General features: G+C 37.3%; 3 protein-coding genes and 1 long non-coding RNA gene across 5 annotated transcripts; 1 reads left to right on the top strand and 3 right to left on the bottom strand.

Moving 5' to 3' along the window:
• Nucleotides 1-48888: 48888 nt before the first annotated feature.
• NRAS (NRAS proto-oncogene, GTPase) lies at nucleotides 48889-56061 on the bottom strand. Its single transcript, XM_077119801.1, has 7 exons — nucleotides 55935-56061; nucleotides 55322-55449; nucleotides 53154-53332; nucleotides 50658-50817; nucleotides 50271-50394; nucleotides 49537-49578; nucleotides 48889-49435 (listed from the first exon to the last, which is right to left on the bottom strand). The coding sequence occupies exons 2-5, from the start codon at nucleotides 55430-55432 to the stop codon at nucleotides 50275-50277; spliced, it is 570 nt and encodes a 189-aa protein (XP_076975916.1). The 5' UTR covers nucleotides 55433-55449; nucleotides 55935-56061; the 3' UTR covers nucleotides 48889-49435; nucleotides 49537-49578; nucleotides 50271-50274.
• A 133-nt stretch (nucleotides 56062-56194) lies between these two features.
• On the bottom strand, nucleotides 56195-93573 carry CSDE1 (cold shock domain containing E1). Its single transcript, XM_077119800.1, has 21 exons — nucleotides 93458-93573; nucleotides 86186-86584; nucleotides 80711-80857; nucleotides 78836-79034; nucleotides 77597-77706; nucleotides 77104-77196; nucleotides 76376-76473; nucleotides 74084-74165; nucleotides 73638-73766; nucleotides 73397-73522; nucleotides 72565-72777; nucleotides 70242-70382; nucleotides 69998-70162; nucleotides 67817-67924; nucleotides 67088-67263; nucleotides 66386-66498; nucleotides 62286-62405; nucleotides 59929-60107; nucleotides 58914-59077; nucleotides 57847-57979; nucleotides 56195-57462 (listed from the first exon to the last, which is right to left on the bottom strand). Exons 3-21 carry the CDS (start codon nucleotides 80846-80848, stop codon nucleotides 57415-57417), a joined length of 2535 nt encoding a protein of 844 aa, XP_076975915.1. The 5' UTR covers nucleotides 80849-80857; nucleotides 86186-86584; nucleotides 93458-93573; the 3' UTR covers nucleotides 56195-57414.
• Nucleotides 93574-93594: 21 nt separating this feature from the next.
• On the top strand, nucleotides 93595-112537 carry LOC143649817 (uncharacterized). Its single transcript, XR_013159200.1, has 3 exons — nucleotides 93595-93704; nucleotides 103103-106897; nucleotides 107203-112537. It is a non-coding gene; the product is annotated as an uncharacterized LOC143649817 (long non-coding RNA).
• An 854-nt stretch (nucleotides 112538-113391) lies between these two features.
• SIKE1 (suppressor of IKBKE 1) lies at nucleotides 113392-120703 on the bottom strand. 2 transcript variants are annotated; one of them, XM_077119797.1, is made up of 5 exons: nucleotides 120455-120701; nucleotides 120120-120225; nucleotides 119089-119231; nucleotides 117769-117882; nucleotides 113392-115402 (listed from the first exon to the last, which is right to left on the bottom strand). In XM_077119797.1, exons 1-5 carry the CDS (start codon nucleotides 120611-120613, stop codon nucleotides 115301-115303), a joined length of 624 nt encoding a protein of 207 aa, XP_076975912.1. In that variant the 5' UTR covers nucleotides 120614-120701; the 3' UTR covers nucleotides 113392-115300. The 2 variants fall into 2 exon arrangements, with proteins under 2 accessions (XP_076975912.1, XP_076975913.1); XM_077119798.1 differs by lacking the exon at nucleotides 113392-115402 and adding an exon at nucleotides 115411-115665 and having other exon boundaries at nucleotides 120455-120703.
• Between the last annotated feature and the right edge of the window lie 23476 nt (nucleotides 120704-144179).

Below are 144179 nucleotides of genomic sequence, written 5' to 3'. Positions count from 1 at the left end.
ACTAACCTGGACAAACCAACAAAATCTCATGCCTTATTCAAGGTTCCATGTACTTATCATGTTCAATTAAACTGTCCATATAAGTAAAATTAGGAAATGCACTAGTCAAAATATAAATTTTGCAGCAAGTAAACATTTCTTGCTTTAGTCTCACACAGAAATTGAAGTTTTAAAATATAAATGACCATCTATTTTCAACACCCTGCCATATTGACATTCCTTTGCTCTTCCTCATGCAAAAACATTTTTTAATTTGTACATTTAGTCACCCTTATTGTACACTCTAGGCATTCCTAAGTTATACCATCTCAGTATTTGCTGTCTATCTTTCCTTCTGGTTTCATATGTGCCCCCAGGCCTTCTCCTTCTATCATTCTCACATTCAGCTTCATTCAGTGTATTTACATTATTGTGCTATAATCAGTTAGTCTTGTGCTATCCATTTCTGAATTTTTACAATCAGTCCTGTTGCACAATCTGTATCCCTACAGCATCAATTTCCTAATTTGAATTTTGATGAGATTTTCCATGTCTGTTTGAACATCTGAATCAGTTGTTTCAATTCCTGTATCTCATTTGAATTGTTGGTTTGTTCCTTTGACTGGTCCATATCTTCAATTTTCCTAGTATGGCTTGTTATTTTTTGCTGGAGTCTAAGCATTTGATTTCCTTAATTAACTTATTCTAGAGGTTGTTTTCACTCTTTTACCTAGGATTTCCTGGCTGGATAACTCTGCTCTCTATATTTTCTGTGGCATTCAGTTAAACTTATTCTTGACCTTTAGCATAGGTTCTGTTTAACTGATCAGAATTTTTCATTTCTTGTTTTTCTGTTTCTTGACCTGCCTATATGGAGCCTTTTTTAAGGAGGAGCTCCTCAGATATTATAGATCCCAGTCAGATTTTCCCAGACCAGACAAACCCATGTCTCAGGAGGAAAGAGTCACCTGCATCAGTTTTCCCTGAGGGTGAGACCCAGCAGGTTGTGAGACTTTCCTATGAAGCCTCTAAACTCTGTGCTTTCCTATCCTGCCCAGCATGTGGCGCTTGTCTGCCTGCAGCTTCCCACTAGCGTGAAGTGATGTGGTGCCTTTAATTTCAGCAGACTCTCCTTGCCAAGGGCCGTGGTTGAGACAGAGTTGAGGTTGTAAGGTGGATTTAATTGCTTCAGTTTTCCTGTCCTTGGGGCCTGAATTCCTTGAGGGATGGATTCCATTTGAGCTGAGCCCCATCTTTCTCTTGGAAAAGGTTCAGCCTTTAGGGAATTAACTCCTTTCATCTGACTAGTTACTTTGTCTCACAGACAAACTTAATTATTCTACCCTTGTCTGGGGCAGTGCTGAAACCTGAGAAGACTTCCAGTTCTATCTAACTAACTGTTAAGTAGTAGAAATAAAGCAAAAAATAAGAATAATAAAAGACTTTTCAGAGTGGGACTCCTGCTCCTTGGGTTTGTTAATCAAGAGCTTAAGTTGATACATGGCTCTATGTATCTCCAGGTTCTATGTGCCCCCCTTTTTTAGGGTCCAGCCCTTTCCCAGTATTTTGTGCTTTCTGACTCAAAAAACCTCTTTTTTAAAATTTCCCCATCAGCCCCAACCCCTCTCTGCCAGGGAAAAACCTCTTAGTTCCTTTAGTGCTTATTCCAGGTTTATCTGTGCTGGAGGCCTATTTTCAATAGTCAGAATTTGTTAATTCATTCTGCAATTGGAGCTTGATTGAACTAAGTCCTTGCTGCTGTGTGTCCAGTCACTCATGCAGCCCCAGCAGTTGTTTTATATCATTCCTGGCTATTTACTAGGTGCTCTGGAGGATGAACTAAATTCCATAACCTCACTAAATTGCCACCTTGCCCCCATCTCCTCTCATTCTTTCTTAATAACAAAATGACTTTGGTTTGGGACACTAATCTGCCCAGTCAAAAAACTGTATTTGCTAGACTCCTTTGCAGCTAGGAGTGACCATTTGACAGTTTTGACCAATGGATATAAGCAGAATTGCTGGGTGGAATGTATGTAAAACCTCTTTTGAAAGGGTGCAGCTCAGCTGGCATGTTTTACCCTTTGCCATTTCTATTCATCCTACCTGGAATAAGGAAATTTGGGGGGAGGGGATGAGAATCAGCTATAGTTATAACACAAGCAGGACAAAAGCCACATGCAAAGAATAACTAAGTAAGAGAGTTGTGGGAAGACTAAGGGTAGGGACCTCTGCCAGAACAGCTATTAAGCAGGCAGAAATAGTCTGAATGAACCTTTTTTGAAATTCCAGAGTCCAGTAGAACATTGTGCAACATCCAAGGAAGAGTAGGAGGAAGAGGCCTGTAAATGCCAGAGAATCTTACTGTCTGGGCAGTGGCTGTAATTGCCCCTCCCATAGCTCTGTGGCTAGCAGCAGTGAAGTCCTAAACCCTGGATCCCGGTGCAGCTTGCTAGTGCCAGAGTGGCATATAGAGACCTAGTCCCCCAAGATCCAGGGGTATGTGGTCTGATTGCCGATCATTGCTTTTGATCACCTACTTCACACTGAGTGCCCAGCTCTGAGGGAAGTCATTGTTCCAACCTGCTTTGGACAAGAGCATCAGAAGAGTCTTAAAGATGTAACCTTCCTCAAAGGTACAGAAACAGTTAAGCTTACCTGGCAACTGCTAAATCAAGAATTTCAAAGAGCCACAGGAGAAACTCCTGCTACCCTTGCTTGCCTTTCCCTCATGTCTTCCCTAGGATAGTATGGAGATGGGATGCACTCCATTTGTGGCTCTCAGGCCTTCTTACAGATGGAAATGACCAAGGAATCTCCTCTGCAGCTTGTCCCCCCCCCCAAAAAAAACTTTACCTCCAGTCAAAAGCAGCATGGGACATGTAAATAGTGTAAGGAAAATTTGAGTGGGTAGCCTGAGGCAAAGCATTACCTCCCTTAAGTCCTGAATGGAACAACCAGGAGAGGGAGAAGGTCTGTTTCCCAGAGAGGAGATGGGGCTAACTTTGAAGAAGAGCACAGGCCAAGGCAAAGCCAATTTGTAAAGACTATGAAAGACATTTTGTGCATTTGTTTGCTTGGTTTTGTTAGCTCCTGGCATTCAAGAAAATCTCTGTCACTAGCTGGTTAAAAACCCAAGAAACAGACAACTAAGAGACTAAATCCTGGAGTTAACATTTTGAGATATTAAAATGTTCAGTGTACAACAAAAATTACATGACAAAGAAACAGGAAGTAATAGTTCATCCAAAGGAAGAGAATAAAAATCAAGAAAACATCAATTAAGAAGACCAAACTGTAGACATATCAGACACAGACCTTAAAAAAGGATATTTAATATGCTTAAGAAAATGAAAGAAAATAAGAAAAAGAACTAAAGGATATTAGGGGGGAAAATGAGAATCTCAAAAAAGAGATAGAAATTAAAAAAATAACCAAACAGAACTACTGGAGGTGAAGACTACAGCAACGGAAATGAAATGAAGTTAGAAATCATTAACAGAGAAAGAAATGGAAAATTGCCGAACATGTGGAAATGAAACAATGTGCTTTTCAACAACCATAGGTCAAAGAAGAAAAGACAATGGCAATTAGGAAATATTTTGAAATGATGAAAATAAAACACAGCATACAAAAATTTATGGGATCCAGCAAAGGCAGTGCAGGGAGAGATATTTATAGCTGTAAGTGCTTACATTAAAAAAAAGAGAATGATTTCAAATCAGAGACCCAACTTCAAAACAGAGAACTAGAAAAAGAAGAGCAAACTAAATCCAAAGTGAGCAGAAGGAAGGAAATAACAAAGATCAGAGTGGAGATAAATGAAATAGAGAATTAAAAAATAGGGAGAATCAACACAGCCAAAGTTTGGTCCTTTGAAAAGATCAATAAAATTGATAAAACTTCAGCTAGACTGATGAAAAAAAGAGAGAGGATATAAATCATGAAAATCAGAACTGAAAAGGGGAACATTACTACCAACCCCAATGAAATAAAAATGAATTTAAGAAGATACTATGAACCAACAAATTAGATGAAATGGACAAATTCCTAGAAACACACAAGCTACCTACACTGACTCAAGAAGAAACAGAAGATCTCAACAAACCAGTACCTAGTAAAGAGATTGAATCAGTAACCAAATCCTCCCAACAAACAAAAGGCCAGGACAAGATGACTTAAATATTCTAAGAAGAATACATGCTAACCCAGCCCATACTCTTCCAAAAATGGAAGAGGAGAAATGTACTGGTTTGAAATTGTTCTGTACTCCATAAAACCCATGTTCTTTAATCCTGATTCAATATTATAGGGGGGAAACTTTTTTTTTTAATTTTTTTTATTAATCAAAAAAAGAAAAGAAATTAACACAACATTTAGAAATCATTCCATTCTACACATGCACTCAGTAATTCTTAGTATCATCACATAGATGTATGATCATCATTTCTTACTGCATTTGCATCGATTTAGGAAAAGAACTAGCAAAACAGCAGAAAAAGATATAGAATGTTAATATAGAGAAGAGAATTAAAATAATAATACTAATAAAATATATATATATAAAAAGGAAAAAGAAAAAAAACAAAAACAAAAGATACAAACAAACAAACAAACAAAAAACTATATTTCAGGTGCAGCTTCATTCAGTGCTCCAACATAGTTACATTACACTTAGGTATTATTGTGCTGTCCATTTTTGAGTTTTTGTATCTAGTCCTGTTACACAGTCTGTATCCCTTCAGCTCCAATTACCCATTATCTTACCCTGTTTCTAACTCCTGCTGGTCTCTGTTACCAATGATATATTCCAAGCTGATTCTCGAATGTCGGTTCACATCAGTGGGACCATACAGTATTTGTCCTTTAATTTTTGGCTAGACTCACTCAGCATAATGTTCTCTAGGTCTATCCATGTTATTACATGCTTCATAAGTTTAGTCTGTCTTAAAGCTGCATAATATTCCATCATAGGTATATGCCACAGTTTGTTTAGCCACTCATCTGTTGATGGACATTTTCGCTGTTTCCATCTCTTCGCAATTGTAGATAATGCTGCTATAAACACTGGTGTACAAATGTCCGTCTGTGTCTTTGCCCTTAAGTCCTTTGAATAGATACCTAGCAGTGGTATTGCTGGGTGATAATCCATTCTGCCAGTCTATGTCTTTTGATTGGGAAATTCAGTCATTAACTTTTAGTGTTATTACTGTTTGGATAATATTTTCCTCTACCATTTTGGCTTTTGTATTATATATATCATATCTGATTTTCCTTCTTTCTACACTTTACTCCATACCTCTCTCTTCTGTCTTTTCGTATCTGACTCTAGTGCTCCCTTTAGTATTTCTTGCAGAGCTGGTCTCTTGGTCACAAATTCTCTCAGTGACTTTTTGTCTATAAATGTTTTAATTTCTCCTTCATTTTTGAAGGACAATTTTGCTGGATATAGAAGTCTTGGTTGGCAGTTTTTCTCTTTTAGTAATTTAAATATATCATCCCACTGTCTTCTAGTTTCCATGGTTTCTGCTGAGATATCTACACATAGTCTTATTGGGTTTCCCTTGTATGTGACAGATTGTTTTTCTCTTGCTGCTTTCAAGATCCTCTCTTTCTCTTTGACCTCTGACATTCTAACTAGTAAGTGTCTTGGAGAACGCCTATTTGGGTCTATTCTCTTTGGGGTGTGCTGCACTTCTTGGATCTGTAAGTTTAGGTCTTTCATAAGAGTTGGGAAATTTTCAGTGAAAATTTCTTCCATTAATTTTTCTCCTCCTTTTCCCTTCTCTTCTCCTTCTGGGACACCCACAACACGTATATTTGTGCGCTTCATATTGTCATTCAGTTCCCTGATCCCCTGCTCAAGTTTTTCCATTCTTTTCCCTATAGTTTCTGTTTCTTTTTGGAATTCAGATGTTCCATCGTCCAGTTCACTAATTGTAGCTTCTGTCTCTTTAGATCTACCATTGTAGGTATCCATTGTTTTTTCCATTTTTTCTTCTTTGTCCTTCACTCCCATAAGTTCTGTGATTTGTTTTTTCAGATTTTCTATTTCTTCTTTTTGTTCAGCCCATGTCTTCTTCATGTCCTCCCTCAATTTATTGATTTGGTTTTTGAAGAGTTTTTCCATTTCTGTTCGTATATTCAGCATTAGTTGTCTCAGCTCCTGTATCTCATTTGAACTATTGGTTTGTTCCTTTGACTGGGCCATATCTTCAATTTTCCGAGCATCATCCATTATTTTCTGCTGGTGTCTGGGCATTTGATCCGATTTCCCTGGGTGTGGGACCCGGCTGGTTGAAAGGTTTTTCTGTGAAATCTCTGGGCTCTGTTTTTCTTTTCCTGCCCAGTAGGTGGCGCTTGTGGCGCTCATCTGTCTGCGGGTCCCACCAGTAAAAGATGCTGTGGCTCCTTTAACTTGCCAATCTGAATCTCGCAGTCGGCCCGGGAAACCGTGCGTGGAGGGGGGATCGCCGGCCGCCGCGGCTTGGGGGAGTGCCGGTCCACATTGCCCAGCTGGCCCGAGACGCCAAGCGTGGCGGGAGAGCCCCGCTATCCAATGTTCCCAGTCAGACCGGGGAGCCACGTGCGTGGAGGGGACCCCAGTCACCAGCCGCCCCGGCCTGGGAAAGCGCGCGCCCCTCGGGTATCTCACCGCAGCGGATTCTCCCTGCCCGTTCAGCCGTTCCAGAATGGGGTACGCTGTCTTTTTGGTCTCTGTCGTGGTTCCGGGAGCTGTTTCGTATTGTTTCTGTTTCTTTAGTTGCTGTTCTGGAGGAGGAACTAGGACCTGTGCGTCTTACTAAGCCGCCATCTTCTCTGGAAGTGGGGGGGAAACTTTTGTTTAGATTATTTCCATGGACATTGATCCACTTGATTATAGGTGTGGTCATTTGATTAGATTACTTCCATGGAGATGTGGCACACCCAATTGTGAGTGTGGCTTTTTATTAGATGGATATATGATCCTGCCCATTCATGGTGGATCTTGATTAGTTTATGGACTCCTTTAAAAAGGATGACATTTTGGAGAAAACACAGTTGCTTCAGAGCTAAAAGAGATGCAGACATTTGGAGATGCTTAGAGTGTTGACAGAGAGAGTTGCCCAGACACAGATATTTAGAGATGTAGAGCCCAGCAGACTCTGCCATGTGCCTTCCCATGAGATGCTAAGCAAGCCAGAACTCAGAGCTGTATCCCAGAAGAGTTAAGTGAAGGGCCACAGATGCTTAGAAAGGAAACCACTGGCATCAGAAGCTGGAAGCAATGGAACTGGGTCAAGGACCAGCAGATTCCAGCAATGCACTGTCCCATGTGACTGATATTCATATTCTCAAATCAAGGTATCTTTCTGTGGATGCCTCAGTTTGGGCATTTTTTATGGCTTAGAACTGTAAACTTATAACTTTAAAAATTCCCTTTTTAAAAGTCATTCTGTTTTTGGTATATTGCATACTGCAGCATTTAGCAAACTAAAACAAGGGAACACTCCATAATTCCCTCTATGAGGCCAATATCACCCTCATACCAAAACCAGCTAAAGATACCACATAAAAAGAAAATTATAGACTAATATCCCTTATGAATATAGAAGTAAAACTAGCAACTGATTCCAATAGTACATTATAAGAATTACACAATGTGCTTAAGTGGGATTTATTCCAGGTATGTAAGGGTGATTTGCTGGTTTGAACCCAGAAAAGATCATGCTATTTTAATCCATTCCTGTGGTGCAGACCTGGTATGGATGGGACCTTTTGGTTCGGTTATTTTAATTGAGATGTGACCCAGCCCATAAGGTGGTCTTAGTCCTTTACTAGAGTCATTTGTGAGAGGATAAAAGACAGAAAATCTCAGCACTTAAGAAAAAAAGCACCAGAGGAGCTAAGGGAGGAAGCATTAAAGCCACGAGGCTAAAAGCAATGGAATCTGGAGAGGACCAACAGACACTGGCCATGTGCCCTCCCATGAATGAGACAGAGGTGTCCTAGATACTGGTGGCTTTTATTCAGAGAAGGCAGCCTCCTGTTGATGCTTTAATTTGGACATTTTCATGGCCTTAGAACTGTAAATTTGTGAGCTAAGAAATCCCCATTGTAAAAGCCAACCCATTTTTGGTATATTGTATTCTAGCAGCTTTAGCAAACTGAAGCAGGTGGTTCAACATAAGAAATCTATTAATATAATACACCACATTAACATAACAAATAAAAAACCCACATTGATCATTTTGGTTGATACAGAGAGGACTTTTGACAAAAATCCAGTATCCCTTCTTGATAAAAACAGTTAGAAAACTAGGAATAGAAGAAAACTTCCTAAATTGATAAAAAAAAAATATGAAAAAATACACAGCTAGCCAAATGCCAATGGCTGAGAGATTCCAAACAGAGTCGAGAGGTTATCCTGGAGGTTATTCTTATGCATTAAGTAGATATCACTTTGTTAACCAAGATGTAATGGAGAGGCTGGAGAGAACTGCCTGAAAATATTGAGCTGTGTTCCAGCAGCCGTGTTTCTTGATGATGATTGAATAATGATATAGCTTTCACAATGTGACTGTGTGATTGTGAAAACCTTGTGTCTGATGCTCCTTTTATCTACCTTATCAACAGACAAGTAGAACATATGGAATAAAAATAAATAATAGGGGTAACAAATGTTAAAATAAATTTAGTTTGAAATGTTAGTGATAAATGAAAGTGAGGGGTAAGGGATATGGTATGTATAATCTTTTTTTCTCTGTTATCATTTTATTTCTTTTTCTGTCGTCTTTTTATTTCTTTTTCTGAACTGATGCAAATGTTCTACGAAATGATGAATATGCAACTATGTGATGATATTGAGAATTACTGATTATATATGTAGAACTGAATGATATGTTAATGTTTTTGTTTGTTCTTAATTTTTAAATTAATAAATAAATAAACTTAAAAATTAAAAAATTAAAAAACAAAACAAAAAAAGCAACATGTTGGGGATGCAAAGGTAGTTCAGTGGTAGAATTCTTGCCTGCAATGTGGGAGACCCGGGTTTGATTCCTGGCCCATGAACTTCCCAAACAAAGAAACCAACAAAAGCAAACAAACAAGCAAAAATTCAACAAATGGTGCTGCAATAACAGGATACTCACATGGAAAAAGAATGAAATGTGACCCCATCATAAAGCATACAAAAACAAAACAAAACAAAACAAAACAAAACCCAACATGGTACAAAACCAGTTGGTTTTTGTTTTTCCTTCCATTCCAGACCAATGGAATGGAATTGAAATTTCAGAAATCAACCCTCACATTTGTGGCCAATTGATTTTTTTCTAAATATTTTTATTGTAACAACTTAGCATATAAACATTCTTGATGTACAAATATTCCATACATGATGTAAAATCAATGGCTCACAATATCATCCCATAGTTGTGTATTCATGACATTTTTAGACATTTTGCATCACTCCAGCAAAAAAAGAAAAAAGAAAAAACTCATAAATACCATACCTCTTACCCCATGCTCTCATTGACCACTAGTATTTCAATCCACTCAATTTATTTTAACCTTTGTTCCCCTATTATTTGTTTATTTCTTATCCATATTTTTTGCTCATCTGTTCATATCATAGATAAAAGGAGCATCAGACACAAGGTTTTCACAATCACACAGACACATTGTAAAATCTATATCATTATACAATCATCTTCAAGAAACATGGTTACTGGGACTTCCGGAGAAGATGGCGGCTTAGTAAGACGCGCGGGTCTTAGTTCCTCCTCCAGAAAAGCAACTAAAGAAACAGAAACAATACGAAACAGCTCCCGGAGTCACGACAGAGACCAAAAAGACAGCGTACCCCATTCTGGAACAGCTGAACGGGCAGGGAGAATCTTCTGCGGTGAGATACCCGAGGGGCACGCGTTTTCCCGGCCGGGGCGGCTGGCGACTGGGATCCCCTCCACGCACGTGGCTCCCCGGTCTGACTGGGAACGTTGGATAGCGGGGCCCTCCCGTCACGCTTGGCGTTTCGGGCCAGCTGGGCAATTAGGACCGGCACTCTCCCAAGCCTCGGCGGCCAGCGACCCCCGCCTCCACGCGTGGTTTCCCGGGCCGACTGCCGTGCAGACAGACGAGCACCACGAGCGCCACCTACTGGGCAGGAAAAGAAAAACAGAGCCCAGAGATTTCACAGAAAAAGCTTTCAACCAGCTGGGTCCCACACCCAGGGAAATCGGATCAAATGCCCAGACACCAGCAGAAAATAATGGATGACGCTCGGAAAATTGAAGATATGGCCCAGTCAAAGGAACAAACCAATAGTTCAAATGAGATACAGGAGCTGAGACAACTAATGCTGAATATACGAACAGAAATGGAAAAACTCTTCAAAAACCAAATCAATAAATTGAGGGAGGACATGAAGAAGACATGGGCTGAACAAAAAGAAGAAATAGAAAATCTGAAAAAACAAATCACAGAACTTATGGGAGTGAAGGACAAAGAAGAAAAAATGGAAAAAACAATGGATACCTACAATGGTAGATCTAAAGAGACAGAAGCTACAATTAGTGAACTGGACGATGGAACATCTGAATTCCAAAAAGAAACAGAAACTATAGGGAAAAGAATGGAAAAACTTGAGCAGGGGATCAGGGAACTGAATGACAATATGAAGCGCACAAATATACGTGTTGTGGGTGTCCTAGAAGGAGAAGAGAAGGGAAAAGGAGGAGAAAAACTAATGGAAGAAATTATCACTGAAAATTTCCCAACTCTTATGAAAGACCTAAATTTGCAGATCCAAGAAGTGTAGCGCACCCCAAAGAGAATAGACCCAAATAGGCGTTCTCCAAGACACTTACTAGTTAGAATGTCAGAGGTCAAAGAGAAAGAGAGGATCTTGAAAGCAGCAAGAGAAAAACAATCTGTCACATACAAGGGAAACCCAATAAGACTATGTGTAGATTTCTCAGCAGAAACCATGGAAGCTAGAAGACAGTGGGATGATATATTTAAATTACTAAAAGAGAAAAACTGCCAACCAAGACTCCTATATCCAGCAAAATTGTCCTTCAAAAATGAAGGAGAAATTAAAACATTTATAGACAAAAGTCACTGAGAGAATTTGTGACCAAGAGACCAGCTCTGCAAGAAATACTAAAGGGAGCACTAGAGTCAGATACAAAAAGACAGAAGAGAGAGGTATGGAGTAAAGTGTAGAAAGAAGGAAAATCAGATATGATATATATAATACAAAAGCCAAAATGGTAGAGGAAAATATTATCCAAACAGTAATAATATTAAAAGTTAATGGACTGAATTTCCCAATCAAAAGACATAGAATGGCAGAATGGATTACGACCCAGCAATACCACTGCTAGGTATCTACTCAAGGGACTTAAGGGCAAAGACACAGACGGACATTTGCACACCAGTGTTTATAGCAGCATTATCTACAATTGCAAAGAGATGGAAACAGCCAAAATGTCCATCAACAGACGAGTGGCTAAACAAACTGTGGCGTATACCTACGATGGAATATTATGCAGCTTTAAGACAGACTAAACTTATGAAGCATGTAATAACATGGATAGACCTAGAGAACATTATGCTGAGTGAGTCTAGCCCAAAACTAAAGGACAAATACCGTAAGGTCCCACTGATGTGAACCGACATTCGAGAATCAGCTTGGAATATATCATTGGTAACAGAGACCAGCAGGAGTTAGAAACAGGGTAAGATAATGGGTAATTGGAGCTGAAGGGATACAGACTGTGCAACAGGACTAGATACAAAAACTCAAAAATGGACAGCACAATAATACCTAAGTGTAATGTAACTAGGTTGGAACACTGAATGAAGCTGCACCTGAAATACGTTTTTTTGTTTGTTTGTTTGTGTGTTTGTATCTTTTGTTTTTGTTTTTTTTCTTTTTCCTTTTTTTATATATATATATTATTAGTATTATTATTTTAATTCTCTTCTCTATATTAACATTCTATATCTTTTTCTGCTGTTTTGCTAGTTCTTTTCTTAAATCGATGCAAATGTACTAAGAAATGATGATCATGCATCTATGTGATGATACTAAGAATTACTGAGTGCATGTGTAGAATGGAATGATTTCTAAATGTTGTGTTAATTTCTTTTCTTTTTTTTGATTAATAAAAAAATTAAAAAAAAAAAAAAAGAAACATGGTTACTGGGACACAGTTCTACAGTTTCAGGTACTTCCCTCTAGCCATTCTAATACATCATAAACTAAAAATGGGATATTTATATAATGCATAAGAATAACCTCCATGGTGGGCCACAGTGACTCAGCAGGCAGAGTTCTTGCCTCCCATGCCAGAGACCCAGGTTCGATTCCCAGTGCCTGTCCATGCCAAAAAGAAAAAAAAATGAATAACCTCCAGGATAACCTCTTGACTCTGAAATCTCTCAGCCACTGACACTTCATTTTGTGTCATTTTTCCATTTCCCCTTTTGATTGAGAAGTTTTTCTCAATCTCTTGAGGGTGGGTCCTGGCTTATGTTGGGATTTCTGTCCCACATTGGCTGGGAGATTTACACCCCTGGGAGTCATGTCCCACATAGTGGGGGAGGGCAGTGAGTACACTTGCCATGTTAGCTTAGAGATAGAGGAGCAACAAAAGAGGTTCTCTGGGGGTGACTCTTAGGCCTAATTTTAAGTAGGCGTAGCCTCTCCTTTGCAGGATAAGTTTCACAGGGCAAACCCCAAGATTGAGGGCTTGGCCTATTAATTTGGTCCAATATCCCACTGCTTGTGGAATATCAGAAATTCTCCAAATGGGAAAGTTGAATATTTCCCCCTTTCTCCCAATTCCCCCAAGGGAACTTCGCAAGTACTTCTTTATTCACTGTCCAAATAACTCTGGGATTTATTGGGACATCTTATTAACCTGGACAAACCAACAAAATCTCATACCCTGTTCAAGATTCCATGTAGCTATGGTGTTCAACTAAACTGACCATACAAGTTAAATTAGGAAATGCACTACCCAAAATAAAATTTTGCACCAAATAAATAACTCTCCCTTTAGTGTCACACAGAAGTTGAAGTTTTAAAACGTGGATGATATCATTCTTTACCCAGTCTTCTGAAATACTTTAGTCCTTTCCCGATCAGCTTCATTCATATCTCTATTCAATGTCTGTTCTAGTTTGCTAGCTGCTGGAATGAAATATACCAGAAATGAAATGGCTCTTAAAAGGGGGAATTTAATGAGTTGTTAGTCTACAGTTCTAAGGCCAAGAAAATGTCCCAATCAGAACAAGTCTATAGAAATGTCCAATCAAAGGCATTCAGGGAAAGGTACCTTGGTTCAAGAAGGCTGATGAAGTTCAGGGTTTCTCTCTTGGCTGGAAGGGCACATGGCAAGCAAGGCATCATCTGCTAGCTTTCTCTCCTGCCTTCCTGTTTCATGAAGCTCCCCAGGAGGCATTTTCCCTCTTCCTCTCCAAAGGTCGCTGTCTCGTGGGCTTTCTGATTCTCGTGGCTATGTTGTTCTTCTCTGTTCTCTCTGAATCACTTATTCTCCAAAATGTTTCCTCCTTTATAGGACTCCAGAAATTAATCAAACCCACCCGAATGGGTGGAGACATGTCGTCACCTAATCCAGTTTAACAACTACTCTAGATTACATCACATCTCCAGGGAGATGATCTAATTACAGTTTCAGACATACAATGCTGAATAAGGACTAGAATAAACGGCTGCCTTTACAAAATGGGATTAGGACTAAAACATGGCTTTTCTAGGGGACATAAATCCTTTCAAACCAGCACAATGTCTGGTCACCTTTTCAACTTTTTAAACAGTTCCTGTACTGCTGACTTTCATAACTTTAGAGCTCTAATTCTGAGTCTCAGGTGCCACATAAATATCTGAAGTTTCTGGGAAAGACCATACTATATACAAACATCTCAGTATCTGAGAATTTAGAATTAACAGTTACGCCTCCTGAATATATATGACTGCTGTAAGAGTTTACAATCTAGGACCCTATACAATATGCCCCAACCTGATATCCCATGCTGTCAACTTTAGTTCACCAAATTGTTACATTATAGTTAGTCCATATAATTGAGGCATGATAATATTTGTCTTTTTGTTCCTGACATTTCATTCAACCTACAGCTCTTAACTTTCATTCATATAGTTGCATGCCTCAAGACTTCATTCCTCCTTGTAGGCCAACTGATTTTTGAGAAGGGTGTCAAGTCCACTCAATTGAAACAGAAAAGTCTCTTCAACAAATGTGCTGGAAAAGCTGGATGTCCTTATGCAAATGAATGTAGGTGTACCCCTACCTCACACCATGGACAAAAAAAAGTTGAAAATGGATCCAAAACCTAAATATAAAAGCAGAACTTAAAAATTCTTAGAAGAAAACATAAGGAAGCATCTTCAGGACCTTTTGTTAGGCAATGGATTTTTAGGCTTTATACCCAAAGCACAAGGAATAAGAGAGAAAACAGATAAACAGAACCTTATCAAAATTAAATAATTTTGTGCATCAAAGGGCTTTATCATAAAAGTAAAAAAACAATGTATATAATGCAAGAAAATATTTGGAAACCACATACCTAATATGGGTTTAATATCCAGAATATGAAAGAATTCTTCAACTCAACAACAAAAAAACACAAACAACCCAATTTTAAAAATGGTCACAAGACTTAAATAGACATTTTTTCCAAAGGGATATAGAATTGCCTAAAAAAAAACATGTGAAAAATGCTTAAGATCATAATCTATTAGATAAATGCCAATCAAAACCACTATAACATTTCACACCTATCAAATAGATATTAAAAATATAATATCCAGAGTCAAGTGTTGGAGAGGATGTGAAGAAATAGAGACACTCATTCATTGCTTGTGGAAATGTAAAATAATTTAACCACTGTGGAAGACAGTTTGGTGGTTCCTCAGAAAGCTAAGTGTAGGATTACATATGACCCAGCAATTCCATTGCTAGGTATGTTCCCAAAAGAATTGAAAGCAGGAATGCAAACAGATATCTGCACACCAATACTTATAGTGGCATTATTCACAATTGCCAAAAGATAGAAACAACCCAAGTGTCCATCAACCGATGAATCGATAAACAAGATGTGGTATATATATATATATATATTGAATGGACCATTGTTCAACATTAAAAAGGAATAGAATTCAGGGGTACAAGGTTAGTTCAGTGGGGTAGAATTTTCTCCTGCCATGCAGGAGACCCAGATTCAATTCCCAGCTGTGCACTTCCAAAAATCAAACAAACAAGCAAACAACAAAAACAAAAAGCAAACAAACAAAAAATCAACAAATAGTGCTGCTGTAACAGAATAGTCACATGGAAAAAGAATGAAATATGACACCCACCATTCAAAAAAAAAAAAGGGATGGAATTCTGATTCATGCAACAACGTGGATGAACCTTGAAAACATTATATTGAGTGAAATAAGCCAAACAACAAAGGACAAATATTGATATGTAATAATTAGAATAAGCAAACTCATAGAGTCAGAAACTAGAATATAGGTTACCAGGGCTAGAGTGGGGGTAGCAAATAGGGAGTTAAGGCTTAAATTGTACAGAGTTTCACTTGGGATGATGGAAAATTTTTGAACTCTAAAGTAAACCAAGGGCTATAGTTAAGGGTATAATTATAAAAATGTTCTTTCATCAATTGTGACAAATCTACCACACTAATGCAAGGTGTTAATAATAGGGTGATATATAGGGATGCTGTATTTAATGCATGATTTTTCATAAACCTATAACTTGCCTAAATTATTTTTTTAAGAAAAAGATGAGCAGAAAGATAAAAAGCCAGAATCCCTGAAAGCATCACAAAAAGCACCATGTTAACTGTGAACTGCTCACCTCCAGACTTCTAGATACATAAGGAAAATAAATTATTTTAGCCATCGATTAATCAAATTTTTGGTTACTCACAGTCAATGTAATTCTAAGTCATTTACTACCTTAAATTCAAATGATACCAAGATATTCCTGATTATTTTCATGCCTCTCCAGCCCATACTACATAATACAACCATTTTAAATCTTCTCGAGATACTTATTTGATTATTATATTCTCAGCTCAAAAACACTCACCAATTCCTCACTCTTTTCTTTTTTAAGTGGTTAAAGTCAGATAGACCTAAGTTCTAACCCTATCTCCTACTCTTACCTGTGTGGCCACAAATTTTAAAAACCTACCCAGGCACTCTTCAGGCAGTGGCATACAGTGAACAAGAAACACAAGGCCCTTGCTTATATTCTAATGGACAATACACAATAAGATAATTTCATGTAGAAATACTTGACCCTCTTTGTGGAATTGCAGTTAATTTACTATGGTTGAGGCTGAGGTATAGAGTTTGAGAACGTGGAAATCAGACGATGTTAAGGGTTTTGAGTTTAATCAATGTTGCACTGGGGAACCATTGAAAAGTTAAACACTATTGAGGAATTTTAAAGAAGGGATGAATAATGATTGTTTTAGTTTCCTAGGCTACTCAAGCAAACACCATGAAATGAGTCCAGTTAAACAATGGAAATTTGCTCATGGTGTTGAGGCTAAAAGAAAGTCTGACTCAAGGAATTATCAAGGTGAATGCTTTCTTCCTGAAGACTGGAGTTCAGGGGCTGACTGATAGAGATCCTTGGTTTTTAGTTTGTCACATGGCAAGGCACATGGCAGCATTTCTGGGTCTCTGCCTTCTCTTTGGGATCCTGTTGGTGTCATCTTCTGGCTGCTCCCTCTGTGGCTTTCTCTCTGTGTCTGAATTTCATTCTACCTGTAAAGGACTCCATCCTTTATAAGACCTATCCCAATTGGGCTAAGCCACATCCTGTCTGAAGTAACTTCATCAAAAGGTCCTACTTACAAATGGAGTCACACGCACAGAAATGGATTAGATTTAAGAACATGTTTTTCTGGGGTACATACAACTTTAAGCTACCACAATAATAATAATAATAATAATAATAACATTAATAAAAACCCATTTTTTGACCATGTATCTTGTACTAGAGACTTTATTTTCATTAACCTCATTTAATCTTCACAACAATTCTATGTAATGGATACTGTAATTATCTTCATTTTTCAAATGAAGTAATCGAGCCTCAGAAATATTAAATAATTCTCCAAAGTCACATAGTTAAGTGGCAGAACCAGGATTCAAATCCAGATTAAGCCAAAGTCTGTGTTCTCTACTTCTGCCTTTATTTCTCTTATATGATCCAGTTTGCATTTTACAAAGATTTCTCTGATAACCGTATGGTCAGGAAAAGAGTAAAGCTGGAGGCAGGTTGATCAGTTAAATGATCATTTTGAAAGTCTTGGTGAAAATGATGACAGCCTCAAATGAGGCAATCAGTGTAGTGTTGCTGTGTAAGTGACAGTTAGGAAAATTTTGAAGAGAGGATTAGTTCACCAATTGTAGAAATGGAAAAGGAGTTGAGAATATCTCTCAAGTTTCTTCATGAGTAATTTATAGAAGAGAAATGCCATTTGTTAAGACAAGAAAAAACCAGACTAAGAGGAAAAACTAGATTAAGACTGAAGCCAATGTATTTAACACCTCAAAGAAGAAATGTCCAGTAAGCCTTTGAATATGTAGTTCTGGAACTCAAGAGAGTCTTAAACTGGAGACAGATTTGAGCATCATTAGCATTGATGTATAAAACTCTGATAATCAATTATATCACTTTGGGAGGCTGTATAGATAGAAAAGAGCTGAGCACCACGGACAGATTCTTAAGGATGACCAATGTTGAAAGGTTGGTTATAGGAAGGAAAGAGGAGGTTGCAAAAAGAAAGAGATGAAATGATGAGGGGGAAAAGAGGAGAACTAGGGCATACTGTATCAGGGAAACCAGAGAGAAAAAAAAATTGGATCTGGGTACAGGATTAAATGTTTTGAGACTTCATGAGAGGGCAGAAGTCAATTAGGAATATTGGTGATCACTGTTGTGTCAGTTCAAGTCCTCAAAGAAGAAGCTCAGACAGAATCAGACATGCCAGAGATATACTGGGATAATACCTGTGAAGGATGTGTTGGGAGGGTGAGAAAATTAGTTAGGGAGTATCTTCAACATGATACAATGCTTGTCTGGAATCTGTGAAAGGAGAGAAAAGGAAGGAAGATTGAATAAGAAGAGCCTCAGATTGTAATGTAGCTCTGAAAGAGTCTTAGCCAAGCCAATGGGGTGTTCCCAGACAAATATTGTCCTGCACAGGGCAAAAATGGTCCATCTCTAATATCCTCATGTGTTCAATCATTGACTATGGGCTAGGAGGGCGAAGGAATTGAGCACGTGCTCAGGATTACAGATAAAAAATGTGTGGCAACTGGGAGCTGTCAGCCAGCTGCAATCCTTGTAGCAGGTTCAAAGGCTTGTTCTTCCACTTCCATGGTTGCTACTGTGTGGGAAAAGTTTCAGATTAGCCATGGGGTGGAGACCTGATGGCGGTAAGCTGAAGAGTGAATGGGAGATGAGGAAGTGGAGACTCTTCTTTCCTAATGATATTATCAGACCAGAATGAGAAAAAAAAAAAAATAGAGCAACCACTAGAAGGCAGCCAGGGCCAAGGGAACACAGTTATTGGATTCTAGGGGCAGAAGCAAGCAGAAGAGCAAAAATGAAAATAAAAAGGTGTGGGAACTAATGTACAAAGCAAGTTTGCAGTCCTAGAGGACATGGGAGAAGACCCAAGTGGAGGAAGATTCTTGAAGAAAGTGGAGTACTCTGTTGGAGTGGATTAGGGGAAAAGGATGCAGACAGAGGCACTTTGAGATGTGGAGGTAGTAGGTTTGGGATATTCATGTTCTATTTTATTAAAAAGTCCCTCAGCCCCTGAGCCCTCAGTCTTGGGGTTTGTTCACATGAAACTTAACCCCACAAAGGATAGGTCAAGTCTACTTAAAATTTAGGCCTAAGAGTCACCCCCAAGGGAGCCTCTTTTGTTGCTCAGATGTGGCCTCTCTCTCCAGCCAACATGATGACCAGTCTCACCACCCTCCCCCTCTCTGCATGGGACATGACTCCCAGGGGTGTGGACCTTCCTGGCAACGTGGGACAAAGATCCTGGAGTGAGCTGAGACTCAGCATCAAGGGACTGAGAAAAACCCTAGAGTGAGCTGAGAATTAACATCAAGGGATTGAGAGAAACTTCTCGACCAAAAGGGGGAAGAGTGAAATGAGACAAAGTGTCAATGGCTGAGAGATTCCAAACAGAGTTGAGAGGTTGTCCTGGAGGTTATTCGTATGCATTAAGTAGATATCACCTTGTTGTTCAAGATGTAGTGGAGAGGCTGGAGGGAACTGCCTGAAAATGTAGAGCTGTGTTCCAGTAGCCATGTTTCTTGATGATGATTGAACAATGGTATAGCTTTCACAATGAGACTCTGTGAATGTGAAAACCTTATGTCTGATGCTCCTTTTAGCTACTATATCAACAGAAGAGTAGAACATGTGGAATAAAACTAAATAATAGGGGGAACAAATGTTAAAATAAATTCAGTTTGAAATAGTGGTAAATGAAAGCGAGGGGTAAGGGGTATGGTACGTATAGTTTTTTTCCTCTATTATTTTATTTCTTTTTCTGTTGTCTTTTTATTTCTTTTTCTAAATCGATGCAAATGTACTAAGAAATGATGAATATGCAACTATGATGATATTAAGAATTACTGATTGTATATGTAGAATGGAATGATATCTAAATGTTTTGTTTGTTAATTTTTTAAATTAATAATTTAAAAAAAAGTCCCTCAGCCCCAATACAATCAAGATAACAGAGTGACATGGTTCAGAACTCGGTCCACCCACACAAGCTTTGAAAACCAGCAAGAAATGACAAAAAATATCTTTCTCGAAGTTTCATAAAACAGTTAAAGGATTGCAGTAACAGGGAGATAATCCTATCAAGAAGAAGGCCACTTAAAAGCAGTGGCTCTTCCCCCACCCACTCACCAGTGTGGCTTGGAGCCAGCCTGTGCTCTCAGTGAAATTCCTTGCTCACAGTTCCAGAGGGAGCTAAGTAACCCTCATGCACACACTGGGAGCATGCACATCTGGCACAATCTGGTGGCAGTGATAAGAGCTGAAACAGGATAGTTGTTGGAGGCTCATTGACCAAGAACTTGCCTTGCATGTAGAAGGCAGCTCACAGAACTCTCTTACAGAATGCTGTGGGGCAGTAGTCAATTTGTGGCTGCCCATGGCAAGGATTTCTGGCTGTAGGACATACAGTGTAGTGCCCAGGGCCCCAAGGAGACTGTTTTGTAGGGAAGAGAGGACATCTGTATCTGTGTAAATGGGGCACTTCCCAGAGCCACACACACACACATACCTAAGGCAAGAGGTATGCACAAAAGGATCAGGGTAGTTCCTATGCTTTGGCATGGAACTATTCTCTAAACTCATTGTATGGATAAGCCCTGAAGGAGAGCACTTGCACAGGTCAATTTTAAAAGACTGGGAAAGGTGTTTTCTCTTTTTCCTACTTTTTTGGGGAGGTGAAGTTAGTTCCTGGAATGCAAGGAAAGCTCTATCATAATACGAGCTGAACACATGTTTAAGGAACACATGCCTCAGAATCTAAATTCCAGCAATATCACACTAAAATATCAAAATGTATAGGTTTCATGGGCTACCATACCCTCATCTCAGATTTTCCCTTCTAGCTGCTCCAAAACACTGGTGGCTTTATCAGTCATAATAACAGAAATGTGCAGTATTTGTCCTTTTGTGTCTAACTTATTTCACTCACCATTATGTACTCAAGGTTGTAATATGTTTCAGAACATCATTTTGTCTGAATGCTGCATAATATTTCATCATATGTACATAATACTTTTTTTATCCTTTCGTCTGTTGATGGACACCTGGTTTGTTTCCATTTCTTGGCAATTGTGAATAGTGCCTCTATAAACATTGGTGTGCAAATATCTGTTTGTTTCATTGCCCTCAACTCTTCTGGGTATATATCAAGTATTGGTATTGCTAGGTCATAGGGTGAATCAATATTTAGTTTTCTGAGGAATCACCAAACTGACTTCCACAGCAGCTGAGCCATTTTACATTCCACCAACAGTGAATGAGTGTTCCAATTTCACCACATTCTATCCAACACTTATGGTTTTCTGTTTGCTTAATGGCAGTCATTCTTATAAGTGTGAAATGATATCTCAGTGTTCTCTTAATTTGCATTTCCCTTATAGCCAATGAAGATGAGCAGCTCCTCATGTGCTTTTTAGCCATCTGTATTTGCTCTTCACAAAAGCACCTTTTCATTTCCTCTTTGCCCATTATAACTGAGTTGTTTGTTCTTTTGTTGTTGAGCTATATAATTTCTTTATGTACACAGGATATCAAGCCTTTATCCAATATGCGGTTTCCTAATATTTTCTCCAATTGAGTTGACTGCCTCTTCACCTTTTAAATAAAGTCCTTTGAGGCACAAAATCTCTTTTTGAAGTGTGCTTTGAAAATGATTGCTTTTTTCTTTCTTTTCTTTGTGAGTATATATGTATATATGTTTTATATTTTACAACAAAAAATGATTTTAAAGAACACCTCTAGGCATCTATAGTAATATCAAATAAAATAAATTCCTGAAATAAAATATTTGAAAATATTTAGTAACATAGCTCACTACTATAGCAAAGTTGATATTTGTAGTAACTTTTTACTTCATATTTTGAGAGTGCACACAGTTTTGATAGTTAATCAAATGGTATTTAAGATAGTGTTTAATATTTAGAATTTAAGAAACTCTGATATCTGTAGCTATAGATTTTTTCCTTCCTTGCCTTAATTTTAAATTGGTTTATGAAACATATACAAACAGGCTTTATGATGATTACTTAGATATTTTTAAAAATATGCCTATGGATAAACTAACCAAGATATCTACTTTAAGTGGTTAAGATTTTCATATGTTAATTGTTAAAACATTTGCATCTTCATATTTTCCTGAAATAAGGAAAATATTTAGTAACATAGGTCATTACTATAGCCATGCAGATATTTGTTCTCACTTGATATTGTGAGAACATTCACAGTTTTGACAGCTGATCAAATGGTATCTAAGTTAGTGTTTAATATTTAGAATTTAAGAACTTAGCTATCTGAATTCATAGATTTTTTTCCTTGTTGCCTTAATTTTATATTGGTCTATGAAGCTTACTGCACAAACACAGGTTTTACAATGATACTTTATTTAAATATGTCTATGGTTAAGCTAACAAAGATATCCATTTTTGATGGTTCTAACTGTATGTTTGTTTTCTTAAATTTAAAAAAAAGCTTAAAAATGCACAGGTTTCAACAAAGGATTACAAAGTATGCAAAGAAACAGGAAGTGATAACTCAAGCAAAAGAAAAGATTAGAGCATTAGGAACTATTAACAGGGATGACCAGACCTGGACATAGACAAAGGTTTTAGCAGAATGGTCCTGAATATGCTCAAAGAACTAAAGGAGAATATGGCATGCCAGTTTAAAAGTATTATATACATGAGGACTTCTGGGAAGATGGCAAAATAGAGCAGCTTGAGATGAGCTCTACTCCACAGAAAAGTTAGAGAAGGGACAGGAGGGTGACGGAGGTGGCGATTCAGGAGTGCAGCTGACCTGGGAGAGCCTCTACACCACATGGGGCAGCCCAGGTTGCAGAGGCTGAGGAACTGAGAGGCAGAAAGCTGGACCCTAGTGTGGAGTCCCGGAGCCTGTGGGAGTGCATGGACAGGAGCCAGGGGCTAGGAAGTAAATCAGGCCATGTTCCTTGGGTGTGCTACCTGCACCGGTGCAGCCCTGGGACCAGCAACTAACTCCACACCCCAGGCACCCAAACCCCATCACCTACTCCCATTCCCCCACGCTCCAAGTGCCCCCACCCCACCAGTCCCCAGTGCACATACTTGCCCCCCACACCTTCCCCAAGTGCAGCCCAACCCAACTCTCTCTCCCAAGCAGTGCCTCCTCCTCCCTGTTCCCTGCAGGCTGTTGCCAGCACATAAAGGCTGTGGGCACTAACCTCCATCCCTAGGATACCCTTGCCCCCTGCCCATAGTGTCGCACAGCCTCACTCCCCCCCCCCCCCACCCCGAGCTCTGTGCATCCATTCATGGCACTCCCAGCCCCATGCATGCATATAGGCATCCAATCACATCATTCAGTTCTGGAAACCACACTTTACAACAGTCCTAGAACCACGCATGCACACAGGCCTCAGACACACTTCCCAGCTCTGAGAAAGTGCCGACGTGTGCAACCAGGTCATATTCACCCCCAATCCATAAAGGCATAACACCAACTTGCTGCCACAGCTCTACACATGCACACAAAGGGTCCCATGCCTTAGAAAAGTGCACAGCAGGGTTATGCCCCCTAGACCGGTGCATCTGCATAGATATATCCTCCTTGGCTTCTGGGTGCCCATGTTCACAAGCATCTGTGTAGCATCACCAATGTGTGCCTATATTTGTCTGTAACAAATCACAGCACTGAGTCCCCCACACTGTACCCTCCTCCCTGCTGTACAACCATCCTGCAAACACAAGGCCTTAGACTACTGAAAGAAATCAACTCCCAAAGTAAATCAATCAAGATATTTAAATGCTGTGAAGAGAGCAGAAGACCACTAAGCATATCACAATGCAGACAGATAGAGCCCTGCCTAATGAACAAATTAAAACACCAGAGGAGACACAGATGTTGGAACAACTAATCAAAGATATTCATACAACTCTACTTAATAAAATAAGTGGGATGGCAAATGACATAAAGGAGATCAAGAAGCCTGTAGAAGAGCACAAAGAGGAATTTGAAAGAATAAATAGAAAAATAGCAGATATCACAAAGATTAAAGACTCTGTTGACCAAATAAAAAACATATTAGAGGTACAAAACACCAGATTTGAAGAAATGGAAAAAAGAATAAGTGATATAGAGGGCAGGATAACTGACTACAAAGACCCAAAACAGCAAATGGCAAAAAAGATGGAAAAAATTGAATTGGAACTCAGGGAAATGATAGACAAAACAAAGGGCACAAATATAAGAATAATTGGTGTCCCAGAAGGTGGAGGGAGGATAAAGAGCTAGGAAGAGTAGTTGAGGATATAATGGGGGAAAACTTCCCAACACTCATAAAAGATATAAATATACAAGTCAAATAAGCCCAATGAACCTCAAACAGAATGGATCCATATAGGTCTTCCCCAAGGCACATACTAACCAGTCTGTCAAATGTTGAAGATAAACAGAAAATCCTGAAAGTGGCAAGAGAATAACAATCTACTACATATAAGGAAAACCAAATAAGGCTGAGTTCAGACTACTCAACTAGCACCCTCGAGGTGAGAAGGCAGTGGTAGGATATATTCAAGATTCTGAAAGAGAAAGACTTTCAAAGTTGAGGGATAGATTAAAGTTTTCACAGACAAAGAAGTCCTGAAAGAATTTGTCAATAAGAGACCAGCCCTATGAGAAATGCTGAAAAGAGTTCTGCTAGTGAAGGTGGTCTGGACGAGGGCATGGAACTGAAGAGTACCACTAAGGGTAATTAAGGAATACAAAGAGAAAGAGAGAAAAGAATATATATATCTGATGATTAAATAAAAAAGATAAGATAGTGGATTCAAGAAGTGCATTTTCAGTAATAACTTTGAATATTAAAGGACTAAACTCACCAATTAAAAGATACAGACTGGCAGAATGGATTAAGAAACATAATCCAGCCATATGTTGCTTACAAGAGACTCATCTTAGACACAAGGATACAAATAGATTGAAAGGGAAAGGTTGGAAAAAGAACTTCCATGCAAGTTGTAACCAAAAGAAAGCAGAAGCTGCTATACTCATATCGGTCAAAATAGACTTTAAATGTAAAGACATTATAAGAGACAAAAAAGGATACCAAATACTAATTAAGGGTCAATTCACTAAGAAGACATAACAATCATAAATGCTTATGCTCCCAATCAAGGACCTGCAAAGTACATGAGACAGACATTGCCAAAACTGAAGGGAGTGATAGATGTTTCAACAATAATAGTAGGAAACTATTCACTACACCACTAAAGGAATTAGACCTAACAGACATATATAGGTCATTGCACGCCAAAACACAAGGATACACATTATTCTCTAGTGCTCATGGAATATTCTCCAGGATAGAGCATATACTGGGTCACAAAACAGGTCTTTATAAATTTTAAAACATTGAAATTATTCAAAGCACTTTCTCTGATCACAATGGGGTGAAGCTGGATCTCAATAACCACCAAAGAATGAGAACATTCACAAATATATGGAGATTACATAATACACTCTTAAACAATCAGTGGGTCAAAGAAGAAATTGCTAGATAAATCAGTAGCTATCTGGAGAGGAATAAAAATGAGAATACAACTTATCAAAGTTATGGGATGTGGCAAAGGCTGTGCTGAGAGGGAGATTTATTGCCCTAAATGCCTATATTAAAAAACAAGAAATAGCAAAAATCAAGAACTTAACAGCACACTTGGAGGAACTTGAGAAAGAATAGCAATCTAACCCCAAAAGAAATAGAAGAAGAGAAATAACAAAGATTAAAGCAGAGATAAGTGAATGAGAGAACAAAAGAGCAATAGAAAGAATCAATAAAACCAATAGTTGGTTCTTTGAGAAAATCAACAAAATTGATGGGCCACTAGCAGGACTGACAAAGGAAAAAGAGAGAGGATGCAAATAAAATTAGAAATAAGAAGGGGTGCATTACCACAGACCCTGAAGAAATCATAACAGGATGCTATGAACAACTATATGCCAACAAACAAGACAATTAAGGTGAAATGGACAAATTCCTGGAGACACACAAACAAGCTACACTGACTCAGGAAGAAATAGAAGATATCAATCACAAGTAAAGAAATTCAATCAGACATCAAAAATCTTCCTACAAAGAAAAGCCCAGGTCCAGATGGCTTCACAGGGAATTTCATCAAACATTCCAGAAAGAACTAACACTAATCCTGCTCAAATTTTTTTTTAAAAATTGAGGAAAAAGGAATTCTACCTAACTTGTTTTATGAGGCTAATATTTTAATACCCAAACCTGGTAAAGATGCTATAAGAAAGGAAAACTACAGGCCAATCTCCCTAATGAACATAGATGCAAAAGCCTCAATAAATTATTAGCAGATCTAATCTAAGAGGACATTAGAAGAATTGTACACCATGACTAAGTGGGGTTTATACCAGGAATGCAAGGATGGTTCAACACAAGAAAATCAATTAATGTAATACAGCACATTAACAAATCAAAAGGGAAAAATCCCATGATCATCTCAATTGATGCTGAAAAAGCATTAGACAAAATTTAGCATAGTTTTCTGAGAAAAACACTACAAAAGATAGGAAACAAAGGTACATACTTCAACGTGATAAAGGGAATATATGAAAAACCGATAACCAGCATTGTACTCAATGGAAAGAGATTGAAAGATTTCCCCATAAGATCAGGTACAAGACAAGGATGCTCACTGTAAACCCTATTATTGAACATTGTGCTAGAAGTTCTAGCTAGAGCAATCAGGCAGGACAAAGAAATAAAAGGCATCCAAATTAGAAAGTAAGAAGTAAAACTCTCATTATTTGCAGATGATTTGGAAGATGCTGAGAAATCTACAGCAAAGTTACTTGAGCTAATAAACAAATTCAGCAAGGTGGCAGGACATAAAATTAATGTGAAAAAAACATTTCTATACACAAACAATGACCTAGCTGAGGAATCAGTTAAGGAAAAAATTCCATTCAAAATAGCAACTAAAAGAATCAAGTACTTAAGAATGAACTTAACTAGGAACATAAAGAACTGTACACAGAAAACTTCATAACATTGCTAAAAGAAATCAAAGGAGATCTAAATAGGTGGAAAGACATTCCCTGCTCATGGATAGGAAGGCTAAATATAGTTAAGATATCAATTCTCCCCAAATTGATCTATAGACTAAACACAGTACCAATAAAAATTCCAACAACCTACTTTGAAGATTTGGAAAAGCTAACTACCAAATTCATCTGGAAGAGAAAGAGACCCTGTGTCATGATGAGGCTCATATGTCAACTTGACCAACCTGTTTGTCTGGTTGGGCAAGTGCTGGCCTGTCTTTGGCTATGAGGACATTTCATAGAATTACATCATGATCATGTTGGCTACATCCACAGCTGATTCCATTTGTAATCAGCCTAGGGGCATGTCTTCTGTAATGAGGGATGCTTAATCTAATCACTGGAAGCCTTTTAAGGAGGTTGTCTTCCTGCTTTGGCCTGTGAGCCTCTCCTGTAGAGTTAGTCCAGACCATCCATTGGAATTGTCAGCTTCACAGCTAGCCCTGCAGATTTTGGATCCTACATTCCCATGGTCATATGAGACACTTTTATAAATTTGATATTTATGAATATTTCCTGTTGACTCTGTTTCTCTATAGAATCCTAACTAACACAACTTGGTATCAGGAGTGGTTCTTAAGAACAGAATCTCAAAAAATGGGTTTTTATGAATGATTTTCTACTCCAACTGGACTCAAGGGCACTAAGGACTCTGATTCGCATAATCAGAATGACACTGCCAATCCATGGAGTAAGTTGGCAAAAGAGATAGTCGAAATATCACCATGCGATTCTTCTAATGCTTCGCTTGTACAAAGCCAGGCTCTGGGATAATGTTTTTGACACCTTTATGGAGTTTTGTGGAAATAGGAGGTTTAGAGATGTTGGCTGGTTGTTGTTAGATACACTGGATACATTAATGAATGAAAGGGATGGCTTAAGGCTTCAAATGAGAAGCTGTCAGTGCCATCTGACAGATGTAAACATTTCTATGAGTGTCCTGAAGGAAATCTTATTTCCTGTAGCCATAGACTTGAGATCTCTGAAAATTAGACTCAGAATGTTACTGTAAGAGCAGCAACTTTATAATGTAAACTGAAATCTCAATCTTGCATGGTGTCTGCTGTTAAAGTGAGGGCACTGATCAGAAAGGAGTGGACCCTGAAAAAGGGGATGGTGACATATGGATTGATAATGGTGTGGGGGGTGAGGTTGAAACCCTAGGTCATGCTGAGTCTTCTCTAGATAACCCTGCAATAGTCTGCCTGGAGGACATAGCTGCACAACCTGCAGCCTGCATTGAGGAATTGGCCACACAACTTCCACTTGAAGGGATTAGCCCTAGAGTAATTAATCCTGTTTCACCAGAGGAAACTGCAAATGAAGGCCCTGAAGCAAATGGCTTGAAAGATATTTCTGACTCTTTTCATGAACCACTTCCACCACCTCTCATTTCTTCCAGACCTATAACTAGATTAAAGTCCCAACAGGCTCTAAAGGTGAGGTACAAAGTATCACACATGAGGAGGTACATTATAATACAAAAGAACTATGAGTTTTCCAATTCATATGGGCAGAAATCAGGGGAATATGTGTGGCAATGGATTTTAAGGGTGAGGGATAATGGCAGGAGGAATATAAGGCTGGATCAGGCTGAATTTGTTGATATGGGCCCACTAAGCAGAGATTTTGCATTCAGTGTTATAGCTTGAGGGGTTAGAAAAGGCATTAATAGGGCAGGCCACGGTGGCTCAGCAGGCAAGAATGCTTGCCTGGAATGCCAAAGGACCCGGGTTCAATTCCCAGTGCCTGCCCATGTATATATATATATATATATATATATAGGCATTAACAGTTTGTTTGGATGGTTGGTTGAAATATGGATCAAAAGGTGGCTGACATTACCTGAGATTGAAATGCCAGAACTGCCCTGGTATAATGTAGATGAGGGGATCCAGAGGCTTAGAGAGATTGGAATGTTAGAGTGGATTTATCATCCACAGCCTGCTCTTACACCCCAGGAATGTCCAGAGGATGAACCTTTTAGCAGAATAGTGAGAAATAAATTTGTGAGACTAGCGCCATCATCCCTGAAGAGCTCTGTAGTTGCACTTCTCTCTAGGTCAGATACTACTGTGGGAACTGCTGTCACTAAGTTGGAATCCTTAAACACAATGGGGATGACCAGATCCCAAGTTGGTAGAAGCCAGGTGATGGCACTTAATCACTAAAGACAGGGTAGATGTGGCTATCAGAATAGACAGCAGACTCAAAGCAGGAGTCAAAATAATATGACTCACAGAGCTTTGTGGGATTGGCTATCGTGAGATACCTAGAAATACTATAGATGGGCAGTCTACTAAATTCTTGTTTGAGCTGTATAAACAAAGGAGCTCTAGATCAAGTGAACAGAAGTCGAACCTGAATTACAAAAACACAGAGTCATGGTCCCTTAATCAATTTCCAGACTTGAGACAGTTTACAGACCCGGAGCCCCTTGAATGAAGGGGAGGCCAGGTCCCTTTGGGGAAGAACCCTGTTACACTGCCACAAATTTATACTGTTAATCTTCCTCCAAGCCTTCCCCAAGGAGACCAACAGCCTTTTACCAAGATAACTGTGCATTGGGGAAAAGGAAATTATCAAATGTTTCGGAGATTATTAGACACTGGTTCAGAAGTGACATTAATTCCAGGGTACCCAAAACACCACTCTGGTCCACAAGTCAGAGTGGGGCTTATGGAGACCAGGTGATCAATGGAGTTTTAGCTCTGGTCTGCCTCACAGTGGGCCCAGTGGGCCCCCAGACCCATTCTGTAGTTATTTCCCCAGTTCCAGAATGTATAATTGAAATAGACATACTGAACAACTGACAGAATCCCCACATTGGCTCTCTAACTCATGCAGTAAGTGCTATTATGGTGGGAAAAGCCAAGTGGAAATCACTAGAACTGCCCCTAACTAGCAAAATAGTAAATCAGAAGCAATACCAAATTCCTGGAGGAATTGCAGAGATTACTGCCACTCTTAAGGATTTGAAGGAATGAAGGGGTGGTGATTCCCACCACATCTCCATTCAACTCTCCTATTTGGCCTGTGCAGAAAATGGATGGGTCTTGGAGGATGACAATGGATTATCGTAAGCTCAACCAGGTGGTAATTCCAATTGCAGCTGCTGTTCCAGATGTGGATCATTGCTTGAGCAAATGAATACATGCTTTTTTTCAATAGCTGTTAGTAAGACCCACCAGAAACAGTTTGCTTTCAGCTGGCAAGGTCAGCAATATACTTTCACTGTCCTACCTCAGGGGTATATCAACTCTCCAGCCCTATGTATTAATCTTGTCTGCAGGGACCTTGATCATTTCTGCCTCCCAACAAGAAATCCCAGTGGCCCATTATATTGATGAGATCATGTTGATTGGACCTAGTGAGCAAGAGGTAGTAACTACTCTAAACTTACTAGTAAGGCATTTACATGTCAGAGGATGGGAGATAAATTCAACAAAAATACAGGAGCCTTCCACCTCAGTGAAATTTCTAGGTGTCCAGTGGTATGGGGCATGTCATGATATCCATTCTAAGGTGAAGGATAAGTTGCTGCTTCTGGCCCTTCTTATGACCAAAAAAGAGGCACAATGCCTAGTTGTTCTCTTCAGATTTTGGTGACAACATATTTTCCATTTGGATGTGCTACTCTGGCCCATTTATCAAGTGACCAGAAAAGCAGCTAATTTTGAGTGGGGACCTGAAGGAGACACTGTGACAGGTCCAGACTGCTGTACAAGCTGCTCTGCCACTTGGACCATATGATCCAGCAAATTCAATGGTGTTGGAAGTATCAGTGGCAAATAGAGATGCTCTTTGGAGACTTTGGCAGGCCCCTATAGGAGAATCACAATGCAGACTCTTAGGATATTGGAGCAAAGCCTTATCTGCTGCAGATAACTATTATCCTTTTGAGAAACAGCTTTTGGCCTGCTACTGGGCCTTAACCTTGGGCCGCCAAATTACCATGAGACCTGAATTGCCTATCATGATCTCGGTGATGTCTGACCCACAAAGCCATAAAGTTGGGTGTGCACAGCAGCACTTTATCATAAAATAGAAATGGTATGTATGAGATAAGGCCAGGACAGGTCCTGAAGGCACAAGTAAGTTATGTGAAGAAGTGACCCAAATGCCCATGGTCTCCACTCCTGCCACATTACCTTCTCTCTCCCAGACCAGAGCTATGGCCTCTTGGGGAGTACCTTACAGAGAATTGACTGAGGAAGAGAAAACTCGTGCCTGGTTTACAGATGATTCAGCACAATATGCAGGTACCACCTGAAAGTGGAGAGCTGCAGCACTACAATTCCTTTCTGGGGTGTCCTTGAAGGACAGTGTTGAGGGGAAATCCTCCCAGTGGGCAGAACTTTGAGCAGTGCACCTGGTTGTTCATTTTGCTTGGAAGGAGAACTGGCCAGAGGTGCATTTGTATACTGACTCATGGGCTGTTGCTAATAGTTCGGCTGGATGGTCAGGGACTTGGAAAGACCATAATTGGAAAATTGGTGACAAAGAGGTATGTGGATAGGCCTTTCTAAGTGGGCTAAAAACATGAAGATATTTGTGTCCCATGTGAATGCACACCAGAGGGTGAGTTCAGCAGATGAAGGTTTTAATAATCAAGTGGATAAGATAACCCGTTCTGTGAATACCAGTGAGCCTCTTTCCACAGCAACTCCTGTCATTGCCCAACGGGCTCATGAAAAAAGTGGTCATGGTGGTAGGGATGGAAGTTATGCATGGGCTCAGCAGCATGGACTTTCACTCACTAAGGCTTACCTGGCTCCAGCCACTGCTGAGTGTCCAATCTGCCAGCAGCAGAAACCCAAATTCAGCCCCTGATATGGCACCATTCCCTGAGGTGACCAGCCGGCTATGTGGTGCAGGTTGATTACATTGGAAAAGACACATACTCTGGAGATGGGCTTGCTTTCCCTGCATGCAATGCTTCTGCCAAAGCTGCCATCCGTGGGTTTAAAGAATACCTTATCCATCATCATGGTATCCCACACAGCATTGCTTCTGATCAGGGAACACACTTCACAGCAAATGAAGTGCGGGAATGGGCACATGCTCATGGAATTCTCTGGTCTTACCATGTTCCCCATCATTCAGAAGCAGTTAGATTGATAGAATGGTGGAATGGCCTTTTGAAAACTCAATTACAGTGTCAACTAGGTGGCAATACCTTAATGTTCTCCAGGAAGCTGTGTATGCTCTGAATCAGCACTGTATGGCGCGGTTTCTCCCATAGCCAGGATCCATGGGTCCAGGAACCAAGGAGGTGGAAATGGGAGTGGTGCCACTCACTATTACCCTCAGTGATCCACTAGGAAGATTTTTTGCTTCCTGTCCCTGCAACCCTGAGCTATGCTGGTCTACAGGTTTTAGTTCCAAAAGGGGGAGTGTTTCCACCAGGAGAAACAACAATGATTCCATTGAACTGGAATCTAAGACTGCCACCTGGTCACTTTGGGCTACTCATGCTCCTGGAACAAGCCAAGAAGGGGATTATTACTGGCTGGGGTGATTGACCCTGAGTATCAGGGGGGAAGTAGGACTGCAACTACACAATAGAGGTAGAGAAGAGTTTTCCTGGAATACAGGAGATCCCCTAGGGCATTTGTAGTACTACCATGCCCTGTGATTAAAATCAATGGAAAACTGAAACAACCCAATCCAGGCAGGACTACCAATGGCTCTGAAACTTCAGGAATGAAGGTTTGGGTCACCCCACCAGGCAAAGAACCACGGCCAGCTGAAGTGCTTGCTGAGGGAAAGGGAACATGGAATGGGTAGAGGAAGAAGGTACTGATAAATATGAACTATGACCACGTGATTAGTTACAGAAACAAGGACTGTAATACTGTTTTGTTCATGTTATACTATTTAATATATTAAAGTTGTAAGATATTAAGTTTAAGAATGAATATTATCCAAGGACTTGCACATTCTGCAATCTCTTGCACATTCTGCAGAGATTTAATGTGTTTCCAGTTATATGCAGGACAATTGAGTATTATTAGGTGAAAGAAAAAAAATGTGTCTTCTATTGTTTTTTACTCATAAATTAGGTATGGTTTAAGGTGATGTGTATAGCTGCCAAGTTGAGAAGGGGTGGACTGTCATGGTCAGGTTCATGTGTCAACTTGGCCAAGGGGTGGTACCTGTTTGTCTGGTTGGGCAAGTGCTGGCCTGTCTGTTGCGATGAGGACATTTCATAGAATTAAATCATGATCATGTCAGCTACATCCACAGCTGATTACATTTGTAATCAGCCAAGGGGAGTGTCTTCTGTGATGAGTATGCTTAATCTAATCACTGGAACCTTTTTATGGAGGATTCAGAAGACACAGGCTCTCTTCCTTCTTCAGCCGGTGAGTCTCTTCTGTGGAGTTCATCCAAACCCTCCATCAGAATCGCCAGCTTCACAACCTGCCCTACAGATTTTGGACAATATGTTCCCATGGTTATGTGAGACACTTTTATACATTTTATATTTAAGAATATTTCCTGTTGATACTGTTTCTCTAGAGAACCCTAACTAGTACACCCCGAATAGCTAAAAGCATCCTAAGAAAAGAAGAATGAAGTGGGAGGATTAACACTCCCTGACTTTAAAACCTATCATAAAGCCACAGTGGTCAAAACAGCATAGTACTGGCACAAAGATAGAAGCATTGACCAATGGAATTGAATCTAGAGTGCAGAAATAGACCACCAAATCTATGGTCAACTGATTTTTGACAAGAACCCCAAATCCTCTGTACTAGGACAAAATGATCTTTTCAATAATTGGGCATGGAAAACTGGATATCAATAGCCAAAAGAATGAAAAAGGACCCCTATCTTACACCCTGCATAAAAATTAACTCGAAGTGGATTGAACACTTAAATATAAGAAGTAGCACCATAAAGTTTCTAGAAGAAAATGAAAGGAAACATCTTCAAGACCTAGTACTAGAAGGTAGCTTCCTAAACTTTACACCCAAAGCACAAGCAACAAAAGAAAAAATAGATAAATGGGAACTCCTCAAAATCAAATGCTTCTGCACTTCAAAAGACTTTGTGAAAAAGATGAAGAGACAGTCAACTCATTGGGAGAAAATATTTGAAAATCACATATTGGACAAATGTTTGATTTCCTGTACATACAAAGTATCATACAACTCAACAACAAAAGAACAAACAATCCAATTATAAAATGGGCTAAAGATATGAATAGGCATTTTTCTTAAGAGCAAATACAGATGGCTCAAAAACACATTGAGGAGATGTTCATTTTCATTGCCTATAAAGGAAATGTAGATCAAGACTACCATGAGATGCCACCACACACCTATAAGAATGACTGCTATTAAACAAACAGGAAACTATAAATGTTGGAGAGGATGTAGGGAAACTGAGACACTTATGCACAGCTGGTGGGAATGTATAATGGTGCAGCCACTATGGAAGACTGTTTGGTGATATTTAGTTTATTAATAGTTGCCTATTAGTAGTTGCCCTATGACCTAGCAATAGCACTACTTCGTATATACCCAGAAGAGCTAAAAGCAACGACAAAAACAGACATTTGCACACCAATGTTCATAGCAGCAGTATTCACTATCTCTAAAAGATGGAAATAAACCAAATGTCCATCAGCAGATGAGTGGTTCAACAAAATGTAGTATATACATATGATGGAATATTATGCAGCAGTAAGACAAAACGATGTCCTGAAGCACATGACAAGATGGATGCTGAATGAAGTTAGCCAGACACAAAAGGATTGATATCTTATAATTCCACTTTTATGACCAGCATAAAGGTATAATCAGAGGCTTATAATACAGAATATAGGGGACTGAGAGATACATAGAAACTAGAGATGGGTGAACCGTTAGCTAATGAGGTTGAACTCAAATGTAAGGGAATAGATAGGAGCACAGGTGGTTAAAGTGGGTGTATAAGTAATATTACCATATTGAAGATGAACAAGATTGAAGGGGTTGTATAGACCTACATATCCCACTGATTAAACCTAGATATGAATTAGTTCTCGCAAGAGTTACTTCAAAGATATGATTCTTGTATAAACAGCATTTAAGTCCAGGGTACAGGGGGAAAACTGCTATTGCATGCTATGAGCTATGTTCAAAAGGAAACCATCACACTACCACAGCAGTAGAAGAGGTAAATAATGTGGGGAGGGACAAGGGTTATGAGAAGGTTTAGATCTCCTACTTGGCTAGGGTATGTTTACTGGCTGTTTTTCTCTTGGAGCAATGAAATTATCTAAAATTGAGAATGTTGATGGACTGTGGACTTTGGGCCCTCTACATGATGCCTGATGAATGCAGGTGGCTGAAGGATGCATTGATGTAGAAGTAGATTGGTGAACGATGGGGTATGCTTATGAACGAAGGTTGTGCTGCTACAAAAAGGAACAAAGTCATGAGGCATGCAATGATGTGAATGAACATTTGGTGAGACAATATAAGCCAGAACAAAAGAACAAGAATGGTATGGTCACCTTTAGAAAATGCTTATAAGAAAACAGGGGCCTAGATTGTAAGCTTTTAGAGCAGACACATTAAGTCCAGAGTGATGATTATTATTTCTGGATTCTGAGAGGCTGTTTTATATATATAATCTGATATTTAGAGATAAGATGGAAGCCAAACAGGTTGGGGTTAAAGTAATTCAGAACATAGGGAAAACAAAGACAGTGTCTATATTTTAGAACCACACATACACTTTGAGATCAATGGAAGAAAGTTTATTTGGTCTGGAACTGAAATTTTATGTAGTGCATAATCTAATACAACCTATCTGTATAGCTCATTTGAACAACTGAAATACAGGAAGCACAGAATAAAGAGGTCCTTTAATCCTGTATATTTTATTGCAATGCCTGGATACATCCTAGAGTATATTAAGAAGATAATCAAATGTATTGGCAAAGTTCCCTGAGAGATGGGAGAAAAATATGGCAGTATTAACCCTTACCATCAGGGAATCCCCTGATAATGTGTCAAACTTTAGGGACACCCAAATCAATAGGCCATGCCCTCAATCATGAGGGCTACTCTTGTGCAGTTAATGTAGGTAGTGGAGAAGCTTAGACTACCTATAGGCGTGCCTAAGAGTTACTTCTGGAGAACCTCTTTTGTTGCTCACATGTGCCCTCACTCTCTCTAAGCCCAGCTCTGCAACTGAAATCATTGCCCTCCCCACTATGTGGGACACGACATCCAGGGGTGAAAATTCTCCCTAGCACCGTGAGAGATGATTCCCAGGGATGAATCCAGACCTGGCACCATGGGATCAACAATTACATCTTGACCAAGGTGGGGGGCGGGGAGAGAAGTTTAATTAATAAAGTATCAGCGGAGTGGCAGAGAGAGTTCAAATAGATTCGAGAGGCTACTCTGGAGGTTGCTCTTATGCAAGCTTCAGTTAGACCTTGCTACCTATCATAACCTGCCAACCCCCAACCAGGACCATTTCTGCCAGTCCTAAAGAACACCTTAGGACAATATACAAGATTCCACAAGGGTTCCATGCACCAGAGTAACTTTCCAGAAACCTACAACCTCCAGATGGGTCCCTGGTCCAGAGAAGTCCTGAAACCTGGACCAGCCTCTCCAGAACATTAGATAGTTCCATCTCCCTACCCCATATTAGTGACAGACCCTTCCAATATCAAAAATTTAGAATTGCCATAGTCCAAACAGTCCTAAAGAATGGGACGGAAAGTTCAAAGGTGATGGTGGAGTTATACAGAGAAGATAGGATTTAAGAAGACTTTAAGAGGCTCCTATCTCTTTTTGGGAAGGACATTTTATGCAGGTTAAAAATATTATGATTGATTACAGTATGAAGAATTTCTAAAACTGCATATACTCTTTTATTGCTTTTTTTTGATAATTCAGAGTTTATCTATTTTTATTTTCCCATATAATTTGAGATGAATTTGGTTATACAAAGCCGTTTCTTGATAATACTTAGTATTTAGTAGATGAGGAAACAGGCCTGTGGTTGGTGGAAGTGTAGGAATTTAGCCTTTTTGGAAGGAAATTTGACAACATATTTATACTAAATGTATTAATTATTATTTACTATAATTTATATTATTATTAAAATTTTTAAAATGTGCTCTTTTGACCCAATAATTTTATGTTTATGACTTTATTTTAAGCAAATTATTATAGAAGTACTGAAAGATGCACTTCAAGAATATTAACTACATGGCGGGCCGCGGTGGCTCAGCGGGCAAGGTGCTTGCCTGCTATGCCGGAGGACCTCGGTTCGATTCCCGGCCCCAGCCCATGTAACGAAAACGGAGAAACAAAATACAATAAAACAAGAAAATGTTTAAAAGATGTTTCCCTTTCTTCCTCTCTTCCTTCCTTCTATCCTTCCTTCCTTCTCTCTGTCTTTCCTTTAAAAAAAAAAAAAAAAAAAAAAAAAAAAAAAAAAAAAGAATATTAACTACAGTACTGTTATATTAGTCAAAAAGTAAGAACAACCTAAATGCCCACAATGGAAGACTGATTACATGAAATGAGGCACAATCATAAAATGAAATAGTAGTTACATTAAAATGATGAGGGATACATATTGATGATGGAATATCGTCACAAAATCTCATTAAATAGAAAAGCGTATTACAAAGAGGCATATATATAGTATAATATTGTTTTTGTAAAAATAAAGCATACAATTTATATATATTTATAGGCATTGAAGACAACCTGGGCATTTCACACAAGTGTTAATGGATAATTGGATGATAGGGATTTTTTACTTCCGTCTTTTGGTGTATTTATATTTTCTACCATGAGCAAATATAAGGGGAAAAAATTGGAAGACGGCAGAATAGGAGAGGTCGAGTTCACTCCTGCTCCAAGGAACAGTTAGAGAAGTGACGGAAGAATGACCAGGACAGCCATTCCAGGGTGCAAGTGCCCCGAGAGGGTCTTCTGCACCACACAGATAGGGTCTAATTGAAAAAGCTGAGGAATTGAGATTCAGAGAAACAAAGCCCATCCAGCTACTTCAAAGAGCCTAACATGACCTTTTCAAAACAGAGGCCCAGAGCCTTCTGTAGTGCACGGACAGCGACATGGGGGCTAGGAAATAAGCCAAGCTGCGTTCCTTGAACAGACCACACCCACACGTGCTGCCTCACCCCCGACCCACACGCCCCCCGCGGGACTCCACACACCCAAACCCTACACCCTGGTGCCCAAAGCAACCCCGCCCTCCTCTCCCCATGACCCGCACACCCTTGCCCCGCCCCCACCACACCCAAGCACTCCCTCGCCCTGCCCCCGCCGCCCTTGCAGGTGATCTACTGTGCATCTGTGCCATATTCCCCCATACCCTGCGCATGCATGTGCCCCAGCCCTGGCCCCCTGGACTTGTTGCAGTCACGCCAGCCCCCTCCGAACCCCGCAATGACCCGTGCATGCAAGCCCCATCCTCCCAAACCATGCTCTGTCCCGCCCCGTGACCTATGCCCCTGCGCCCCACCTCCACACATGCTTGCATCCACATCCTGGGCTCTATCCCGACTCCCCAGCCCCTGCCCCCACGGAAGTGCACACCCTCACCCTGCATCCCCCACATCCGTGCCCTGCCCACCCCACCCAGCACCCCTAACTCCCGCTCTCTATGCAAATACACACCTACCCTCTGCCTCCATTGTGACCCGACCTCCACGCCCAATACCACGACCCACCTGCACACCATATGCACACCCACGACCTGCCTGCACACCCAGGCTGGCGCAACCGAACCCCCAATCCTCCTCAACCTCATCCTGCCTCTGTATCCCTCACCCCACTCCCTGCTCCTGCGCTCCAACGCCTGCCAAAGCTGCACCCTGTCCCCACAGCCTCCATGCTGCCACCCCCACAAACCTGAGCCCCACAACCCATGCTCCCAGGCATCAGTGTAGCACCTCCATCCCATGCCCTGCAACCCATCACCGGGCTGCTGAGGCCCACCTCACATCCCCATCACGTAAATACAAAACTTTAGATACTGAAGGAAATCAATTTTCATAGTAACACTATCAAAATAATTACATGCTTCGAAGGCAACAGCAAATCATAAAGCGTATGATGATGCAGACAGATAGAGCTCAGCCTAATGACCAAATTAAAACATCGGAGGAGACACAGACTTTGAAACAACTAATCAAAGATGTTCAGACAACTCTACTAAATAAATTCTGGCTAATGACATAAAGTAGATCAAGAAGACACTAGAGGAGCATAAAGAAGAATTTTGAAAGAATAAATAGAAAAATAGCAGATATCACAGAGATTAAAGATACTATAGACCAAATAAAAAATATACCAGAGACACAAAACAGCAGATTTGAAGAGAGGAAGAAAGGATAAGTGAACTGGAGAACAGATCAATCGATTTCAAATGCACAAAAGAACAAACGGGAAAAAAGATGGAAAAATTAGAATTGGTTCTTAGGGAAATGATGGACAAAATGAAGTGCAGAAATATAAGAATCACTGGTGACCCAGAAGGAGAAAAGAAGAGTAAAGAGGTAGGAAGATTAGTTGAGGATATAATGGGAGAAAACTTCCAACTCTTATAAAAGACACACATATGCAAATCCAAAAAGCCCAAATGAACTCCAAATAGAATAAATCCAAACAGGCCTATTCCAAGACAAATACTAATCAGTCTGTCAAATGTTGAAGAAAAGCAGAAAATCCTGAAAGCAGCAAGAGAAAGGCAATCTATTACATGCAAGGGAAACCAGATAAGACTGAGTTCAGACTACTCAGTTGGCACCATGGAGGTGAGAAGGTAGTGGTATGATATATTTGAGATCCTAAAGAGAAAGACTTTCAGCCAAGAATTCTGTACCCAGCCAAACTGTCCTTCAAAAGTGAAGGAGAGAAGAAATTTTCACAGACAAACAAATCCTGGGAAAATCTGTCAACAAGAGACTGGCCCTACAAGAAATATTAAAGGGAGGACTGTCAACTGAAAAAAGAACTCAGGAGAGGGAAGACTGGAGGAGGACACAAATTGAAGATTACCAGTAAGTGTAACTTTCAGGGTAAAAAGAGAAAGAGGGAAAAATACATAGATATGACAAATAAAATCCAAAGGATAAGATGGTAAATAGAAGAAATGCCTTTACAATAATAACTTTGAATGTTAACAGACCAAACTCACCAGCTAGAAGATACGGATCGGCAGAATGGATTTAGAAATATAATCCAGCTATATACTACCTACAAGAGACACAGCTTAAACCCAAGAATAGAAATAGATTGAAAGTGAAAAGATGGAAAAAGATGTTCCATGCAAGCTGTAACCAAAAGAAAGCAGGAGTATCTATCTAATGTCAGACAAAACAGATTTTAAATGTAAAGACATCATAAGAGACAAAGAAGGACACAACATATTAAAAAAAGGGACAATTCACCAAGAAGAAATAACAATCATAAATGTTTATGCTCCCAGTCAAGGAGTTTTAAATTACATGAGGCAAACATTGGTAAAACTGAAGGGAGCAAAAGATGTTTCAACAATAATAGTGGGAGACTTAACTACACCTCTCTCCTCTATAGATAGAACAATGAGGCAGAGGACCAAGAAGGAAATAGAGAACTTTAACAATCTGATAAATGAATTAGACCTAACAGACATGTATAAGTCATTACACCCTAAAACACCAGGACACACATTTTTCTCTAGTGTTCATGGAATGATCTCTAGGATAGATCATATGCAGGGGCACAAAACAGTTCTTTATAAATTTAAAAGTTTGAAGTTATTCAAAGCACTTTCTCTGATCACAGTGGAAGGAAGCTGGAAATGAATAATCACCAAAGAACCAGAACTTTCACAAATATATGGAGATTAAATATCACACTCTTAAACAATCAGTGGGTCAAAGAAGAAATTGCTAGAGAAATTAGTAAATATAAGATGAATGAAAATGAGAATATAACATATCAAAACTTTTGGGATGGGGCGGGCCACTCAGCAGCAGAGTTCTCAACTGCCATACCAGAGACCTGGGTTCGATTCCTGGTGCCTGCCCATGTAAAAATAAAAAATAAAAATTAAGCCAAAACAACAACAACAACAACAACAACAAAACAAACTTATGGGATGCAGCAAAGGCAGTGCAGAGAGAGAAATTTATTGCCCTAAATACTTATATTACAAAGGAAGGGAGCAAAAATGAAGGATTTAACTGCTTACCTGGAGGAATAGAGAAAGAACAGCATACTAACCCCAAAGCAAATAGAAGAAGAGAAATAACAAAGATTAAAGCTGAATTAAATGAATTGGAGAACAAAAGAACACTGGAAAGAATAAATAAAATCAAAAGGTGGCTCTTTAAGAAAATCAATAAAATTGATGGGTCTCTACCTAGGATGACAAAGAAAAAAGGACAGAGGATGCAAATAAACAAAACCAGAAATGAGAGGGGTGTTGTTAACACAGACCCTGAAGAAATAAAAAAAATTATAAGAGAATACTATGAACAACTATATGCCAACAAACTAGACAATTTAGATGGAATGGACAAAGTAATTCCTACGAACATATGAACAAGCTACACGGACTTGAGAAGAAATTGAAGATCTCAGCAAATCACAAGTAAAGAGATTCAATCAGTCATCAAATATTACCCTACAAAGAATACCCCAGGACCAGATGGCTTACAGGGTAATTTAATTAAACATCCCAAAAAGAACTAATATCAAGTCTGCTCAAATTTTTCCAAAAAAAATGAGGAAAGAGGAACACTAACTCATTTTATAAAGCTAACATCACTCTAATATCAAAACCATGTAAAGACGCTGTAAGAAAGGAAAACTGGAGGTCAATCTCACTAATGACCACAGCATACAAACGGATTCTGTGGGGCTCTGGGCTACCATTAGAAACTTTGGGAATTAGCTTAATCTTTTGTTAGAATTGCTTCAATAAGAGCAGTTCTGAGTTCACTACAATTTCCTTTTACCAGCAGCAAGTATGGGCTTTAGTTGTCACCCTGTAAGAAGCATATAATGGTTACCTTATATATAAGAAATGTATTTTGATTTGGAGCAGAATGAAACTATGGAATGGTAAGAAATTTTATGGTATTTTACAGCACTCAGTCTCATTTTCCTGTCAGTAATAATTTTCCATACTAGCCTAGAAATAAAGAAGCTGAAATTTTAAGACTCATCCTTTTCCATACGACAGACTTTATTTCTGGTCTCTTGAATGGAACTGAAATTCAGCCATTTGCTTTTTTTTCCCCCATGGGCAGGCACCAGGAATTGAACCCGGGTCTCAGACATGGCAGGCAAGAACTCTGCCACTGAGCCACCTCTGCACCGCCCTCCGCAATTTGCTTTTAACAAAATAATTTGAACCTCAACAGTGTACTATGTGTGTTCTGCTAGAGAGAGGGAGGTATAGGCTATAGGGTCCGTATTGTTTTACATGTATTATTTCATTTTCACAGTAGCCATTTGAGGGCAGGAACCAGTACCTATCTGGTTCACTCCTGCACCCTAGTGCAACATAATGCCCAAGTACATAGTAGGTACTTGATAATAACCTTCTAAATGAATTAAGAAAGTCATATGGAAAATTTACCAGGTCAATTTAATTAAAAGATTTTGTTAAGAGTCACAAATTTATGCCAGCCACAGAATGGCATGATGTGGGCACAGATCTTAGAAATTTCAGCTAGTATGCCATACTAGAGTTACATTTTGGACTTTTATGTCAAATGTCAGTCTCCTCAAATACACAGGCAAAACAAGTGTTAACTTTATGAAACCTCTTGATCTAACTTTCAACATAATCCTTTAAATTTTATTCCACTTTTAAAAAAGGTCTTAGGAGATTGGTTCTCAGTTGTAAATGTGAGAATTGATTTATGCTAAAATGCTTTTAAATAATGTGGAAGTTTTCTTTAGATATGTATAATTCACACATCTCAAGCTCCTACAGAGTGTTAACAGAGCCAATTTTTTTACTTCCACAGCAGCCATTCTTAAAGATTGTTTATACTAAACTGGATAACATTCAGTCTCCTGCATCTAAAGGCTCTAGTGGGCAACTGCTCAATTCCAACAGCATATGCATCTCCCCTGTCAGGCGTGCAGCTGCGGCTATCTTTAGAAGCACTTAATCGTTCTTTAACTCCCAATATCGCAGTCACTGTCCCTTGGATTCGAGATGAGTCTGTAGCTACATAGCTGTGACCGTGTGAGTGCGAAAACCTCGTGGCTCCTGTGAGTTGTTGGTAATCTGTTTTTGTACTAGTTAAGAGACCAAGTGCATCCTTTTAGGTTGAATAATGCCATCTTCATTATCCCCAATAAATACGGACAACTGATAGGTTACTAGATAAAATATTTTGGTTCAAGTGTGGAGTAAATCGTGGTAGAAAACAAAGTCTCCAAATAAGAGTTAGCAATCCAGTAGGTCTACATGCAGTTTATGAAACGGGACCTCTTTAAACTCCTCTTGGCACTGGAAAGAACATTTCTTATCTGTATGTTATATGTTCCTAGAGTACCTGTTTTCTTCTATTAAGGCATACAATCACATTTCATCGCTCAGAGCTATTTTAATAGCATTACAAATCATAACCTTCCCATTTGGACATGGACAGTAATTCTCTATGCTCTCTAGTCATAGAATTGGACATTCTCTAAAACATATCTTAAGCAGTTTTGTAAAATGTTAACTAGCAAGTCCTTGGTCCTTTTACATGTGTTTATGGATATCAAACAACTCATACAACTGTGTTGACTTTTTTAAAAAAAATATTTTTTATTGAGATATCCTCACACACAATCCATCCAAAATATACAATGACTCACAATATCATAATCTCATAGTTGCATATTCATCACCATGATCATTTTTAGAACATTTGCATCACTCCAGAAAAAAAGGGAAAAAACCCTACATAACACACCCCTTAGCCCTCCCTCTTATTGACCACTAGTATTGGAATCTACCCTTTTTTTCCCCCTTATCCCCCCTATTATTTATCTATTTTTTTGTCCTTATTTTTTGTTCATCCGTCTATACCCTGGATAAAGGGAGTATCTATCAGCCACAGTGTTTTCATGATTACACAGTCACAGCTACATAGTTGTACACACATCTTCATGAATCAAGGCTACTGGAATACAATTCAACAGTTTCAGGTACTTCCTCTAGCCACTCCTATACACCAAACTAAAAAGGAATATCTATATAATGCATCAGAATAACCTGCAGGATAACCTCTTGACTGTCTGAAATCTCTCAACCACTGAAACTTTCTCTTTCCCCTTTTGGTCAAGGAGGCTTTTTCAACCCCATGATGCCGGGTCCCAGCTCATCCCTGGGAGTCACGTCCCACATTGCCAGGGAGATTTACACCCCTGGGAGTCAAGTCCCACATAGTGGGAATGACAATGAGTTCACTTGTCAAATTGGCGGAGAGAGAGAGGCCACATCTGAGCAAGAAAAGAGGTTCTCTGGGGGTGACTCTAAGGCATAATTATAAGTAGGCATAGCCTATCCTTTGCAGGGATAAGTTTCATGTGGGCAAACCCAAGATCGAGGGCCTGGCCTATTGATCTGGTTGTCCCCACTGCTTGTGAGAAGATCAGAACTTCTTCAAATGGGGAAGTTGACTATTTCCTCCTTTCTCCCCAGTCCCCCAAGGGGACTTTGCAGATACTTTTTTATTCTCTGCCCAAATTACTCTGGTATGTATCACGGTATCACATTAACCTGCACAAACCAACAAGATATCCTACCCTATTCAAGACTCCATGTACTTAGGGTGTTCGAATAAACTGACCATACAAGTTTAATAACATGCTACCCAAAATATAAATTTTGCACCAAATAAACATCTCTTCCTTTGATCTCACACAGAAGTTGACGTTTTAAAATATGGACCATGTCATCCTTTACCCTGTATTCTGATTTACCTTAGTCCTATCCAGATCGGTTTCATTCATATCTCTAGCCGAAGCCTGATCACTTTTTCAGCTTTTTAAACAGTTGCTATATGGGGTAATACTGATCACAGGTTCAGAACTGAGTCTCAGGTGTCTGTGTTGGTCTTTTAATAACCCTGAGTATTGCTTATTATGAGAACATAAATCTTAACAGCACAGAGATGCATAGGAAGTCACCTCATATTTCAAACCAGCAAGTTTAGTTTGTTCATCCTTTGCCTTTCTGTAGTTTTCTTTTGGCAAACAGAATAGCAGTTGTGATCAGAAACAAGAGAACATCTTATTCTCTTTCCCCCTTCTCAGTCATCAGAGGGCCAAACATTAGCAGAATATATCTGATATGAAGCCTGGGTGACAGATTTAAGGGGGAAATCTGTTATAACAAGCTCACAATTCTGTCTCCTTTTCATTACAACTTGAAATCGAAAATATTTGTGACACTGTTTCTAGTTGTCCTATCTTTCTTGCTCTCTTTTTAAGGGGGGGAGGAAAGTAAGCCTTTTTGCTCTTATTCAGTAGAATAAACCAAGGTCCCCATAATCACAGTATTACAGTGTCAAGTAAAAACACCTAGGTTTGAAATCATTCTATCTTCTTAATTAGGGTGAGGAAATCTGAGATACCATAATTTAACTCCCTTATTTTGCAAGTGAAGAAACTGCAGACCAGAGTAGTAAAATTATACTTGTAACCCAGGTTCTTTGGCTTCTGCAACTGTTGTTACAAACTAACAGTCTACACCAAGACTGCCAGTTTGTACAGTAATGCAAAAATTTCCAGTGATAGTTTCAGTGCTTTATCTTAATGTATAAGAATTTGACAAATGACCATGAATCACGGCTATGAATCACTCGAAGGTAACAGTTTAAAGTAGGCTTTGACATATTTTATATTGAGATAAAATAAGGAACTCAGATCTTTAAACAATGTCCAAACGTTACATCCAAAAAGCTTGAAATTAATATTAACTTTCAATAAAGGCACTTCAGTGGAAAAAAGAATTATGAGTAAGCAAAGAACTTCCAGTTTTATTTTTAAAAAATCATTTAACAGAAAAAATATTCAACCAAATTTTTAAAACTCAGAATGGATTAATTTACAATAAAATGGTCAACCTAAAATATCAGCCCTTTTATTTAGGGCCAAAGAGGCCAATAATTCCCATTTATACAGCAGAATTGCACAATTGATATTTTTACCTATATTTGATGGCACAGAAACATAAAAGTCATACAACTTCCACTGAGAGCCTCCACCTCCTCCAGAATACAGTTCATATAATTGCTTCTTAGGTTTTAAAAAATCATGTTATATTTTGAAATAAATCTGCAATTACTCTGACAACGAGCACACTTTTAAAACAATTCTTACAGAAAAAAACTTAAAATAATTTGTGGTACAAATAGACTGCTTAAAGAAACTTAGCAAAGATGAAGAGTAATGGATAAGAATTCTAGTCCCTTGTTTATAGCAACCACCCAAATAAAATATTTTCTGTAATTAATTATCCTGCTTCCTGTAATTTATTAGCAAAGATGAATTACAAGCAGCAGCAAAATGCACCATTTTTCAGTTGTAGCTGCCAACAAATGTATTCACGACTGTAAATGTGAAGCAAAATATGATTTGCTCACAAATTCTGGAATGGGAAGAAAAACCAAATACCTCTTTAAAGTGTTTCTCTGTCCTTGCTTTCAAGTCAAGACAAAAATTCACAGCAGTTTAAAGGATGGTGAAAGACTATGGGACCCACTAAAATAAAACTGGGATTAATTTGATCTATTACACTCCTAAAGTGCTAATTGTAATAAGTATGACATTTCATTACAAGCAACATTCTATAGTAAGTTTTGAGTAAAACAGCACTTAACAGATTCATTTATAGTTCAGTCATGGTAGCCTTTAGATACACAGGGGTGTCTTATTTTTACTCTTTAACTGCAATCTTAAAACACACACACACACACACACACACACAAACATACATAAAGGGATATGTAATTTATGACAGCTGGCCAGGCACTTCACTTGGGGAAAGATATTTTCAGATTTTGAGGTAACCTAACATTATTTTCAGTAATCACAAACATATTTTTAAAAAATCCACATTTTACACCACATTAATTAAATTTCAATTAATTTACATTAACTGAAGTTATTCAGCATAGTCTTGTCACACTATCATGCCAAAACTCACACCTAAGTTCAACTTCTTATATGATAATAAAGGAATATTTTCAAGTCTCAACTGTGGCCCTATTTAGGTATTTCTGTGCTTAGAATATAGTCGAGAAATCTATAGGGGCATATGGGCACAAGAGCCTGAGATGAGTAACTATCTATTTCTCCTTAATATGACATTAAACTTAATAAACTTTTTAGGAAAAGAGTCAAGCTACCAGTCATATAGACACTTTAAAAAGAGAAGATTGGTTGAGGTTATTTAACCCTCAATGAAGTCAAGGGAAACATCAGAGAAATGCTGCAAAAAGAACAGAAACAAAGGAGAAAACTTCTGATTACAGGTGATGACAGGACTGTGAAAGCTCCCACCATCAGCACTAAGGAGCACAACTCTCTGGTTTATTATATTCTGGGCACAGTATGTTTCTTCCCCTCTTATGAATTCCTTCCAAGGTAATATGGAGTTTGCTTCACAAACGGAGATTCATACTAGAAGATGGAGGACCTCAGTAAGTATTCAGAATTAGAACACAGACCAGAGAGTGGCCATTTGGAATTACTGTTTTATCAAAAGTTATTCAAGGCTATTTTATATTTTCTATTCCTTTCTCAAACAGCAATTTCAATTCAAAGACTACTTATCTTGAACAAACTCAGCTTTGGTTATTAGTATGCATAGACTAGTCAAAATCCTGTTTTAAATCCTTCAGAGAGCATTACGTATAAAGAAAAAATTTGTAGTTTTGATTTAAGGCATCATTCTCAAAAAAATATTTAATGAGAAAAAACTGTTGGCGTAATTTAGAGTTTCTACATGGCTTAAAAAAGATCTAAATATTCATAAAGAATTCTACACTGACCCTCCTTAGTACACTGAATTATAGTGAAGGATTTGTGCTAACTGATCTCTTTCCTTGCAGGGCCTACAGCATGTATCTGTCAAAGCTACAAGCTGAAATGACTGGTGCAATACACTAATGCGGAAGAATTTCTCTCTCTGTGATGCTAACTAGCTTGTTCAAGTTTTGAAACTGTGACCCTGGTTCATTAGCACCACACTTTACCCAAATGAAATAATTAATCAAGTACCCAGTGATGCGGGGCGAGGGGCACAGGATGGGACGAGAAAGGGACTGAGGGCGATAGTTATACACATCATCAAAAAGTATCATGATATGCAGCGAAAATGAAATTTGCCTATTAATATACTGCATTCGAGGCTTGAAAAGACTTGATTACAGCTAATAAACAAAACTGCACCCAACTTTTATACAACAGCTGAACACCTGCAAATGTAGAGCTCTCTGGTATGACTCAAATTTGAATACAAGTGGAAGTTCATTGAACATAAGTTTATCAATACGCTAGAAGAAACAAGTAACGTAATTGTATAGGTAGCCTACAAAAAAAACGTGGAGATTAGATGAAAATTAACTGAAATTATTCATAATTTTTTCCAGTTTCAACTTTCTCTTTGGAGAGTCCAAAAATAGGCCTCTGGAAGACCAACTTAATGCATGTAAGAAATGGCATCTGCTACCATATAGATGTTATCTTTCCCTCAAAGGACAGACTGATCATATATATATACATCATATATGTATCTAAGACATTCATTTTCATAAAGGTTTTTGAGACATCGACTCCACTGAAGAATCGTAAAGGAAATCTATTGTAAAGGAAGTCTTCTAGGAAAAAGGCACTATGTTGTGAAAGTTGGATTTAATTACAAGAAAGTTGAGAAGACTACGATAAAATCAAAAGTCAGTATTCACTTTGTATTTAAGAATACAGAGCAGATGCCAGTTTAGAGAATGTAGCTGATAACATTACAAATAAACCAAACAGCACATTAACTATATTCTCTGCAAAACAGTAATTTATGACATTTCTCCAAAAACCAACACAGTTCCAAGTTCAAAAGGAAAAAGGAAAAAAAAGTCCCCAGCAGTTGCTACTTTAGAGCTCAAGACTGTTTTCAGCAAAATTTCATGTCTATAGTTTGGTTCTCTGTTTCAGAGCATGAACTGCTTTTCAGATGAAAAACCTGGGGTGGCAGAGGGTGGGGGTGGGATGGAAGAAAGACGGACACCCAGGGCAGAAAAATACTGGGGAGTAATAAGAGGTGCATTTCTCTGGTCAGACAACCGAATGAGGAGGTAGTTATTCTGAGAACTTCTCAAATAAGGAATATTGTACTGATCTACTGAGAGTTGGGGAAATAGCAGGAGCTTCTCTGTGAGACTGAAGATAGCAACAGGAATACTTCTCCTCCAGGGAAGTCAGGACCAGGTGTCAGTGCAGCTGAAATGAAGATAGAATTTATGTAAATAGCACATACAGAATATATGCAAAACAAGTTTAAGAAATCATCATGCGTGATAACATTTCCAAATTTACCTTACCTTGAAAGTGGCTCTTTTTTGATGACAGAACTTCCTTAGTATCTATAAGAAAACAACACACACCATATCATTATCTAATCCTGATGCAATGATCATTCAAATTCCTGGTAGGTGCCAAGAATACAGTATATCATGTGTTTGTGGAAACCCTGGGTCTGAAGCTACTTTTATCCAGGGTATGGACAGATGAGAAAAAAAAATACAGATAAAAACTAACTAAATAAATGAGGGGATAAAGGGTAAAAAATTTGGTATATTGAAATACTAATGGTCAATGAGAAGAAGGGGCAAGGGTTATGGAATGTATGAGTTTTTTCTTTGTATTTCTTTTTCTGGAGTGATGCAAATATTCTAAAAATATCACGGTGATGAATATACAACTATATGAAGATATTGTGAGCCATTGATTGTATACCATATATGGACTGTAAGTGTGAAGATTTCGCAATAAAAATATAAAAAACAGAATATGGAATATGCACATTTCATAAATAATCTCTAATTTCTAATGTTATTGAAAATGTAGAGATATTTATAGAATAATTAACATATTTAAGAAATAGTTCAGACCTCTGTACTCTCAAAAAGTGTGTCTTGAGGAAAATATTTTATAATTGTAGGTGAACAGAAACTCTCAGTTAAAAGAGCAACATACAGAAAAAAGTTAACATTCCTCCAAACTACCTGATGTCAAATAAGAAGATTCATAACTATGTCAAGACCACAGTGCTCACCTCGTTACATCACCACACATGGCAACCCCATACAACCTTGAGTCCCATCATCACTGCTGTTGAGTTTTTTCATTCGGTATTGACGTATTTCTCTTACCAGTGTGTAAAAGGCATCTTCAACACCCTATAAAGGAAAGAAACAAAGAGAACTACCATCCAAAGACTGCATTCAGGTCTTAAGACCTAAACAGTGGCTGGTGGTAGAGATGATGAAGAAAGGACTAACGCTTATAAATAATTTAATCAGTGCTCTCCATTTTAGAAATATACGCTAATGTGGGAATGAAAAATGCTGCCCAGAATATTAATATATTCATTTTGGGTTTAAATGATTTAAAGAAAGAACAACAAAAAAACCTCGTCCAGATGCTGAAAATACTACTATACCTGTCTGGTCTTGGCTGAGGTTTCAATGAATGGAATCCCATAACTCTTGGCCAGTTCATGGGCTTGTTTTGTGTCAACTGTCCTTGTTGGCAGATCACACTTGTTTCCTACTAGCACCATAGGTACATCATCTGAATCTTTAACTCGCTTAATCTGCTCCCTAAAAAGGAATTTTATCACAACATAAGAATTTATCACAACATAAGAATAGTTAGTTTCCAGGAGGAAATGAACAGTAGGTTTAAAAAAAAAAAACTTGGCAAATTTTATCTAGCCCTATTACCTTCTAATACTGAGTTTCACTTTTTTCCTACTACTTATAGCAGACCAAGTTAAAGGGACTGACTTAGCCTTGATGCAGCAGCCATAGGGAAGAGAAAAGCCAGTCCACCAGTTCACTAGTGGAAGGAGGTAGTTATTTTATGCAGATATATGCCCTTGTTAGGCGCCTCAAAAAAAGATGATAATCCTAACCCAAGTCTGGCTGATGATTATTTATTAAAAAACAAAAACAAAAACAAAAAACAGCTCCGGAGTTAACTGGAAACTCAAAAAATCACTGTAGATTAAAATCTGGAAATAAAAAAACTAAAACTGACTCTAAATTTAAATTTTTGGATGTTCTCTTACTTCTCTAGATGGGTGGTATCCAACTGTTTTCCCCAAACAAAATTATAGTTGGAAGTTGAAGACCCAAAATAGAAAACACCAGAACTACTCTAATTAAAAGGGGGACGAATAATCTGGAAATCCCAACTGATCGTCACTCCTGCTTCATGAAATTTAAGACATACCCACAGAGCAGAATGAAAACTACTGCTCTAGATTCTCCAGTCCAGTACTGCCTGGTAGAATTTTTTGTGATGGAAATGCTCTGTATCTGTGCTGTCCAATATGCTAGCCATGAGCCCCATTAGCAATGAGCATTTGAAAACTGACTTTTAATTTTATTTTTTCTTAATTTAAACAGCCCTATATAGTTGTGGCTATTGCAGTGAATAGAACAACTCTAAAACTCTACCCCTGGATTACACACAAAGTCACGTACCTGAACCTTGTAACCTTGGCCATCAATAGCAACCTATGTAAGGGATATGGTATGAACGCCTAATGAACCTGGCCGTCATCACTGTTAGCACACTACTATTGTTTACAATAAATGACCCTCTTGAGGAGCCATGAGAAAATTTCTTTCTGATCTCAGTATATTTCTGCATTTTCTGAACATCAGATTTATGTTCAACTGGCTATTTCCCTTTTCACAAAAGCTGCCAAATTTGTAGTCCAGTTCTAGGTCACTGGGACTGCATGACACACAGGCAGAGAATAAGCTCGTTTCTGACTACATTTTATTTTCTTACTTTAGTTTCTCTTTATCTCACTTCTTACTTATTTTTAATTAATTGATTTTCTATACCATATGCATTTCTACAGATGCTTTAAAAAATCTTTGGTCAGACATAGGGTATAAATAGACAGGAAACAAAATAAATGCCTTGTAAGGAAGAAGAAAAACGACTTCTAATTACTCGACAAATACTTATTGAGTGGGGTCCCACATGTGCAACATTTTATTAAGAAACAGAAAAGAAAAGTGGGGCAGGTTTAGGAGGGGATAAAAAACCACATTTAATTCAGTTCTGAGCCAGTTTGTTTCTTTGAGCAGACATCTTCATATGGATGCTGAATAAGCCAGAAATCAAGGATGCAAAGCAGAGCAATCATGTAGCATTTGCTATTTGATGAGTACTGTTGAGTAATTTACATATTCATGAACTCATTTAATATTCACAACTCTATGAGGTATGTGCTAATATCTCCATATTAGGTAAGGAAACCAAGGCCCAGAGATTCAGGAATTTGCCTAAAAGTCATACAGTCAGTAAATGAAGGAGCCAAGTTTCAACTCAGGCAGAGCCCATGCACTTAATCACTATATTATTCTGCCTAAAGAGCACTGAACTAAGAACAGGGAGCCCCAGGTTCTGGCTCTGGCTCTGTTACTAATAATCATGGCTCTGAAAATAAAAACACTTTCTGAACATTAGTTTCTGAATCTGTAAAATAAGAATGCTGTACTACAACTTTTTATGGTTCAAGCTAGCTTATTTAATACTTCTCTGCTCTATGGAGAGAGCCCATATTTATGTTTCCTTGGCCTGCTTTCATCTTTATCTCCTCATTTTGTTTCTTCCTGTCACTTTTCTATTTACTGAAGAATGTTTTTCAGAAGCGTCTTCCTCTCAGAAATTCCTTCATAATCTCACAATACCTTTAGTTCTGAATCCTTCCCACTAGCAAGCGTCATTCATGTATTACTACATATTCTAGTAATGGTATATTATATAAAATAAATTCCAGTAATAACCTCAGATTCTCAATGTCAAATAACTTTTTCCATAGTTAAAAGTTTGTATCTTTCTCAATGTGGTTCCCCACAAAGCTTCAGAACACATTAAGGACCATCCTTCCAGGAAAAATAATGCTCCTAAGTACCTGTAGAGGTTGATATCTGCAAATGACTTGCTATTATTGATGGCAAACACACAAAGGAAGCCTTCGCCTGTCCTCATGTATTGGTCTCTCATGGCGCTGTACTCCTCTTGTCCAGCTGTGTCCAGTATATCCAACAGGCAGGTTTCACCGTCTATTACCACCTGTTTTCGGTAGGAATCCTGAGGGTTTGGAAGGCAGGTGATGCGGAGAGAGGAATTCAATTTTTATTAAAACCACAGGGAATGCAATATTATTGCCAAAGTTAAATAGATTTCCAACTATTCAAGTCCATTTCTATCTGGTTTGCATCTCAAACTGCTAATATATAATCGCAAACAGAAAGCACTTGTCGCCATGGGAAAAAAGCCCCAAATCCTATATGCCTGCAGAAAGGAAAATGTGGTCACTCTGTTCCTGGAAAAGATGAAAATACATGGTAATTTACAAAAGAGCTCTAATGGAGTTAGGAAATTAGACATTAAATTCATATAGTAAGGTTTAAATCCGAAGTATTCTTATTTGAGCTGTTTATTCTACTTTTAAAATGTTAAACATACCTCCAATTATAAACCAAGCCTGGACATAGTGTCATTTGTGTTTACAACTAAATACACAAATTTTGGATACAAGATCAAAAAGTTTTTCCTCATCATGACAGACTGTACATTTGGGAAATAATCAAGTTTTTAAAAGTTCCTAACAGGTACAGTTATAATTAATTCCTTAGGAAGACAGACATGCACAGATCATATAAAAAATAATTCCAACTTGGCTTTGTTCAATCTAGGGATTCAGTTTAAAGAAAATAATATCATCATTCTTAGTAAAGATCTGCTCTGAAACAGAAAACACCTTTTTCCTGACCCATGGATCAACTCCTCTGTCACTCACTTCACGGTCAATCTCTAAATTTACTCTTTCAAATTAACATAGAATTCACTTTAATATAACTTTCGTGAAGTAGGAGAGATGGTTAATTTTATGTGTTTTGAGGAAATGAGCAAAATTACAACTTAAATACAGATTCAGGCAAAATGGATTTAGAGAAGTCAGAAAAGTGGTTATTTACAGGTGGTATGGGGAAGGTTATTAACTGGAAAGATATATGAGAGAATGATCTGGATGGTGATTACACGGATGTATAAGGATGTAAAAAAATCAATGAACTGCAGACTGAGTGTAAATTACAATAAGAAATTTGTATTTCTTACAGTGTAGTTTACACACAGTCTTCTAAAAAGCGTCTAAGCATTGATAATGAAGCTGTCAAGGCTGAAATAAAGATTTCTGTCAAGGATTATAATCAATTTTTAATAGTGACTATGTTAGAGTTGGTGTGCACTGATTAAACACTCAGTAGGCGGGTTGTAGGAAGGCCAAGTTGTTGAAGCTGTGGATTAAAACAATTTCTAAATGGTTCAGTGGTAGAATGCTCACCTTCCACACGGGAGACCTGGGTTCAATTTCCAGATCAGGTACTGCCACCCCCCCCCCCCAAAAAAACCCTAAACATTTCCAGAATTCGTAATTTCTAAATCGAATACAATTTAAAAATCTTATTTAAAGGGCCTTAGAACAAGTACTATTTTTGAGGTGCTTTACCACTCACAAGTAATTCAAGCATATAATCTTACTTGATTTTCACAACACCCTTATGTGGTAAGCAGGACATGTTTATGGCAATTTAATAAATGAAAAAGACTAGGACTTATTCTATATCACATAAGTAAGCAGCAAACAGGACTTGAATCCTAGGCATAGTGACTCAAAATCTTATGTACTTTTTACATCAACCTATGGTCTCGCCTGCTTCAACTAGAGAAGAAATTTTAAACTGAGGACTATCCAGGTCTCTGAATCCTTTATTTTCATCACACTATTATCTATGGCCTGTTTCTATTTGATAGAGATGTCATATGTGAAACTGAATGAGGTCAACTACTGAGTTTGCAACAATTTTTAGAGCTGTTAAAAACTATGAACTTTTGAGAACACTTCAACAGTTTGTAAAAACTCTTCTCTATAAACATGGAAAATTGTACTTATATTACTGAATGCAGTATTCAAGAAAATCTTTTACTTTCTTTCGTACATATTTATTCCTTTAGCTGGTAAAGGGAAAGACTGAAAGTGAGAGCTAGGGTCAACATACCACCACGGGGCCTCACCTCTATGGTGGGATCATACTCATCTACAAAGTGGTTCTGGATTAGCTGGATTGTCAGGGCGCTTTTCCCAACACCACCTGCTCCAACCACCACCAGTTTGTACTCAGTCATTTCACACCCGCAAGAATCTGTGAGAAAGCAGCAATTACGGTTAATTGAAGAGGAACATCTACAGTACTTCAAAGTCTCCTATAATCAATAGTTACTAGAACTGGGATTGAAATTTATAGGTCGGCTTCACACACGTGACTCTTCATTTGGTTCTCAAAGTGATTCAGGAACGCAGAAACACTTGCAGGTTAATCAGGGCTTCAGAGTTCTGGATTCTACTCTTCTGGCTTCCCCCACCCTCATCTATTTTTTCAGCAGTCCTTGGGCCCCGCCCTCAGCCTAAGGTAAAGGAGCAACCCCCCACTCCCACCCCTCCCGCAAGACTTTCCAGTTCTGGGGGAAGGCCTACAGGCCGCCCTCCCGCCTGTCTCCAAAGATCGCCTACAACGAAGGACCCCCGCCCAGGGCCTTTGTCTCCAGCTCGCAGATTCCGCTCCGCTCCTGGCATCAAAGAGGCGGCCGTGCGCTTAAAAGCCGAAGGCTACACACGCTGGAGCCTTACCTCAAGCTCCGCTGCCTCCGCTTCGCACAGATTCAGGACTACAACCGGGAAAAATGCTGGAGACCCCGGAACCGCCATGAACAGCCCCCACCAGGGAGCGGCACTTCCGGCCCCGCCCGCTACGTAATCAGCCTGTGCCCCGGGCGCCCGAGGCCCCGCCCTGGCCACGTGGGCCGCCGACCTAGGAGTCACGCGGAACGCCCCACCCATACCCGCCCCTCCCACACGGGATACTTCAATAATGAAAGCGCTGGGTGCTATTGTCTCAAAAATCAGTAAAACTTTATTCGCTTCCATTCTTTCGCCATTAACAGAAAATTGGAGAAAGCAAAATGTTTTGTTACAAAGATAAACGGCCTCTACCCAGAGATCAAACGACAACGGGGAAGATGAAGTGCCCTCCCCCACACCCCCTGAGCTGACCATTCTCATCTTAGACAAAGCCTTCTGTCCACTGGCCAGGGACCCTGAATGAGGCCAATTCAAGATGAGGGCCAAGAAATCAGACCAATCCATTCCCGTGATATAAAGTCAAACAAGCTACACCAAGGCTCAAGTGCCTGTGTTTTACAGGACACAGGAACCAGGGGGCTACTCATAAAGAAAACAAGATTCATTTCAGGCACAACTTTTTTTTTTATTTTTTTTTTAAATCAGTAAAAGAAACTGGGTCCTAGAAGCTGCAGTGATCTAAGCAGCAAGTTTGTGCATTCGTCCTTTTTTGTTTGTTTAAATACGTTTAAATTATCACACTGCCGGCACACCTCATTTGCATGAAATTCTGCACCAAACATACTAATTGTAGTAAAGTTATCCCCCATCCCACGAAGGAAAAAAAACCTACTCTGTAAGAGAATTTTCACTGAAATCTAACCAAACTTCGTTAAGTGGACTGTGACAAGATTATAAATGATATGAAAAATAACATTTTAACATTTGGCCATTAACTTAAGGAAATGGTTTGCCTATACATTGTTTAATTTTTGTAATTTTAATAGGTAATGTATTCTACCCTCATACCGTCTTCAGAAGTAAAGCATAATGAAAAAGAAAAGAATGCAACTGAGTGCTATGGCAAAACATCTTGCCTGAAGTAATGAGGGTAGAGTATATACTAAATACCCAGTGCAGAATTTCATAGGGCCAACAAGATAACAGTCTATTTTTCACTTACACAGGCGAAGTGGATTTTGCAATTACCAGTTGCGTTAATGCACCAAATAAAGCTCCTAAAATTGATACTATAAGACGCCACCTTAAGTTTTCCAGGCTGCAACTGTGCATAATTTTAAAATGGTTTTCTTAAATTTATTTATTTCTTTAAACATAACACGAGGAAGGTGTTAAAACTGGTGTAATAGCTCAATAGAATAAGTATTCCAGATTTTGGGAGGGATGAAGATGGAGATATTCAGAACCCTTCACCAGAATCCCCCCCAACTTGATCATAGTGGATTAATGATGTGCTTTGTGGATGTGGTTAGTCAATGACACCAGCTTGACGGATCTTTCTTTCTGCACCAAATCCCTGTAAAGAAAAAAATTGAAGATTTAAAATAACCTGGGTGCATGACAATCAGTACATTCACAATGCCAAAAAGAACTACAAAAGCTATTTCTAATCATCTTAACCACAAATTCTCTCCTTTCAGAAGAGGTAAATCTACAGTAACTCTTCTTGCCCCATTAACTAAACTATATTCAGAGTATCAGGAAAAGCCAGAAATGTGCTTCTTACTTTGAACAACCATCATGTTAGGAGCTGAATGAACAGGTTAAGACGTAACAAGCTATAAGCAATACTGAAATCTCCTTGCTTCATTTAACCTCTCTGATCTATGTGTATATAGGACCTCAAGCAGTCTATTAGTCTCATCAGTTGGCCTCTCCTAAACTTGGGCTAGCTTCATACCATTGAGTTATCTGGTCCCCTAGGCTGACGAAGAACCATTAGGCGTGGAGCACTGGCATCATCCAGGGTGATGCTCTTCAAGCGATTGACCAACCGATCAGGTCTTGGAGCTGCAACAGCCTTCGGGCCTTCGCTGTAATAAAGCCAAGAGGTCAGAAGAAGCAATATTTGATGGTACGCAAGTCCTTGCAGAAGAGTGCTTTCTTTACCTAACTATCCAAATGACTCACTTTTAATGAGGAGGACTCTCATCTCATCTAGCCAGTAGCAATACAGGACAGACAAGTTTGTTTTTATTTCTCCCCCAACTTTAGGTTTATTGTTGGGTAGAAGGAGCTGGAAGAATGACTTAGGTGAGAGTCGTCCTTAGCCTTGTCTGAAACTAGAGTGACCAGTTTTGCAAACACATAAAACAAGGTAGTAGATGTGAAAAACCCTAGGAAAGTCAAATATGAAGAGATGTTTTGAGTTCCTGTCATGGCGTAATGTTTCTGAGATTTAAAAAAAAGAGTATGGGGGTGAGGAGTGCATCGGTGTTCAGTGGTAGAATTCTCCTCTGCCATGACGGAGACCCGAGTTCAATTTCCAGCCTAAACACGCAAACAATACAAAACAAAAAACCCAAAACCAACAAATAGTGCTGTGATAATGGGATATCCACATGGAAAAGAATCAAATGTGACCCCGGCTGCACAGCATACAAAAAGAAAAAATGATGAGAGTTAGGACTGCTAAACGATAAAATTAGAATTTTAAGTAACAGGGAACTGGCTTAAGGAAGAAAAGGAACTAAGTAGAATTCTTTAAGGACAGGGACTACACAATCTTTTTGTATCTAGCACATAGCCAACAATCAAATTAGTATTTTATCAGGACAAATTGATGAAACTAAAGGTTAGATAATGAAGGCTAGAGGTTAAAAACAAAGTATCAAGAAATAACAAAAAAGTATCAGAAAAAAACCAGCAGCGAGAGTTAAAAAGAAAAAAGGTGATGAAGAGAACAATCCCCAGGTTTAAAAGAACTAGTACTAGATGTTTACTGATTCAACAATAAAAAAAACTCACCAGACTCGCCAAACATTACAGGCGCTGCACTTGCCAGTGCGCTGATTAAGAATCACTGAGAACTCCACCTCATCTCCTGCCTGTAGCTCAATGCCATCCTGAACTTCTTTCACATGGAAAAAGAGCTTCTTGCTATCTCCTACTTCATAGTTAATGAAGCCAAACTGAAATAAAAAGAAAGTAACTAAAAGGAACACATACCACAGGGGGAAAAAACCATCATTGTGAATAAAACAATACCTGACTAGAAGATTTTTTAAGCATGGTGTTAATACTGATGTTCCAGTATTTTAGCAACATATGGTCTGTAAAATTTGTAAGCTAAGAATTTTATCTTTGAAATCACTGCCACTCAATAAAATCATAAAGCTTTACAGAAACAGTAAAAATGGCCTTGTTCCTTTATATATTATTACAAATCAAGTTTCTGAATTAGCAAAACCATAAGACATGTTATTTGAATATATGTACCATTTTGATCACTCCCACAATTATTAAGCTGGGTTCTGGTATTATAAGACAGTCATAAAAAATAATGCTATAATCATTGTACTGATGCTGAAAAATGCTCTCTATGAGGAGTCACAGGCAAATTTCCCTCAGGCACTGGTACCAGAAAGTTTTGTTTCGTATTATTTATAAATACAGAATTCTAATTAAGGTTTCTTTCTTCACGTGGTCTGTGAAAGAAGCTCTGAGCTAAAGTTATAAAAACTCTGCAGTCTTCCTATTCTGGAACCTCACTACAAAACTATTTTTTCCCATTATATAATGTTAGATATTACAACTCTTATTCTCTCTTTGCCAATATTATTTTTGTTCTTCATGTGGTTTTCTCCATATTTTTATAAGCTATTTCAAATCATTGATAAAGGGGTAAAGTAGAAATAAAAAGCAAATGAATGTTGATGATTCCCCATTGGTTGAAAAGATATCAGGGTTTTGTAAATATTTGGAAAAAGAAACCTTTAACTCACAGATGGATCAAATTCAGATCAGAGATACTGACACTTACCTGATCTTTCACACACTCCACTGTGGCCCTACGCAGGGGTGTGATGTTATAGGCCATAGTCTGTGCATTTTGGCCCAGGACACACAACTGGAACTTGACACTCTCCCCTTTCTGTAGGCAATCCCCTTTGTTGGCCATCCCAACTATGCCAAATGGATAGACCTCACCTTTCATATCCCCTGTAAGGAGAAACAGGTAAATATTCTAACAGCAAGTCATTCACAACAGTCCACTGCTGACAGTCCTACTATGCTTACAAACGCAGTTGCTAAAAATGTATTATGTTCCCTGAAAAAAAATGTTTAACCCTGGGAACTACTTTTAAGAAATGAAATCCTGAATGCTAAGTAGAACGCCGTGAGACCAAATAAGTTAATAGCTCTTCAGTAAGTAACTAGTTTATGAGCAGCTTTACACTGCACTTTAACTTCTAATGATACGACTATCACTCACAACTCCATTACCCAAGAACTGGGGCTTTTAAGCATTATAGGCTGCTAATATTATCCAAGTTCACAGTGTGAATCAACCAGCCTCATATATAACTGGATAATAAACAACTAGCCTGGCAAAGGCAATGATAGTGTAGATTAAAATTTCTTTATTTTGACTGTGCCTACCTCAAACTAATTGGCTCCCTTCCCCTAGATCAGGGGTCAGCAATTTTTTTCTTTTTCTCTGTCACAACTACTCAACTCTGCTGTTGTAGTGAGAAAGCAATCAGACAGTAGTAAATGAAGGATTATGGCTATGTTCCAAGAAAACTATTTACCAAAAAAAAACACAAAACAAAACAACCCCCCCCCCCCCCCAAAAAAAACACCAAAAGACAAAGCCACCATATTTGCCAAGCCCTGTCCTAGAGGTAAAAAGGTGGCTGGAAGTCAGTGCAGACTAAAGCTAAAAATTAGGCCAAAGAGTTTTAGCTTCTTATCAATTCAGCATCCAGGTGAACCCAATGAATCAAAGGTGGGGAAGAAGGGGAAAAAAACATCAGGCTGAAATGGGGCATTTCAAAAATGAAAGTGCTTTTAACTATCCCCCAGATGATTATAGGGTAAGAGTTTTTTTTAAACACAAGTGAACCAAGTTGGCAGAAAAGGGATTTTGTGACAGATGATCTGGCCTAATTGTGCAATTATAATTACCATTTAAGTACTATACAGATTCACATATAATCTTTATAGAACATTCTGAGACTGAAGACATGATTCCCTTTTTAAAAAATAGGAGAGATTTAAGTTATTTGTTCAGTTATACACCTAGGAGGTGAAAAAGCTGGTGTTCAGACCTAGGTCTCCCCAACTCCAAAGCCAATGCTCTTATATGGAGATAGAGACATGTTCCTAAGTAAAAGACCTGCTCTTGCCAATAAGCGGAAAAATGTGGTTGGTCCAATCCTGGAAAACTCCAGGCTTAGAAATTGCTGACAACTTTGCTTTTTCAAAAAATCCTTATTCTGAACTGTAACCTATAGCCAATACTGAAGACTAAGAGGCTTGGAGGGGTAGGGGTGCAAAAAAAGTATACAGCATCATGGAAGAAGAAGAGGAAGGGCAGTTTTCTATTACTTCATTAGTTAAGTTAGTAGACTGCACTTCCCTGACCATTTTAAGGATGTAGTGTCATCAAGCACTGTCTTAAAGATGATATGCTTTAAAATTCATTTATATTTGGAGGTGGGTAAAAATGGTTGTGAAGTGGTAACTCCTAAGAATCCCATGAGATAAAGGAACAAGTTTATCAAGGTTCATTTCCTTCTCCCAAACGACTTGCTCTTCCCCATTTTATTGTGACCCTATGGCACCTAGATGACATAAACGTTTATTTTCTTTGTGAGCCAAGCCATGATTGTAAGATGAAATTTAGGGCCCTCTCATCTACCTCACTGCTATCCAAATCATCTAGTGTTCCTTCAAATCATTTTTATTGCAAAGTTTTCTATGCGAGGAGATCACTCAAAATTGCTCTTACACACAATTGGGGGGGGGGGGGGGGAGGAGTGGCACCTGACCTGAGGGTGATGGGGACAAATAAAGAAGAAAACTGAAAAATATAGGGAACTATAGCCTGGGGACACAGAGGATCCCCATGAAACTCTAGCTATTAAGAAACATACAGTAAATTTTCAAAGGAAGCAGGACTACTTGTAGAACTGAATGGTATTAAGAAAAACTGTCATTACTAATGTAAATAACTAGTGAATAACAGAGGAAAGTTATAAAAAGTTGCTTGTTTTCCTTAATTCAACATTTAGGAAAATTAAACAGTTGCAATGAACATCATATTTTCAAACCTTGAAAATATTCATCTGAAGGTATGGAAAATTTGAGACAATCTGATAGGAATGGTCTTACCCTCCTCCACGATCTCAATCATTCCTTGGTATTCAGTTTGTGTTGGATCAACACTCCTCAGGGGGCGAATGACTTTACCAGAGTAGATGGTGGGATCAGCTTCCTCAGTAATGCCATTCACTGGAAAACAAAAGCATGTATACTTCTTATCCAAAATTTTAAACTCTAATCCTGCCATGATCAAGATGGTGGTGATGAAATGTTATATCATTCCATGCCCTCAAAGAAGCTTTGGACAATCGGCAAAACTGGCAGAAACATCTTTCTCAAAGTTCTAGAAAACAGTTAAAGGATTGCAGTAACAGGACAAATGCCAAATCAAGAAAAAGGCCACTTAGAAGTGGTAGAATTCATGGTACCCTAGATGTCCTCTTCTCAACCTCTAACCAGCTCAGCTAATCACCAATCACACCCCCAGTGCGGATCTCTGGTCCTGGATCCAAAGGGAGAAGAGTAACTCTTATGTACATACTGAGAGTATGAATGTCTGGCCCAATCTGTGCGGAGATGGCCTTAGAGACTCTTGATACCAGAATTTGCCCTGTATGTAGAAGACAAGAAAGAGCTCTCCTACTGAATGCTGTGGAAAGCAGTGAAGTGGCTGCTTGGGACAACAGGCAGGCAGCTACAGGATTTATAATGCAGTGCTTGGGACCATGAAGAAACTTTCCTAGGGAAGAGGTGACATAGAGGACATTTGTGACAGTGTAAATGACGGAATTCCTAGGGCTACATGCACTGCCCCAGACATGAGCAGAGAAGATCAGGGTAGCCCATATGCACTGGCCTCGGCTATTCTCTAGACTCATATGAATAAGCTGTGAAGAGAGAAATGACACCCCAAGTTAATATGCAAAGACTGGGCAGTGATGGTGTTTTCTTTTGTTTCCTGTTTGCTCCTGATAGAAAACTTCTGTCATTATAACAGTTGAAAACAAGCTTACGGAATGGAATAGACGCCTCAGAGTCCAAATTCCAGTGATAAAAAATTAAATACCAAAAGGTCTGGGTTTCAACAAAAAGATTTTAAAATTACACAGAAATAAGAAGAGATGGCCCAGGTAAAGGAGAATATTAAAGCATTAGAAACTATCAATGAGAGGCTCCAACCTGTGACATACCAAAAACGAACAAAACTGTCCTGAACGTGCTCAAGGAACGAAAGTAAAACATGGACAAAGATCTAAAGAAAACCAGGAAAACAACAGAAGAATAAAAAGAGAGTATCAGCAGAAAGATGGAAATTATGAAAAGAAATGAAAGAGAAAAAGACCACGGTAAGAGAGATTACAAATTCCCTGGAGGGGTTCAACAGCAGATTGATGCTAGCAGAAGAAACAATCATCAGTGTGAGAAGAAAGAGGAAAGAACTAAGAAAATGAAGAAATTAGAAACCTGTGGGGTACCATTAAGTCTACCAACTGTAGGAGTCTCAGAAGGAGAAAGAGAGACAAGGGCAGAGAAAACATTCAAAGAAATAATGGCAGAATTTTCCCCATATTTAATGAAAGACATGAATATTCATATCCAAGATGCTCAATAAACTCCAAATAGGAAAAACCCAAACAGGCTCACACCAGGCTATTATAATCAAGCTGTCAAACACCAAGACTACAAGACACAAGCAACATGTCACATATAAGGGATCTTCAATAAGATTAAGTGCCAATTTCTCATTGGAAATCATGGAGGCAAGAAAATGGGATGATAAATTTAAAGTGCTGAAAGCAAAAAAGAGCCAATAAAGAATTCTATATCCAACAAAACTGTCTTTCAAAAATGAGGGAGAGAGAAATTCACAGAAAAACAAAAGCTGTGAGAGGTGGTCACCACTAGACTGACCCTACAAAAGATACTTGAGAGAATTTTCTGCACGTTGGAAGGGAAGGAAAAAAGATAGAAGTTATATGAAGAAATATAATGACATGAGAAAATACAAATGCCAACACTATTGTATTTTTGGTTTGTAACTCCACTTTTCACTACCTATAGGATCCAAAAGGCAGATGTATAAAATGCAATGAGAAATCATGGGTTTGGACTCAATATATAAACATGTAATATGTGATAAGAACTAACATAAAGATAGGAAGGATATTTTAGTTTGTATATACCACTATATAGTTAAGTTGGTACCTGAGCAAATTAGTGTACAAATTTAGGGTGTTTAATTTAAGCCAAGGTAAATACAAAGGAAGTATCAGAGAATATGCAAGCTCATAGAGATAAAAATTAGAGTGCAGTTTACTAAGGGTAGTGGGCAGGGGGAATGGGGTGTTAATGCATAATGAGTATAGGGTTTCTGTCTGGGGACATGGGAAAATTTTAGTAACAGAAGACAGTAGGGTTCTGCAACAGTATAAGTATGGGTAATCCCACTGAATGGTATGCTTAGGGAGTGGCTGAGATGTAAAAGTTTATGTTATGTACCTGTTTCTACAATTAACAAAAGGTATGAGCAACTGAACAGAAAATAACAATTAAAAGTAATACAGGATCCTGGAAGGGATCTAATAATGGAGGAGAAAAGGCCCCAAAACATTTTTGAGACATAGAAAAAAACTGGGATATAGACTGTAAAGCTTTATATAAATGTCAAAATTCTTGAACTTGATAAATGCATTTAAGGTGAAAACATACATATATAAGTGAATATCTGTGTTCTTAGGAAATGTATATGGAGGTATTAAGTGTTCAAGGAATGTAACGTATACAACTACACTCAAAAGTATTCAGGAAATTGTACTGATACAGGTGAAGAGATGGGCTGACAGATTGACAGACAGATATAATCATATGGCAAATGCAGCAAAATGTTAAAATTGGTAGGTATTTGGAAGGAAAAGGATATGTTGAAATTCTGACTGTACTCTGTATTAATTTTATAACTGTCCTACAAGTTTGAAAGTATTTCAAAACAAAGTTAAAAAAATTAAAAAATTCAATCCCAAAGGGAAGTGAGCAAAAATCTATCTAGAAGCATATTATATTGTAAAGATCAGATTTATACACATGAAATAGAATTTAAAACTAAAACTAAACTAAGCTATATATATATGTAAAAGTATACATATTAACAGAGGGCTGACTGAGATGACTATTATTCTTGAAATAGGGCAGGGAACTTGAAGCTAAGTTCTTTCAGAATTCCTAAAATAGTCACTTGACCTTGAATACATGTGAACTATAATATAAATATACAATTTCACCAAATAAAGAAATTTAAGGAATTAACAAGTATTTTTTCTTAAAACATGTCTTGCGCTTACCTTCTCCTGATAACCAAACATTACCTTCTAAGTGAGACCTTCATGGTCTCTAAAATGGCAATCTCTAATACTTATCTCCCTTGTCTATTTTATCTCAGCAATATGCATTACTATTATGGTACATACAATAGTTAACTCGTTTGCCTATATTTTCTACTAAAACTAAGCTTGGTGAAAGCAGAAATCTGTCGACTTTGTTCACTGCTTATCCTAAGTATCTAGAGCACTGCATGCATTTTTATATTTATTAAATCGAAATGAATGGTTTCAACTGTCATTTCTCCATGTTTCACCCTGAAGTGTTATTTGGGATATTTAGATGAAAGTCAAAAGTTAGAGGCCCTTTAAAAGTTGGAGATCCTAAGCAGCAATGATTTCCCTAATTTCCCATTATTTTTCATATCTAGACTTATTTCTGGCTTCAAAAAAATCTTCTAGAGCAAGTAGTCCCTCTCTTTCCCAACCCCATGGAGATTTATATCTTGGGGTTATTTTTACTTTTATATTTTTTTAAGACACTGAATTGAAAATACAAGCAAAAGACCTAAAAATGTTTAGAACTGTGGTTCTCAAACATAAGAGCAGATCAGAATCACATGAAAGACTCATTAAAACGGACTGTTCAGCTTGAGTTTATGTAGGTCTGGGGTGGAGTCTGAAAACTTGCATTTCTAACAAGCTGCCAGGTGAGGTTGCTGATTTGGTGAGGTTGGAGATCACGTCTTAAATATTACGGACCTATAGCAACTGAGCCTTCTCTTTCTCTTACACCCTATCCCTTGTTTTCTACTCATAGCATAGGCTGAAGAAATAGAAACCACAATTCATTACCTGAGTGTGTTTTGTTCACCTTTTCTGCACTGACTTTGTTGCCTTTGCCTTTGGACAAGCTGTACTCCACCATGTCCCCCAGTTCCAGGCTATCAACATCACCTGAGAACTCGCTGTGGGTGGAAATGAAATGGCATTTTGATTAAGTTGCTACCAAAAACAACAACAGTAGCAAGTAGAATTTCTTACATAACAACATTCACGGGATGCTTATAAGGCTGGACAATGTTTTATGCACTTTACAAGTACTGACTCTTTTACTCCTCAACATTCTATGAAGAAATACCATTATCCTTAGTTTCAAGAGAATGAAACTAAGATACCAGGAGGTTCAATTCATTTGATAAAAGTTATATAGGTAGTAAGTCTTAGAGCCTGGATTCAAACGTAAACAGTCCGATTCTACAGCCCATGCTCTTAACCATCTAACATCAAATGTACATACAACTCTCCGGTCTCATGTATTAATATATAAAATGAAAAAAGATTCTTTCACTGAAGCACAAAGGTTCCTATTTAATGCTCAAAGCAGGCACAGGCATTTATCTTCTAGCCACCTATTCTCTGTACAGAGGTAAATAGTCAACTTCAGTTGCTATCTTGCCATAATTTTACCAACATGGACTTCGGAATTTAAAAAATATAAATGACCAATACTAAACATTTTTCACTCTAAAACAAGTTATAGAAGGCATTTCTCACCTGTAATGGAAAAAGATTTCCTTATCATGATTGGCTGTTTCAATAAATCCAAAATTATCCTTCAGAGTTGCCACATAACCCAAGAGCCTCTTGGAATTGGAATTACGACCTAAAAGTCGCACACAAGTTGCAATCTGCTGCCCAGGCCTCTGTTTGTCATTAATACTAAATTCAACCTGTAAAAAATAAGGATGCTCATTAATACTGTCATTTCCATGCCAATGAAACCCACAACTTCCCCAGTTTTTGCTTCCTATTCCAAATATTCTAACTACTCTGATGGAATAGAATTTAATGCAAAACCAACACTTCTCTCATTTCATTTTTTACATTTACTTCTGTTCTTATTTGTGCTGCTTGTATATGCTTAGTTCCTCTAAAGGAGGATTATCAGGAAACCAGACATACTAAATATGGCAAAAATGAAAAACTATGAAATCTTTGGCATGATTTTACTTTGATGTTTTGATAACTCTTAATTTTCTTACCAATATTATCCATTTTATTTAACCTAATGAACTTAAGTATTTATCAAATGCATAAAAACAAAATCTCTATTCTAACTGAATAATTAAGCTGCTTTTACACAGAAAGATGTTCATATATTTAACATGAAGCACAAAAAATACCCCACAAAACTTGAGAAAATTTAAAGAAAAGATCCTGTAGGATTTATGATTAAGATAATCTTGGAGAGCCTCCCTTCCTCAATAAGCACAATTATCTTGCCTTATCTCCTATTTGAGGAGAAGTAGATCCTTCCACATCCTTGGCTTGAAAAGCAATAGTCAGTTTTACCCCACAATCATCATAAGCAATTATGCCATCCTCAGCCTCCTAAAAAAAAAGTCAGAATTTAATGAAAAGAATCTCGAGAACAAAATAACCCAACTACAATTTTTACAGTTCAAGAATTGGTTTAATTGTAAATATTTTCGACAATTAACAGAAAATATTAACAGATTTAACATTATGATAACTATCTCCATAGGTACTCTTATACTCATTTTACATATAAGGAAAGTCTTAAGACATTAAATAACTTGACCAAGGTCACAGAGCCAGTACAAAATAATCCTGAGGATTTGAGACTGGTTAACTGAAGAGCTTTAATGTCAGTGAATTCTGGTCTGACTCCAATGGATCAACTATTTTTTGGCAAGTCAAACCCAGAATTTCAGCATTATTTTGCTCTCAGTTCTTTCCAACCACCACCCTCAACATCTAGTCAATATATGACAACATACTAAACACATCAAGTATATTAGAGATAATATACTTGTTCCTGTCCTTAAAGAGCCCAGTCAGGTAGATGGGAAAGATTCATAAGCAGGTAAGCGTAACCACATACATGCATAGTGTAATAAGCACGACTGAGAATGTACTAACATATATAGTGTTGACCTAAGAAGACAATAAAAGGGAAGGAAAAGTCTTATACAAAGGCCATGCTAACCAAGCCAATTTGGTCAGAAATATTAGAGAAGGAGGGGATTCCTAGGAGCTAACAGCCATTAAATGTCAACTCTACTGAGCCATCTCTATTTTTATTATTGTTGCTAACAGTACCTTCTGCTGTTTATTAAATTTCTACCATGGGCGAGGCACCGTGAAGGCTTTTATAATGCAATTTCATACAACAAAACAGGAAACAATCATTTTTTAAGTTTAAAAACTGAAGCTCAGAGTTTAAAAACCTAACCTACAAAAATAAGTGGTAAGGGTGGGCCACAGTGGCACCTGCTGGCTGACCTGGGTTCGATTCCCAGTGCCTGCTCATGCAAAAAAAAAAAAAAAAAAAAAAAAAAAAAGGTGGAAAGGAGAGATACTAACCTTGCTCTACCAGGCTCCTAAGGAACTTAAAATTATATTACTTGACAGTATCTCTCACATGTACCACCTCTTGTTTATATCCATTAAATCCATCCCAGGTTCAAGTTGATGTTCTGGAGAGGCTGGCCTCTTGGATTTCAGGACTTATCTGACCTAGGAACCCATCTCTCCAGCTTTTCGTTACCCACTACCATCTAGCCTTCACATTACTGCCATGATCTGCCACTTACTGTCACTTTCCAACACAAACTGTATTCTGACTACAGAACAAGGTCTAAATTCTTTAGAGTAGCAATCAACACTTTCCCAATCTAGACTTAATCTGATTTTCCCCTACTATCTCCCATGCAAGAGAAATCCCATGTTCCTAACAAACTATTAAATGCTTTCTAAAGGAACAGAATTTTTATCCGTATTTCTGTGACGAATGTTTTCTTGTCACTCATCTGTACTCATTAAATGTCAATGTTTTAACGAAACCAACCCAAATTCTGCATGTTAGAATCAGGTTTCACGAGAGCATTCTCACTGGCCCTTCTTTGCACATTTTATACTCTATATAAATTACTTATTTCTATGCAACTCTCTATTTCTCAATTTGAGAGCAGAAATCATCTTAGACATCTTTATATTTCCTATCCAATGGATGTCAAAATAAATCAAGTTAAACATTAAACTTAGTCCACTGAATTTTGAAAGTTTTAAACTACTCGGAAGGCAAGAACTAGTGATTTCAACTGAGGGTGCTTTCACCCTGCAAAGGATGTTTGGCAATGTCTAGAGACATTTGTGGTTGTTGTAACTGGCAACAGGGGATATATTTGAACGTCCAGTGGGCACAGGTCAAGGATGCTGCTAGATATCCTACTGTGTACAGACAAAGATTCCACAACAAAGAATTAGCCCAAAATATCAATAGTGCTGAGGTTAGGAAGCCTTGCTTTAGAGTAAGCTCACTGTTAAAATTACAAGGAACTCTGAAAGAGAAAATACTGCCTTATTACATGGACAGGAATGGCCTTTGAACAGAGGAAGAGAAAAAGAGTTACAAAAATAATTTTTATAATATCAACTTACCTTCTCTTTGCCTTTATTTGGGCTAGTGGTTTTGGGATTGGAAAAAGTGGCTTCTTTTTCTACAGTGCCCAAGAAACGATGATCTGAATGGGAATGGAATGAAACCGTGCCCTTCGGAAGTTTTTTAATCCTAATAGCATGATTTCTTTGGGCAGAGAGCATATCCTACGAATGATAAACAAAATTAATATTGAATTCAAAAAACCCAACATCGGGGGGGGAAACTGTATTTTTCTCAACTCACAGGAACTACAGTAAACTCTACTTCATCAGCAATATGGAGCTGGTTTCCATCAAGAATTTCACTGAAGTGGAAGAACATGCGAGCATCACGATCCACACATTTGATGAAACCAAAACCATCTCTCATGGCAGCAATCACACCCTGCAATCCAAATAATATTTTCACTGGCTGTGAACCTTGTCAAATAGTACATTATTTAAGTTTGGAAGCATCATCAAGTTCAATTTATTAGGAAGTTTCTCTCTTAATGACACAAACACTTCTTGATTTTCTTCTCACTTAAACAATTTTCTGAGACTTCCCAGATGTTACTACTTGGCAAATATGCATTAGAGAAAGCACATTTGAATGTAAGCAAATGCAAAACAATGTATTTCTTCTAATTCTCAATTCTGAGAACTTGCAATTATCCTTATTTTACAAGATGAGGAAATTGAGGCTGAAAGACTAAGTGATTTGCCAAAAGCAGACAGCTAATAAATAGAACCAGGATTCAAAATTGGGTCAACTGTGAGGCCTAAGCCTTATGACATTTTAAATTCCAGAAATTTCAACAATCTACAGATCAACAGTTCAAAAGTTCACAACAAAAGGCAACTCTCTAATCTCTACTTTAAACATTTTATATGAGTTTAGGCACAAAAAGGACTTAAGATTTCAGTATGAAGAAAAATTCTGGAAACTCTTCCTGTGTTTTTCTCTCTTACAAACTATCTGCTCTGTGAGGGCATTTGTGCTGGTTTCAAAGGATGTGTGTCCCATAGAAAAGCCATGTTTTAATCTAAATTCCATTTCGTAAAGGCAGAATAATCCCTATTCAATACTGTGTGTTTGAATCTGTAATTAGATCATCTCCCTGGAGACGTAACCCAGTCAAGAGTGGTTGTTAAGCTGGATTGGGGGAAATTTGTACCCACCCATTTGGGTGGGTCTTGATTAGTTTCTGAAGTCCTATAAAAGAGGAAGCATATAGGAGAACGAGAGATTCGGAGAGCAGAGAATACTGCAGCACCACAAAGCAGAGTCTCCACTAGCCAGCGACCTTTGGAAATGAAGAAGGAAAACGCCTCCTGGGGAGCTTCATGAAACAAGAAGCCAGGAGAGAAAGCTAGCAGATGACACCGTGTTCACCACGTGCCCTTCTAGCTGAGAGAAACCTGACTGTGTTCGCCATGTGCCTTCTCACATGAGAGAAACCCTGAACTTCATAGGCCTTCTTGAACCAAGATATGTTTCCATGGATGTCTTAGATAGAATATTTCTATAGACTTGCTTTAATTGGACATTTTCTTGGCCTTAGAACTGTAAACTAGCAACTTATTAAATTCCCCTTTTTAAAAGCCATTCTGTTTCTGGAATATTGCATTCTGGCAGCGAGGAAACTAGAACAGCATTGTATCCAGAGCACAGGGCACATGGTAGGCACTCAAGTGTTAATTGAAACAACAAACACAAATTATCATCAACCACCACTGATTTACATACTGCAGTGGTAACTATTCTACATCCAACTTTAAATATGGCCTAATTTTAATCTGACATTTAACCCTTGTTAAGATTAATTTTTTTAAAATCACACTTTCAGATGTTCAAACTTTTAAAATTAGAAACACACTGCAAAATTGTTATAGAACATCAGTTCTCCAAAGACTAAAAATTTACAAGTGTAAAAAGTTTCAAGAAACTTAAAAATTTCACTAAATGTATGTAGCCAATTCCAATGACAACAATGAGATACAGTGTAGATGTAAAGATCTTACATAGAACTAAACATAAAATAACCTTGTTTGGGAAAGTTAGTTTATATACCTTTCGCTCATGAAAAAAGAATCTATAAAAAATGTTTGGGAAATAATTCTGGTATAGGCCCCTCCTGGACACAGACCCATTAAAAAGAATTTGCAAACTCTTATAGTAAAACAAAACAAATAAAATGTAACTTTATTTAGTGTTCACCAAACACCTTATGGAACCGTCTGGGGAAATCTATCTTCTACAATAATGAATGTGAATCGCTCGGTCTTAATGAAAATTACCGAGTCTCAAAAATTTTTTTTGTATATGTTATTTTTCACTATAAAAAAAAATCTTTGAAAATCACCCTTTCTAAATTTCCACTCTACAACTTTTTCACTATGTATTTGTAAAATAACTGGCAGAGATAGAAATCAAAACCGACTGACTCAAGTGCCTGTGTTCTTAGTCATTTTACAAGGTACGTACCCATATGGTCATTAACTAAAGAATTTTCAATTCGGTACTACTGATGAATACAAACATTAACCACATATTAGAAAGATATCCAATAATGCCCAACACGTACCATTTCTCTAGCTTCATTTGTGAACTGAAATGTATTTGACAGAACTTCTATGTTGGTTGCTCGTTCTAGTTTGTCACGTCTGTCTGTTGAAATATTAAACCTAACATGGTCACCTTCCAGCAAGGTCACTTTGGATTTTGTATCTTTGTCTCCAAAGGGAAGTTCTTTAGGAATCACAAAGTCAACTTTGATGCGTCCTGGCAATGGGTCATTCTAATGAGAAGGAAAAACAATTTTTAGCTGGAGATTTCTCATCCTTCCTGATTCTAAGTCAAACAAGAACACACAACAAATCCTTGTTATTTTTAATAAATAGTTTCCTGAAGGGGAAAAAAGGTGCTTAAAACATAAACCCATTTTGAAAGTTTCATGTTCTGTGGTCACATGATACAACTATAAAAACCACAACACTGGCAATTAAAGCCTTGCATTCTGATAACTAAGATTTTATTCAAGAAAAAAAAAAAACTTTTATGTTTAACAATTTCTCAGCAGTGAGTCCAACAGTCTCATCTTCCCAACAAAACAAACTGCGGGAGGCGTAAGGGATGGGGAGGGCACACAAATGCATATCCAAACTGCAACCCAATCCAATCAAACCAGTATTTCTTCCTCTGGCGTTTTCTTATCATATAAAAAGCATATATTCATGGATATTCACGGATACACAATCAGTGGTTTCTCATTTAGTTTAAGTACATATATTAAGAAAGATTAAACTGTTGTACTATCACACAATTACTATGATCAGAATAAAATTTCTGTATACCATACCATTCATTATTTACCAATGAGACAAAAGAAGACGACTCTTCCGAAAAATACTATTCACCTGATTTTTACTGGGTACTTTTGGGATCACTTTGGTTACAGTTCCTTCAAAATGTTCAATGCTGATATCTTCAAAAATGACTGTTCCTTGAGGCAATAGTCTGACATCTGTTGCAACTTCTTTACCCTAAATCAGAAGGGGGTAGGGGGAAAGGGAAATCACATGATTTCAAGTGTTTCCTATAAGTATTATCCACAACAGACCTTAAAACACCAAGGATTAAATTAATCAACTATCTTACATTTCTGTCCTTGATTGTGAACTCCACATCATCTCCAGGCTGTAAGGTTTCTAGGTCACCCTTAAATTCACTATAGTGAAAGAATATCTCTTTTACTACATCACCTCTTTCAATAAAGCCAAATGCCTCCTAAAGAAAATAAAAAACAAAAACAGGAACATTATGGGCGATTTAGTGTACATATTTATGATTATAATTTATAATCAGTAAATCTTTTCATAAAACCATACTGCAATGTAAATGCTAAAATTTGGTAAAGTCTAACATAAGCACAATTAAACAGCCCATTTTAAACAATGAATAATTAAGGAATTTTAAAAGATTACTTCTGAAGTTGACAATTTTTAAAGTGGAAGGCAAAGAAGAAAAACAAAATGGTTGGGTTTTAAGTTAAAGGCAAAGTGGTCAAATAAAAAAATTCATGCTTACAAATAGATGACACTTACCTTCATGGCACAAACTACTCCCTGACAGCGGGCTTGTTTCTTTTTCAACAGCATAATGTTACGAGCACTTACAGCACCAGTACTAAAAAGAAAGGAATGGGTAGGGGAAGGAGCAGGGATTGGAATCAAAGAGGTGAAAAATATATTGGCTTCGTTAGAAGTGATGAGTCTAGAAAAAAAACAATAAACTAATTTTCTGGAGCTTCAAGAATCCTGTCACCAATAGGGCCAAATCTCGGTTTACGACATCTCATTCTTTACAAATGGCTTCATTTACTAACTTATACTTGGGTAATGATGTTCTACTCTGATTTCCTATTCCAACAAAAGAACTGAAATAGAGCCACAAATTGAATGCAACCAAAGTTGAGAAATACTAAAGTTTTAGAAAGGTCTTTCATTGAACAAACATTTGGGAAGGTATTATGTGCTGTGAACTAAGGTACTGGACATACAGAAACGAATAAGAGATGAGCCCCGTTTTCAAAGACTGCTTAATTGAGTAGTTATCCCAATTAATTCTGATTAAATAGTTCAAAAAGGATAATTGAATTAATCATGATTATAGAAGAAATCTGGTGTTTTTGAAATATCAATATTGAACTTAACTGGAGAAATCAAGCCAGTTAGAGGCACCACATAGTAGCTATACTAAGTCCTGCAAGCAGCAGCAATGTAAATTCAATTTCATTTTAAAGGTTGAATAAGATTTTCAGAAGATGCAACAGTGGTGCTGTTGTTTTAAAGGAAAAGCTATAGAGCAGGCAGCTATTTTTCTTAATTCTTTATGAACAGGTGGTAACCTGATTGTTGTATGGGGGAGTAATAGTGCTTTTTATTTTAAAAATTTAGATCATCAATGACACCCAAAAAATCCAACTTCCCTTTGCAAATTTAACTGTAGTGAAAAGGCTTTCAAGCCAGCCTGGGATTTAAATGTCTGCTATTTAAAAAACTGTATGACCGTAGGCAAGTTACTTTATGAGACCCTACACACCTCACTTTGCATATAAGGAAACTTATCAGGTAAGGAAGGTGTTCTGAGGATTAGCAATTATATATAAAGTAAACAGTACAAGTGCTTGGCACATGTAAGAAGTCAATGAAGATTAAATAAAGCCCTTTCAGTGGTTTGTCCCTCAAAGTCAAGCCCTTTCCCCACAGGTTTTCTACCTCAGATTAAACTGAGACTTTCAGACCAGAACTAGTAACACCCATATCCCCACCTCAATTTGATTCCTTCTAGCTTTCAAGAGGGTAAGGCCCAAGTCTAAAAATCCCACATGTGCTCTCAGTATTTATCCTTCCTTATGCTGTTGAAAACTGCATCCCTAGCACTTTCTCCAACTTCCTATTTTTAACTTCCCCCTTTCGACTTGCGTTTCTCCAGTCTCTCCCACCCCAAAATAAAAACAATTCTCTCTGACTTTCTTAACTACACGTTCTTTGACTGTTCACGCTGAAGAACTGCAATACTACATCTCCTGCCCATTACTGGCTTCTAAGTCTCAGACTTATATATGCAAAGAACTGCACACTTGATATCTTTACCCAGATATACCCACAAACACATCAAACTCAGAATGACAAATAAAAAAATTTAATTCTTCTACTCTTAGTACTTTCTCCTTCATTTCTCAGTTGTTAATGCCCAGTAGCCAAAGCCAGAAAAATGGCATTTGGGACAATTATTAAACTTGACTTTATTTTCTCAATGGACTCAACTTCCCCATTCCACCACCCTTGCTTGACCTTGTTAGCCCCTCATCTTTCATGTAAACTCTTATATCACTACCTGTAGTCTGAAGTATCCCTACTTTCCAAAAGCCTATCATCTCAACCTACCTAAGAATCTAAACCAATCATTAATCTCACAAACTTCCATCTTCTTACGATGCATTTAATTTAATAAACTAAAACATTTGCCATTTTCTCGAACATGCCATGATACTTCCTCTACCCAGAATGTTCTTTTTCTTACCTCCTTACAGTCTTCACAGCCACCCCTAAAAACAAAACTTGATCACTGCTCCTTTTGCAAAACCTTCACTGATCTCTACAACATTCACTGAGCACTACAACCGCCCCTTGAAAGCTCTGTGTTTTAACTATCTTTCAATTTCTGACACTCTGCACAGTGGCTGTTACAAAGTAAGTTACTATATGCTTAAGTTGATAAATGAAAAGTTGAAAAGATCGTAACTATTGAGATTTTAAAATGAGGGTTTTAAACTTGCTTCAGATTTTTCATAATGTGAAATAAAAAATAAAAATAATTCTTAAAAAACTTACTGTTTATTGTTATCAATTACAAAGTTTATTTTATCTCCAGTTTCCAGCTGAACGTTCCCTTCGACATCTTCAGGGGTGTAAGTCAGATAAAACACTTCCTGTGAATTAATAAATTACTATTACTATATTGACAGGAAGCATGCTGACTTTTTACCGTGATTTAATTACTTAAATCTCTCTTACACAGCCATTTTAAGTCAAATTTCTTAAAATTAAATGCTTTATGACAACTTGTTTTATCCATATAAACACACACTTCCCCTCCATGAAGCTGATGACTTCTGAGAGTTCACAACTGAGCAGCAATCCAACTTCAAAAAGCTTAAACACGTGGAAGCATTTGCCCAGAGACTATAGTTACATTTCAAAAAAAAAAAAACCAAACAAACAAAAAAATTTTTATATAAGGCATTCCAAACAAAAAAGCTGGAGTTAGTGTTTTAAAAGAACCAGAAAAAAGACCACCCCACCCCCCGAAAAAAAGTGATTTAAAGGAGCATTTTACCTTAAAGTTCTAACTAAGGTCACACTTGGGTAAGCTAAGGGAAATTCTACGGATTGTTTTCTTTTAAATTTTTTTTTATTATGCTGCACTCAAAGCCTTTTAGAAACCAAATTTAAAACTGATTTCAGCAACTGCAGCTTGTTTTCTATTTTGAATTTTAAAGTACGTTTTATAGACCACATGGTGGATCAGGCAAAGGTTTAAGAAAAATACACAAGTTTACCCCATTACGTTCGTAGCATACACTCCCTGTTGGACTCTGACCCGGGGCAGCTGGAGATTTACTCTCTAAGTTGTGAGGAACAGCGCACACAACCTACCAGTCAAAAAAAAAAAAATTTCCATTGCTAATCATTTCAGGAGCAGCACTGTGCAATATTAACTGAATTTTAATATCCTCTATACTATACATAGGGATGCATTTTAATATGATCCACAGAGGATGTCATGCTGCCAAGTTTCAAACTTACAGTATATAAACTGACTGTAAGCATAGACTTTGGGTTAGATGTAAAAACCCAAACTGAGTCTTGACCATATTTTAATTTCAGGTCAAGAAATGCCAGTGCTTCTGATATAATTTTAAAATAGTAATCTTTATATACTATAGCTCTCTTGCGTGCAAACTGCGGAGACGGGAAAATCCTCCTTTTCTAATGTGAAAGATATGCAAAATGCAGGGCCCTAAGAAAACACAAATTATCAAAGCCACTAACTTGTCCATTAATTCGTTCTTCAGGGAGGATTTCTGGTTTTATCTTCACCAGTTTAACAGCAATGGGTTTCCCAGTCCGCCGGTCAGATGATACTTCAAATTCAACATCATCTAAAATAAAGAATATTATTATGTTTGTTAGAGCAATTTTGGCAAAATGACATCTCATATCCAAGTTAAGGTAAACTAAAGTATATTTAAGATAATACTCGAGTTGCCTTAGACCAGTGGTTTTCAAGTGGGGTTGCTGGACCAGCATCATCATCATCATCATCATCTGGGAGCTTAGTAGAAATGCAAATTCTTGGGCCCCCACTCCAGATCTACTCAGAGAAGCTCTGGGGATCAAGAATAGCACTCTTCCTTCAGATAATGCTAATGTTTGAGACTAGGATAGCCTATCATCTTAGTTTTTATGGCATTTTATAGATATTACAAATGAGGCAATATAACACTCAAGATCTGTGACAAGTTTTTTTTTTCTTTTTAAACTTCTCTGTATTCATTTTCCTCATTTGTAAAAAAGGATAAATCTTACTACATGGGTTGCTATGAGAATTAAAACAAAATAATACCACTGTATTTATATACAACTATGTGAGGATATTGTGAGCCGCTGACCGAAACCACGTCGAGAATGATTGATTGTATGCCAAGAATGTTGGTATATCAGTTTGTTGGTCATAATAAAAATATTAAAAAAAAAAAACTGCATTTAGAGTACTGAGTAAAGAGCAAACACTCAGATTAGCTATTATTCTGATTCCTTTCTTAAAGATAACTTAAAAAACACAGTCAGACCCTGAACTTCAGGTTCTTTAATAAGGCAAACACATTCATACATGAACATGATCTTAGGCATCAGCCAAGATGAAGTGACATATAATCCAGGAAGTGATTGATATTCTAAGCTTTCAGGTACTGCCCAAAATACTACCTGATAAAATAATCCAATTATAAAAGGTTACTATTTCCATCGGCTTAAAATCAAATATATAAGTAAAGAATTATCATTAGGGGAACAATAACATATATTGTAAAACTACTCAAAGATATTAATTAGTCCTTCATCTCTCAAAGAGATAACATCACAATAGAATGTGGGATTCTACTGGTTTATAGACATACTCTAGTAGTTAGTACAACAAAAAGGCCAAAACTGCAAAACTCTCATGAACAAGTTGATACTCAAGAGAAATTTGTGATTACATTTTATAAAAGGGAGAACTGATAAGATTACCTCCTACTTTTAAGTCCTGCAGGTTGCCATTATATTGTGAACAGTGGAAGAAAAGTCTAGCTTGACGTTCTGAACACTGAATAAATCCGTAAGAGGTTAGCAGTTTTTCGATAACCCCAGTTTCACGCAGTGCTGCTGAAGTACCATTGGGGTACCCATTGTGTCCATTGTTGTGGAGAAGGTTTGGATCAAAGCTCATCTGTTTTAAAAAGAAAAAGAACTCAATATATAAATGCCCACACTTCAATTCTAGAGAATACTAAGTCTGGTTAACAAATCATTAAAGCTTTAGGATGAAAAGGCAAAGAAAATGGTAATAAATAAATAAATAAAAGGAAGATTATGGGCTTTTATTACTAAAATGCTAAATTGGCTAATAAAAATTTCAGAGAAAACAACTGAAATTATTTTGGGGAAATGTCCCCATTTAAGGTAGAATCTTCACTTACCAAACAAAATAGGATTTCTGAAGTTTAATGCTAAAAGTAAATCAACCACATAAGTAAAAACCTCTCCATGCCAATTTTAAACTACTAAAATAGTAATTTCAGAGCAAAGGTGGCAAATTTTTAAGAAACAGCAACCAAAATGACAATCTATTTCATGAGAAACTGGCTAATGCCTATTTTTAAACTTGGGGGGAAAACCAACAAAAACCTTAACACTATTTGGTAAACCATGCATTCTTGCAAGCAAATAAATTTAAGTTAGTAGAGGGTAACAATAAAATACGCTTTCTATATGCAATACTTCATTAATTAGAAATTCCAGAGTGATGCTTGCTTAGGTACTTTACTGGGAGATAAAACAAAATGATTAGAAAACAGTTCTCTAAGACAAAACTCCAGGACACCAAAAGCTCTTCCATTCTGAAATTTTTCAATCACTTGCAAGGTATCTTTTCACCAGCTTCAGACACTGATGAAATCTCTAAATACTGGCATTTGTTTCTATGATCAGATAAAGCACAAGAAAACATTCTTTAGTGAAAGAAGAGCTATCAAATGCAATACAATGGAACCTGTTTAGATCGTTAAATATCGTCTATCATATTTGATATTTCATTTTACCTTATTTGAATAAAACCACACAATCTGATAAATTTAAGTTAAGAATAAAATAGGATAAAATCCTCAGCAAAGGCAAGGTCTATAATTGATTTACTATGTTGGCATCATTTCCCTATCTTTACAGCTAGTTTTAGGGTCTTTCACTGATGACTATACTCATTTCTGTTTAAATTTAAATGAGAAGTTAGGTGATATTAACAAAAATACTTCATTAATTACTAGTTAAATATAAGTAGTTAATCAGTTATGTAGCAAGAGCAAACCAGGCAAATCAGAGCTACCACACCCACAGTGGGTTAATTTCTAATTACTTCATGTTAGATACTGTTTTATGTTTAACATGTATTAACTCATTTAATTTTCACAAACGACACAAGAAGTAATAGTATTTCCATTTTACCAAAGAAGAAACAGAGAGAGGTTAAATGAGTGGCCAAGTCAACTGGTAGAGCCATGATCAAGGCTAAGGTCTGCTTCTATAGTCTGGGCTCTAGACCAGGGCTGCTCAAACATAAATTACCCAGAGATGTGGTCAGAATGCAAAAGCTGATTCAGTGAGGTTGCGAATCTGAGATTTCCCAGTTCTAAAAAAGCTCCAAAGTGATACAAATACTTCCGATTCTTGTACACACTCTGCATGGCAAAGCTACTATAGAATTACCTTTCAAGATTCAAAGGAAAAGGTTAGAGGAGTTAAAGTGAGTTACAGTAAGTCTGCAGGGCATTTCAATCAAACCAATGGCTTTTTAAGTCATGCTCTTAACATCCAGCAAAATAAAATGGCATGACTGCTTCCCTGACTTACAGATCTTTGATACGTGGGGGTCCTCTTAGGTTTTTTAGGTCCAGATGAGGTAGAGGATGAAGATAAAGGTAGAGAAAGTGGAGGAGGGGCTGCAGGAGGGGGATGAGGATCTGATGTCGCAGGAAAAACATTCTCCATCTCAAATGGCTATGATAACAGGAACAACAATTTAATGCAAGTTTGACAATCAACCTCTGTCTTCTCAGATTTACTTATTAAGCCTGTTTAATAAAATATAATTCATTATTGATTTAGGAAATACACTGTAAAAGGTAAAACTGAAGTGTGTTTTTTAAAACCCCATAAAGCAATCCCTAACACATATTTACAATTTTAATAATGCCATAAAAACTCTGGGAAGAATGGTTGCTGGAGTGAGACAGCTCAGCACAATTCCTTCTCATTGCCCAGCAACTTTAAACAGAATCCAATCATTGGTTTCCCTATGCAGAGAATATGTAGAAAATCCATCGGGTATGGGAATACTAGAAATACATATTTTTTTTCACCCAGAGATAAGTTACCCATTACAAATATTTATTATGTATTTATGGAAGGGCTCTCATTCACAGGTATATTAGATGGCCACATCTCATACATGACAGGAAGTTAACAGTGCTGTCCTCACTTGCTCATTTTCAGCATATTATAGTTCTTTTAATCCAGTTAGGTGGATGTAGAAATTTAGCTATTTAATTTAAATTAGCTATTCAGTTTAGCTAAACTGCCCTGAGAAATAGACAAATGGTTGAAAAAATTACTACCAAAAACCTAAGATGAAAGACCATACATAAAATGCAAGCACAAGCAAAGAAGAGCACAAGAGACTTGACACTTCTATTCCTTAATACTAGTTCTTCAATCTCCACATTATGAAATAAATGACCATCTACTGAGACCTCACCGTCTGCCAAAGTTAAACTCAATACTATAATATGGACTTAAATTAGTAGCAAATAAGACACACTAAATGTATATTTTCCCATGAAATGTTAACTTAAGAAAGTGAAGTTTTCCAAATTAAACACTTAAAAACTAAGCACACAGAACATAATACTTCTAGTAAAGGTGGAAAAGTTTCCATATTATTAACTGTTTCCATAATATTTCTTAATCTTCATCTGCTTCATTTGTATCAGTATATTTCACTATAAAATATATACAGTATATGTATATATTTATAGCTTGATACCAATAGGCAGTATATGCTCAAACTTTTACTGATAAGCAATTGCATCAAATTAATTTAAACACCACTAGGCTAGATTATTGAATGACTTTCAAAATTGTTTCATGTTTAGATTTATAGCTCTTATTACTATACAAATAATAACACAATGCCATGATATGTAATACACAGGCCAAAAGGCTGCAAAAAACTGTATTCTTGAATCTCCTGTCCTACCACACATCCTTGCAGGTAGGAGACAAGGACCTTGTTTTTCTTACCCTAAGGGAAACGGAACCAGAATCAGCAAGGATTAGAGCAAACATTTCCTTTGAAGACCCTGTTCCCAGAGTACTGAAATTAGGCTGTACTGCTTGAATCTTACCACAACCCTAAATGTACATGAGAATAGTTGAAAATGAGCTTTTCCCTTCTCCTCAGGGAGCTTAGATTTGTCTATCTTTTCTATGTATTTAATTTTAAAATTGGAAAAAAGTCATTATCAAAGCAATATCCTTTTTTTAATAGAAGCAGAATTTGAAAGAATCTCAGGTCAAATTTAAACCTTCCTTCTAATTCAAGAAATCAAAGTTTCCTGAACAACACAGAACTAGAAGTCAAGACTAGCTTTTAGTCCTGGTTCTTTCAATAAATGACTGTATGGCTTTGGGCAAGTACTTTTAAATCCTTTGAGGTTGTTTCCTCAAATGTAAAATGTAGGACTAAGTGGTTTATAAGCACTCTATAAAAATAAAATTCTATTACTTGTATTTTTTTCTTATAATATCCTTGAGCTGCATTTTTTGTTTTTTATATCGAGTCTTTGCTTGGGTGCTACTAACAAGGAATTATCTTAGAACAGGTAGCCTATTTCACTGCACAGAAAAAAATACTCTGTATTCTTAATCTAAAGGTATCTTCCTGTAACTTCCAATGGTCCTTTCGGCTTTTTCTAAATGCAAGTTTTTCACACTGATTGCTGTCCTCTGGAATGTTCTAAATAATTATTCGTTTAAGTATACTTCACTACTATTCTTATTATACCCTGACCAATATAAAGTACTGAGTGATTATGTCTCTTAATTAAGTACAGTTTCAGTAACTTCATTTGATAAGCCAAAACAAACACACAAAAACCCTAGATCTATTAACTAAACAACATTGGTCAAATCAGGGTTTCTCCTTTTAGTACTCCTATAATTTATCTTTTGCTCCTAAATATGAAACTACAACCCAATACTTTTAAATTTCATTTTGTTGGTTAACCTAGAGGTCCACTACTAGTGATCATCTTAAACTGTTAGGCTTTATATAGCCTATATGTTTTAAACATTCTTTTATGTCCTACCTTAATATCTACTAATAGGATTAATGAGCTAGTTAAATGAGTTGCTTCACAAAAAAGCCTAGTATAATGCTTAACATGTAAGTACTTATGATTAGGTCTTTGAAAACAGCAAGACAAACAAACACCTGGAAACCTCTCTAGAAATCATTCATTACTCAGTATGTTTTAAATAAGGTATTTAACTTTCATTTCTCCATCCTGATCATTATGTTATCATGTGAATCTCTGTCAAATGTCCTTACTGAAAACTCTTGTTTTTTATTCATTGGTCCCTGGGTTTTTTGATCGGGATGGAGAACAAAGTCCATAGTTTCCACACCTGACAACTGCCCCATGACTTTTAAAATCAGGACATTTACAGCTCCTGATCCTAGCTCTCCATTTAGTTATCTGCTACCACACCCCTAGCAAGTTGTACTGTTAGCTCTTCACTCATTTGAGGCTTTAGTTTTATCACTAAGTTTTCTGCTATGCTTTCTCCACTATGCTTTCAAGTCTGAAAATTATCTTCAGCAGAAAACCCAGAAGCACAATAGGGATTTACCGGCTTTGCCTTTTTTTTGGTCATCTTTAAACTGTCGATCAAAATGCTCACCAAACCAATTTCCGTCTACCTTCACATGCCAAACTTATTAGAAGCCTTATTCTTGCTTGGCATTTTGAAGGCTAACTCGGGAATAACTTATTCCCATGTACAATCAGAGCATGTTTACTGCCCATACTCCCACCCCAACTGAATCAACTGAGATGATGGGATCTACCACACATAACTTAATTTTTAGACAGCTATGGCTGGATACAGGTGTATTTATCTCTACATTAACAACGTTTATGTAGCAAACTAATATTCAGAACCTGAAGATTAAGCTAAACAAAAAGCTGTTCTAGTTTAAATACATTTCCATAGTTCATGTCAATGAAATCAACTACAAGCCTTAGCTTCTAGTCTTTTATTATCCTTTTAAACAGTAAATATAAAACTAGTTTCAATTTGCATTATCTTCCTCATCTTATCCAACAGAATTGATAACAATCAGTCTAAAATTTTAAAAAGAAGGAGGTAGGAAGAAAAAAGTAAAAGGTACAATAACCTTGAAATTAAGTAAATGAGGATCTGTTTATGGAATATAGATAATTTAAATAAATTAGTATCACTGTTTTCAATTCTTAAGGAATAATGCTGGTCCATAGTAAGGACATCAACATTGCAACACAATCTTTAAATAAACTGGACTTCAAGGCCTGAGAGAGATTTAAAATGGTGATACAAGTTTTTACAAGACAATAAAAGAAAAATGACCCATCTTCATTCCTCATTCTATTTGTCCTCCAAAAGATCTTAAAAAAAGATGTATCACTAACTTCTCCTTGAAATTACCTTTTTTTGGTACTTCTGCAATATTATACTCCCTGCTTTGAACATTCTTTTTGTTAGCTCCTCTTCTTTATCACCTACAAATTGATGACTTCTTTCTGAATTGCAAGCCTTTACCTCTAACAATTCTAGAAAATCTAGAAACTAAAGATTAAAAAGGAAAATTATCCTTCATAATCCCACCCCCAAAGGGAACCACTGTTTAACGTTCTCTTCTAGCACATTTTCTTCAACTTCAGATTACTATTTAATGAACATAATAGATTTCCAAAGTATATTTTAATTTCAGCAAGTCCCCACTCAAATTTCCCTATTCCACTGACCAACAAAAGGTTCTAGTTTGGATAGTCAAACATATTCTCCCCAGACTTTTCTTTGTATTCAATTGTCCATCAAGTCCAATCACTTCTCCACTGAAATACCTAGTGTTTACCTGTTCCTCTGTCTATGCATTAGTTTTTATCTTCTTTATACTTTATTCTATCCACTGCCTCCCAACAAGTCTCCCCATACTCACCTATTCCTTATGAATGGCAACATTTATCTTTTAAAGCTACATTTCAGGATTATTACTTAAAAAATCTGAAACTATCTCACTTTTTGTCAAAAACAGAATCCATTAAGTCTTCCCTACAGAATAAAGCCAAACATATTGGGATTTTCAGAACGTGACTCTAAGCAAGTCACATTTTCCAGTTATTTTCTCCCATCCCACAAACTGCACATTCTTTAATCTTCATAATGGATTAATTAACATATACCATGTACATTCAGACCTCCCAAATCTGCTCATTCTTTTAACTCTTTAACACTGCAAGAAGGCTCTTCTGTCTCTAAGCAAAATGTCACTATCTTCAAATGTCTCTTCTCTACAGGCTTTTTTTTAACCCCTTCTTTCTCCCCAAGAGAATTACCTGCTCCTTCAGTTACATTTTCTTAGTACTTTACGCACATGTCTATTTCAGCCTGTACTAAACTGTAATATTTTATAAATCGTTCTAAACCATAAGTCCACTTACATCCACTTAGCAACACTGGACAATATAGCATGCATAATCATTCATTCACCAATATCAATGAATGCCAGCTAATGACAGACACACAGGTACTGAACGTAAGGCAAGGCCCATCCTGTATGAAGTCGGTAAGCTAGGGAAGAGGAAAGAGAGGGAATGGGGACAGACAGGGCAGGTAAGGGAAACAGAGATATCAGTCCCCAATATCACTAGGTTACAAAGACCCCAATATAGTCTGGAAGGGGCATTCCTATTTGAAACCCAAAATACTTAGATGGACTTGCTCTAAAAAACCAATATATCAAAAAAGGTTAGCATGTATTAATATAAAATAAAACCTTGAGTGAATAATTGTGGCCATAAATACTGTCTTAGCCTAACAACAGACAAAATGAAAAAAATAATCTAGGGTTGGTATTTTCATACCAGGTGGATGACAAAATAAAAATAGTTCCCAGAATATCTTTAGAAGAGAACACAATATGAAGATTTTATATTTGACCAAATAATTAGGAAATCTAGACTTACTGAACCAATTCTTCTGAATAACAGGAAACTGCACACCTACCTCGCAGTGATAATCAAATATTATTGCACTTTCAGTAGTATTTGCTGATTCTTCTTTTTCAGCACACGTTTGAAAGGATGAAAGTTGCTAATATTAAAAAAAAAAAAAAAAAGAGCGAGAGAAAATGATCTATCAAGCTAATAAAGAATACAACTGCTGCTGCACCGGGCAATCTCACAGTACAGCACTGAAGAAAACAAAGACTACTAGCAGCGTTGGGAAGTGCTCTTTCAAAGCTGTTGAGTAGGCACAAACTTCTTGTTTCAGATCAAGTGTTGTGTCTTCAACTTAAGTGTACTCTTCTTTGGTCTTGTTAGTTGTTACGACGTTTGTTCCTTGCCTGATCTGAACTTGAAGCAGCAGTTTCAGGTGGTAAAGTCTGTTCTGTTACACTTCATACTAGAGATGAAAAAATGAAGACATTAACTTAAATAAAATAATCAAGGACAGAGAGTAGGAAAAGGGATGAACTCAGTTCATTAACTTAAAATCACTGATCTAGCAATTAATGCAGGAAACTTGGAAGCACAGTCATTTGATGTTACTCAGGCAATCTCTAATGCTAATGAATGCTTCCTCTGGTACCATATATCCAAGACTTGAAATTATTTCAGTCATTATGAATCTCCCCTCCCCAATGTCTTAAGTTTCATAGGCTTTAACATAATATTTAGTGAGTATAAAATTTTGTAAGCATCTAACACTGTATTATGTACTGTGGAAAATACAAAAGAAGCTCCTGCCATTAGGATTTTACAAATCATCCTAAGACAAGAGTTATATACAGAAAACAAAACAAACAAACACAGAATAAAGAATGAAATGCCAAATTAATTTGCTTAACTAATATTCGAGTATCTACTAATTCACATACTCTATTAGAAATACAACTTGGTTTATTCACCAGTGTACATACATGAAGAAGCATGGTTAGCATAGTCTGAGAAGGCTTTTCAGGAAGAAGTTAAATTTGAGTTGAGCCTAGAAAAATAGGTAGAATTTGAAGAGAAACAAAAAAGCTAAGTATTTTAAGCACGAAAAATCACATAAGCCAATTCAGAATATGTCACTAAATTGTGAGTTCCCTGAGAGCAGGGACCAGGTATTATGACTTTCTATGCCTGGCATCAAGTAAGGTTTACTGCATGAATGACTATGGCAACAAGTGTGGCTGGTTCAAGAGGAAATCAATAGGCTAGCATGGCTAGGACAGAGGGCTGGGGTTAAAGAGAAATGGGATATGGGATGTGACAGGTATAGTGGAGTCAGATTATGAAGCATCTCAATTTGATATAACAGGTAACAGAGAACATTAGTTCTTGATGAAAATGGTGTTAAGTCTTGAAATCCTGTGGGTGACGTCTTAGCAGAGAAAACAGAAATCTCATTTGAGCTGTTGCAGTAAACAGATGAGAAATGTCTATAGAAGAAACAAAAACAAAATAAGAGAGGTAAAGAGAAATGAAATACATTTATAAATAAAATCAAAGACTGTTTCATATTAGCTATAAAATAAATGATTATTTTGCACTTTGACTCAAAGGTGCTGGTAAATTATTTTATGGGGAAAAGTAAAAGACGCTGGGAGAGGGGTAGATAGTAAATTTATTTGAAAAAAAAATTCAAAATAAGAAAGACTATAATGATGTCACAGCTGGTAAGATATCTTAAACTAGGAGAGCTCAATTCTAGTAATCCATACTTACAGTAAAATGCTGTGGACAAGTTATCTAACCCTTATAAACTGGTTCCTCATAAGCAAAATGAAAACTTAATAATAGCTGATTTATGGCCATTTTCTCTAACATTTCATGATTCTGTATCACTACTTTGAAAATCTATTATCACAACTTGTATAATCTTTTAACTACAGATCATTCTTCTATTACCCAGACCAAAGACTTTTTGGAGTAAATGTTCTCAAACTGACTGGATATTATAATCACCTGGCACACTTCAAAAATTACCTATGCCTGGTCCCTACCCAGAGAGTGATTTAAACTAGTCTAAGGAAAGGCTACTTTATTTTTTTTATTTCTCCTTCTCCTTCATCTCTACATCCACTGTTGCAAGCATCATCATCTTTTCTTCAAGATATCTTCTGTGTTCATGCCTGGTCCTAAACAACATATGTTAGTCCAGGTGTCTAGTATATACACCAACTTCCATTGCCAATCTTTTCTATTTCTTATCAAGTGACATTGCTAGACTGATCCTATCTAAAACTCCAATTTATTTCAACTCCCCTGTTCAAAATCTTCACAGCCTAGGTCTTAGGATCCTAATTTAACCAAAATGGGTAAGGTCCCAGACATTTTGGGGTTTGGTGTTTGGTTTTTTTTTTTTTTTTTTTAAACCTCCTCCCCTCAAGGTATTTCTGATTTGCAGCCCGGGTCAAGAATCACCATTCTAGATGCCTCTATTCTAGCTTTACCTTCTATCCTATCCATACCTTTGACTGTTCTCCAGTCTTTTCTCCTAGATAGGTTAATTTCTTCCCCTAATTCATGAGCACCGCTTTTAGAAGATTCGTGATTTCTAGATTTGCTCACAAGTGTCTCTCCACAAAGAATATAATTTTGACATCCTCAAGGTGACTTCCCCAAAAAATCCTTCCTTCGTCATTACCTTCTTTTAATTTCCATAGCACTTACTGCCTACCTCACTCAGTACACCAAATCATTTCTGCACTTCATTTACTCAATGTTTATGTATCCTGTCCCTCCGATTATATTTCAAATTCCTGAGAGACGATTTCTCTCTTTATCACACTTCCCTTTAGCACCTAACTGAAGGCTGCTAATTTTAACATAGCAGAAACTAACAGAAAAAGAATTCATAAGAGCCAAAAGGATACAATCAAGTCTAGACAGTTCCACCAACTTTCAAAAAATGTGTTCTAATGGTATAAAGTCTTAATTATCAAACACAGAAATCTTTTATTTTTAAAAAAATGCAGACTTTTAAAAACCTGCTTTTACCTTAATAACTTGGGTTTTATTTGTGGACCGAAAAAACTTAAGATTATCTGATAATATAGGTGGGAATCTCATGCAACTATTAAAGACAATGCTCAATGTAACTGAAAGCCTTCAAGGCCCTAGCTTGGCATTTAATAAAACCGGTTACCCACTCATGCCAAGATTATTAACATTCACTGGTTACTGACTTGTCTTAACTCTCTGCAGGTTAAGTGCATTACTCTTTAACCCACTCCCCACAAAAGTTAGATAAGTCACAAGAAAGTAAGGAACAATTTAAATGGGGATCTGAGTCTCCCTGACTGATAGTCAACGTTTTTCTTTACCCAGCATGGAAATAGCATCACCACTTGTTAATTACCAACTTTTATGTCATATTGCTTGGGGGATTAAAGCTAATTCCTTTACCTAACTGATAACCCAGTTATTCCCTCCTGCATCTGTCTTAAAATTGTCACCACCTGTTCAGTTACTTTACCGTCTCTCATAGTTTACAGCTTTATCACAAAGGTCTAGTATGAAGACAGTCACAAGCAGACACAAATATTTGTGAATCAATACATTTTTATGCCAGTAATCCAACTAAAGTGTATCACATTACCCAGTTTAACATTTTGGCAAATTATCCTGAAAGTCAATACAGCAATCACTGGGCAAGAATATTAATGAAGGTCTAAACTAGCCTACGAAAGTCTCCCAAACTCCTTTGAGACCCAAATAGGCAGCATCACTTTGAAAAGGTTCTCCGACCTTTCATTGAGCACCAAATTTAAATAATCTTTCAATTGGTAAAAAAAAATGTTGATTACTAATAACACTCTTGCCTTAACTTTCCAGCTTGTATTTCTTAATCCATTAACTCAAATCAAGTTCAAGTACATTAATTATATTTTGGTATAACTATAACTGAAGTGCAATACAGGTTTTAATTCACTTCACTTTAGAAATCAAGGTAAATGATAACATTCAGAAAATTAACCAACTTAAAACAATCTAAGTCACTGCATGTTGCACTGAAATAAAAGAAAATCAAATTCATGCAACTAATTTTTGTGTATATTTTATGCCCAGTAAATAAATTGTCCTGGGTTGTTTATTACTAGAATACTCAATAAGATATTTAAAATTATATATCCAACTATCACTTAACTGCTTTTACACACAAATACTTTGAAGTAGAACAAATGTCAGTGTGGGAATAAGCTAAAGAAATGTTCCAGACACAAAACAGTGTAGACCAGCACAGAAATATAATGTGAGCCATATAACGCAATGTAAAAGTTTCCAGTAACCATATTAAAATAAAAATAGGTGAGACTAACTTCAATAAAATATTGTACTTACCCAAATATATTCAAAATGCTACCATTCCACATGTAACCAATATTTTTAAAAAATCAAGGTTCTTACATTCCTTGAAATCCAATGTTCATTTTACAATTAAAGTACATTTCTATTTAGTCACATCTCAAATGCTAAAGAGCAACATATGGCTAGTGACTATGGTATTGGATAGACAAATGTAGACTGTTGAGAGGTGAAAAGCATTGAACTGACCAATGCAGCAATTGCAGATGTAAAGCCCTTATGTAAAGGCCTTCAATGACAAAAGGAGGCAGTATCTAGCATAGACTTGACCACGGTAGGAACTTATAGTTATTAAACTGGAGAAGCAGAAGTGTAAATGACACACTGGCTGTAGCTGCAATCCAGTGGACAGCCTATATGTACAATATGAAGAAACTGCCAATTAGTTTACTTTCAACTATACAACAATGATTTACGTCAGCATAAAATAGCACAGTAAATATAAAAATACTCCAAAAAAGAAATTTACTACTGTATTCAGTATTTCTGAATACGTACCCAGAATACATCATCAGTTTAAAATCCCTAATGAAACATGTATCACAACGGAAACTTCTAAGAATTCCTCAGGCTTGGCAGTAACTGAAAAAAGGTTTGTATTTTTTTTTTTAAATAGGTAGTCATACCCAGAACGGCAGACATTTTAATATCAAGACAAAGAGGGGTTTTAATCCTGATTGGCCAGAAGGGGTTTACCAGCAAGAAATGATGAGATTCAAGAAAACAAGTTGAATATTACACCTTCATCACATCAGTTTCATCACTTGACATTCTAGCTAATAAATCTTACAAAATGCACTTATAATTCTTCTTGCTATTACGGAAAATCCTAAAAGTATTAACAGCTCTCACAGAACAATTTACTTTAGGTCAAAGATTTTAAAGGTGTCCTTTGTTTCTTGAAAAGAAAGTTAAAGAGGCAAATCAATTCTTTGTGTTTGCTTCATTTTGTAATACAGTCCTTAAAGATGTCCAAATGACATTTCTGTGTTTCAACTATCTTTCAGAAGTATGGCCCCTAAACTGTATGCTTGTAAGTGGTAAACATGGGAAATTTTATATTGTATATGTATTACCACACACATAAAAATATGGCCCTGTAGTGTTGACTCTACGGAAAGAGAGAGGGAAAACCAGGGATGGAGTAAATAGGTAGAAAGGACTTTCACCCTCTTAATTTTATCTGCTAGGAATTTACTAGCATTTTCAACACCACACTTTAAAGGTCACACTTACGAAGTCAGAACTTATTTATGAAAAAAGAAAAGCTATCTTCTATGCTTCAAATACTTTACTTTTCAACTCAGCTGCTATAAATACTCATCTCAATGGTAAACATCCAGAGCAGCTGCAAAATCACTCAAACTACTACCATCCCTTTTATTTGGGGCCTAGGGCTAAAAGGGAAGAGAAAAAACCAAGACTGAATATTCTCTAGGTTTCATGTCTAAGATATATGCCTATTCAAGTGTATTACTCCTTCCTTACCCACACTGAGGATATGGATTATTGGTTAGTACCAAAAGAATACCTAGGTATTTACACTGCCCTCAATGTAATATTGATAAGGCTTACCTTCTAGAAATTAAAAATAAAAATTACTCAGCATTTCGATATAGAGTAGCTTATATAAATGGGGTATAATTTGTAACCTACACTTTAACAAGGTAGTGTGGTAACTCTAAGAGCTGCCAGTTCCTACCAGCCCCATAAAAATTTCTCAAAGGAAAAAGACAACTACCAACAGTGCTTTTGACCGACCTACCTCCCTATATGCTCTGCCTCCCAACTATTTAAAGCACACTACATTCTTTCACTCATTTTAGGTGCAAAATAAGGAAATTACTTCGCCAAACAACGTTCACATGCCAGAGAGAAGCAGCTGGGTACTTCTAAAAGAAAAACTCACAGCAAAAATTAGCCATAGCACTAAGATTTCCTACAATAAACACTGGATTATGAAAACCTTGACGGTGTCTCCGACCAGGGTTCTGAAAAAGCTTACTCCACACTGAATGATGAAGCCGGGCCATTCACTGCATAATATAAATCAGGCGCTTGCACCCTAAGAACCAGAGGAGGTGATAAGGAATACTTCATGGAGCTCTCACAGCTCACACCCTTTCCTTAGAAAAGAGGGGTGGAAGCCACGTGCCTTAAAAATTAGAATTTCCTTTCTCAAGAAGCCCAGGAGGAGGAAAAGAGGGGAACTGGGTATTGAGACCCAAGATACGAGCAGAAGTTAAGGATGCCAATTCTGCCGCACTACTGTGCTAGATATGGCTAGGAAAAGAAGGTATCTTTAAGCAATTTCCCTAGATAGAGCGGGGTCTCGGTCCATACACACAAAGGAGGCGCTACTGCCGCACTGCGCCCTAGTACTCCCTAGTATGATCCCCAAGAAGGTGACGGCCAGGAAGCTCGAGTTCAGCCAGAGCCCTCTCCTCTGCCTCCGGCGCTCCTGGCCTCACACAAAGGACCGCGCCACCACCCCCTCGCCCCGCCCGCCGGGACTTGTAGTTCCCTTTTTCCCTCAAAGCCGCAGAGGGGGGAAGCCGACAAACTACAGATCCCAGCAGCCTCCGCGCCGGAGCCCCGCACCCTCTACCACCATCTTGGCTGCGGTCAGAGCCTCCATTTTCGCTCCCTCCCCCACTTTAGTCACCGCTACCACCACCACCAAGACGCGCGTCTGCCTAACCCGACTCCTCGCTTTGGTTCTGCCGGCCAACGTGAGGCCCAGACGGTTGAACAGGGGACGGATAGGAAAGCCAGAGTAGGAAGTTAGGGTTAGATCTTCCCTACTTTGAGCTCTAGAAACCCTCACTCTGACTCAGAAGCCTCTCTCGTTAGTCTTGGTCATATCATCTGCCCTATTCCTGACGACTTGCTACCCCCAACTGGACCCGGAGGTCGTACTCACCCCAACAGCTCAGCGCCCCCTCTCCAGCGCCGCCATAAGCAGCACGGCCCGGTACGTAGGAATAAATCTCGCCTCTCTCGCGAGAGTTGCGGGCCCCGAGCGCGTGCACGAGAACGGTGGGGGTGGGGGAGTACGCCTAATACGCTTGAGCGCAAAGGCTGAGTGACGCCAACCAGTGAGCTGCGCGTAACCTCAACCAAGATGGCGGTACCTTCCCCCGGCTTCTGTTCCTCTTGTGTTGCTGGAGGTAATCTCTGTGTTTGTTGTTGGCTCCTTTGGGACGCGAGGGGCGGGCTGGCTGATGACTTTCAGCATCCCTGGTCTTCACAAACTTAAATACACTTTAAACAGTGGGGCTAAGAGTAAACCTTGAGGACCAACAATTCTGAGGACATATTCAGGAATGTCATATAAAGGATTTCTCTTTTTCCGGAGATAATCTGAAAGTACCCAAACCTAGTCTCCTCACTCCTAATGCAAGCATTCTGTCTGTTGTCTACTATATTACTCTGAAATTTTCGTTAATACTGAATCCGTTTTTTAGCAAGGTAATTTGGAAGTCTAAGTGACACCTTTGTCTCCCAGGAACTATATTGCTTGCAACAGATGGACAGATTGCAACAGATGGCAGGGCTGTATAATCATGAAAAACGCTCCTTCGATGGACTTTTTTTAGTAACAAGAAGATATTTGTAGTGTATTAAGCAATCAAAGAGCCTGATTTCAACCAAAATGTTGAAATCAGCAAAAGGATGATTCATCCATTGGGGGAAGTTGGGAGGTGGGAGATGGTTAATTCTGGCCGTAGAAAAATTAAATTAATTATCCCCTGTCAAACAACAGAGCACACCCCTCTGGTGAAATGGAAGCTTTCACAGAGTCAGTGACTCTCTTACTTGGCAGTACTGGATAAATAATGACCAGTCACTCTCCTGAGAATCACTCCATACATTTTATTTACTCTTTCAATAAATATTCAGCATCTCCCACCTGTCATCACTAGGGATACAGTGGTACACCAAAGGGACATGAGGACCTTTCAGTCTGAAGTCAATAAAATATTATAAAAACACATCTAAACATACATTGAAATAAGTGCAATAAAAAAAGTACAATGTTACAGTGAACCCTATTGTAAATGACGGTACAAGAATAAAAAGATTCTTTTCGTGAATTACAACAAATGTATCACACTATTACAAGGTGTTAATAATAGAGTGGTATATGCGGTAGAATACACCTAATGTAAACTATATACAGTTAATAGTACAATTTTAATATTTTCATCAGGTGCAATAAAAGTACCACACTAATTCAAAGTGTCAGTAATTGGAGTATATTTTTACATAAATACTGTAATTTTTACATGATTTTTCTATAAACCTGCAACTTCTCTAATTAAAAAATTAAATTGAGTGTATAATCTCTGATTCTGAGCAAATTGCTTTGAATTCCAAGACAATACTATACCCTATTTCTCTTCAAGAACTTTTTCTTTACCTCTGTTGTTTTTGGTCCAATCCATGCATACCATCTCAAGGTTGCCTCTTTATTCTGTTTGGTGCCTTCCCATACTTTCCTAAGAACTGGTATTTGCTTCATTTTCAATGCTTTCATAGCTCCCTCTATTGTTATTATTAGTTTTTACTAGCTAGTAGTACCTTAGGACAGGCTGATAATCATCTCTGCATCCTGATTTCTGACAGTGCCTGGTAGAGACAACTCTCAAAAATTTATTGAATGAATAGCACTGGAGAACAGTAGAGAAATTGTTAAAAATTGGAATGCTGTGCTGGGGAAGTACAAAATGTTAACATTTCAAACCAACTGTTTTGTTTCCTTTGGGCAATTCTTAAATTGAGCTCTCCCCTTTTATCCAGTACATAAAATCTGGATGTTCTCATCTAGTGTTTCAGAGAAGCTGCCCTGAGCACTTGCGTTAGAAACAAGGTCATGTGAAGCTGGTCTAAAAGTAGAATTTAGTCTAAGTGCACACATTCTCAAATATCACAGCAATAGGAAATGTAAAAAATAATCACCTCACAAAGCCTGTCAATATAAAACTATTACTAGAAAAGAATAAAGTCTCAATTTCTGCCATTACACATAGCTTCTAAAGATCTATGACTATTTCATTATCCTCACTTTGAACACCTTTAAATTCCTTCTTGGTAAAATATTAATATCACTTTACATTTAAGTCAAAATGCAAATATGTAGGGTGGGCGGCGGTGGCTCAGCAGGCAGAGTTCTCACCTGCCATGCCGGAGACCTGGGTTCGATTCCTGGTGCCTGCCCACTCAAGAAAATAAAACAAAAAAAGGCAAATATGTATAAACCAGAAGTATGCATTTTATTTCTTAATAGATTAATATAAGTAAAGGGTGGAATAATTTTATTTAAATCAACTAGTTAAAATGATTTATTCATTCTCCCATAAATGGAGAGGCAGGTTTTATTTTTAGAAAGTCACTACATTTTAAGGCAAAAATTTTTTCAGATTAATTTTGAAATAAAAAAACTGAAAGTTTGTGTTTATGTTCTTTTTTTAAAAAAAATCTGAAGTTAATTAAAGCAGAAACTTGTGAAGGCCCATGGGAAACCATCTCCTGTACAACAGGTTAGTCATGGATTTTGAGGAACTTAGTGACTAAGAAACAACCATCAACACAAAAAAATTGTATAAATTATTTTTCATTATTCATCATATTTTTCTCCTCAGAGAGCTATAGACAATGAAGTTGTTGTTTTTTCCTCTGTATTGTCAATAAGGATGTTATCTCTCAAGTACATTTGAGAATAAAAAAATAAGCATCCCTTATACAATTACACGGTTTTCTTGATCCATAGAGGATAAAATTTTTGTCAGGTCTCTATCAAATGAGAAAAAATAGTTTAATATAGAACTTTCTTTTTTAAAGTAAGGCTAAATTTAGTCAAGATTTTAAGGAGTGTCTTTATATGGACTTTATGTCCTTCCTAATTAGGAGCAATAAAGGGGACTGTCTTTGATAAGATTATGGTAATAGTGGATGATAAGGAGCCCCAATTCAAGGTTTCAGAACAGGGAAATGCACTCTAGAGCAAAAACTTTCATAAAGAAGAGTTATTTCATGGAGTACAAGGGTAATTCAGTGGTAGAATTCTCACCTGCCATGCAGAAGACCCAGGTTTGATTCCCAGTCCATGCACTTCCCAAAAAAGAAACAAACAAGTAAAACAAACAAAAATTCAACAAATGGTGCTGCAATAATGGGATTCTCACATGGAAAATAATGAAATGTGACCCTGCCATACAGCAAAAACCAAAACAAAACAACAGCAACAACAAAAAAACCCAACTTGAAGAGTTATTTCCATAAGAATATAAATATTTGAGATTTGGTCCTAGAACCCTATAACATAAAAATTAATTCATTAGCATGCACTAATCACTTAAGATGCATTTTATAAATTGAGAATAACAAGAATGACATTAATATAATAAAATATTAAATTTAAAGAAGAGATATTTAAATGCTTTGTATGATACTTCCCTTTAAAATGTCAACACTGCACTTAATGGAAGAATTATGTAGAGAGGATTGTGGGAAGATGGCAAAGTAAGAAATCAGGAATCAGTACCTCCACCAAAGCAGTTCTTGAACTGGCAGAAATTGTTTGAATGAATTATTTTGAATCTCTGGAGTCTAGTGGCATACTGTGCAACATCCAGGGAAGAGCTGGAAGAAGAGGCTGGTAAATTATGGTAAATATTAGTGAATTTCATCCTCCACACACCTTCCTCCTTCCCCCCACTGCATGGCAGGCAGCACTGGGGACTGTAGCTCAGTCTCCTGGTGCAGCTTGCTGGTGCCAGGGTATGTTATAAGACTAGTACTTCAAAATCCCGGGAGTGTGGTTTGTATTAGTTTATCTGCTGGAATGCAATATAGTAGAAATGGACAGCTTTTATAAAGGGAATTTAATAAGTTACAGATTTACAGTTCTAAGACCGAGAAAATGTCCAAATTAAGGTGTCAACAAGAGGTTACCTTTACTCAAGAAAGGCTGATGCCATACAGAATACCTGTGTTAGCTAAGAAGGCATGTGACTGGTTTCTGCTGGCCCCTTGCTCCTAGGTTCTTCTGTCTTCAGCCTCTGTTTCTGTGGGGATTCCTCACTTTGCTTCTCCAGGACTGTCTTTCATTTCGTGGCTTCCCTTGGTTCCCAGGTTCTGGCTTGCTTAGCATCTCATACTAAGGCACATGGTGAAGTCTGCTGGGTTGTCTGCCTGTGACTAGGCATCTGCTCTGTTGGCACTCTAAGCATGTGTGTCTCTGTCAGCTCAGAAGCAGCTGTTCTCCATGCATCTGTGTCTGTGCCAGCTCTGAAATTTATCCAGAACGTTTCTTTTAAAGGACTCTAGTAAACTAATCAAGACCCCACCCTTGAATGGGTGGGATCACATCTCCATCTAATCAAAAGGTCACACCCACAGTTGGACACGCCACATCTCTGTGGAGATAATCTGATCAAAACTTTCCAAGATACAGTATTGAATCAGGATTAAAAGAAATGGCTGCCCCCCAGAAGACTGGGTCAGGATTTAAACATGGGTTTTCTGGGGTACATAATAATTCCAAATTGGCACTATACCTTTTTTTTTTGGGGGGGGGGTAAGGGTGGGGGTGCATGGTCTGGGAATCAAACCCATGTCTCCTGCATGAAAGGTGAGCATTCTACCACTGAACCATCCATACACCCCATCAAACTGGCATCATACCTTTTGATCAGCTACTTTTGTTCATTGGTTAGCTGCCTCTGAGGACAACTATTTTTCCAACTCTCTCTTTCCTGACCCCAGGCAGAAACAACAGAGGAGTCTTTTTTTAAATAGTACCTATTTTTTTTCTCTTTTCTCTTTTCTCTTTCCATTCCCCATTTGGATGCAAAAATAGTTTGGACAAGTTATAAAGCTAACAACAAACAATAAAACCCAACAAACAATAAAAAAACTGAGGGTGACAGAACTAGATTTCTAAAATTACAAGAAGATATACTCAGTATGTCCAGTTTTCAAAAAAAAAAAAAATACAAAACGCACGAAGAAATAGGAAATTATGATCCCATCAAAGGAAAAAAGAAAAAGAATTTACCAGAAACCATCCCTGAGGAAGCTCATCTGTTGGACTCTAAGTCAAAGACTTTAAATCAGCTGTTTTAAATATGTTCAATGAGCTAAAAGAATCCATATTCAAAGAATTAAGGGAAATCAGCAAAACATAATCTGACCAAAATAAAGAGATAGAAGTTATAAAAAGAACCAAACAAATTTTAGAGTTGCAAAATATAGTCATTGGAATGAAAAAACGGAGTAGACAGATTGAACATCAGATTTGAACAGGCAGATGAAAAGATCAGCAAACTTAAAGACAAGACAATTGAAATTATTCAGTGTGAGGAGCAGAAAGAAAAAATAATGAAGAAAATGAATAGAGACTGAGGGAAATGTGGGACAACATCAAGCATAGTAACATATACATTATTGGAGTCACGGAAAGACAGAAATGGGAAGGAAAAGTATTTGAAGAAATACTACAAATTTCTCAAGTCTGATGAGGGATATGAATGTACGTATCCAAGAAGCTCACCAACTTCCAAGCAGGATACACAAAGACACATTATGACCAAACTGTCAAAATCCAAAGACAAAGAGATGAAAGCAGCAAGAAGGAAATGACTTGTCACATACAGAGACTGTCATATATAATTGACATATTATTATATATATATATATAAAACAGTGGATTTCTTATAAACTATGGAGGTCAGAAAACAGTTGGATGGCATGTTTAAAGACCTTAAAGGGGAAAAAAAACAACAACTGTCAACCAAGAATTCTATATCTGACAAAATTATCCTTAAAAAATGAAGATTAAATTAGGTAATTTACAGATAAACAAAAGCTGAAAGAGTTCACTACCAAAAGACCTGCCCTACAAGAAATGCAAAGTGGGTCCTTTGGGCTAAAATAAAAAGGTGTAAACAGCAACTCCAAGCTATAAGAATAAATTTAAAAATTGATAAATGTAACTTGATTGGTAAATATAAAAGCTTATATTATTGTACTATTGGTTTATAACTGCTTTTACCCTCTATATGACTTTGCAGACAAATGTGAAAACTATTTTCAACCTTTTTAGTTTTTGGTATATTACAGTGGCCAGAGGGAAGTACCTGAAACTGTAGAGTTGTGTTCCAGTCACCATATTTCTTGGAAGATTATTGTATAATCATTGTGACGTGACTGCGTGATTGTGAAAATCTTGTGTCTTATGCTCCTTTTATCTATAGTATGGGCAGATGAGTAAAAAATACAGATAAGAAATAAATAATTGGGAGAACAAAGGTTAAAATAAATTGAATAGATTGAAATACTAGTGGTCAATGAAAGGGAGTGGTAAGGGGTATGGCATGTATGAGCCTTTTCTATTTTCTTTTGCTGGAGAGATGCAAATGTTCAAAAAAAAGATCATGGTGATGAATACACAACTGTGTGATGATATTGTGAGCCATTGGTTGTATCATGTCAAGAATGTTTGTATTTTTTCATTTTTTATAATAAAAATATTTTTTTAAATATCAATGGACTAAACTCTCCTATTAAAAGGCAGAGATTGACAGATTTGATGAAAAAGCATGATACATCTATATATTGTCTACGAGAGAGTCACTTTAGGTACAAAGAGGTTGAAAGTAAAAGGGTGGGAAAGATATTCCATGCAAACAGCAATCAAAAGAGAGCCAGAGTGTTTATATTATTGTCAGACAAAATAGTCTTGAAGGTAATAAAGATTACAATAGACAGATATTTTGATAAAAGATTTTTCCAGCAAGAAGATGTACATATATACACCTTATAGCAGAGCCCCAGAATATATGAAATAAAAATTGATAGAATTGAAGAGACAAATAATAGTTCTACAATAATAGTTGGAGACTTCTTCAATAGAACACTTTCAGTAATTGATAGACCATCAGAATTGAAAGTCAATAATGAAATAGCAGACTTGAACAACACTATTAACCATTTAGACTTAATAGACCTATATAGAAAACTCCACCTGTGGTGGTTTGAAGCTGTATATACCCTAGAAAAACATGTTCTTAAATCAAATCCATTTCTGTGGGTGTGAATCCATTGTAAATTGGGCCTTTTGATGAGGCTACTTCAGTTAAGGTGTGATCCACCTCATTCAAGATGGGTATTATCTTCTTATTGGAGTTCTTTTAAAAGGGGATGGAGAGAGAGAAGGAGACAGAGAAAGAGAGAGACAGAGATAGGGGGTGGGGGAGAGAGCGTGCACAATAGAAGCAAGATGCTGAAAGCAACGAAACCTGGAGAGAAGGGAGAAACCAGCAAATGTTGTGATGTGCCTTTCCAAGGATCACTGGCAGCCAATCGTCAGGAAGATAGCATTGCCTTGATGATGCCTTCATATTTGGACATTCTCACAGCTTCCAACTGTAAGCTAATAGATTCCCATTGTTTAAAGCAAACCCACTTCATGGTATCTGCTTTGACCAACCTCAGAAGCTCTTGGAACAACCTCAGAAAACACCATTCAACAACAGAAGAATGCCCATTCTCAAGTACACATGGAACATTTTCCAAGACAGATCATTTGTAAGACCGCAAATCAAATCTTAATAAATTTTAAAATATTGAAACTATACAAAATATTTTCTTGGGCCAAAATGGAAAAAAATTGGAAATTAATAACAGAAGGAAAACTGGAAAATTTACAGATATGCAGAAATTGAGCAACACACTATTAAATAGCCAGTGGGTAAAAGAAGAAATAAGAAGGGATATTAAGAAATATCTTGAAACAAATGAAATAAAAAAAAAAGCCCACAACATTTGAAAACTTATGGGATGCAGCTAAGGCAGTGCTCAAGGAAAATTTATACCTCTAAATGCGTACATTAAAAAAGAAGAGGGTGGGCAACAGAGGCTCAGTGGCAGAGTTCTCACCTGCCATGACGGAGTCCTGGGTTTGATTTCCAGAGCCTGCCCATGCAAAAAAGAAAAAAAAAAGAGAAGAAAGAAGACAACAGATCAATTACCTAATTTCACACCTAAAGAAACTAGAACAAGAAGGGCAAACTAAACCCAAAGTTAGGAAAACTAAGGAAATAGCAGAGATAAATGAAACAGAGAGTAGAAAAATAGTAGAATCAACATAATTAAACTTTTTTTTTAAAGAGCAATAAAATTGGCAAACCTTTAGCCAGGCTGACCAAAAAGAGTGGGGGTAGGGAGAGGAGGGATAGGACACATATAACAAAAAACCAGGAATGAAAGTAAGGACATTAGTAGAAGATCTTACAGAAATAAAAAGGATTATAAGAGATACAATAAACAATTTATATGCCAACAAGTTAGAAAAGCTAGATAGAATGGATGAATTCCTAGAAACATACAAATTACCCACTCTGATGCAAGAAGAAATATAAAATCTCAAAAGACCTATAACAAAGATATTGAATCAGTAATCAAAAAGTTCCCAAAAGAGAAAAAATCCAGAACCAGATGGTTTCAATACTGAATTCTACAAAACATCTGAAGAACACTTAACACCAATCCTTATCAAACTCTTCCAAGAAAATAGGATATGAGGTTTTATTTCCGAAGTCATTCTATGAGGCCAACATTACCCTGACACCAAGCTAGATAAAGACAGTACAAGAAAAAAAATTACAGACCACCATCCATTGTCAACATAAGTGCAAAACTCCTTAACACCATAATGGCAAACTAGGTCTAATCTTATAAGTATTATATACCATAACCAAGTGGGATTTATTCCAGGAATGCAAAGATGGTTTAACATAAGAAAATCAATGTAATACACAACATTAATAGATGAAGAAAAAAAACCACATGATCACCTCAATTGATGCAGGAAAGATATTTGGTAAAATCCAACATCCTTTAATAATAAAAGCACTCAGAAAAATAAAAATAGAAGGGAACTTCCTCAACATGATAAAGGGCATTTATGAAAAATCCATAGCAAATATCATACACAATGGTGAAAGCTTTCCCCCTAAGATCTGAAACAAGACAGGGATGCCCACTGTCACCCCTGTAATTCAACAATTTGCTGGAAGTTCTAACCAGAGTAATCAGGCAAAAGAAAGAAGTAAAAGGCATCCAAATTGGAAAGGAAGTAAAGCTGTCCATATTTGCAGATGACATGATCCAATATGTGGAAAATTCCAAAGAATCCACAAGAAAGCTACTAGAACTAGTAAACAAATTCAGCAAAGTTGCAGAATACAAGATAAACACGAAGAAGTCAGTTGGCCTCCTATACAAAATTAATGAACAATCTGAGAAGGAAATCAGGAAAATTCCATTTACCAAATAGTATCTAAAAAAAGAATAAATTTAACCCAGGAGGCGAAAGTCTTGTACACTGAAAACTACAAAACATTGCTGAAAGCAATTAAAAAGACCTAAATAAATAGAAAGATATCCTGTGTTCATGGATTGGAACACTTAATATTGTTAAGATGTCAGTACTGCCTAAAGCAATCCACAAGTTCAATGTAATCCCTATCAAAATTCCAACAGTCTTTTTTTTTTCTTGCAGAAATGGGAAAGCTGATTCTTAAATTCTTGAGGAATTGCAAGGGGCATCAAAGAGTCAAAACAATCTTGAAGTAGAGGAACAAAGTTGAAGGACTTTCACTTCCTGACTTCAAAACTTACTACAAAGGTGCAGTAATTAACTCAGTGTGTGCTGGCTAAGGGTAGACATATAGACCAATGGAATAAAATTGAGATGGCAGAGATAAATCCACTCATCTGTGTTCAGTTGATTTTCAATGAGGGGCCAAGTCCATTCAACAGGGAAAATAATCGTCTCTTCAAGAAATTGTGTTGGCAAGCAGTATGGACAACCAAAGCTATAGGCTGAGACCCCAGTCTTGGGGTTTGTTCATATGAAACTTAACCCCACAAGGATAGTTCAAGCCTACTTAAAATTAGGCCTAAGAATCACCCCCAAAAGAACCTCTTTTGTTGCTCAGATGTGGCTCTCTCTCCAGCCAACACAACAAGCAAACTCACCACCCTCCCCTGTCTATGTGGGACATGACTCCCAGGGGTGTGGACCTTCCTGGCAACGTGGGACAGAAATCCTAGAATGAGCTGAGACTCAGCATTAAGGGAATGAGAAAAACTTGACCGAAAGGGGGAAGAGTGAAATGAGACAAAATAAAGTGTCAATGGCTGAAAGGGTCCAAACAGAGTCGAGAGGTTATCCTGGAGGTTATTCTCACGCATTAAATAATATCACCTTGTTAACCAAGATGTAATGGAGAGGCTGGAGTGAACTGCCTGAAAATGTAGAGCTGTGTTCCAGTAGCCATGTTTCTTGAAGATGATTGTATAGTGATAAAGCTTTCACAGTGTGACTGTGTGATTGTGAAAACCTTGTGTGTGATGCTCCTTTTCTCTACGTTGTCAATAGACGAGTAGAACATATGGAATAAAAATAAATAATAAGGGGAAAAATTGTGCTGGAATAACTAGAAATCCACAGGCAAAAGAATGAATGTGGACACTGACCTGTTACCATATATAAAAAGTAATTAAAAATGGATCAACTATGTAAATATAAGAGCTAATACTATAAAATCTTACAAGAAAATATAGGCAAATATTTTTAAGGAACTCATGGCAGGCAATGGATTTTTTAGATTTTACACTGAAAGCACAAGCAATAAAAGAAAAATAGAACAATGGACTTCATAAAAATTAAAAACTTTTGTGCATCAAAGGATGTATCAAGAAGGTGAAAAAGCAACCTATAGAATGGGTGAAAATATATGGAAACAATTTTTCTGATAAGAGTTTAATATCCAGAAAATATAAAAACTCCTACAACTTTAACAAAAAGACAAAGAACCCAGTTTAAAATGGGCCAAGTGTATGAATAAACATTTCTCCAAAGAAGATCTTCAAATCACCAAGAAGTATATGAAAAGATGCTCAACATCATTGGCCATTAAAGAAATGCAAATTAAAATGATGAGATACCACTCCACACTCACTAGGATGAATATTATTTTTTAAAAAAACCTGAAAATAACAGCTGTTGGCAAGGATGAAGAGAAGTAGGGACTTTCGTACATTGTTGGTAGAAATGTAAAATGGTGCAGTCGCTGTGGAAAATAGTTTGGTGGTTCCTCAGAAAATTAAACATAGAAGTTAACATATGTTCTAGTTTGCTAGCTGCCAGAATGCAATATACCAGAAACAGAATGGCTTTTAAAAAGGGGAATTTAGTAAGTTGCTAGTTTACAGTTCTAAGGCCAAGAAAATGTCCCAATTAAAACAAGTCTATAGGAATGTCCAATCTAAGGCATCCAGGGAAAGATACCTTGGTTCAAGAAGGCCGATGAAGTTTGGAATTCCTCTCTCAACTGGAAGGGCACATGGTGAGCACAGTCAGTTTCTCTGTCATCTGGGAGGCACATGGTGAACACGGTCAAGGTTCCTCTCTCATCTGGAAGGGTACATGGCGACATGGCATCATCTGATAGCTTCTTCTCCTGGCTTCCTGTGTCATGAAGCTCCCCGGGAGGTGTTTTCCTTCTTCATCTCAAACGCGCTGGCTAGTGGACTCTGCTTCTCATGGTTATGTCGTTCTGCTCTGCTCTCTCTGAATCTCCTTCATTCTCCAAAATGTTTCCTCTTTTATAGGACTCCAGAAACTAATCCAGACCCACCCAAATGGGTGGGGACACATTTCCCCCAATCCAGCTTAACAACCACTCTTGGTTGGGTTACATCTCCGGGGAGATGATCTAATTACAAATTCAAACATACAGTATTGAATAGGGATTATTCTGCCTTTATGAAATGGTATTTAGATTAAAACATGGCTTTTCTAGGGGACCTACATGCTTTCCAACCAGCACAACATAAGACCGAGTATTTCCACTTCTCGGTATATACCCCAAAGAATTGAAAGCAGGGACTTGGACAAATATTTGTTCACCAATGTTCATCGCAGAATTATTCAAATAGACAAAACTTGGAAGCACCCAAGTGTCTATCAACAGATGAGTGGATGAAATGTGCTGTATCCATACAACGGAATATTATTCAGCCATAAAGATAAATGAAGGGCTAGTACATGCTACAACACAGATGAACCTTGAAGACATCATGTTCAGTGAAATACGAGACACAAAAGGACAAATATTGTTTGATTTCTCTTATATGAAATACACAGAATAAGCAAATTCATAAGATCACAAAACAATAATTGTTCCCAGGAATAGGGATTGGGGTGTTACTTTGTTTTTAATTTTTTTAAAAAAATATTTTTATTGAGAAATCTTTATACGCATACAATCCATACATGGTGTACACTTAGTGGTTCACTATATCACCACATAGTTGTTTATTCATCACCATGGTCATTTTTAGAACATTTGCATCACTCCAGAAAAAGAAATAAAAAAGAAAAAACTCATACATCCTATACCCCTTACCTCCCTCATCGGCCACTAGTATTTCAATCTACTCAATTTATTCTACTCCTTATCCCCCGTATTATTTATTTTTTATCCATTTTTTTTACTCATCTGTCCATACCCTGGGTAAAAGGAACATCGGACACAAGGTTTTCACAATCACACAGTCACATTGTAAAAGCTGTGTTAGACAATCATCATCAATATTCAAAGTTACTGAATACACGTCAATGGTTTCGGGTACTTCCCTCTAGCCGTTCCAATACACCATAAACTAAAAAGGGATATCTATATAATGCATAAGAACCTCCGGGATAACCTTTCAACTCTGAAATCGCTTAGCCACTGAAACTTTATTTTGTCTCATTTCTCTCTTTCTCCTTTTGGTCAAGAAGGCTTTCTCAATCCCATGATGCCGGGTCCTCGCTCAGCCCAGGAGTTCTGTTCCATGTTGCCAGGGAGATTTACACCCCTGGGAGTCTTGTCCCACGTAGCAGGGGAGGGTGTGCGTTCACCTGCTGAGTTGGCTTAGAGAGAGAGGCCACATCTGAGCAACAAAAGAAGCTCTCTGGGGGTGACTCTTAGGCATAATGATAAGTAGGCTTAGTTTATCCTTCACAGGAATAAGTTTCATAGAGGCGAACCCCAAGATCAAGGGCTCAGCCTATTGATTTGGTTGTCCCCACTGCTTGTGAGAATATCAGGAATTCCCCAAATAGGGAAGTTGAATATTTTCTCCTTTCTCCCCAGTTCCTCAAATATTTTTTTATTCTCTGCCCAAATTACTCTGGGATGTATCAGGATGTCACAATAACCTGGACAAACTAACAAGATCTGCCCTATTCAAGAGTGCCTGAACTTAGGGTGTTCAACTAAACTGACCATACAAGATAAATAAGGTAATGTGATACCCAAAATATAAATTTTTCACCAAATAAACATCTCTGTGTTTAGTCTCACCCAGAAGTTGAAGTTTTAAGATATGGACCATATCATGTTTTACCCTGTATTCTGATTTACCTTGGGACTGGGGGTATTATTACTTAATTGGTATGAGTTTCTATTTTGGATGATGAATATAGTCTCTAAATTTAAAGTGGTAAAAGTTCCACCATGTTGTTAATGTACTTGAATGTCACTGAATTTTCCATTTAAAAATCATGAAAGTGATTTTTATGCTATGTATATTTGTTGCTTTCTGTAGAAACAGAGCTCGAAGGATATTAAGGAATGATGAGAAAGAAAGGAAGAAAGAAAGAAAGAAAGACACAGACGGGCTCAGGGGGTCTGAAGCTTGAGTTTACTTCAGACAGACTTCAGACAACTTTATTTTCAACCAGATCTTAGTTATATACCACAGGATGTCAATAGATATGCAGGCATTTCCTGAGGGAGCAAGATTCTTATCTCACAGTGTTCTTCATACTTAACGTAACTGTTTGGGGTAAACATTCTCTTCCTCCCAGACTGCTCTACATAACAATCGCCACAGTTTACCGCTGCCATCCCGAGGCCAGCAGCTTGCAACAAATTCTGTAGGTCTTGCTTTAAACTCTTGGCTTCTACATATATTTACCATAATGAAAAATAAATGCTTAAAAAAAAAAGGATTCTGTGGACAGGCGAAGCTGCTGAAACAAAAGTAGCTCTTGGAGTCAACCAGAGGGGAAAATGGAGCAAAAACACATTTTACATTTAATTTAGATCATGATAAAGACCTACTGCATTTGGAATAAAATCCAGACTCTTTTAACTTGGTCCTTAAGCCCTTAAATGATCTAGCCCTATCCTACTTCTCTGATCCCTGGCTCCAAATGATTCATTTTAGTTCCTGCTTCAGGACCTTTGTATTTATTCCTCCCTTTGTCTGCAAGGCTTTTTCCCCATGTCTTCACATATCTGGCTTTTCTCATCATTCAGGTTTCAACTCAGGTGTTACCTCCTCACAAAGGCCTTTTCTAAAGTTAGAGTATCCACTAGCACCATCACTCTTCATGATATTAGCTAGCTTTATTATATTTGTCACTACCCAAAATTATCACATTTATGATTTGTTATTCCCTAGCACCCTAAACTATAGTGTAAGTTTAAATTGTTTGGTTCATCATTGTAATCCTTAAACTTAGGACAGTGACCGACATACATAAGTACTTAATAAATATTAATTGAATTAATTAACTTACTGAATTTCAGTATGGATTGTATGACATCATTTATTTACCACAACAAAAGAAAATGTATTGTCATTTTCACTATAATACTTTTATCACTTAGAATTTTTATTTTGTACTTATTAAAAGAGATCTTTTAGACTTATTTAGACCTAGATATCTTTATGTGTTGCTCTATGAATATAAAATAGAGAAAATAAGCAAAATAAATTGGTTAAGGTATACTGAAAGTTCTTCACAAAGCCCAACTCTTCTGAATCTCTTTTTAGTAATAAATCTACCTGTATTTTAAAAATACTGTCATCAAGAGACAGCATTTAACAATTTTACAAAATCAACAGACCAGGAGAATATATATTTGCAATGTATGAAACTAACAATGCATTAGTGTCATGAATATGTAATGAGTTAATACATAAAACTGAGAAAAAAAGCCAAAGGGCAAATGGAAGAGACTCAAATGGCTGTATTAAAAAAGAAAAAAAGGAAATTGTACAGGGAAATAATTATGGAGTTATCCTCAACCTCATTAGTAATTGGAGGAATGCATTTTTTAGATAATTTTAGATTTAGAGAAGTTATAAAAATAGTACAGAAAGCTCCCACAAACCCAACTTCCAACATTAGTGTTAATATCTTATATAACCATAGAACAGTTTTCAAAACTAGGTGACTAGCCTTGACACAGTACAATTCAAGTACAAAATAATTTCAGACTTCACCAATTTTTCTTCTGATGTCCTTTTTTCTCTTCCAGCATCAAATCCAGGATCCTACATTATATTTAACTATTAGATCTCACTTTTCTATATTTTATGACAGTTTCTCAGTCTTTCCTTAACTTTCTTAACCTTGACACTGGAACAATATTTGCCAGTTATCTTGCTAACTTCCTTCAATTTGGTTTTGTCTGATGTTTCTTTTCATTGAGGTGACATACGTCCTTCTCATTACATTGAGGGATATGATGTTGAAATTTATTATTAGCAATGTTAATCTTGATTAGTTGGTTAAAATGGTGCCAAAATTCTCCACTGTAAAATTACTGTTTTCCCTTTGTAATGACTATTTTTTCAGTGGAATGTGTATTTTAAAACTGAGTGAATATGCTGGATATTGCTAAATCTCTGTATGGCTCGTGGATATCCAGGTTTTTCCACAAAGAAATATCCAAGTATCACCAGGAATAGTGGTGATGCAGCATGTCTTCATTGTTGTCTGCAGAATTTTCTTCTAAGCTGCTACATGGCACCATAGTAAGCAGAATTCTAAGATGGATCACAAGATTCTCCCACTCCTGGTGTATACACCTTGTATAACCCTCTCCCTTTGAATGTGAGCCAGACCCGTGGATGAGGGGATTTCACTCCTGTAATTATGTTACCTGCATGGCAAAAGAGATTTTTGCAGATATAATTAAGTTCTTTGATCAGCCCAGTTAATTAAAGGGGAGGTTAGTCTGGTTAGCCATGACCTAATCAGGTGAGCTTTTAAAGTAGGGGTTGGAGGTTTAAGGCTTTTCTCTGGCCTTAAAGAGAGTCCCCAGGAGTTCTCCAGCTACAAAGAAATAACTTCTACCAACAACCACATGGCTTGTTAGAGTTCCTGGTGCCTCAATATTTTAGCCTTGCAATAACCCAAGAAGAGAACCCTTTGAGTTGTACCTTGACTTCTGACCAACAAAATTGTGAGATAATAAATGCGTATTGTTTTAAGCTGTTAAATTTGTGTTGTTACACAGCAATAGAAAATTAATCTATCCATTCTCATACGTTTTTGTGCTGATGTTCCCCTGATCATACAAGAAGGTGTTAAGCAAAAGTTCACAGAAAACAGCCAAACTCATATTCCTTCCACAAATTTCTTATGTAGTTTTCTGACTGAAATTTTGGGGGATTGCCATTGTCCAAGAATGCAAACCAATTTTGCTTATGCTAAGAACCAATCACATACAGCCCTTATCAGTGCAAGACATATCTCAGAGTTTAAAATATAAAATAAAAGTGAATCCGAGGACAATAATATGCAGAAATTACTACCATCAACTTCAGAGATACTTTTAGGAGGCTAGGTGCAAATATTGGTTGAAGTTGTAGTTCATTGAAGCTCTGAAGGTCCTGCCTCCTGTTTAGAATTGTTGGAGTGACTAAAGAAAAAGCATCATCTGTTTTTCATTATGTTAGTGACGAATACTCTTTAATTCACTCTGAAAGCTGCCATAAGATATACCAATAGAATAAATGCAAAATATTAAAATATGACTGCTTATAGTGAAATGTCTAATATAAATGATGTAAATGGAAAACTAGTTAAGGTCAAATAATAAAGTTAAAAAATATACGATTTATTATATTTGCATGTATCCCTAACAATATATTGTATAGATACATATTGATGAAAATGAATGACAGCCACATACAACAAAATGGGTGAATTTTTGAAACAATGTTGAATGAAAAGTTAAATCTTCGACTATAGTTAAATCCTAGACTATACACAGGATACCATTTTTATAAGGTTCAAAAAGGAGCAGAGCTAAAAAATGTCATTTTAGGGATGCATGCATGTTTAAACCTTTTATACATGTGATAAAAGTATTAAAAAGAGGGATCATAAGGGTGCAGAGGGATAGGAGAGGAACTCAAGATAAATGCAAAGTACATGTAACGTTCTAATTTTTAAGTTAGGCGATGACTTATTATATACATGGTAATTTATTTGGGTGACACATTTATCCTTTTATGAGACAAAAGGTACATTAAAATATGTGTAAAATTATGCATAAAGGGTTGACAATTTATATTCACATGGTTTTTTAAAAATTATGCTTATTTTGGGGGTCATCTTAGCAAAAAGTGATTTTATTAAAAGATTTATTATGTAGTTCTCAGAATCTCTAGGACAGCCAAAGAATCATAATTAGAGATTGTACAGCCTCTTATAGTGTCAAAAAATTGCTGAAGTGAAGACTTTAGTGTCTACAATGTTGGGGACACACAATGCAGTTTACATCAGACTTTGCTGACATGGGATAGTGGATGTTACTAGAACCACTTCTGCTGCTCCTCTATGGCGCTGGATGTACCACTAACTTTAGATTTAAAGTTTAAGGCAGATGTGTTCTGGTTTGCTAGCTGCTGGAATGCAACACACCAGAGACGGATTGGCTTTTAATAAAAGGGGATTTATTTTGTTGGTTCTTCAGAGGAAAGACAGCCAACTTTCCACTGAGGTTCTTTCTTATGTGGAAGGCACAGGATGGTCTCTGCTGGTCTTCTCTCCAGGCCCCTGGGTTCCAACAACTTTCCCAGGGGTGACTTCTTTCTCCATCTCCAAAGGCCTGGGCTGAGCTGCAAGTGCCGAGATGAGGAATGCCGAGCTGCTTAGGCTGTGCTACATTGCGTTCTCTCATTTAAGCACCAGCCAATTAAGTCAAACGTCACTCATTGCAGCAGACACGCCTCCTAGCCGACTGCAGATGTAATTGGCAACAAATGAGGTTCACATACCATTGGCTTATGTCCGCAGCAACAAGACTAGGTATGCTCACCTGGCCAAGTTGACAACTGAATCTAACTAACACAAGATGTATCTTCTATAGTTACAAAGAATGTTGGGAAAACAGGTATTGGAGCTTTTAGGATAGAGAACGGCTCGCCTCATAAGGTTAAGGATTCCCTAGACAGAGGATGGGAGTTTGGATACTGGGCAGTCAAAAAGAAATGAGAGAACCAACCATTCTCTTGGTTACATTACTTCACTATACTCCCTCAGCTAATAACACTTTTTTAAAACATGTTTTCACTCAACACAATGCAACTATTCAATGCAAAAGGACTTGTGTCAGACACTAATAATTACTTTGTCAATTTTTTTTTTGTCTTTGCTAAAATAGAATACTGATTTTATTTGGGGTCAGCCTCGTTTGCAGCTAGTGATGGCCATGTGACTGGTCAGACAAATGAGACAAGGGGAAAACTGGAATTTCTGGGAAAGTTTTGCTTTTCGTGGTATAAGGAAATATATATAGCTGGTACAGGCCATTTCCCATTTTTTTTCTGTCTTAGACATGGACATGACATGTAGCACAGCAGCAAACTTCTTACAACCTCAAAATGGCATGAGGGATGAAAGCCTACATACTAAGGAGGCAGATCTGAAAGAACTGTACCCTCTTCTGTATGTAGTAAGGGTTACTGATTAGGCTTTGTTCCTTCTGTTGTATGCACACATATTCTCAGTGACATCATTCTAGAAACAGGTAACAGTTGTATCTCATTGGTTAAAACCCCATTCACAGAATGCATGATGATTTTTTAATATATGGGCTATGGCATTTCTTTTGCACTATCAATAAAAATAAATTTTGTTAAGAATCACTTGAACTCTGAGCATTATTTGGTATTTGAAGGTAGTATAACTTAATGGTTAAGAATGTGTTTAAGAGCATGCCTGAGTTTGAATCTTAGTTTCAGTTTGGACAAGTAACATAACTCTTTCTGACTGAGTATCTGAGGTATAAGAAACAGAGAGTAAATAATACAGTACCTAACACAGTAAAGCATTCAATAATTGGTAGGTATTACTGGCATTACCATCCATCCTTAACTTTTTGTGGCACCAAGCTTTCCCCATTCTTCTACCTATTTAATATCTCAATTGGATTTTCTAGTTTAAATCGTCCCTCCTCTGTATCCTATCCATAATTATACTGGATTTCTCACACTGCATTATAATTATATGCATACTTGTTTGTCTCTCCCACCAACTTTTCTTTGAAAACAGCATCCTCTTTTTCATTTTTCTATTCATAATTCCTAATGAAATGCCACGCACATAGTAGACTAGATGTTTTTGTATTAGAGTTCTTAAGTGTTACCTGGATGCTTATTAAAATACAAATTCCTGGACCCCATCCCCAAATTTCTATTTCAGTAGATCAGAGAACCACATTTTGAGAAACAATGAAATAGACCTTAAATGGTTGAACCAAATTATACATAAAGTATTGATTTAAGTCAAAGTAATAAAGGTAAATATAGACATTAGAACATTTTTCAAAACACTTTCAAACTGTCTTTATTTTATACTTTGTGATTTGTAATCATGAACTGAGAAAACCTCTTAAATCACTTCAGCAACAACTATTTGTACAGTTATACTAATATTATGCTAATTACAAATTTATGAAAACGCCTGTTGTGACTACTTAACAAGGCTGCTATATTTATGTGAAATTTTATTTCTCTGCACACACACACAAATATAAATAAAACAAAAAACTCAACTTATTAATAATTACTCATTAATGAATAAAATTAGCTAATCTCAAAATAAAGTTTTTATTAGAAAAGATAACTTCATACTAAGATTTTGCAAATCATTCAAGTTACTCCATACACTGCAAAAGCAACTTCAATATCCACTCAAATCAAAGTCAGGAGTATTCACCCCCTCATTCAACTTTCTAACTACAACATTATCTTCATAGCGTTAATACCAGCCAGAATTTATATTATGTAAGGTGCTGAAAACCCTAAAATATTACCTTTAGATGCATACTTCAAAGTTTGATTTCCCAGGGGAAAAAGTAAACATACAGATTTACCTTGAGACCTGAAATGTAAAGAACTTTAGGACATACTTCAAGGCAAACAGCTGGTCTAAAAATTTGCGTATTATCAGGAAATGAAATAAAAATGTACATACTTCAGGGTGGAAGTGCTTTTCAGTCACCTTCTAAGCAGGAAATTGAATAAAAATTTGTGAGACCAGATGACATTTACCTATACTTTAATAAGGCCCACTACTCTAGGCAAAGTCCATTGATATTACTAGGATCAAAGGCTTTTAGAACATCTTGGTGAGATTTCATTTTTCAGTTGGAGTTAATTCTTTATGGTTGTACAAAAGAAATGTTACATCACACAGAACACTAACAAAAAACTCTAATACTGTAACTCTCCTATTCAGTATACTGCGAAGTGTTACTGGAAAATATCGACAAGTTTAATATTCAAAATTTCAACTATTTTTTGGTAAGCCCAAGTAGATCGTATAACATAAAGTAATTTATGAATCTGAAATGTGAGCTAACTGGGATGTGGGAATATATTGATGAATGAGCCTAGCTGACTACCCAGCATTTGAATTGCAACATTGCTTTGTTGTTGTCTACACAGCACTATGATTAAAGAAACTCTCTTTAGGTGATAAAACTTTGTTTCTTTGTGAAAAACAGATTTATAAGAAAGCCAACAACTAGTGCTAGTAATGAGAGAGGTCTAACTATAGACCTTTTATAGTTAACTATATTTAACTATAAAATCAAAGTTATATATTAGCTAAGAACTAATGAGAATATCCTTTATGGGATAAACTACCTAAGCTGAAGATTTCCTTAGGATAATACAGAAAAATTGACTACTTATATTTAATAGAATAAATAAATGCTGTTTTTAGCATTTGAGCCAATGTTTGCATGCACATATTTAAGGATAAATTTCTCAGTATTTGGACAATATGACAACCATAGTATACAAATGGAGAAAAAAAAGAGTTGATATATTTTCAAGTATTTTTCCTGGGACTAGCAGTAGGTTCTCTCAAATTAAGAGTGATTTAACCAGGCTACAAAGTGCCAACTCATAGCACCAGAGAGACTTAAAACTTCAGAGAAGGTGAATTACAAATCAGAGAATCTGCCGGTCAAATTACATGGAATTGTATTACTTTTGTCAAATGGAAGAAGTCCAGATTTATGCCAAAGAGATTTAAAAAGTTACATTTATTTTAAAAATTCTTTAGGCTTTCATTTTACACTCCTTTATAAAATAAAATTCCTGGCTTATAATGAGATCCTTGAAATTTCAGAGATGTGAAAAAAAAAAAGTGAATTGAAAATAGTTTTTATAAATTGAGGTCTCAGAAATGAAAATTAAAAGAATTCTCTTAAAGGAATAGTGATATTCAGTCTGTATTCTCACTAATACACTAGAAAATTGTTTTGTGGACAGCTGATGTTGACTGGCAATTCTAAACTGCTATCTGGTACCTTTAATCAATACTAAGTCATGCCTGAGGCAAGACCTTTCTTGATAGACAATCTCCAGCTATCAGACAGAGGTTGAATTATCTGATGGCTTGGGATGCAGTATCCATTGAATCTTCCTTCCTGACTTGAAGAGACTCACTGCTGATAGATAATAATTCTCGAAGTTCCTTATTTTCAAGCTGGGGGGGAAAAGGCATATATTAATTTCAGGTATTTTTTAATTTCCTTAAATACTACTTATTCAGATAACAAATATTTATTGAGTAAATTCTAAATGTCAAGGCTAAGATCCCCAAAGATGAATAAAACAAAGTCCCTTTCCACTTGAGGAATTCATGGCTTGTCATACTCTTCGTGGTTCCCACAGGTTTACTGTTGTTTCTTTTATCTTTTAAATTCCTAATGATTTTATAATTCTGCTCAATCTTCTCTCTTAGATGTCCTATAATTTTGGAAAATAGAAGGAAAGGGGGAAAAGAAACTACTTACTGAGCATACAGGTACTGTGCAGATGCCTTACATATGTTATCTTACAACAATCTGCAAGGTAGGTATCACTACCTACCTTGGTTTGTATAAATACAAAACCTTTGGTTTTATTGATAAAACCAAACAACATACAAACATGAACATCCTTAACATATGAACATTCCATACATGATGTGCAATCCATGGCTCACAAGAGCATCATCTAGTTGTATATTCATCACCATGATCATTTCTTTTTTTTTTTATTAAAAAAAATTAACTAACACAACATTTAGAAATCATTACATTCTACATATGCAATCAGTAATTCTTAATATTATCACATAGATGTATGATCATTTCTTAGTACATTTTCAATTTAGAAAAAGAAATAGCAAGACAACAGAAAAAGAAATAAAATGATAATATAGAGAAAAAAATAAAAATAAAAAATAAAAAAAAATATATAACAAAAACAAAAAAAAACTATAGCTCAGATGCAGCTTCATTCATTCATTATTCTCAAAACCACAATGAGATATCATCTCACACCCACCAGAATGGCCATTATCAACAAAACAGAAAATGACAAGTGCTGGAGAGGATGTGGAGAAAGAGGCACACTTATCCACTGTTGGTGGGAATGTCAAATGGTGCAACCACTGTGGAAGGCAGTTTGGCGGTTCCTCAAAAAGCTGAATATAGAATTGCCATACGACCCAGCAATATCACTGCTAGGTATCTACTCAGAGGACTTAAGGGCAAAGACACAAACGGACATTTGCACACCAATGTTTATAGCAGCATTATTTACAATTGCAAAGAGATGGAAACAGCCAAAATGTCCATCAACAGACGAGTGGCTAAACAAACTGTGGTATACACATACGATGGAATATTATGCAGCTTTAAGGCAGAATAAACTTATGAAGCATGTAATAACATGGATGGACCTAGAGAACATTATGCTGAGTGAGACTAGCCAAAAACTAAAGGACAAATACTGTATGGTCCCACTACTGATGTGAACCGACATTAGAGAATAAACTTGGAATATGTCATTGGTAACAGAGACCATCAGGAGTTAGAAATAGGGTAAGATAATGGGTAATTGGACCTGAAGGGATACAGATTGTGCAACAGGACTGAATACAAAAACTCAAAAATGGACAGCACAATACTATCTAATTGTAATGTAATTATGTAAAAACCATGATCATTTCTTAGAACATTTTTATCACTTCAGAAAAAGAAATAAAAAGAAAAAAGAAACTCATACATACCATACTCCTTACCCCTCGCTCTCACAGATCACTAGTATCTCCCTCTACCCAATTTATTTTAACATTTGTTGCCTTTATTATTTATTTCTTTTTAATCCATATTTTTTACTCATCTGTCCATACTGTAGATAAAAGGAGCATCAGACACAAGGTTTTCACAATCACACAGCCACACTGTGAAAGTTATATCATTATACAATCATCTTAAAGGAACATGGCTACTAGAACACAGCTCTATAGTTTCAGGCACTTCCCTCTAGCCCTTCTAATACATGATAAACTAAAAAGGGGATATCTATATGATGTGTAAAAATAACCTCTCAACTCTGATAAACAGCTTTTAAAATATTAAGAACTATAAGGCTTATATAATTAACAGCAGTCCCTTGGCTTTGTTCCCCAAAGGCAACCACTTTTAAAACTTTTTTCTATTTCTTTTGGTATTTACTTCCATAATTCTAAATAATACGTCTGTCCTGCTAGTTCTTGATCATCAATTTTAGATATTATCTACTGACTTATTATGGCAGATGAGGGATTTCAGCTCACATGTACCTGTCTCCAACTCCTCTCTCTACCCTCCCAATAGGACACCTCAACTTCTGGCTAATTGTTATTGGTATTTTCATTATATGCTGCTGACTGATTTCCTTTCTTAAGAGAAGTTTTAATTTTAAATCCTGAGTACACAAAAAACAGCAATACATTGCAGTGACATGATAGTGCTGACATACCTTCCAGACTCCATGAAAACTCCCTGAAATATTGTGAAGCTAAAGGAGCAACAATCTTACCTCTAATTGGGCTAGTTTTTCCTGAATCTTACAAAACTGGTCATCATCTACCTGAACAGCTTTCCTCATCACTTCTCCCATTTCACAGATTCTGTCAATCTGACTCTCAATTTCCTGTGAAGATATTAAGAAAAAAAATAGGTGAAAAAATAACCTTTTCTATAGATATGAAGATCATGATGGGCAAGGGTGCATTATGATTTTTAAAAGTTCATTTAATCTATGCTATAGGAGTTATATTGCTATTTCACTATAATCTGAGTCCTTGGAGATAAAGCCATAATGAAGTAGCCTTACGATGTTCAAAAACAATTTTTGTTTTCAAAAGATCAATTCTAGTCTCACCACCCTTTGGATGTTAGAAAAAGCTGTTTAATCTAAATTTGAACACTTATTGATGGGAAACTTACCACATTCCAGGGTGCCATTTTCCATCTTTGGACATCTTTCTTAGATAGCTTTTCTATATCAGCTAAACTCTGTCTCATTCAAGTCTCAATGAATTGGTCCTAGTTTTCTCCTCCAGATCAGAGACAATTTATTTTCCTTTTCCATATGGAAGACATTCATATATTTAAATAGGCTATTCCCATTTCCTGAGACTTTTAAAAGTCAGTAAAATGTTTTCAGTGGAATCTAAGATGAAACTTAACTTTTACTAAATTGCACTGTAACAAACAGTGGAGCTCCAATCTATTAAGCCAAGATTAAATAATCTAGTATATGTGAATATACTATGATAATTATAAAACACTCTACAAATATAAGAACAATTACTGAGTCTCTCTAATTAAATCATAAGTATTCTAAGTCTAGAAACTATGTTACATATATTTTTTTAAGACAACACTACTGCCTTGTAACAACCTTGTATGATGCTATGTAGTTCAGTTTAAAAAAGGTTTATGACTGCCTGTTGTGTGCAAGGTATTATGCTAGAGGTAAAAGATGAATTCATAATTCATATTCCTTACAATCAAGGAGCTTACAGTTTGGAGAGATATTCAACCAAGTGTTTACTGAGCACCCTCAATGCTAAATGGCACTGTGGTGGAAGAGCTAAGCATTCATTAACACCTTGATAGGAGATCTTGGGGTAGGGGAACCTTCACCCCACTCAAATAAAGGATCTAAGTTGCCTTGCCCCTTTATCCCCTTCTTTTCATTCATCTTTTCAAGGCCATAGCAAAATAAACAGTGGATGTGATGAACATTAGTGGAAAACAAGACTACATTTTCTTCTAAAACAAGCCCCAAATTTAAAACAATTTCTAGATTTCAGTTCAGTTCATTTAGAATTTACTCATCAAAGTTTCTTACTGCAGAGTGGGACTGGTGAGCTTTGAGGACTGGTTCAGCATCCACTGCTTTCTTAGCAACCATTAACTGTAACATCTGTTTCCGGTACTTGCTCATGATGAGTTCCAAGGCATCTTGGTGTTCCTCCAAGGAAACCCATAGCTCTATCAAAAAGTAAAATAATTTGGCAGTGAAGACCCAGTGATAGTTCCCAAAGCCAATCTGTTAACAGGTGGAATTTTCCATAATTTTATGACAATCTGTAAAATAATGTGAATCCAAAGCTGTAAATCAATGATTAAGTCCACAAAACTGAACAGCTAAGGTCTATGTGAAAAATAACTTCCTAGGCAGACAGCATCATTTAATAGAAGAAATACAGGATGTGGAATCAAAAGACATAGGTTTGAGTTCAGTTCCATGACTAATTAGTTTAATAATCTCAGGCAAACCATTTAAGATCTGAGCCTATTTATTATGTGCAATCTTCTAATAATAAACACCTGGCTTGCCAACCTCAAAATGAAGACATAAGAACACAATATGATATAGGTTAAAGCACTCTGTAAACTGATAGACACACTATTAATATTACTATCGTTAATAATGTACTCATTAAGTCCAAAAATACATAAGTGAAGATAAAATTTTTTCTTCCACTTTGCACAAGATAAAAAATTTCAATTTTAATATTAATGTATATTCAATTGATATTTAAATCTTAAATTTTAAGTCCTTGATGGTAACTCTTTCGTCAGGCAAGCCTCCGTCCGGGGTGTCTAAAAAAATCATGCAATATTTCAATTCTATTAGGCATCTCTTTGCTGAGCTGTGTGTACATACAAAATCAGTCAGATGACCTCGAAAAATTTAATCTAACAAACTTTATTGTTACTGGGCCTGCACACGGGGTAACTCTTCTATTAAAGGTATCGACCTGGAAATACATATAGGATATGCACTTTTGTGAACAGTTAAGACAGTTCTGCAAAAACTTTTGAACCGTTGCTGGATATGAAAAAGTCATAACTACACAAAAAGGTCCGACTAACCTCTGTTTTCCTGTTGCAAGTCTCTAATCTGTGTGTTCTCTTGGGACAGCAGAACGTGTGGTTTGTATTTGGACACGTCCTTCATATCGGATGCATCCTCTTGACACTGGACAGAGACAGACAGACTAAGTGCGCCGAAAACAGGGGCAGATGCGACTGAAGGAAGAGGCAGGCGTCAGAGGACCGGGAGAGTATTCTCAGCCCCGACTCCAGAGAAGTCTTTCTCCCACCCTCCTGAGAAGGGGAACAAATTCCACGCCGGGTTCCCACTTTTCCTAGCCCTCCACCCTCAAGTGTCCAGAACCCGAGGACATGACTCCCATCCTCTGCCTGACCTGGTCCGGAAGCGCTGTCCCAGCCTCCCGCATAGCTGCCACCCGCCGGTGCAGCGCCGCCGACTGATCCACCAGCGATTCGGCGGCCGCATCGTGCTCCCGCAGCCTCTCCAGCAGCGTTTTGGCATCTGTCAGGATCTTCTCGATCGTGCAGCTCATAGCGGCTGCACGACCCGCGTATCAGGCCCTGCTCACCAACGCGATTCGCTCAGTTGTTGCCGGAAGCACTTTCTGCCTTGAGGCGTCACTTCCGGGCACGTTTCGCAGGCGTCTGCGCACTGGCGTTGTCCGCGCCCGGACCGGTTTCAGCCTGCGGCTTCTCGGAAACTCCGCCCTGAGCGGAGCCACGCCCTTGATTTCCTGTTCTCTCAGCTCGGTGGCCTGATTGAATTGTGGCTGAGCGGCTCCGGTTTTTCTCCATATATATGTATATTCTGTTTCAATTCAGTTAATAAGTTGAAAGTAAATTTAGCCAAAACAACAATGACTTTTGTATTGTTACATTGGTTAATAAGAGTTTTCCTTGTCAAGCTTGTATGTCTTTGTTCTTTTTCATTCATTAATAACTATTTTTGGAGAGCCTTTTCTGGTCCAGACACTGTTTTGTCCTGGAAATGCAGCAGGGAATAAGACACAAGGTCTCTGCCCTTAGGGAGATTATTTTCTAATGAGAGAAAGAATTTATACTCTAATGAATATTTTAAGGCAGTGACAGGATGATGAAGGAGTCTGATGAAGGAGTGTCAGAGTGCTAGAGGTCAGAGAAGCAGGGGGAAAGGAACTGGGCTTTTGGTCTTTGTGTTCACAGCAGCTGCCACATTGTTTGTTGAAGGGAACATGGGGAACAAGCTCAACAGAAATAACAAATCAGGGTCACTGACCAACAGGAAGACAATTAATGCACTCTGCAGAGATTTCATTCATTCATTAAAACAACAAAATGCAGAGATTTCGTTCATTCATTAAAACAAAAAGACGTTCCCTAACTGATCTCTTTTCATGCGTTTGGCTTTGACTTCAAATGGTTCTCAAATCCATCTCTGTAGCACAAATCTCTTTCATGAACTGGATTATTCCACAGGGACAACCTACAGGCATCACAAATTCAGCATGTACTAGAAGTGATCTGATTATCTTTGCCTCCAAATTTGCTTGGCCATCATTTCAGTAGAGCACATTCATGCATCATTTCCCCAAAAACAGAATCCTGGACGTTATCCTTCATTCTTCCCACTTACTTACTCTTCATATTTAATCTGTTTCAAAGGCAGTGTATCTCCTTTGTATCTTTAGGACATATTTGCTTCTTTGCATTCTCATTACTCCTGGGTGGTTCAGGCCATCATCTTTTCTCACCCAGGTCTAAGGATGGTCTTCCATCTGGTCTTTTCCCAACCTCAGGTCATCTACTCTGATAGCTCTCCCTAACCGACACCACAACCTCTGCTACTTCTTACAGTGGAGGATAATTATTCTATGTCCTATCCACTTTAGGGTTGACAACTAGACTGGTAGTTTTACTTCCTGAATGATACTTCTAAGCACTTATTCTCTCATGTTGTGTAAAATCTCTTTATTTGATGTTTATATCCCACAGATGAAGAATCTTCTGTCGCTCCTCTCTGTTGTTAATTACTGACCTTCTATCTTGGGTATTCTTCTTTATTCCTAGAAGATTTTAGGAGTTGGCTTATGGTCTTTTTAATTATGCCATATTTTGCTCTCATGTGAGTGACATCCATGTCCATGTGGACAACTCATCTAATGCTGTGTCTTTTCTTGATCTTCTGATTTGTAGAGATGTTTATTTTGGCTTAATGTGGCCACATTCTGGATCATTTTCCAAGAATTGTCCTGTGTAGAAATTTTAGGGTTTAATGATTAACTCTTTGACTATAGCTTTTCTGTCTGTCCAGTTCTTGCAACCTTATCTCCCACTACCATTTCATTTACTTCATCCAGCTCTTCAGTTTCTGAATCTATCCATATTCACTCTACCTGCATTAATCAGAGTTCTACAGAGAAATACACCTGACAGGATATATAGATATAAAATATTAAGAAAATTGAGGAACTGCTCATGTGACCATGGAAATTGAGAAGTCTGAATTCTGAAGGGCAGGCTGCAAGTTGGAAACTTGGTGACTATGAAGTTGAATTCCCCAGGAGAAACGGGGTAGCTGAAGCAGAGATAGAAATTCTTCTTTCTGACTTCTGAAATCCTCAGTTCTTACTTTAAGGCCTCCAACTTATTGGATGAAGAGACTTATCTCATTACTGAAGAGAATCTCCTTTGTTGATTGTGGATGTAATCAGCTATTGACGCAATCAACTAACCAATAATCTAAATCCATCTTCAAAATCCCTTAAAGTAACAATCAGGCCAGTGTTTACTTGACCAAACAACTGGACACCATAACTTAGCCAAGTTGACACATGAAATTAACCATCATCCTACCTATCAGCCTCTTCTAATGGTCTAATTTTCCTTCCCTCACCAAACTGGACCCTTGTGATTGGTAGTCTGAACCATGATTCAATTAGTGGGTAAAAAAGAATGCAGCAATAGGGTGCATTTTTATTCCTGTTTTTGTTTTTACGAGAAAGTCTTGAGCATGTTTTTAGGCTTTGTAGGGGAAGGAGCCATTAGGGAAAGTGATACAAGAGAGTAGGGAGACAATGGAAGGAGCAAGGACCAGGAGGAGATGGGACAGGGTAGTTAAACACTTGCTGAATATTGAATAAAACAATGGGATTCCAGATCAGGAATACAGGTGAAGCAGCTGGATTTGAACAGAATGAGGGACATTTCATTCTCCATAATTGGAGGGGAAAAGAATAGGTACAAATATGAATAAGCTTCAAGATGTGGCAGCATGAAGTTGAAAGTTTTAACCTTTGAGCCATTTTCAGTCTTCCACAGCCCACCCACCAATAAACCAATAAGTTAAGCTTGGGTACTTTATTTTTTTGACTGCTTGTTGTATTTTAATGTGTATATAAGACAATTACACCTAACATTGTTATGAATAAAAGAAATCACATCAGTCATCAAGGGCTCCTGAATGAACAACATTTTCTTAACTTCTATGTTTATCATCTTTACTTTCTAGGTATAATTTAATAAGATCATCAATTTGAAGAATAGTAATTGCAACTTCTGTTGCAAACTTCAAACTCTTTATATTAACTATAGTAGGTTCACCCCTGCTTGTTTATTGATTGAGGTTTACAAGCCCAGATACTTTTAATATTGTTTGTGGAAACCACACAAATTACCCAAGATCTTTGATTTTTCTGGCTTATTTCTACTATGATCTGATATCCCACATGGCCCCTATTTTTTGGTTCCATTTCTCTCTATTATCTCTTTCTTGCCCTTTGGCCATTTAAAAAGTGAAACCAAAAGAGGTTCTACTCTCTTCTCCTACATGCATAGAGGTTAAAAACAAACAAAACCTATGATGGATTTCTTAAACAAATAATTTAGTCTCATTCAAATTAATAGGAGAGAATCCAATAGCAGGCATTTTGGGTATTCCATCTGTAGCACAATGGGTGGTCCTACTTATGAAACCAAAATTACCTCCTACTGGGCTAGTTGCAGGACCTTGAAGCTACTTCTTGGAAAGAGTGGAAGGAGCAGTTCAGTCCAACCCCAAACTCCGATTAACAATGGTAGAATAAGTGCAGTAGCTGTGCCTGTCTTTTAATGAATTGGTTATTTGTTTATTTTTTAAACATTTCTTCATTCAATCTGTTGGTACTTATCTGGTGTGCCCCAAATTTTTCATGAGTATGCTACCAAATTTTGATATGTAAGTAGACATGTGCAGATTTACTTTTACTAAACAAGATATGCAAAGACATTCTAGCTTATTTGTTTTCTATAAGTAATCTGTATTTTCTGGCAAGCCCCCATTCCCATCCTACTAGGAGCTATGGGGAAAAACCCAGCTTTTGGTTGAGTCTGATAAACTCAGTATGGTCTAATTATTTAACAGTTCTTCCGAGTTCCACTGAACTTCAGTTCTTCTACTGCCCTGTAGATTTCTATTTCTGTCTGAATTTCATTCTGCATATAAAGGACTCTAGTAATAGGGTCATGACCTATCCTGATTGGGCTGGGTTACACCTTAACTGAAGTAATCACATCAAAAGGTCCTACTTACAATGCGTTTGCCTCCATAGGAATAGATTAGATCAAAGCACATGTTTTTCTGGGGTACATACAGCTTCACACCACCAAAACAAGTATTTTTTAATAAAGAAGACCTGCATTTAGAAGTCTAGAAATCTGGAATTTCATTATTCAGCATTATAAGAGAAAGCAGCACTGAGGAGTTCAAATTTTACAAGAAAAAAGAAATGATAAATAATATATAATACAATAATACAAATTTTACTAGAAAAAAATAAAAAATAATACATCTGTACTTCCTACAGCCCCAAATGGGAAGCGTGACAAAACACAATTCTACTTTGGACTTCAATCTAGGACTTTAAGTCAGAGAAGGGGGTCAGACCTATATGCGCTTGTGTCTTCTCACAATCTTTCAATTGTGAGAAGATTTTTCATTTGCCTTTTCTCCCAATCCACACAGACAAAAAGGACAAACACTTTCTTTCCACTTCCTTTCAGTCCTGGATACTTCCCAGATATTCTCTTCCTCCTTTCCTGGGGCTGTAAAAAGCATGGAAAGAGATACCACCAAATTGATTAGGAAACATAAATTAGAGATATTACTTGTAAATGTAACATTTGATATTTAATTATGGAGTTGTCAGCAGAAACATGGAGCTAAGTAGATTATGAATCCCAGTGTGGTATAGTGTACAGATTGATTTAAGAGGCAAAGTGAAGTACCAAGCTGACCCCAAAGGTTCCTGAGTCTTCAATACAACCTGGATTAAGGCTGTAAATGGTTCACTTCATAACAGGGGCCCACCTAAATGCATAGGCATTGAGTTTTAAGAACCCAAAAGACTTGTCACTTCTGCCTTGATCCTGTCTGATTTGATGTGTTTCTGCAGTACAGAAACATACATTCAACACTGTAGTAGGTCTCATTTTATCAAATGAAGAGCTACATTATAGTAGATTCTTGGAATTTTAAGGTTTAGCATTCATGATCTTTGAGCATTCCCAGGTGATTATGATGGTCTGTGATGTTTGACAACCTATAATTTCACTGAAATATGAATCTCTGAATTATTTGTTACAAGGTTAGTGTACAGGACTTTGTTTAGCTGTGAGTTGGATTAAGCAACAACCTAGAATCTATACAGGCACACTTTTATTGTTGCATGTGTGGTTTTCTACTTATTTTGTGAGGAAAATTAAATGCTATAGTCATGATATTAGATTTAGAAATGACACTCCCCATTTCCTTCTTACTGGTTGCCTCTAGCAACCCCTAACATACTTTCTGTCTCTATGGATTTGCCTATTCTGAGCATTTCATATAAACAGAATCATCCAACATGTGTCCTTTGTATCTGATTTCTTGCACTTAGCATAATATTTTAAATGTTCATTCAAGTTGTAGCATGAGCTAGGAATCAAGTCCAGGCCTCCCATGTGGTGGAGAGGCATTCTGCCACTGGACTACCCATGCACCCCTACTTTTAATAGACCTGCAAGTAGAATTGTTCCCCCTACATGAGATCCAGGCCTTGATATGGTAGGGAATTACTGACAAACCAAGTGTAAGCAGGAACCTTCAGTGCAAAACAAAGTAAATACAAAACTGTAGATAAGTGAAGAAACCAACCTGCAAGATAACTTTATTAAGATAATCAAATACTCTGAACACAACAGATAATCACAAAGCATGTGATGATCTAAGCAGAAATGGCCCAACCAACTGACCAAATCAAAACACCAGAGGGGACACAGACTATGGAACAACTACTCAAAGATATTTATAAAGAAATAAAGGATATCAGGAAGACACTAGAAAATCATAAAGAAGAATTCAAAAGATTAAATAGAAAAATGGCAGCTCTCATAGAGATGAATGATAGAGCAGACCAAATTAGAAATATACTAGAGATAAAGGATAGCAGATTTGAAGAAGCAGAGGAAGAATAAGTGACCAGGGTGCATAAAAACACAAATGGAAATAAAGATGGAAAAAATGGAACTAGATCTTAGGGAAATGATGGACAACAAAAGGCACACAAATATAAGAATCATTGGTGTACCAGAAGGAGAAGAGAAGAGCAAAATGCTGGAAAACTTCCTAACCTTTTTAAAGACTAAATATGCAAATCAAAGAATCCTAAAGAACCCCAAATAGGATAAATCCAAATAGGCTTACTCTAATACACATAATAATCAGACCGTCAAATGTTGAAGCAGAAAGTCCTGAAAGAAGCAAGAGAAAAGTGACTTCAATACACCACTCTCCACTATAGACAGAACAAGACAGAGGATCCACATGGAAATTTTGCATTATGTCCCCATTCTTCTTGCTTTCCATCCCTGATAGCCTATACTCTGCTTTCTGTCTCTAAAAGTTTGTATATTCTCTGATATTTTCTTTGTGGTTACCAAAGGGCTTAAATTTAACATTCTAAATCTATAACAATCTCATTTGCTTTGACAGTAATTCTTTAGTTTGCATGCTGCAGGAATGTGATATACCAGAAATGTAATGGCTTTTTAAAAGGGGGAATGTATTAAGTTGCAAGTTTATAGTTCTAAGGTCATGAAAATGAAATGTACAAATTAAGGCAAGGCTATAAAGATGTCCAATCTAAGGCATCCAGGGAAAAATAACCTTGGTTCAAGAAGGCCGATGACATTCAGTGTTTTGCTGTCAGCTGGAAAGGCATATGGTGAGCTCTAGCTTTCTCTTCATTGGCTTCTCTGGGGCTCTGTTGGTTCTTATGGCTCTCAAGCTTTTCCAAAATGCTTCTTTCTTAAAGGACTGCAGTAAGCAACCTCACCTTGAATGGGAAGAGATATAACTCCCACGGAAATGGTCTAATCAAAAGTTACCATCCACAATTGGGTGGGTCACATTTCCATGGAAACAATAAAAAAGATACCACCAAGAAATATTGAATGAGGATTAAAGGACATGACTTTTCTGGGGTACAAAATAGATTCAAACTGACACATTCCACCCTTTGGACGCCCAAAGACATTTTCTTTCCAAATGTAATATACATTTATTCCATCACAATACTAGAAAGCCTAAACCCCATTTCAGTAACAATACAAATATAATCCAAAGTCAGAAACAGTACAAAATCTCATCAAAGTCAGCTACAGGCATGAACAGTCCTAAGGCAAAATTCTCCTCTGGATCAGGGCCTGTAAAACTCAGGACAAGTTATTTGCTGCCAACATACAAAGGACGGGCAATCATAGGATGCACATTCCCATTTCCATAGGGAGAAATTGGAATGAACACAGGGGTCATGGAACCCAAGCATTTCTGGAAACCTGCAGGGCAAACACCATTAGATTTCAAAGTCTGTGAGTCATTTATCTTCAGGGCTTTACAACGTCGCAGTCCCACCTTTCCAAGGGCCTATGTGGCAGCCTGCCTCTCTCCAAATGCAATTTTGGGGGACACTGGGGATACCACCTTTTTCTTGGCTCCATCCTCTCCAAGTATTGGAGCCACACCCGGGCTCTCTGCCATCTCCAGGGCACATGCTCAACCCCTCCAAAACAATGGAATGGCAGCAATGCTTTCCGCAATCCCAAAGGAATATACTCCTCCTTCTCCAAGTCCTGAGGCGGCACAACATTTCCACTGCAGTGAGGTGGAAGGCCTACCCTCTGCCTTTGGGGCAAGCTCACCCTCTCCAAGAACTTAGGTGGGTCTTCTCTCTTGGCCCACGGTTCCTTGACTTCAGAACTTAACCTCTATGATTCTGCCTCCTAAGTCATTTTACCTTTACTTTGTCCTTTTTCTGAGCGTTTCAGTCTAGAATGGCAGTGGTTCCATTTATGCAGATCCCACAACATTTTTGTTGGCTTTCTATGTATTACACAAGGATCATGCCCATCAGATAAAAGGAGTTTCCACAAATCCTTCCCGGATAATTCTATCTCCAATCCTGGCTTTCTCTGAAATGGCTGACTGGTTCCACATTTGGTTAAATCCTCAGATGGGGCACCATTTTTTGGGGTCTCCCTTCCTGGAAGACCAGAATTTTCTGGAACACCAATTTCTGGTTTCTTTGTACCCAAGAGTTCAGTTCTCAACTTCTCTCTTTCCTCTCACATTTCACTATAAGCTTCAGGGAGCAACCAGACTACATTTTCCACATTTAGTTTGGAAATTTCTTCTGCTAAATATCCAACTTCATCACTCTCAAATTCTGCTCTCAATCTACAAGGAATGCCTTCTTTCCAGTTTGGAATAACACGCTCATCATTTCTGTCTAAAGGCTCATCAGAGGTATCTTTAGAGTCCACATTTCTACCAACAATTTGTTCAAAGAATACTAGGCCCTATCTATCAAGCTCCTCAGAACTCTTCCAGAATCTTCCCCTTATCCATTTAAAAGGCCACTCCAACATGTTTTAGTTTACAAGCTGCTGGAATGCAATATACCAGAAATGTAATGGCTTTTTAAAAGGTGGAATGTATTGAGTTGCAAGTTTATAGTTCTAAGGCCATGAAAATGTCCAAATTAAGGCAAGGTTATAAAAATGTCCAATCTAAGGCATCCAGGGAAAGATAACCTTGGTTCAAGAAGGTCCATGACATTCCATTCAAGGTTTCTCTCTCAGCTGGAAAGGCACATGGTGAGATCTAGCCTTCTCTTTGATGGCTTCTCTGAGGCTCTGCCCATCCTGTTGGCTCTGTTGGTTCTGGTGACTCTTGTGGCTCTCAGGCTTTTCCAGAATGTTTCTTTCTTAAAGGACTCCAGTAAGCAACCCCACCTTGAATGGGTGGAGACACAACTCCATGGAAATCAGCAAATCAAAACTTATCACCCACAGTTGGGTGGGTCACATTTCCATGGAAAGAATAAAAAAGATATCACCCAGCAATATTGAATGAAGATTAAAGGACATGCCTTTTTGGGGAGCACAATAGATTCAGACTGGCACATTAACTCAACAACTTTAAAATCATAAACTATGTTCCTATTCCCCATCCCTCACCTTTGTGTAGTTCTTGTCACAAATTAAATATTTATACATTGAGTCTGAAGCCATTGATGTATCATTGTATTTTATGCATTTGCCTTTAGATCCTGTAGGAAGTAAAAAATGGAGTTACAAATAAAAGATACAATATTTCTGGTATTATATTTACACGTCATTAACTTTATCAGAGGTCTTTATTTCTTCAGGTGACTTCAGTCAATTGTCTAGTTATCTTTTCTTTTCAACTTGCTGAACTACCTTTGGCATTTCTTATAGGGCCAGTCTAGTGTTGATGTAGTCTCTCAGCTTTTGTTTATCTAGGAATGTCTTAATTCTTCCCTTACTTTTAAGAGACAGTTTTGCCAGACACAGATTTTTGGTTGGCAATTTTTTGCTTTTATTACTTAAATATGTCTTTCCACTGACTTCTTGCCACCAGGGTTTCTGAAGAGAAATTGGCACTTAATTGTACTGAAACTCCCTTGTTTGTGGCACATTGTTTGTCTCTCTCAGCTTTCAGGATTCTTACTTTATCTTTGGCACTTGACAGTTTGATTATAATATGGTGTGAAATGGGTCTATTTAGGTTTATTCTGTTTGGCATTTGTTGAGCATCTTGGATGTATATTGTTCTAGTTTGCTAGCTGCTGGAATGTGATATACCAGAAGCAGAATGGCTTTTATAAGAGGGAATTTATTAAGTTGCAAGGTTGCAGTTCTAATGCCATGAAAATGTCTCAATTAAAGCAAGTCTAAAAAAAATGTCCAAATTAAGGCACCAACAAGAGATTACTACACTCAAGAAAGGCCAATGGAGTTCAGGGTTTCTCTCTCAACTGGAAAGGTACATAGCAAACATGGTGACGTCTGCTAGCTTTCTCTCCAGGCTTCTTCTTTCATGAAGCTCCCCCAGGGGTGTATTCCTTCTTCTTCTCCAAAGATCTCTGGCTGCGTGGGCTCTTGTGGTTCTCATGGCTCTCTCGTGGTTCTCAAACTTTTCCCAAAATGCTTTCTCTTTTAAAGGATCCCAGTAAACTAATCAAAACCAACCTGGAATGGGTGGAGTCACCTCTCCCTCAATCGAAGGTTAATATCCACAATTGGGCAAGTCACATCTCCGTGATGATAATTTAATCAAGCTTCCAACCTACAGCCCTGAATAAGGATTAAAGGAAATTGCTGCCTCCATAAAATGGATTAGGATTAAAATATGGCATTTCTTGGGTGCATAATTCTTTCAACCCGGCACATATGTATTCATTTCTTTCATTAAATTTGGAATGCTTTCAGCTACTTCTCTTTGAATATTCTTTCTGTCCCTTTCTGTATTTCTTCTCTTGCTGGGACTCCCAAAATGAGTATATTGGTACATTTGATGATGTGGCACAGTTCCTCAGGCTCTGTTCATTCTTCATTCTTATCTCTTTTTGCTCCTTAGACTGGATGATTTCAATTATCTTATCTTTAAGTTCACTGATTTATTTTATGCTAGCTCCAATTTGCTGTTGAACACCTCCAGGGAACTTATGATTTCTGTTAGTGTGGTCTTCAGTTCTGTTTCATTCCTTTTCACACTTTACATCTTTCTATTGATATTCTCTTTTTAGTTGTCTATAATTTTCCTGATTTTCTTTAGATCTTTGTCCATGTTTTCCTTTAGCTTTTTGAGTATATTTAGGACTGTTTTGTTAAAGTCTTTCTCTGTAAGTACCGGTCCAATCCTTCTCATTGATAGTTTCTAATGCTTTAATCTTTTCCTTTGCCTGGGTCATCACTTTCTGTTTTCTTGTATGATTTGTAATCTTTTCTTTCTGAGTATGCTTCTTCTTTTGGGCATGCACATGTGGCCCTAGGAATTTACCTTTTATCACTGATATGAATGTCCCCTCTTGCCTAGGATACAGTTTCCTAGTGGTCCCAGGTACTGTAGGGAACTGTATGTCCTATGATCAGCAATCCCTTGCAACAGGCAACCATGGTTTGAATACTCTCCCACAGCATTCTGTAGGAGAGCTTGGTGAGCTGTCTTCCACATGCAGGTTAAATTCTGGGATAGCAAGTCCCTCAGGCCACCACCAGACATATTGGACCAGACAAACAGGCTCCCAGTATATGTATGAAGGTTACTCTGCTCTTTCTGGAGTAGGGATGGGATCTGCTTGGACAAGCTCTGCTCCTAGCAGGTGAGGGATGGAGAAGGGGCCAGCTAGGGTACTACAAGATCCTACTGCTTTTAAACGACCTTTTACTTAATTTGGTGCTTTCCCTGTCACTGTAATCTTTTAACTGTTGGTTGGAGCTTTAAAAAAGATATCTCTCCAAATTCTTGCTGGTTGTTCAAAGCTTTTGTGGGGGATATAGCCTTAAGCATCTGTCATCTTGATCCTATCACCTGACTTTTTAATTATAATTTATTATAATAAAATATTATTATAATATAATAAATAAAATATAATTTTATTATAATTATCTCAGTGGGTGTGAAGTGATGTATCATTATAGTTTTGATTTGTATTTCCCTGATGATTAATGATGCTTAATAGTGTGCTTATTGGCCATTTATAGATCTTCTTTGGAAAAATGTCTATTCAGATCCTTTACTTTTTTAATTGGGTATTTGATTTTTAAATTTAGTTCTAAGAGTTCTTTATATATTCTCGATACAGTACCTTATCAGATATATGCTTTCAAATATTTTATACTCTTCTCTAGGTTGTCTTTCACTTTTTTCATGGTGTACTTTGAGGCAGAAAGGTTTTTAACTTTGTTGAAGCCTAATTTATCTGTTTTCTGTCACTTTGTGCTTTTTATGTTATAGTAAGAAGCAACTGCCTGATTCAAGAGCATGAAGATTTATTCTGTTTTTTTTTTCTTTCACAGGTTTTATAGTTTTAGCTCTTACATTTAGGTCTTATACATTTTGAGTTAATTTTTAATATATGGTATGAGGTAGTCAGGTCAGTTTCTGCTACCAAATGAGTTAGAAAAAAATTCTCAACTCCAGAGATTTTTGGATTTTGGACGTATATTTAAGAGTTGTGGTCTTATATGTCTTACCCCTGACCACAGCTGATCAAAATATACATCGACAAATTACCTGAAAAGATTGTCATTTTAAGGACAATAGGCAATATCTCTATTGTGTTAAGTAAGTTTGGAATTGTTTTACAGATATTTTAGCAGTCTTTTTTAGTCTTGCAGATATTGAATGATGAGTAATACTACTTATTCATTTAGGAGGGCACTGGCCCAATACAATAAATGAATACGATTCAATTTGAGATGATAAATGTTTGGTTTAGTAGTATGAATGATGTGCATCTTTTATACATAGTTGCATCTTTTACAGAACTGGCTCTCTACAGAGTTATTTTTTTTCCTTCATGAATCTAGATTAAGTTGCTCTAAAACAGAAAATAATCCCTATTTTCTTTGGGAGATGTGTGTCTCTTGGGCAGAAATATGTACTCCTAAGAGATTGGGAAAATAGACCACAAGAGGGACATGTTCATGTGAACTTCTTTTCACTTCACCCTGGAAGAAAATCTGCAAAAAGAAACTGGACTAGGTCCGGAGTGACTGCGCCTAGGTAGGACAGCTCACTCTAGTCCTAGGTAAGTCTGAATAAATCAGATTTTGGGAATTAGGCTGTCAAGTATTATGGAGCCAGGATTCATAACATACTTTGCATAGCAGGAATTAGGAGATATTTACTGAATAAATGCATATTCGTACTGTCAGTCATCTTAAAGGAGGAAATGTGGTCCCTAAGTACAGAAAGTCAGTCTCTTCTCTGGCTGGATCTTGGGGGAGAGAGTGAGAGCTTACAACTTGAGAAGGAAAAGACAATGTTGAAGAGACTTCTGTCTTTGGGTTCGAAACTGTCATTCTACAATATTGTGGCAGACTAAAGACTAAGGAAAAGGATGGCTGAAACTCTATGGGGGAAATATAGCTAGTAGTTTCCAAGGCAATGACAGCTAAATTTTTAACACATCTTTTTCTGTGTTGTTCCCTTTTACCTTAAAGTTGGCAGTAAAATTTGTAAACATTACAACCTCCTGTACATTTAGGGATTCTAGGGAGGTACCTATGTCTATACCCAGGGCAAAATGGGGAGGGGATACCCCTGGGAGAATGGAGAAATGATTTTGAGACAGTAGGAAGAGATCCCATGAGAAACAGAGAGGTAGTTTGGTGTAAGATATGGCAAGAAACAATAAAGATATATTTGTGGAACATGTAAGCATTTTCCATAGAATCTTAGAAGTACTACTTGGGAAGTAAACAAAATTCTCTGAGGTCACATAATTTGGAGACTTAGACTGTGCTAACTGAGATTAAAGAAAAGGCAATCCCCTCAATTCTGGAGGACTTGGGGATTTGAAGGTTATATATGTAGCCGAAAGAACATTGACTAAGGCTTACCAAGATATGTTTAAATTTTTCAGTGGGCAGAGATCTGTGGGGAAGCCCTGACTTTGCCATTCAAGGGTAGCTTGAATTTGGGGAGTGGGAAGCTTTCCCAGATGCTACAATTTTAAGCCAGACATGATAATGTTAGCGGTAGACTGTATAGTGTTTGTGACCCAATGTTTGTGACTTATGTCATGGACCTTATTTTCTCTCTACTGTTTTTTCCCAGCCTGTTAGAATCCAAGTCTGTTTCCATATGACTCTGAGTTTTGGCTTCACCTCTTTTTTTACAGTCCTGCTCCTGCATGTTCTAGTTTGCTAGCTGCTTGAATGCAGCACACCAGAAATGGACCGGCTTTCAATAAAAGGGGATTTATTTTGTTAGTTCATCAGAGGAAAGGCAGCTAACTTTCCACTGAGGTTCTCTCTTACATAGGAAGGCACAGGATGATCTCTGCTAGCCTTCTCTCCAGGCCTCTGGGTTCCAACAACTTTCCCCAGGGTGATTTCTTTCTGCATCTTCAAAAGCCTGGGCTGAGCTGCAAGTGCTGAGATAGGGTATACCGAGCTGCTTGGGCTGTGCTACACTGAGCTCTCTCATTTAAGCACCAGCCAATTAAGTCAAACATCATTCATTGGAGCAGTCAGGCCTCCTAGCTGACTGCAGTTATAAATCAGCAACAGATGAGGTTCACGTACCATTGGCTCATGTCCACAGCAATAGAACTAGGTGCCTTCACCTGGCCAAGTTGACAACTGAATCTAACTATCACACTGCACACTGAACTTGGCATCAGTATTTATTCTACCCTGTTGGAGTCTTTGTCTTTCCTCAAAGACTTAGTTTAAGTCCACTTTAGTTCTTCAGATCTCAAATCAAGCTCTGTTTTGGAATGATGAAAATGCTCTAAAACTATACTGTGATAATGGTTGCCATTTCTGTGAATATACTAAAACCCATTGAACTATTCACTTTTAACAAATGAATTTTAGGTGTATGAATTATATCTCAATATATAAAATTGTTAAAAATCGAGTTCTGGATCACTGGTCAGTGCACAATAAAAATAATAGTAGTTTATATTTATGTAGTACTCACTATGTGCAATGAGCTGATCTAAATACCTGATTCATAGTCAACACCACATCCTAATTAGGTAGGTATTATCATTATCCTTACTTTTACAGACAAGGAAATTGAGACATAGAGAAGTTATATAATTTTCCCCCTAGATTTTAAAGATTATAAGAGCCCAGATAAGAGTAGTTTCCTAAGAAACTGAGCTATTTTCTATAGCTCAGCTTCTTGGAAACAGATTGTAGTATCAGAGGCAAGAGAAAGTGAGACCTTCAGAATTAGTAATGGTGCCCACCAGAAGAAGGTGGCAATGGATGAAGGAACATGTTACCTGGTAGTAGGATGATACCCAATGAGGTAGTACTGGTGCTTGACAGAGGCAACAGCATCCAGGAAAAGGTACCAGTTGAGATAACTACTTTCAGTAAGATAGAAGAAGCAAAAAAAAAAAAAAAAAAAAAAGGGATTTCAGATAATCTTTGACCGGTTTTGTTGTTATTACATGTGATGCATTCCTTAGGGAATCTATAAATAAGAGTGTGAGGTTTTGCAGAAGGACTGGAATCTTGGAGAGGAAATAGGAGCACAAGTGGGCAATATATTGAGAGTTTTAGTTTCATATACGGTAGAAACCATAATTCCCAAGAAGACATTAGCTTCTATTTTTAATAAATTGGAAAGTTGAATTAAATAAGCATGCTTGCTTTATTTTTCTTTTCTTTTATATATTGAAGAGTGGTGTAAATATGGGTAGGGAGTACTAGCAGGGTTATAATGTTAGCTTTGTTACTTCCAAATGGGCTAGAGTGATTATGTAATAGAGTTCCTCAACTTGAATGACCCCAAGTTTTCTGTTCTCCATTTATAAGGTGTATATGTTTTAAATAAAGTTTAGGATTATAAAATATAATTCCTAAATAATATGAATATTTTCAGATATCATTAGACATCCCTTTAAATATTCCATAGGGATTCTTATGTGAATTTAATTTAGTGGAACATCTTTGTTGAATAGAGTAAAAGTAGTAACAGAATTTTAACCTTAATATATTCACCCAAAGTACAGAAACATTGCCAAACAATTATAGTCATGACATAGTGGGCATTAATTGAATACTTTCTATGTTTCAGTTATTTGATAAACATTTACAGGTAGTAGTTCATTTAATCTGCACAATATTCAGTTTGATAAATATTAGTGAAAGGTATTGGTTTATTTTATTTTAAAACTTTCTAAAATATTCCTTAAATGTGATAACTGTAACATCAATTCTACTATACAATTACTATATTAGTTTCACAAATTTAAAACTGAGAAGACATTCTTGACCCAAAGAGATTCAAATGATCTATTCAGATATTCCTTAAAATCTTTATGATAAAAATGTGTTCGCCATCTGTGCTTGTGTGAAACTGTTGTGTACTCCAGAAAAGCCGTGTTCTTCTAATCCAATCTTGGGAGGGCAGACCTATTGTTGGGTGGGAACTGTTGATCAGATGGAGATGTGATCCCACCCATTCAAGGTGGGTCTTAACCCTTTAACTGGAGCCCTGTGTGAAAAGACAAAAAAAAAAAGTGGAAAAACAGAGAGAGAGAGAGAGCTCAGAGCTGACAGAGGAGAGCAGAAAGATAAAACCAAGAGACACTGATGTTTGGAGGTGCTGAGAGAACTATTTGAAACCAGAAGCTGAGGGAGAAGGACAACAGATGCCATATGCTTTCCCATATGACAGAGAAACCCCAGACACAATTGACCTTTCTTCAGTGAAGTATCTTCTTGTTGATGCCTTAATTTGAGCATTTTCATGGCCTTAGATTTGTAAATTTGTAGCATAATAAATTGCCTTTGTAAAAGCCTATCCATTTCTATATGTTGCATTCCAGCAGCTTTAACAAACCAAAACACCATCTTATCAGTAATATTTCTGTTTCTTCCTTTTCACAGAAAATATTATCCATTCAAATTAAAATAATGGAAATTATTTGAATTGACTTTATTCTTGGTTATCTAACAGGAGATTCCCCTGGTGTTTACTTTTTAAAAATGTTTGGTTAAACTTTACTTTCAGAAAACTAAGTATCTTAAATAATTAATTTAAGCAGTTTTATTAAATACTTTTAAGTCTTACTGCTTTCATTAAACATTATTGTTGTTTAGTTTATTCTTTGAAATTTAAATGACCACTGAAAGATGGGATTACATTTAAGATGGCTTTATGAGCCATTTTAAGTGGACTGAAGGAATAATATTTGATATCATCAATTTAAATATGGTGGAATTCCAATTATCCAAATCTTGTTTAACAATTATTCTGAATTATCCAAAGAAAAGGAAAACAAAATGTATACTTGGGCTATAGATAGCATACAGATTATTAATTTTAGTATCCCCATCAGAGTTCAGTCTAACCTCTCTGAGAGAGCCAGACTGTATCCTGAAGATCTTTTATCTTCTTATGTTTCAATTATCGATAAAATACTTGTTGTGATGTATCTTGGAGAATCAAGTCTCCTCTGAAACTCTATTACTCTCATATAACAGAGATTCCTCTTAGCCTTGAATTCCTCAAACGCATTCAGCAGTCTTTAGTGTTTTTGCATACTTTATTGATCTAGCTGAAAATGAGAGGACTAATTCCTTAATCCTTTGGGATTTGCAAAACAATGTAACCCATAGGCTTCTGCCTTTAGCTACTCCTTGCCCATTTCCATGATTTTCACCCTTATAGATACTTGCAGGTGCCAGTAAATGAGACCTGAACCTTAGTCTTCCATTCATGCCATAATACTGTCTTGGCAGGCCACTCAATTTAGTCTGTTGTTTTTGATGATCTTGCATGAGATGAGACATATTCAAGGGCAACCAGGGAGTTCCAAAAGGTTGCTCCAAAATGGGGATTATGGCTTTTTATTTCAGGTCTCTTTTTTATCCTGTGCTCAGAAGGTCATACATATTGTGATCAATGCTTTGAAGAGGAGTTCACCTTGTCTTCTGCGCTACGCTACACCTTCTTGAACGACTACATGGCTTTAGAATGGAATATACCTAGATTTTGGTTTGATATACCCCTACCAGCTGTGTGAATTTGAGAAAGTCATTTAACTTTTCTTAGCCTCAGTTCCATTATCTATAAAAATGAGAATGGCATTGGTACCTATGTGTGCTAGTTTGAAAGGATGTATGGACTCTTGAAAAGCCATGTTTTAATCCTAATCCCATTTTGTAAAGGCAGCCACTTCTTCTAATCCCTATTCAGCACTGTATGTTTGAAACTAATTAGATCATCTTCCTGGAGACGAGATTAAATCAAGAGTGGTTGTTAAACTGGATTAGCTGGAGGCATGTCTCCATCCATTTGGGTGGGTTTTGATTAGTTTCTTAAGTCCTATAAAAGAGGAAACATTTTGGAGAATGAAAGAGATTCAGAGAGAGCAGAGCAGAACAACATAGCCATGAGAAGCAGAGTCCACCAGCCAGCGGCCTTTGGAGATGTAGAAGTAACATGCCTCCCAGGGAGCTTCATGAAACAGGAAGCCAGGAGAAGAAGATAGCAGATGATGCCATGCTTGCCATGTGCCCTTTCAGATGAGAGGGGTACCCTGACCGTGTTCACCATGTGCTTTTCCAGATGAGAAACTCTGACTGTGTTCGCCATGTGCCCTTCCACTTGAGAGAGAAACCCTGAACTTCATCGGCCCTCTTGAACAAAGGTATCTGTGCTGGTCTGAATCTGTGGTGGACCCCCGAAAAGCCATGCCCTTTGATCCTCATTCAATATTGCTGGGTGGGAGCAAGATGTGACCCACCCAATTGTGGGTGTTCAGTTTTGATTAGATGATTTCCATGGAGGTGTGTCTCCACCCACTGAAGGTGGAGTTGCTTACTGGAATCCTTTGAAAGAGGAAATATTTTGGAGAGAGTCCCTTTTGGTAGAGCCGTGTGAAAGCCAGCAGACACCTCCATGTTTGTCATGTGCCCTTCCAGCTGAGAAATAAATGTTGAACATTGTCGGCCTTCTTGAACCGAGGTATCTTTCCCAGATGCCTTTGATCGGACATTTCTATAGACTTATTTTAATTGGACATTTTCTCGGCCTTGGAACTGTAAACTAGCAACTCATTAAATTCCCTTTGTTAAAAGCCATTCCGTTTCTGGTATATTGCATACCAGCAGCTAGCAAACTAGAACAGTATCTTTCCCTGGATGCCTTAGATTGGACATTTCTATAGACTTGTTTTAATTAGGACATTTTCTCGGCCTTAGAACTGTAAACTAGCAACTTATTAAATTCCCCTTTTTAAAAGCCATTCTGTTTCTGCTATATTAATTCTGGCAGCTAGCAAACTAGAACACTATGTAATATGATAGTTGTGAAAATTAAAGAAGCTAAGTATATAAATGAACCAGATACACTGTCTGGCCCATAAATAGGCTGTACCAGTCTGTTTGAGATGGTTGTAGAGTCAAATGCCACAGGAAATTGAACTGTAGAATTTTGTCAGTTTATTGAGAAAGGACTCAGAATGAAAATAGCCTTACAGGGAGGCAGAAGTAGAAAAACTGACCATTGAAATGGAAGCACAAATGCTGTCATGATACTTGTCACCCAATACTACCGAAACTAGTTTACTCTACAGAGTTATAACCTAGGATCCTGGGGAAGTACCTGACCTGAAGTGCCATATAGCAATCTACCTCTCAAAGTCAGCTCATCTGTCCAAGATTGTTAGAGCCTGAGGTTTGGATAGACTAAGTACCAACATCCAGTAGACATATTTTGTGCCACAAAATGTGCAGTAAAACACCAAACAATCAAAAGAGAACATAAGACTTATGCTTCAACCAAGATGAAGTAACAGGGGCCATGTTTACCTTTCTGCCTGTCCTGAGCCAACTAAAAAATTGCACAAAATATATGGAAGACATTGGATATCAGGCAACATAGAGTGGTCCTGCGAGGGGAACAAACAAAGTGAGCCTTATAATTGCCCAACTTACTATGCAGAGGAAGATTCCAGGCCACAGCACAGAAAGGGTCTACTCAGGCAGAGCACAGTGGCTTCTCTGAGTTAAGGAGAAGGGGAGAGGAAGCTCACAGGGTGGAGTACTAGAGAGGAGAAAGTCACAGAGAGAAAGAGAGAGAGCTCTGGACATCTGGACAGGGGCAGGACTAGGGTAAACCAGAGCTAAAAAACTTTAAGGAGGCATTTGTTGCCAGGCACTTGCTCAAGACTGAGAATGAGTGCCTCCTTACATTTTACGTCCAGATGCTTCGCTTTCCTCTACCTATTACTGGCCCTGAGTCTGCAAAGGGTACGCCCCCCCCCCCAATAAAGTCTTCAGCTGAGAATGATCAGGGCATGCACAAGTGTATGAGAAAACTGCCTGAGGTTGAAGAGAAAGAACCACCCAAAAGATTAGTGGGAATCATACTTGAAACTCCTGGTTCAGGAGAGAAAGGACAGTTTATTAACCTAGAGCAATAGCAAGTAGCCAAAGTACCACTTTTGCACTGGTACTACAAGCCTCATTTCCCACAGGAAAAGAGGGCCAGGTGACACCTTTTCATGTAGTGGGTTGTGATAGGAGAGGAACAAGGAGCCAAAATCTTTGTAACTTGAGTCTTTTATAATGTACAGTAAGCATGCCTTCCTTTTGGTCTGGGGGAAAATACTATCTCACCTTCCAAGGTGGTTTCTATTCAAACATCTTGAAAGATGGTCTGAAAGAAAGAATAGCCAGTGCCTCACAGGCAAGATATGCAGAAATGGGAGATACCCTTGGAGAATTGTTTCTTAACAACCACCCTCTTCTGTTATTCCTTTAATTAATAAAAAGTGGTGGGATCTGTGGTGAAGGTAAATTGAAGAGTGCATGCTACCCCTTAAAGTCTTCCTTTCCTACCTCCCAGACATATTCAGATTAAAACATTTAAAAATACTGTGTTTGTCAAATAAAACTATGGTCACTGTCTACATTCACTCAAAAATGAGCACAACATATGCACCTTTGTGCTTATGTACTCGCTAAAGTAATTTTGTCATCTCTGATGGTTAGGTTCTGTTGTCAACTTGGCCAAATGATTATGTCCAGTTGTCTGGTCAAGGGTGCACTGGCCTGATCACTGCTGCAAAAGATATTTCATGTTTGAAAAACTGGAAGGCTGGTGTATTAAGTCATCAGTCAGTTGATTGTCTCTGTGGCTGGTTACATCTGTGATCAACTAAGGCGTGTCTCCCACAATGAGATCATCCAATCAGTTGAAGTTTTTTAAGGAAGAACAGATGGCTGCTTCTTCAGCTAGTGAGCCTTTTCTGTGGAGTTTGTCCAGACCCTTCATTGATGAATCCTGACTAACATATTGTCTATGATTTTTTAAAAATATTTTTATTGATAAACAACATACAACACAAACATTCTTTTTTTAATTAAGAAAATCAATCAATGTATAGTACGAACGTTCTTAACATACAAACATTCTATACATGGTGTACAATCAGTGGCTTGCAATATCATCACATAGTTGTATATTCATCACCATGATCATTTTTCAGAACATTTGCATCACTCCAGAAAAAGAAATTAAAAGAAAAAAGAAAAACTCATACATACCATACCCCTCACCCCTCCCTCTCATTGACCACTAGTAATTCCATCTACCCAATATATTTTAACCTTTGTTCCCCCTATTATCAATTTATTTTTAATCTATATGTTTTACTAATCTGTCCATTGTCTATGATTTTTTATGGTAAATTTAAATAAATTTATTTTGGGGTAATAATAGGTTAAGAATAGCAAACATTTTATAAGAATTGTTCAATTGAAATATTTAATGTTATAATTTGATAATTTTGGTTTAATAACTAATTAAACCATTTAATTGTAGGTTTTAGTCATGTGTCTCAAAAAAAATCGAGAATCCCATAAGATTGCATTTATATTTAAAAGAATAATTCCTGTTAATTTATACTGCTTCACCTAGTCTAAATTCTGAGTGTTTCAATATGGGTCCAAATACATGATCTTTAATGCCAAGTTTCACTAAGTAAAATAGGAAGTCCTATAGGTTAGTGTGCTTTGATTTATTGTAAAGAACATATTTTTCTCAAAAACTGAGATTCCTCCACTCACGCCTTTTTTTGATGCTCTTGAGGTATAACTCAGAGGAATGCATCATGCTAAGATTTGCCATAGATGAGGGGTGTGTTTATCCTTTATAAAGTGGGAGAAAGACTATTAGGAACTCATTCTCAGGCAGATCAATTGTAGGAAAGGCTTCTTAGGAAAGTTGTGGATCTAGAAATTGATTTCTGAAAAACATCCTTGAATAAGGCAAGGAAGTTTGCATGTATTCCCAGGGATATAAATACCCCAGTTTGAAGAGCAGTACCTTACATTGTACCTTTAGGGACACTCTTTCTTTCTTTATTAGGGATGTTGTGAGTTTACAGAAGAATCATGCATAAAATACAGGATTCCCACATACCATCCTATTATTAACACCTTGCATTGGCGTGTCATATTTGTGACAATTGAAGTTAGCACACTTTTATAGTTGTGTTATTGACTATAGTCCATGCTTTAACTTGAGGTTCACTGTTTTTAGTGTGCTCATGGATTTTTAAAAAAAATTTTATTCTGTGGGTGGGCCACGGTGGTTCAGCAGGCAGAGTTCTTGCCTGCCATGCTGGAGACCTGGGTTTGCTTCCTGGTGTCTGCCCATGCAAAAAAAAATTTTTTTTAAATTATGTCACCATATATACAATGTAACATTTCCCTTTTAATCACAATCAGATATATATTTCAGTGCTGTTAATTACATTAATAATGTTGTGCTACCATCACCATCATCCATTATCAAAACTTTACCAGCATTCCAAATAGGAATGCTATACATTTTAAGTCTTAACTTCCTGTTACCTATCCCTATCCTGACCACTGGTAACCCATTCTATTTTTTTTAAAATTTTTATTCATGAAACAACGTACAAGCACATACATTCTTAACATATAAGCATTCCATACATGGTGTACAATCAATGGCTCACAATATCATCACATGGTTATATATTCATCACCATCTTCATTTTTTAGAACATTTGCATCACTCCAGAAAAAGAAAAAATCTCATACATACCATACCCATTACCCCTCCCTCTCATTGACCACTAGTATTTCCATCTACCCAATATGTATCTTTTTTAAATTTTAACATTTGTTCCCCTATTATTTATTTATTTTTAATCCATATATTTTACTCATCTGTCTTTACTGTAGATAAAAGGAGCATCAGACACAAGATTTTCACAATCACACAGTCACATTGTGAAAGCTATATCATTATACAATCATCTTCAAGAAACACGGCTACCGGAACACAGGTCAACAGTTTCAGGTACTTCCTTGCAGCTGCCCCAATACACCATAAGGTAAAAAGGGGATATCTATATAATGCTTAAGAATAACCTCCAGGATAACCTCTCGACCCTGAAATCTCTCAGCCACTGACATTTTATTTTGTCTTATTTCTCTCTTCCCTTTTCAGTTGAGAAGATTTTCTCAATCCCTTAATGCCGAGTCCCAGCTCATTGGAGGATTTCTGTTCCATTTTGCCAGGGAGGTTTATATCCCTGGGAATCATGTCCCGTGTTGAGAGGGGGAGGGCAATGAGTTTGCTTGCTGTGTTGGCTAAGAGAGAGGCCACATCCGAGCACAAAAGAGGTTCTCTGGGGGTGACTCTTTGGCCTAATTTTAAGTAGGTTTAGCTTATCCTTTGCAGGGATAAGTTTCATATGAACAAACCCCAAGATTGAGGGCTCAGCCTATTGATTTGGTTGTCCACACTGCTTGCAAGAATGTCAGGAATTCTCCAAATGGGGAAGTTGAGTTTTCCCCCTTTCTCACCATTCTCCCAAGGGGACTTTGCAAATACTTTTTAATTTACTGTTCAAATCACTCTGGGATTTATCAGGGCATAATCCTGGACATACCTACAAAATCTCATGCCCTACTCAAGGTTCCATGTACTTATGGTGTTCAATTAAACTCTCCACATAAATTATATTTGGAAATGCACTAGTCAAAATATAAATTTTGTGCCAAGTA

This window comes from Tamandua tetradactyla, chromosome 11 (assembly GCF_023851605.1).
Source record: "Tamandua tetradactyla isolate mTamTet1 chromosome 11, mTamTet1.pri, whole genome shotgun sequence".
Classification (NCBI taxonomy): Eukaryota; Metazoa; Chordata; class Mammalia; order Pilosa; family Myrmecophagidae; genus Tamandua; species Tamandua tetradactyla.
The sequence above is the reverse complement of the archived record's forward strand: the minus strand, read 5'-3'. Positions and strand labels throughout refer to the sequence as shown.

Coding starts and splice junctions, on each gene's coding strand:
- NRAS (XM_077119801.1), bottom strand. CDS start 55,432: ATGACTGAGTACAAACTGGTGGTGGTTGGAGCAGGTGGTGTTGGGAAA. Junction 53,333..55,321: donor AGTATGATCCCACCATAGAG/GTGAGGCCCCGT, acceptor CCAAACCCTCAG/GATTCCTACCGAAAACAGGT. Junction 50,395..50,657: donor CCTCAGCCAAGACCAGACAG/GTATAGTAGTAT, acceptor TTTCCTTTATAG/GGTGTTGAAGATGCCTTTTA.
- CSDE1 (XM_077119800.1), bottom strand. CDS start 80,848: ATGGAGAATGTTTTTCCTGCGACATCAGATCCTCATCCCCCTCCTGCA. Junction 67,925..69,997: donor CAAATAAAGGCAAAGAGAAG/GTAAGTTGATAT, acceptor CTTTTTTTTTAG/GAGGCTGAGGATGGCATAAT. Junction 62,406..66,385: donor GGTGAACAAAACACACTCAG/GTAATGAATTGT, acceptor TTTGTTTTCCAG/TGAATGGCATTACTGAGGAA.
- SIKE1 (XM_077119797.1), bottom strand. CDS start 120,613: ATGAGCTGCACGATCGAGAAGATCCTGACAGATGCCAAAACGCTGCTG. Junction 120,226..120,454: donor GGACAGCGCTTCCGGACCAG/GTCAGGCAGAGG, acceptor GTCTCTGTCCAG/TGTCAAGAGGATGCATCCGA. Junction 119,232..120,119: donor CTTGCAACAGGAAAACAGAG/GTTAGTCGGACC, acceptor ACTTTTTGATAG/AGCTATGGGTTTCCTTGGAG.